Source organism: Dipodomys spectabilis, unplaced genomic scaffold, assembly GCF_019054845.1.
Source record: "Dipodomys spectabilis isolate Male_0828 unplaced genomic scaffold, ASM1905484v1 ptg000002l, whole genome shotgun sequence".
Classification (NCBI taxonomy): domain Eukaryota; kingdom Metazoa; phylum Chordata; class Mammalia; order Rodentia; family Heteromyidae; genus Dipodomys; species Dipodomys spectabilis.
Window position 1 is genome coordinate 47,711,547 of NW_024870679.1, and position 112,213 is coordinate 47,823,759.

Consider the following 112,213-nt stretch of genomic DNA (forward strand, 5'->3'; position numbering starts at 1 on the left):
TGTGCTTTTCCTCTGTGCATGCTGCAGATCTTGCCTTTCCTCTGCCCCCCAGGTGGTGACATATTCTGGAGTTGGGCAGTTTTCTACCAGTTTTCTATTATTGGGCTCTGGTAGGGGTTATAGAAGCCTGCTCTCCTGAGTCATTGCAGAGTTGCAATCAAGTGCTCACGAGGCTGTCTATGATGATTACAATCCTGTGTGAGCTGAGCTAGGGCCCCACAACTAGTCAGGCAACCCACCTTCTTCCTAGGATCTACACAGGGGAATAGATATGGAAACTGTCACTGGGAAGTCAGAGCAGGGTTGACATTTGGTCAAAGACCAATAGAGTTACATTTACATTTGGTAGAGTTCCTCTGTGTGTGTGTGTGTCTGTGTCTGTGTCTCCCTCCCTCTCTCTCTCTGTCTCTCTCTGTCTCTCTTTCTCTTTCTCTCTGTGTCTCTGTCTCTGTCTGTCTCTCTGTCTCTGTCTCTCTCTGTCTCTCTCTCAGTGATGGCACTGAGGTCTGAACTCAGGGCCTGGGTGCTGTCCTTTAGCTTTTTGGGTGCTGTCCTCTAGCTTTTTCACTCAAGGCTGGCACTCTGCCACTTCAGCCACAGCTCCATTTCCATCTTTTGATGGTAAACTAGAGATAAGAGTCTCATGGGCTTTCCTTCCCAGGCTGGCTTCAAGCCATGATCCTTAGATCTTAGCCTCCTGAGTAGCTAGAATCACAGGCATGAGTCATTGGTACCTGGCAGACAGTTGTCTTGAGGAAAATGGCTTGCTGGTTCAACTTCAAGTCTACTTGGTATTGAGCCTGAGACCCTTATAGTTGGAGGCGCAGGTTCAAAGGCCAGCCAAGGTGTTTTCCTAGAGAAACTGAGACTGTGCACAATCAGGGATGGTTTGGGACCCAGGTGACAACATGTGACACAGCATGATGGATAGGCCATTCTCTTTGTCACTGCTGAGCTCGTGTCTGGCAACAGTGCTACTGCAAAAGATATAGTGTCACTGTGGACACTCTTAGCAGTGGCCAACCAAAGTGCCTCCAACAGAGGCAGGCTGTGGAGATGGACAGATGGGAAGTGTGGTAAGAGAGCAGGGCCATGTAGTTAACACGCATGGAGTTGGCTTGTGTAGCAGCCATATGTTTTCAAGGCGTACAGTGCAATCTTCTGCCAGGCAGTGGAGGCTTTTAAAGAGTCACGAGTTCTGTACTTTGAAGAAAAGTTGGAGAGTTGGTTGGAGAGAGTTGGCTGAATGTGAGACAGCTTGGGGTGTGGGGGAATCACTCCCTGGGGCACTGGGACAGGAGTTAAACATTGTTAAAGCACTGATGAATATTGCTTTATCTTTTTTTTTTTTTTTGGTACTAGTGTCTGAACTCAGGGTGTGGTGCTTACAAGGCAAGCACTATACTACTTGAACTATGTCTCTCTCCAGTTCTAAATCATTGTATTTTTTGTTTTTTTGTTTTTGTCGGTCGTGGATCCTGAACTGTGGGCCTGGGCGCTGTCCCTCAGCTCTTCAGCTATAGACTAGCAGTCTACCACCTGAGCCTCAGCCCCACTTCCGGCTTTTTCTGCTTATGTGGTGCTGAAGAATCGAACCCAGGGTCTCATGCATGCAAGGCAAGCACTCTACCACTGAGCCACCTTCCTAGCCCCCTTGATTCCTTAGCACCACATAAGCAGAAAAAGCCGGAAGTGGCATTGTGGCTCAAGAGGTAGAGTGCTTGCCTTGAGCTGAAGTGCTGAGGGACAGCGCCCAGGCCCAGAGTTCAAGCCCCACGACTGACAAAAACAAACAAACAAAAAAAAGAATTTTATTGCAAGCAACATACCCTACCCTGCTCCACCTTTTTCTTTTCTTCTTTCTTTCTTTTTCTTTCTTTTTTCCTTCCTTTCTTCCTACCTTCCTTCCTTCTTTGCTTCCTTCCTTCTTTCCTTTCTCTTTCTCTCTCTCTCTGTTTCTTTTTCTCTCTCTTTCTTTTTCTATCTCTTTCTTTCTTTCTTTCTTTTCTTTCTTTTTTTGTTGCAATGCTAGGGATTGAAAAAGGATATCACTTATGCTAGGCAACTACCTCAAAAACCCATAGTACAGTGGGGCAATTACCTCACCCCTGTAATCCTAGCTATTCAGGAGATTGAGATCTGAAAATCATGGTTTGAAGCCATCCCAAGCAGGAAAGTCTGTGAGAACTCTTATCTTCAATTAACTAGCATAAAGCCAGAAGTGGAGGTATGGCTCAAGTGGTAGAGAGCCAGCCTTGAAGAAAAAAGACAAATGAGAGTGAGTGGCCTCGGTACCAGAAAAAAAAAAAAAAAAGAGAGAAATCATTTAGGAATAAAGCCCCAGGTGTTATCAGGATTCTTTGATTCCTTCCAATCTTCTGAATCTATAGATATGGAAGTGGCGCTATAGCTCAAGTGGTAGAGTGCTCGCCTTGAGTTGAAGAGCTGAGGGACAACGCCCAGGCCCAGAGTTCAAGCCCCACGACCGACAAAAAAAAAAAAAAACTACACAGAGCACTGAATCTATAGATATAATGCAGCAAATTTTCCAGTGACCAGTGCAACAGATAACTCCGTGGACCCATTTTGTAAGAAAACACTGTAAAATGAACAGCCTGACCAGAATTGTCAAGGCAAAACTCAAGACACCAAAAAGTATTGGTAAATGGAGGACTACTCTACTTCAGGGAAGCTGGTCTTCTTGCATTTATTTCTTTATTTCTGTGATAGGATTGAGGCTTGACCTTAGGGACTTGGGCTCTAGGCACCTTATCTAATCTCCAGACCATAAAAAGAAAGTAAATTTCAATTGTTCCAAATATATATTTGAAGTTGGGATGGTGAGATATTTGTGTTGTCCATATCCTCATGCTCTGGGGTATGTTTCATTCTTCTCTGCCAGTAATCATGACAATAGGACTAGGGGTATAGTATGCTTGTCTAGAATGTGCAAGGATATAGGTTCAATCTAAAGCATTCACACACACGCACACACACACACACACACACCACCACCACCACCACCACCACCAAGAAGTAAAAAAAAAGCACAAAAGAGCTGGGAAGGTGGCTCAGTGGTAGAGTGCTTGCCTTGCATGCATGAGGTCCTGGGTTCAATTCCTCAGCACCACATAAGCAGAAAAAGCCGGAAGTGGCACTGTGGCTCAAGTGGTAGAGCTCTAGCTTTGAGTTGAAGGGCTGAGGGACAGCACCCAGGCCCAGAGATCAGGCCCCATGACCGACCAAAAAAAAAAAAAAGCCAAAAAAGAAGAAGAAAATGAAAACAACTAATACTTGATTATTGTTTAGGATAGGTTAGGTTAGGCTATGATAAATAAATACAAGTAAGTTAACATAAAGAAGGCTTATTTCTTGTTCTTGCTATGTTTCCTTTATAAGCTGGCAGAGACTTCTTGCTTATCAGTTCTTCAAGACTCCAGGCTAATAGATATCCAACATCTAGTTATCATGCCAGAGACAAAGGAAGTCAGAAGAGTCTCAGAGAAGCAAATAAATGCTTCAGGCATAAAATGAAACAACCTTTCTGCACAAACTGACCATTCCCAACCATAAGAGGACCAGGAAATAAAATCCTACCATGTACCCAGAAGGCAAAAAGCCAGAAATATTTAGTAAAGTGCATTAATTATCTATCATTTTCTATGTGCCAAATGCTATTCTAAAGATATTACAAGCATTATCTCAGCTAAGCCTTGCAATAATCCTGAAAAATAATACTGATAGTATTCATATCACTATCATCATCCTTGTTTTATGAGCCAAATAACTGACAGAGAGGTTTAAGAAACTTGCCAAAGACACAACTTCAATTTTTTTTTTTGGTTGATCATGGACCTGAACTCTGGGCTTGGGCACTGTCTCTCAGCTCTTCAGCTCAAAGCTAGCACTCTACCACTTGAGCCACAGCACCATTTTTCTGCTTTTGTGGTCCTGAAGAATCAAACCCAGGGCCTCATGCATGCTAGGCAAGCTCTCTACCACTGAGCCACCTTCCCAGCCCACAACTTCAATGTTGAAGTTGAAGATTTCAATCCAGACATTCAGGCCCTAGGCGGTGTATTTGATTAACCTCTAGAGCATGCAATCTCTCACTTCATGGAAAAAATTGGAGAAGCACTGTCAGATGATGGGGAGCTGACAAAGGGTTTTCAAGCAAGCAAATGTAATTCAAGGAGATTTTCAATGTAAAAGCTCTCTCTGAAGAGCATGAGGAGGAATCAGTTTAACTAGATTTAGATTGAGCAGGGAGGGTATTTGCAGAATGAGTGGAAGAAGATGAGGAAGGCTTGAAACTAGGTACATCTACCATAGCTGAGTAATACTGACCCTCTATTTTATCAACTGAGAAATGGGTAAGGTAATAGCTATTTTGATGGGCTTTTTAGGAACATTTTAGGAACTGTGTATGGTATTAATTGATTGATTGATTGATTGATGGTACTTGAATTCAGGACCAGGGTACTTTCACTTGTCTTTTTTGGTTAGGCCTGGCACTCTACCACTTGAGGCACATCTCCACTTCTATCTTTTTTCTGGTTAGTTGGAGGTAAGAATCTCATGGACTTCTCTGCCCCAGCTGGCCTTGAACTGAGCTCTTCAGTTAGGATCGCTGGGGTAAACCAGGAACCCAGCCAGAATAGTGTGTTTATCAAGTCTCTTAGGCATGGCTATACTGGAAAGGCTTAGACAGAGAATTAAATTGTTCTGTCTATAGCCCAAGGCCAGTGGCTTATGCCTGTAATCCTAGCTACTCAGGAGGCTGAGATCTGAGGATCAGAGTTCGATGTCAGCCCAGGCAGGAAAGTCTGTGAGACTCTTATTTCCAGTTAACCACCAGAAAACTGGACCTGAAGCTGTGGCTTGAAGTGGTAGAGCACTAGCCTTGAGTGCAAAAGCTCAGGGACAGCACCCAGGCCTTGAGTTTAAGACTCATGACTGACAAAAATAAAAAAATAAAAAAGTTGTTCTGTCTAGTAAAGTAATAGAAAATTTTGTTTTCCTCTGATGAGATTTTTTTTTCTTTTCCTTGTCCTGGGGATTGAATTAATGAGGGCCTGGGTGCTCAATGCTGGTGCTCTACCAGTTGACCCCACAGCTCCACTTCTGTCTTTTGGGTAGTTAATAGGAGATAAGAGTCTCATGGGTTTTCCTGAGTGGTCTACCTTGGAACTGTGATCCTCAGAGCTCAGCCTCCTGAGTAGTAAGTCATGAGCAACTGGTGCCCAGTAAGTTGAATGTTTGAAAAGAGCCTAGTCTTGAGAGAAATTAGAGATGGAGAGGATTTCATCAGAGACAAGATAACACTTGTGGTTCTGAGGTCAAACCTAGCTCCTCCTTCATGGTAGGCAAGTGCTTTGCCACTGAACCACATTCTCAGCCTCCAGCATATTCCTTTAGAAATCACAAACCAGATCTTTCCAGAGCCTGATTCCTAGCAATTTCTCACTAACATTTGCTGAGTGAATAAATGAATGAAATAAGATGTCAGATGCACTTCTAAATAAAAGAACAGCCACTTATAAACTACCTGTAGCTAGGATGGCTTTGGTTGATGTGCTATGCTATAATCATGCTCCGCCCCACACCACCCCAAATAACCTTCAGAACACCAAACTGCATTATTTGTGAGGACTTAAAGACTGAAAGAAAAAAAGAAACCAACAACATTATATGCAATAGAATCATGTCCAAAGATGAAAGAAGTCACAAGGGCAGAGCTGATACATATCAGAGGGAGCTGACCAGATTCTCTGAAAATTGAAGGAGAGTGTGGCATTCCGTTAACCTGGACTTGGATCCTTATTTTGAGGCTTTAGAGTGTGCATAACTTCAAGTTACATAGGGCTAAGAGCTTGGATCCTTGATTTCCCCCCCCTCCTCCAAGGAAAAAATAATCTGGGGGGTTTGGTGTAATCCACAATACCCAGGTTACATAAGGATGATAAATACGTAACTTGTAGAGTTGTTGTGAGGATTGTATTGGGATTATTCATGTAAATTGCTCAGCACAATGCCTGGCACTTAGTAACAGCTGGTGCAATGTTAGCGCTTTTCCATCACTTCTATTCCTTCCCCTCCCTGTCAGGCTCCATTCATTCTTTTCCAAGGACATGCAGGGGGCGTGTCCTTCTCCCTCACCCAAACCCCGCCCCCCGCCTCTCTCCGGATTGGTTCCTGAGAGGCGGAGCGGAGGGCAGAACCCAGTGCCGCGCGGTGGGCGGGGCGCATGCGCGGGCTGGACTGGGTGGAGGAGGAGAGGAAGAGCTGCCGGAAGTGGGCGGCGGAGGTGGTGGCCGAGCTGGCGGCAGCTGCCAGGGAAACCTAGGCGCGGGACGCCGGGTCCTCAGACAGGCAGGCTGGGGGGGCTCGTCTCCACAGCCGGCATCCGAGAGGAGGACGGCTCCCTCTGCCTGAGCTGAGTCCCGGCCCCAGCAGCCTCCACGGCACCCGGCCTCCCCCTCAGCCCTGCAGGGGGCGCCTCACTGAGGGGGCTGCGGCGCTGGGGGCGCGGGGCGCCGGCGGGGCAGGGGACGCCGGGCCGGGCCGGGCGGGAGCAGAGGCCTCACCCCCGCTCGGGAGGTGCCTGGGCGGGGGGAACCGGGGGTCCGAATCCCCGCACGGAGGCAGGGGCTCCTGGGGGCGAGGAGGGCGCCTCGCCCTCTGCCCCCGCCGGCATCCTGGCCATGACGGGCAAGTCGGTGAAGGACGTGGATCGGTACCAGGCGGTCCTGGCCAACCTGCTCCTGGAGGAGGACAACAAGTTTTGTGCGGACTGCCAGTCTAAAGGTAGCGCCATCCCCCGCGGCGGGAAGGGCGGGGGAGGGGCGGCCAGCAGCCCCCTCCGGCGGTGCGGGGTGGGGGGTGGCCTGCTGGGGAGGGGGCTTCTGGAACTCAGGAGGCACTAAGTCGTCTTTAAATGGCATCGCGTGCTACTCTTGCTCAGGAGTCTTGGGGTTTTCTCGTCTCGGGTGTGTGTGTGTGTGTGTGTGTGTGTGTGTGTGTGTGTGTGTGTGTGTGTGTGATGGTGGGGGTGGGACGGAAGTGGCCTGATGTGTTCAGGTGCAAACGTCTATTTCTGGGCTTAATGACTTGTAGGCCTACTGTCAGACCAGAGCTAGCAGCCTTTCATGTGTAAAGCTCTGGATGGTACTGCACACTGTGTGTGTGTGTGTGTGTGTGTGTGTGTGTGTGTGTGGTGAGAGCGCATATGTGTGTGTGTGGGGGTGACAGTTTGTGGAGGGAAAGGTGAGATGACAGAGAGGAAAACTGTTGAAAGGATTTTTAAAGGTGATTGTTGCTGCCTGCTATTTCCTTAGCCTCTCCTTTCATTTTTCAGCTTTTCTGAGATCTGCTTAGGTGGCTTTCTTCTCCCAGGATGTGTGCAGTGGGACACTGTCTTACGCAGTGACACAGTGCGGATTTCTAGACAGCCTTGGCCCTGGCTTGGGGAGTGCGTTGGAAGGCCTCATGCGTGTGTGGTGGCAAAATCTAGTAGAACTGGCCTTGTAGTGCAGGATCCATTTAATCAGGGGAGAAACAAAAGCAAGGAATTCATTGAATGCGTTGCCACCATGACGATTACACTTCTAAAGATGAAATAGGACCATTGTAAATTTGCAAGATTATATAGTCTTTGTTTCTTGTGCCTTTAAAGATTCATTATTTAATACAATTAAAAATCAATATGGTAGGAAAACTTAGTTATTAGTGAAACGTCACAGAGACAAGCGACTGCATTTTTTGGGAAGCTATTGTTCATTTACTTTTGTTCATAATGTTGTAGGTTTGCCAGGGTTGTTTGCTATGTGTAGCATTATTGAGCATGTAGTATAAAACAAAAAATTCAAATGCATTTGCATTTATCTATTTTGTTATTTTCACCTGATGACTATTTTAGAAGGTCATATAAGGAGGGGGCAGAGGAATGATGCATTGATTTAGACACCTAATAGAATTTTTTTACTGACCTCAATTGGGAAATGGAATGGGTCATTAGAAAATGGAAATGGTCATTAGAAAAGCAGATACTCAGGTTTCTTTCCTGACATTTTACGTTAGCAGGAATTCATTTAAAGGTATTGTAGAATCATATGTTGAGTATGTTAATTTTTTTTTTGGTTGGTCATAGGGCTTGAATTCTGGTCCTGGGAGCTGTCCCTGAGCTCTTCAGCTCAAGGCTAGTGCTGTACCACTTGAGCCACAGTGCCACTTCCTTTTTTTTTTTTTTTTTTTGCTGGTTGTGGGCTTGAACTCTGGGCTTGGGCACTGTCCCTGTGCTCTTCAACTCAGGGTGAGCACTCTACCGCTTGAGCCACAGTGGTAATTCCAGTTATCTAGTTGTTTATTGGAGATAAGAGTCTCAAGGACTTTCCTGCCTGGTCTGGCTTTGAACGGTGATCCTCAGATCTCAGCCTCCAGAATAGCTAGGATTACAGGCGTGAACCACCAGTGCCTGGCTTTAATTTTTTAATAGGTTGGTTCCTGGCAGATCTTGTGCCAGACCTATTGGGAGATTCAGTTTACAATCTACTAGTGTCTGTCTTGGCTTTACTCAAATTCCCTTAAGTCCTCAGTTGACAGATCTTGAGTCACTGTGAGGCAATCTCACTGAGTGAACATTGATGCATTTGGGGAATCAAATGCCATTTTGATTAGTTCCCTACACGCATTCTCATATTGCTTTTGTATTTACTCACATTCCAATGAATGTAACATATGGAAGAGAAAGGGTTGATTCACCACGTCTTCCTCCAAATTTTCCGTTACTCTTTATTTAAATTCTCTTAATGAGATTACATGAATTGCTGTTGATAATATAATCCTGAATTAGTGTCTTTTTAAGTAGGAAGTTCTTTTTAATACATTTTGCCACTGTATTAAAAATGAGATGCTGGGGCTGGGAAGGTGGCTCAGTGGTAGAGTGCTTGCCTTGCATGCATGAGGCCCTGGGTTCAATTCCTCAGCACCACATAAGCAGAAAAAAGCCAGAAGTGACGCTGTGGCTCAAGTGGTAGAGTGTTAGCCTAGAGCTGAAGAGCTGAGGGACAGTGCCCAGGCCCAGAGTTCAGGTCCCATGACTGACCAAAAGAAAAAAAAAAAAGAGAGATGCCCTTATGTCACGTATCTTTCAGTTCTGTTTAGTAGGCATTTCTTGATACCTCTGTTTATCTAGTATATGAGTTATCTAGTCCCTTCCACCTTTTCAGCTCCTCTCACTCATTTCTCTCCTTCCCTTTTCTAATTTCAGTGATTATAATGATGGTGTGGGAAACTGTCAGAAGATATAAAGAAGAAATGCATCAAAAATTACCTGTTAATTCTGATAAAAATATAGTTGGGGGGTTGGGAAGGTGCCTCAGTGGTAGAGCGCTTGCCTTGCATCCATGAAGCCCTGGGTTCGATTCCTCAGCACCACATAAACAGAAAAAAAATATATAGTTGGAAGAGGAATTTAGAATTGTTGGTTAAAATGAGATTTAGGTTTGAGTTTACTTCTATATTTCTTTCATTCTTCTTAGAAAATATAATGCTCACTGTATGGGCTCTGTTAATAGCCATTAACATTCAATTAGTTGATGTAGTCTGGACTACAGACCAATGAGCATGTATGATTATAATGTTCCTAAATAACTCTAGGCACCCACTCTTTTATATTTCTTGATTAATTGGTACTTGAAATATGTAACTTAATCATCAGAATAAAGAGCAAGCAAGTGTTCTTGTATTTAGTAGAAGTTCAATTTCCTTGAGCACAAAGCTCCCCACTGTCTGAAATGGCTAAGGGGTATGTGGGGAAGGAAGCTGCTTTGTTACTTCCTTAAAAAAATGCAATGGTGGGGCTGGGAAGGTGGCTTGGTGGTAGAGCGCTTGCCCTGCATGCATGAGGCCCTGGGTTTGATTCCTCAGCACCGCATAAGCAAAAAGAAGAAAGCCGGAAGTGGCTCTGTGGCTCAAGTGGTAGAGCGCTAGCCTTGAGCTGAAGAGCTGAGGGACAGCGCCTAGACCCAGAGTTCAGGCCCCATGACCGGACCCCACACCCCCCCCCAAAAAAAAAAGTGCAATGGTGAGCTGAGTACCAGTGGCTCAAGCCTGTAATCCTCGCTACTCAGGAGGCTGAGATCTGCCAGCTGGGGTAGGAAAGTCTGTGCAACTCTCATCTTCAGTAAACCACTAGAAAACCAGAAGTGGTGCTGTGGCTTAAGAGGTAGAACACTAGCCTTGAGCTGAAGAACTCAGGTACAGCACCCAGGCCCCTAGTTCAAGCCCCACAACCGACAAAAACAAAACAAAACAACAATGACATGTTTTAACCCCAAGATGTGGTTACCTCATCATCAAAGCCTTCAAGCTAATGTGTCCTTTAAAAGATAAATTTTGGGACTGACAAGTTAGGATAAGCAGAGGACAAAATACCGAATATTCCAGCTATATCAATGGTAATGCTGGCTAGTTGTGGTCAGTTCTTTTTTTTTTTTTTTAGTAAAGTGGAGTAAATTATACGTCTTCATTTTTGGGATTGTACTAGTTAGTTAGTCCAGGATTGGTTCTTTGGCTTTTCATTTATACATCTTATCAATGTATCTGGAATAACTCCTAAGCAACCTCCTTAGTTGGTGTGGTTTAAGCAAGATGTTCTTATATACCATGCCTTTCTGATGACCTGAATACTATTGTGGGACTTGTTTTACTTGAGTCAGCATTTGTAAAACATTGAGAGCTATTAAGTGGGCAGAAAACCTAAATGGAGGACATTTCATATTCTTGAGAACTATTACTTAAGACTTTGAAACACTATTTAGAATTTTGGACTCTTAAGAGAAACTTTTTAGTAAGTTTTTATTTTTCCCTCTTCTGCGTCTTGCCACTGAAATGTTTCACCTCTGATCATCTAGCCATTGCCTCTGTAACTCAACATTATTTGTTTTTGTTGTTGTTGTTGTTGTTCATGGGGCTTGAACTGTCCCTGAGCTCTTTAGCTCAAGGTGAGCGCTCTACCAAGTGAGCCACAGCACCACTTCCAGTTTTCTGGTGGTTAATTGGAGATAAGAGTCTCATGGACTTTCCTGTTCAGGCTGGCTTTGGACTGTGATCCTCAGATCTCAGTCTCCTGAGTAGCTAGGATTACAGGTGTGAGCCACTGGCACCCAGCTTATTTATGTATTTTTAAATTTACATTTGGGCTGGGAATGTGTCTTAGTGGTAGTGCTTGCCTAGCATGCATGAAGCCTTGGATTTAACTCCTCAGTACTACATAAACAGAAAAAGCCAGAAGTGGCCCTGTGGCTTAAGTGGTAGAGTGCTAGCCTTGAGCAAAAGAAGCTCAGGGTCAAGTCCCAGGACTGGCAAAAAGAAAAAAAAAGGAGAAAAAAAAAGAAATTTACCTTTTGAAAAAAGGTAGCATTTTCATGTTATTCAAACTTTAAAAGGTCCAAAAGACAGCCTGCACAGTGAAAAGTTATTACCCTGTTCCTCATCCTTTAGACACCTTTTTTTCTTCCCTGGAGGCAACTACATTGGTCATTTCTCAGAGTAGCTAGATTTCAAACTTGAGTCACCAGCGCCCAGCTTCTCAGCTTTATTTTCTTATTTAAAAAATTAGCTGGGTGCTGGTGGCTCATGCCTATAATCCTAGCTATTCTATTCAGGAGGCTAAGATCTGAGGATGGCCATTTAATCCCAACCAGGAAAGTCCTTGGGACTTACCTCCAATTAGCCACCTGAAAACCAGAAGTGGAGCTGTGGCTCAAAGTGGTAGAGGGATAGCCTTGAGCAAAAAAGCTCAGGGACATAGCCTAGGCCCTGAGTTCAAGCCCCAGGACTGACAAAAAAAAAGTTGTAAGTCTCTTGTAAGATAAAGTGTTATTTAAATGTGAGCATCATTTGTTTTTTTTTTTTCCCACCTGTTGTTGATCTTATTTGTTTTATCTTGATTTTATTAGTCTCACTTTTTAACTTTCCACCCTTAAAATACTCTGGTTAGTGGAAGCCACAGTTAGAATGACTCACAATATTTCCCTAGTTTTTAAGCCAAAACCATTTTCTATATATGGGAGTTCTGACCTTTTCACCAGTGTATTTTATGGTACTCTTGAGGATAGCCTCTGATGTTTCCTGACTTTTCAAATATGGATGAAAGATTACACCAAGGAATTTCTTTCTTTTTTCTTTTTTTGGTTGGTCATGGGGTTTGAACTCTGTGCTGGGCGCTGTCCCTCAGCTCTTCAGCTCAAGCCTAGTACTCTACTACTTGAGCCACAGCTTTTTCTGTTTATATGGTGCTGAGGAATTGAATACAGGGCCTCATGTGTGCCAGGCAAGCAGTCTATCACTGAGCCACCTTCCCAGCCTACCAAGGAATTTCTTTTTTTTTTGTCAGTCGTGGGGCCTGAACTCTGGGCCTGGGCGCTGTCCCTCAGCTCTTCAGCTCAAGTCTAGCACTCTACCACTTGAGCTGCAGCACCACTTCCGGCTTTTTCTGCTATGTGGTGCTGAGGAATCGAACCCAGAGCCTCATGCATGCAAGGCAAGCATTTTACCACTGAGCCACCTTCCTGGCCCCAAGGAATTTCTTTATGTGGACTTTTTCTGAGAGTAGTCTTGATTTTTAATTTTTGTATATTGGTTTCTAGCTTTCCCTTCATTTTTTTTTTTTAATTGGTCCTGGGGCTTGAACTCTGGGCCTGGGCACTGTCCCTCAGCTCTTCAGCTCAAGGCGAGCACTCTACCACTTGAGCCACAGCGCCACTTCTGGTTTTCTAGTGGTTTTATTGGCGATAAGAGTCTCACAGACTTTCCTGCCTGGGGTGGCTTTGAACCGTGATGCTCAAATCTCAGCCTCCTGAGTAGCTAGGATTACAGTATGAGCCACCAGCACCCAGCTTTCCCATCTTTTTTTTTTTTTTTTTTTGGTCTGGTTGTGGGGCCTGAACTCTGGGGGAGCTCTTCAGCTCAAGGCTAGTGCTCTACCACTTGAGCCACAGTGCCACTTCTGGCTTTTTTCTTTTTGCTTATGTGGTGCTGAGGAATCGAACCCAGGGCCTCATGCATGCAAGGCAAGCACTCTACCACTGAGCACCTTCCCAGCCCCTCCCTTTATTTTTAATTGACACAAACTTCCTACCAAATTTTAGTTATTTTACTTGGATCTTTTGAGAAGTAGAGACAACAGAAGAAATTTTACTTCTATTTTTAATACCTCTAATCATCACTCTGCCAATCATGATTAGATTAACACAGGTTTTTTGGTGTGTGTTACAGTATTGGGGCTTGAACTCAGGGCTTCTCACTATTGCTGCTCACAGCTGACACTCTACCACTTAAGCCAGACTTCTACATCCTGATTTTTCCTGATTAATTGGTGATAAGAGTCTCGTGGACATTTCTGACCATAAGACTCTTTGAAATGTGATCCACAGATCTCAGCCTCCTTAGTAGCTAAGATTACAGATGTGGTTTTAGTAAAATTAATTTGTCAAAGTCCTCTTTAATTTTCTTTTAATATCAACATGTTAAACCTGTTCCCTGGAAGATATTTTTTCCTCTGTTTGTTCTGCTTAGCAGTTAAATATCATTCTATGGCAATGAGAAAATGGGTCCAAGTGTCATATCTTTTATGGGGAACTTTTTGAAGACCTGAGCTCCCATACAATACACACACACACACACACACACACACACACACTTTTGTCAGTTATGGGGCTTGAACTTGGGGCCTGAGCTCTTTTGCTCAAGGTTAGTGCTCTACCCACTTTGAGCACACAGTGCCACTTCCAGTTTTCTGGTGGTTAATTGTGGAGATTAAACTCAGGGCCTGGGAGCTGTCCCTGAGCCTCCATGTACTCAAAGCTAGTATTCTACCACTTGAGCCACAGCGTCCCTTCCAGTTTTCAGGTGGCTAACTGGAGATAAGAGTCTCATGGCCTTTCCTGCCTGGGCTGGCTTTGAACTGTGATCCTCAGATCTCAGCTTCTTGAGTGGCTAGGATTATAGACATGAACCACCGGCTCCTGGCTTAGAAAACATTTCTTTTTCTTTTTATTTTATTTTTATTTTTTGCCAATCCTGGGGCTTGAACTCAGGGCCTGGGCACTATCCCTGAGTTTCTTTTGCTCAAGGCTAGCACTCTACCACTTGAGCCACAGCACCACTTCTGGCTTTTTCTGTTTATGTGGTACTGAGGAATTGAACCCAGGGCTTCATGCATGCTAGGCAAGCACTCTACCACTAAGCCACATTCCCAGCCCTAGAAAATATTTTTTAAGTGCCTACTTATGTAAGACACTGAAGTAGGACACACTGATTCAATGATAAGGTCATTGATCTAAGGATTTTATAGTCTAATGGGAAAGCAGATGTGTTAAATAAATGATGCAATGTAATAATTATCATTATAGCATTGTGCACAGGGAGAATGAAAGGGTTGAAGAAGGTAGACATCTTCCTTAGGAGGCCATGGCTTCTAAGAGATAATTAGACTGTGTCTTAAAGGGTAAGCAAGATTTTGCCAGGTGAATTAGCTTTTCATTCTAGAAAGAGGAAACAGAATGTGCCAGGCTCTGAGATAGTCTGTATAATTTATATGTATTAAGGCAATGGAGGAATTATTTAGTATATTTCCACTACGTGTTAGGGTAGAGTTTGAGGTGCTAGTAAAGTTAAAAGTTAGATCTCTGCAGTGGATTTTCTCTATGACATTGAAATTATAAATATACATATGCTTTTCACTCCCTGTATATAAGAAGCTCATAGTGTTTTAGGGATACTCAAATGAAATGATTAGAATTGTAATTCAGGCCTGATTTGCTAATTGCTCTATAGTAAGAAAGGTATTGTACCCACATATCTCCATGGAAATGTACCTTTATGGGTACATTAAATTATCTTAGAAAAGCCTAATGAAATGCCAGCAGCAGATAGTGTCATTTCTGGAGCCAGTGCTTTTTTTGAGGCTGAGCATGCTCAGACAGACCATATGTTGAATATTTGATGTGTAAAGTGCTTGGGTATACTTTGCAGGAAATCTGTCATTGCCAGATAAAGTCGAAAACTATCTTTCTGCATTTTTCATCTAATGTCGTTATGGTATGTAGGTGGCAGCTTTCTTGGGCACAGTTGTCTATATAACTGTTCACCACATGAGTCAGTCTGTTTCTGTTTCTGTTCTTCTGCCTGAAAATTCTACCTGGGAAATAATATCATGCAATTGTTGACTGTGACACACTGTCCATGATGTACAATGCTCTAGCTTTGTATACTGCATTAATGGTATCTATCTACCTGCGCTATGAAGAAGGGATAAAGTAACTTATTAGATGGAGTCAGAATCTACTCCTCTAAATAATATTCCCTATTATGAAAAAGATGCCAAGCAAGAACTGCATTAAAATACACAATGTTTTCCATTCTAAGCATGTAGTGCTTAACTTTTGTCATTGTGTCAGCTTAAATCCTTATCATAGTTGTACTTCTGTTTGAGCAAGTGGCCAGTTTAAGTAGATATTAACTTTGAAGAAGTTCTGTATTGGTCCCTGGAATGTGACAGTTCAACAGAGTACATGAAAATGTAGGAAATAATTCTTCGTAAAGTACCTTAATTTTAATTCACTTTTACCAGGTTCTGTTGTTAAAATAATATTTCTGTATTAATTCATTTCTGAAATCATGATTTGACACACTTGACACTTCCTTTAGAATGTCAGTGTGTGAGGGCAGGAGTTTGGGCCTGTTTTGCTTACTGTGGTCTTCCCAGTTGTGGATAGGGCTTGGTAAGGTCAGGTTCAGTAAACCTTTGAATGAATGAATGAATGGGTATTTGTCATCTACAACTTCTCCTTTTTTTTTTCTTTTCTTTTTTTGTGCCAGTTTTGGGGCTTAAATTCAGAGCATGGGCACTGTCCCTAAACCCTCTTTGCTCAAGGCTAGCATTCTACCACTTGAGACACAACACCACTTCTGGCTTTTCTGTTTATGTGGTACTGAGGAATCAAACACAGGGCTTTATGCAATGCATGCTAGGCAAGCACTCTACCACTAAGCCACATTAGCAGCTCTACGCATCTTTTCTTACAAGAAAAGATGAGCCACAGCGCCACTTCCAGCGTTTTCTGTGATTAATTGGAGATAAGAGTCTCGTGGACTTTCCTGCCTGGGCTGGCTTTGAACCACAATCCTCAGATCTCAACCTCCTGAGTAGCTAGAATTACAGAGGTGAGCCACCAGTGCCTGGCATAAGAAATCTTTCATAGGTTATCTGAACAATTGTTTTAATTCTTAGTAAACTTGTTTTCTGAAAAGTAAGTTTGAAATATGTTTCATAGTTCCTTATTGAAGGTCCTGTCAGGACAGTTAGGGAAACAGAAAGCACTTTGGTCACATAAGCAGAGAGAGTTTAAAGCAAGACATGGGTTGTTCAGGTAATATGAGGGCACAGAAACTAAAGAGGAGGCACCCCTCCCATGGGATTAGCAGTATCTGGGAGCTCCTGTGCCACTGAGGAAATTAAAAGGTGTTAGTGTGACTATGGGCCAGAAGCCTTTAGCTGCCTAGTGTGAGTGAGAAGCATGGGAAGAGGAACTGTCCAGTAGCAGCTAGAACAGGCCAGTAAGAGAGAACCTTGGCTTCTTTCCTCTTGCCACTCATCCCAAGTCCCTCCCTCTGAGAGCTCATCTGGAAACCAGTTGCCAAGGGAGGCTAGTAGATGTATTTCCCTCTTGAAGAGTGGAATGAAGGTAGATCTAAGCACAAACAGCTAAAGACACAGAGGCACTTAAAACATCTTTTCCCTTATATGAGTTACTCTGGAGAGATAGGAAGGGCCTTGAGGAAGGTGGAACCTAGTGTGTTTCTGAAGGATCTTGACTTCTTGCTGAAACAATAGCCCTAGGAAGCAATGTAACAACTCAGCCATAGCCTGTGTAATTAGGGTATGTGACTAGGCAAATTAGTTCTGTTGAAACTGTGTTTGACTCTTGCCAGCTGCCAGAAATGATTTATCCTCTGGTTACTCAGAAAAGTTCCTATCTGGTTGGTTTTGAGCTTGAGCATGTTATCTCTACTTTGTCACACATCCCTTAATTGTTGGATAACTTGAGTGAACAATGAAGGCATAGGATGCCCAGAGTGTAGGGCTGACAGCCTTACAGCATAGTACAGCTTAGTCTTTCCTTGATAGTTAAGGTGTTGCGCTGGGTTTACTTTTCTTTGTGCTGTAGTTGGTTGGTTGGTAGGTAAGCACTGGATGGGAAAAGTGGTGAGATCCTTGAATCTATTTTCTTCTACCCTAACCCTAAAAGGTATTTTGTCTTGTAAGGAATGTTGTTGCTGGCCTGTTTAAAGACAAACTTCCCAAAGTATTGCTGTAATTTTCTTCTTGATTATTATAAAGCATTTGGTATTTGTGATATGAGTCCAGCACCTTCTAAAAGCTTTTTTTTTTTTTTTTTGTCAACCAGGTCACCTGCATTTGTGCCCTTGTTACATTAATGGAATTGGTGGAACTAGGCCAGCAAAGGGTTTCAGTGAAGTGTGTTTGCTTTGGGGCTGATGTTCCTCAGAGGGCACAGATAAGGGGTCTCATTCTTGGAGTAAAAGTCACCAACTGTAAAAAGCACCTATGTGTCATCATTTTTCACTTTTCTCTAAAAAGTTCATTTCTTCCTGATAAGATATTACTGTAATTCACAGATATGAAAATGTAACGAGCATATCTGCTTCCCAGAGTCTCAGGTCTTTTCAGGCAGGCCATTTCAGCTTGAAGGTTCATCTATGCCCTTGTTAAAGCTTTATGTTTAATAATTACAATATTTCAGTACTATGTTTGACTTTTTCCTTTCTCAAATTGTCTCCTTTCCTGCCCTACTCTTCTGGATCCTGTATTTCCCCACAGGCTTTGTGATTGCAGATCCATTGATGGCTGATCGGCAGGTCCCTCCCCACAGTGGAAAACCCCAGAGATGAGCCAAACCTACTTTCAGCTGTGGCCTTCCAGCAGCGTAAGGTTGCCCTGGTGGTTGTCTTCAGTTTGTGCAGTTCCTCCCCTGATCCTTCCTCCCTGTGACAGAAATTTGCCCTGGAATCTCACCTTTATAACATGTCCCAGTGTGGTGATACACTTTTATTATCATTGCATCTTTTCTTAATTCAGTTAATGTGAAATGATTTTTAGACAGTTTCTAGACTTCCCGCCCTGTAATTTCCTGTAAGTATTCCAGTTTGCTTTAAAATGCATATAACATACACTTTACCTAAATACTGGATTTTATAAGCCCTACTAACTACTGATTTCAAGTCAGAACTTTCCAAAAAAGTAATTTCTTGGGCCAGCACTGGATCCCTCTGGCTTTGTATAGTTTTCCTCACCCCCAAACCAAATTGTAACATTTCCATTTTATTAGGTATTGAGAATAGTGAAGCAAATGTAAAAGGGACATAGAGACCTGTGCTCGACTGTAGCTAAACTGTCTTAGCACAGTGATCGCAACAGATACAGCAGCTTTAACTTTTTTCAGAGTCATATTGTCTTTTGTGGCAACAGCTGGTGATGGAAAGACCATAAATTCCCATGGCTGCACCCCACAGCTTACGTGTGTACATGGGGTTTACGTGTTAAGCCCACAGAGTGTTTTTCACTTCATTTGCTCGAAGTGCACACGCAGCACACTGTGTTGTTCAGCTTCTTCCTCTTTTCTTCTCTGACTGGAAGTCCCCGAATGTGTGGATTTAGAAATGAGTTCTCTAGTGTTTCTTGCTTTGAGTTTCAAATTTTTGCTTTAATATTGTTTAGATGGTTGTTTTGTTCTTTTGCCTTTGAAGAATAATTTCTTACAGACTTACCTATGTAAGTGGGTGACCTCTTGGGCTGTAGTACAAAGATCCTGGGGGAGGAAACATTGGCATCTTCTTGTTGATACTTTAGCTCATGTGATAGCTGATATAGTCTTTAGAGGAGAAAGAGGAAGGAAACTCCCTGTTCTTACCGTGATGCTTTTGTTCAGAATAGTTGTAAACAGCAGAGCTAGTGGAGTGTGACCACTGATTTGAAAAAGAAAAAATTAAAAGATTCAGACTCTTCTGCTGTGTTGAAAACATTTTTACCAGAATATCTGTTTGGAGCAGGAGCTGACTTTCTCTTTCTGAAAGTGGGCACGGAACTCTTGTAGCTGAGGAGAATTTTGAGGGAAGGTTTTTCTTTCCTCAGTGCACCTGCTGTTAGAATGCCCACTGCTTGTAGGAGAGAGCACCAGCGCTCCATTACATGCAGCCCTGGAACCAGGAAGACTCACACTTATCCCCTTGGCTCTGAGCCTTGTCTATGAGCAGAAGCAGCTCGACACAAGTGACTCAAATCTAAGGTCCATATTATGGCATAGTAAAAATAGATCCTAGTTTCATTAGGCTTCTCATGCATTTAAGTAGGTAGCGGGGGTGGGGGGGGGAGAGATGGGGTAGGTTGTTGCCATAGCAACAGACTTCCAGACCATTAAAAAAAATCTCAATGAGTGGGGAAGGACAGTTCTTGTGTTTATTATCTAAACGTTAAATGCTGTTTCTTTAAAAAGCAGAGCCTTCATCTTACTTGACTATGAAAACTACCCACATTCATGATAAAAATAATTGGAAAGTATAAAAAAAAAACAACAGCATTACAGGTTGGGAATGTGGCTTAGTGGTAGAGTGCTTGCCTAGCATGCATGAAGCCCTGGGTTCAATTCCTCAGTACCATATAAACAGAAAAAGCCAGAAATGACTCTGTGGCTCAAGTGGTAGAATGCTGGCCTTGAGCAAAAAGATGCTCAGGGACAGTACCCAGACCCTTAGTTCAAGCCCCAGGACTAGCACAAAAAACAAACAAAACAAAACAAAAAACCAGAATCATGTAGAAGATAGTTCCCATAATTCTCATCACCCATTATGTACTTGAGTTTATACCACAGTGATTTTATGTCATTATTATTTCACTTAACATTTACTTTGAGGATTCATTTAAATATCTTCATTATACTTTTAACATGAAGATGTGGGAATATTTTCTTAACTAAGTGGTGAACGTTTGGGTTTTCACTTTTTCAGTATTACAAATAATGGTGTAATGCAAAATTTGGTTGCTGCTAGGTTGATGAATTATTTATGCATTTAGGATTGAGTAGGGCTGGGGTCCTCTGATTTTAAAAAGTGGGGGAAGAGGAGATAGCTCTTCTGTGGGGGCTGTCGTTGAGAAACACTTCATGGCAATAGACATCTGTTGCAACAAGAAATTGTGAGCTGGAGAGAATCCTGACTTGACCACAGGACAGCTTTATGGGCACAACAGAGAGAGGTGGACTGCCTATTTACAGTATTCACCTGGTGGGGGAATATTGTGCGATTGACTAGTGTCTTACAGTGTTTACACAGTCCCCTTTCACTTAAATTCATCCTCTAGAGGCCCCATGTTGATACAAAGGGTATAAAATGACTGCACTTACTATTTTTGAACAAGGGATTTGTCTGTAAATGAGGACATGTCTTCATGTCTATATATCTATGTACCCAGTGCCCACTGTCTGACAGTGTCTGTCTCCCCTGTGTGAATGGCATTATTCATTAACATGTGCTCAGATCATGTTATTGTTTTGCTTGTTTTTGACAGTCACCTTCATCCCATTAATTCAGATTTGAAGATCTGTGACATTCCAGGAGGCTGAGCAGGTGAATCTCTTAGTTGCTTTGTGCAGTTGCTTCTTTGCACTGTTTCATTTGTGTGCTTCAAGCATCTATGCTGCATTGAAAGCTCAAGCCAGTCACGAAGCTAACCTGCTGTCCTCTCTGTAGGAGGCTTCATTGTGACACATCATCTTTGGGAGAATGTAGCAAGCATGTGAAATGGGAGGGCGAAATAGCAGTCCTTTAGTCTTTTGTGGGATGAGAGTAAATAGTCATTGTTCTTAGGTTCCATAGAAATGAATAATAAAAAAAAAACTTTGCAGCAGTTTTAGAATCTCTCTTTGTATCAACTGGAACAGGTTTGTTTTATTTGAAAAACTTTATTTTGGCTCTTGTGAAGCTGTGATTATTTTCCTAGAGAAAATAATGCCTAGCCTGGGTTTTTTTGCATAATGTTTCCTCTGCACGATTTTTCTCTCTACGTGGCAGATATCTTTGTCCTACCTCCTGTGCACTGTTGGACCTGTATACCTTATTACGCTCAGTTCTGAAACACATAGGATTTGAAGGGTAGTCTTTTCTTTGTGGCAAGGCAAACCTCTACCTTTTGCCCTTCTCCCTTAAGGCAGGGCTGTTTGGATGACTAACATTTAGCATGCTGCTGGGCTAAGCATTTGTACTTTGATCCCAGAATTAATTTCTGTTCTGCTGTTTGTTTAGAAATGAAAGTTCTCTAGCTGTTTGGCTGTGGTTGTGATTCAGTAACTGTGTGCTTGTGTGTTTGCCATTGGTTGGGACACCTCTGCTACATTGGTAAAGCAGCTCTGTACTTCATTGCAGAGAAATTCAGGTGGCCATAGCCTTGTTCAGAGCTCATTTGTTGTTTGTCTAGGGCCTCTGCTCAGGTGAAAGGCATGTGCTTTGCTGGGAACAATTAAAAAACGTTTTCTGTATGGGCTAGTCTAGTGTGTTACACTCTTCTTCCCTCTGGGCTTCCCATTGAGAAAGGACAAGTGAATGGGAAGTTGGAGAGGTAGATAAGTCTCTACACTCAATCTCAGATGTTGAACTGAGCATCAGAATGAATTTTTTGTTATTAAAAAACAAAAGAAAAACAGGGATGGGAATGTGGCTTAGTGGTAGAGTGCTTGCCAAGCATGCATGAATGAAACCCTGGGTTTGATTCCTTAGTACCACATAAACAGAAAAATCTGGAAGTGGTGCTGTGGCTCAAGTGGTAGAGTGCTAGTCTTGAGCACAGAGAGGCTCAGAGACAGGGCCCAGGCCCTGAGTTCCAGCCCCAAGATCCCCCCCCCCCCAAAAAAAAGCAATAAAAAAAAAGCTGAGCATGGTGATACACATGTATAAACCCAGCTATACAGGAAGCAAAGGAAGGATGGTCACAGTCTGAGGCTGGTTCTGGGCAAAAACCAGATCCTATCCGAAAAATAAACTAAAAGGCTGGGGAAGTGCCTAAACTAGTAGAGTACCTCTCTAGTAAATGCAAAGTTCTGAGTTCAAACTCCAACAACACCCCCTTTTCCTCCCCCCCCCCCAAAAAAAAAGAAAATGACTTAAAGAACAGGATATGTTTTTTGGAGATAGGGTCTCACTGTGAAACCAAGACTAGGGGCTGGGAAGGTGGCTCAGTGGTAGAGTGCTTGCCTTGCATGCATGAGGCCCTGGGTTCGATTCCTCAGCACCACATAAGCAAAAAAAGAAAAAAAAGCCAGAAGTGGCGCTGTGGCTCAAGTTGTAGAGCGCTAGCCTTGAGCTGAAGAGCTGAGGGACAGCGCCCAGGCCCAGAGTTCAGGCCCCATGACTGGACCCCCTCCCAAAAAAAAAAAAAAAAAAAGACTAGACTTGAACGAACGGCATGTTCCTGCAAAACCTCCTGACTGCTGGAGTAACAGGTATGCACACCATGCCTGGCTAAACTGTAAATTTTTAGTGACAATTATTAAGCATCTACCATGTCTACACATGTTCAAAGTTTGGTGTTTCTAATTCCAGTCCATTGAACCTTTCTTCTGTGAATTTAGGCAAATAATTTAACCTCTCTGGACCTTTGGCTCTCGAACTCTACTTGGTCTAAAAAAATCCCTAAAGTTCTTTCCACTTGTTTCAGGCAGCATTCTGTCACTGTAATGAAATATCCATGGAAATTAACAGAAAAAGAAGAGGTTTGGAGGGTCTAGTCTAAAACTAACTGGTCCTTAGACTTTGTGGCACATCATGGCTAGAACACCACAGTGGAGAAAACTGCTTACATTTTGAGCCACAAAGCAAAGAGAAAGATGGAAGAGGGTTCTAGAGTGCCCCTGGAGGGCATACCCTCCCATGACTTAAGGTCCTCCCTTTTAAAGGTGCCACCACTACCCACGTAGTGGCTCTTTAGGGAACACTCATCTGCACCACACACAATTCCAAATATTTATCTGTTATAGAATAAGAGAAGTATTTTCTTCAGAATGGATATGACATTATATCTCACCTGTCTCAAACTAATTGGCTTAAACCTGGCTCCTATAGAGTAGGATTTCTTGGTATCTGCCCTACTGATGTTTTGGAATCCCTTGTTGCGAGGACTGTGTTTGGCAGTGTCCCCTGGCCTCTGCCCACTGCGTGCTTAGCATGTCCCCACCCCCTGGCAGTTGTGACAACCAAAGATTTTGCCAGACATTGACATTGTCCCGTAAGAAATCGTTTCAGCTGTGAATCATTGGTCCAGAGGGAGAAGGGTGGGAGTATTTGAATATGGGCTGTTTTTACTATTGCTACTTATTATCTATTTTATCAGCAAGTATGTATTTAGTGTTCACTATGTGCAGGTGAATGCCAAGACTTGATTATGATACTAATCCATTTTAATGATAATAATACCAAGTTTTGAAGTGTCAGGAACACCTGGCTTATTTTGAAGTGATTGTGTAGCTGTAAGCACAGACCTTCTCTACACATCTGCCTCTCCCTGCTTGCTGTTAGCCACTGGTCCAGGTGGTGATCAACATGTATGCAAGTGTTTACTTGCAAAGGCTCAGGTCACCCATGACAGAGCCCTTAGTTTATGAGATATGGATCAAGATGGATTCTTGTACATCCAGTGGTGGGCCAGTTCTCCCTTAGCTACCCAGGAGGAGAAATTGATCTTTTGTCAGTGTGACAGAGTCAAGAATTTTTTTTTTTTTTTTTTTTTGGTCAGTTGTGGGGCTTGAACTCTGGGCCTGGGCGCTGTCCCTCAGCTCTTCAGCTCAAGGTGAGCGCTCTACCATTTGAGCAACAGCACCACTTCTGGTTTTCTGGTGCTTTATTGGAGATAGGAGTCTCACAGTCTTTCCTGCCCGGGCTGGCTTTGAACCCTGATCCTCAGATCTCAGCCTCCTGAGTAGCTAGGATTACAGGCGTGAGCCACCAACGCCAGGCTTTTATTAAGTTTTTTTTTTTTTTTTTTTTTTTTGCCAGTCCTGGGGCTTGAACTCAGGGCTTGGGCAACTGACTATCCCTGAGCTGCTTTTACTCAAGACTAGTACCCTACCACTTGAGCCATAGCACCACTTCGGCTTTTTCTGTTTACGTGGTACTGAGAAATCAAACCCAGAGCTTCATGCATGCTAGGTAAACTCTCTACCACTAGGCTACATTCCCAGTCCCAGGGTCAAGAATTTGTTCTAGGGATGAAAGATGAAGGTCAGTCTCGTGGGTCGGTTACATATCACCCATCTTTTTTTTTTAAGATAAAAATTTATTAATTAGTAGTTTATGGCCCCAAAGCATCAGAAGTATCAAAAAAGCATCAAGTTCAACGGTAATGTCACAGATTCCTACAGAAGTATGGGCTGTTGTAGGGTACTGGAGACTTGGCATATCACCCTTATTCCATGCTCTCTTCTAAAGATCTGTGTCCCCTGGCACTTTCCATACTCAGTAGTTTGTAGACCCTGTTTGTTGCAAAAAGGAAGTTAAATCTCTAACCTTAAGTGACCTAAAACCTATGGTAAGCCAAGTATCCTCAGAAGGTGAAGACAGTGACTGCTGGAAAACCAGATTAGCATCTGTTACTTGCAGTGAGGCCATCGGTGCTAGGAAATTAGTATAATTATAATGTCAAGTTTTGAAATATCAGGCCAACTTTGCCTTGCTCACCTAGCTGTTAGCTCAACAAACCCTATGTGCAAACCCATTTTCTCCAGCTTGCCACTAGTCACTGAAGTAGTGATTAAAATACAGTAGATTTCTCAGGAGAGCCACCTTTTGTGTTCGTTCTTCTAAAATATGAAGTTCTAAAATATGGGTTGAATAACTTTGAATTTGTCATCACTGACCCAGTTTTCTTCAATTCTTTAAGTCCACAGTCTTTGCTGGGTCAGGCACAGAATGGTGACCGGTGGGGCAGATTATGGACATCTTCTCTGGAAGCCCAGAGATACCAGTACCATGATTCTTACACTTAAGCATGTGTCAACTCCTGTCCTCAGCTCCTGGCAGGTCAGCATTCCATTCCAGCTGGGCCTTTGCTGGACTAACCACCCACATGGAGATCTTCAAGCCAAACAATTGTTTGTATTAGATAGTCTCACTGTTTGGCTCCTGATGAAATAATCTCCTTCCTGCCCCCAATGAAAGCAGCTATTTTTTGTTCTTCCTTCCACCCTCCACTTCCCTGTAGAGGAGCCACATCTCAGCCACCACTCTCCTAGCTTATTCATTAATGCTTGAAGCAGGGTCTTTGTGTAGAGGAAATTGGGAATAGCCAAAATATCCTGGGCTAACCAGGAGACAAGGAACATTATGGATATCCCTGCCTCTGACTTTCTTTGTAGAATGTTTAACTTGATGTGATTTTCTAGGTCATGTCAAATGTAGTTCACATAAGAAAAAACACTCCTACTGGGTTTTAAAAAGGTAAACTAGGCAGTTTTGTTACTGTTACCAAAAAGAGCTGACAGGAAATAAAGTGAAAGGAAAGCCCAACAACAGGACAACCATGAATAAGTATGCTAAGGAAAGGCTGCAAAGTACTGGGAGAGTCAGAGTAGGAAGGAGAAAAGTCTTCCTAGGGAATGTAGCTGGGACAAGCTTTCTACAAAAGGATGCTTTATCAACAGACAGGATGGCCTCTATAAGGATATCTTGGATAGACCTTGGTAATCAGAAAGTGTAGATGTTCTAGAAAGCTTTTTCCAGAGAATATTTAAGTTCAAGAGAAAGCTAATAGCATCAATGAATATCTTCAGGTTGATTTCTGCTGATAGTTGAAGTCGTTTCCATTTTTCTTATTCTGAGTTGCCATCCATCTAATTCACCCTAAAAGTAAATAGGCAAATTTAGCATCTCCAGCACAATTTCAGTGACAGACTTGGCTTTCTCTCCTTTTCATTGACAACTGCATTCACTCATTTGTTCAAGTTTTCCAGCATTGTTCTCAGTTCCTGTTCCTTTGCATCCATGCTGGCGTTCCCTAGGGATCACAGTTCTAGTCTCTACTGAAGGTAAGTATTACAACCATGGTCCCCATTGTTCCTCTCAGAAAATATTCTCCATTTGCCTGAGATGCTTTTAGAGTGGTCTGGGTACCAGCTAAAAGGGAATGAAGGGCATTTGATGCTGTATCTTTGAGTGACATATCTCCTTGAAGGGGACCTAACATCATTTCACTCCATAAAAATGAATGCCTAGGGGGCTCTCTATTCTTTATTGGGAAAGATTCCTATGTATTCAAGTGAAGAGTTAGAACTGTTCACATTTTTTGAATCAATGTATTTATTTATTTATTTTGCCAGTCCTGGAGCTTGAACTCAGGGCCTGGGCTCTGTCCTGGAGCCTCTCTGTGCTCAAGGCTAGCACTCTACCACTTGAGCCACAGTGTCACTTACAGCTTTTTCTGTTTATGTGGGATTGAAGAATTGAACTCAGGGCTTCATGCATGTTAGACAAGCACTCTACCATTAAGCCACATTCTCAAGCTCTTGTTTTATTTATTATTATTATTATTATTTTTTTTTTTTTTGTCGGTTGTGGGGCTTGAACTCTGGGCCTGGACGCTGTCCCTCAGCTCTTCAGCTCAAGGCGAGCGCTCTACCACTTGAGCTACAGCACCACTTCTGGTTTTCTGGTGGTTTATTGGAGATAGGAGTCTCACAGTCTTTCTTGCCCGGGCTGGCTTTGAACCTTGATCCTCAGATCTCAGCCTCCTGAGTAGCTAGGATTATAGGTGTGAGCCAGCAGCTCCCGGCTTAGTATTATTATTATTACTTAGTTTTTAATACTCTTGGGACTTCAACTCTGGGCTTGAATGCTGTCCCTAAGCTCCTTTTTGCTCAAGGCTAGTGCTCTACCACTTGAGCCACAGTGCCACTTCTGGCTTTTTCTGTGATTAGTTAGATAAGAGTTCATGGACTTACCTGCCTGGGCTGGCTTTGAACCATGATCCTCATATCTCAGCTTCCTGATTAACTTGGATTATAGGAATGAGCCATAGGTGCCTGGCAAGTTATTTTATTTTTTTGAAACAAGTTCTCACTGTGTAGCCCAGACTGGCCTTGAACTTACAGTTTTCCTGTTTCAGTCTCTCCAGTGCTGGGATTACAGGCATGAATGACCACATCTGGCTCTTTCATTAAGTTTTACCATCTTCAGCATCCACTAGAAGCAACTTGAGGGCTTCATTAGCTTGTATAATCATTCTAATCTCATTAACTTCACAAGATTGTTCAACATAGGCAGGAAATCTTTTATTAGGTCTTTTGCCTTCCTTGAAATATGTCTGTTTTCCACTACAAAAATGATCATTGTAGCATATCCGAGAACTTCCCAGGGATAGGTCAACAGACTTGCAACTTGTTACAGACTTTTAGACAGCAGCCACCCTGGAACCAGCTTGAAAGACTATATTATTATATTTTTAATGTTGGGCACTGAAACCCAGGCCCTTATACTTAAAAAAAAAATTAAGGTATAATTGACAAATGAAACCTTTACATAGTTATAGTATACAATACGATAGTTTTGTTTTCTGTTTTCTGGGGTGTGTGTGTGTGTGTGTGTGTGTGTGTGTGTGTGTGTGTTCTAGAGCTTGAACGTGTGTGTGTGTGTGTGTGTGTGTGTGTGTGTGTGTTCTAGAGCTTGAACTCAGGGCCTGGGCACTATCCCTGAGTTTTTGTGTGCTCAAGGCTAGTGTTCTACCACTTCTGCCACTGCTCTTCTTCTGGCGTTTTTGTTGTTGTTGTTGTTGGTCATGGGACTTGAATTCTGGGCCTGGGCGCTGTCCCTCAGCTCTTCAGCTCAAGGCTAGCACTCTACCACTTGAGCCACAGTGCCACTTCTGGCTTTTTTTCTTTTTGCTTATGTGGTGCTGAGGAATCGAACCCAGGGCCTCAGGCATGCAAGGCAAGGGCTCTACCACTGAGCCACCTTCCCAGCCCCAAGAGTGCTATCCTTGACCAAAAAATTTGGTCAAGGACAGTGCCTAGACCCAGAGTTCAAGTTCCAGGACCGGCATTAAAAGCAAACAAAAACTACCTTAGTAAAATATTCTTTTCAGAGCCAACAAAAAATTCAAAGTAGGCAGGGAGCTGGTGGCTCGTGCCGGTAATCCTAGCTACTCAGGAGGCTGAGATCTGAGGATCAGGCAGGAAAGCCTGCAACTCTTAACTCCAAATAACCACCAGAGAACTGGTGCTGTGGCTAAAGTGGGAGAGCACTATTCTTAAGCTGAAGAGCTCAGGAACAACGCCCAGGCTGAGAGTTCAAGCCCCACAACCAACAAAAGAAAGAAAGAAAGAAAAAAAATTCAAAGTAACACCCACCATGGACTTTTCCTCCTGAAATCTTCTGGGGACTGGAGTTTGCTTAATTAGATGGCTCTTTATTACCAGGAGCCTCTAGTATCAACTAGTTACCCTCTACTGCTGGATGGATAGAAAGGGTCTCAGGCCAGCCCACAATAAGTTCTCCCAAGCAATAATAAACTAGGGAAGGAAGATCAACTCAGCACTAACTTTACTCCAAGTAACTGAATGAATTTTAGACTTAATCATTACTGTTTTCTTAAACTGGCAGATTTTTAGAGATAATCTAATCTAGATAAGGAAATTAACTCAACATTGAATTAGTATTATCATTTAAATAATTCTTATCTTTAGCTCTGTGGGTTGCTGGGGCAGCTGTGTAACCTCAGATACATACAAACGTGGTACTGGACCAGTTCAGAGCAAGTACCAAGTTTCGTCAGGTTATAAGATGTGAATAGCAATCGTGTAAGTAGGGACTAGCAAAGGAAAGCTGCACCCTGCTGTACACATGTGACGTTTGGCTCTCTGGCCCTTTGTCTCTTTTACTGCTTTGGGTTTTTTTATCCTTTCTGTGTTCCTTTTCGCTTTCTTTTCAGTCATATTTCATTTGGTCACCCTTTCTTGCCTAGGGCTAAGCAAAGTCAAGGCAGCTGCGTTTTGGTAAGCATCACTGACAAGCTGTGAAAGATCAAGAATGTCTTTATTTCTTCCCCTAGACTTCAGTCTGCCTTACTGTTCCAGGTTTTATGTCTTTTGAGAAAAGCACTTGGAGCTAACTGTGGTAGCAGGTATAGATAGACCTTGACTGTCCTTTCATCAGTGGGGTTCTACTTCAATAACATTTTCCCTTTCTCTGTTACCTAGTAGGAAGGTCAGGTTACTTTGTTTTACCTCCACTGATGTCATAACAATCTAATTGCTACATCTGTTCTTTTACTGATACCCTTGAGTAAGCTAGCTCCTCTTGTATATTGGTTAAATATATGAGTAGCTGCTTGCCTCTGTTAGATTTACCAAACACCCACCTTTATTTTGCATACTTTGACATTTCAAATAAATATGGGAGTTGTAAAAAGCAGTAGGAGACAGAAGTGATAGGAAGAAGCTGAATGTGGAGTCTCCTGCCTGTAATCCCAACTATAATGCCAGTTTTAGTGGAAATCAGAAGAATCATGGTTCAGGCAAGGCCCCTCTCAATAAACAAACTGGGTATGGGTGGTATATGCCTGGAATGCCAGCTACACAGGAGGAATAGGTAGGAGGACTGTGTAGTCTGAGGCTACTACATGGGGAAAAAAGTGTGAGATCCTATCTGAGAAATAATTATCTGTAGAATTATCCCAGTGACCCATTCCCCCTCCAAAAAAACAACCTGTGACATTAATGTATGCTAGTAATTTTTTAAATTGCCAAAATATAAAGGGTAAGAGGTATAGCTTAAGTGGTAGAGTATGTGCCTAGTAAGTTCAAACAGTAGTATATTTTAAAAAATAGGGCTAAAACAGATTAATGAGACTCAGCAAAAGAAAAGCCTAACAGGGCTGGGAAGGTAGCTCAGTGGTAGAGCGCTTGCCTTGCATGCCTGAGGCCCTGGGTCTGATTCCTCAGCACCACATAAGCAAAAAGAAAAAAAGCCGGAAGTGGCGCTGTGGCTCAAGTGGTAGAACACTAGCCTTGAGCTGAAGAGCTGAGGGACAGTGGCCCAGGCCCAGAGTTCAGGCCCCACGACTGGACCAAAAAAAAAAAAAAAGAAAGAAAAGCCTAACAATGTGTGCTATGTAGGTGGAACCAGCTACATTTTGCAATGGTTCCTAGTTGACTTAACTCCACATGAGCCAGGTGGACATCTCTAAAAGCATCTCCAGAATCCAGTGGGAAGATGGACCCCATGATTTCTTTTTTTTTTTTTTTTTGTCAGTCATGGGTCTTGAACTCTGGGCCTGGGCGCTGTTCTTCAGCTCTTCAGCTCAAGGCTAGCACTCTACCACTTGAGCCACAGCGCCACTTCTGGTTTTCTGGCAGTTAATTGGAGATAAGAGTCTCACGTACTTTCTTGCCTGGACTAGCTTTGAACCGAGATCCTCAGATCTCAGCCTCCTGAATAGCTAGGATTACAGACATGAGCCACCAGCGCCTGGCTAGACCCTATGATTTCTAAAGTCCTAATTTTAAATTCCTTAGTGTAGTACTTAGTTTTTTTTCCTTACTCAGTCTTAGAAATGTTTCAATTTTCTTTGTCTCAAACTTAAAAAAATTTCATTTCTGCTCTTTCTTTGTATGTATGAATGTAGACAGTGTCTGGCAAACAGGAAGTACATTCTTGCAAGATGGCCCAGATAGAGGGACTTCTCTTCCAGAGCCTTCTGAGAGCAGAGGTTGATTGAGCAAGCTCTTATTTTGGTTTCATGGTTCCTTAAAATGTTTGTACTTACAGAAGTTCAAAGTTACTGTTTACTGGTATTTTAGAAGAGGAAACTAGACAAATCTTTTGTGCAGGAAATAGGCTGGTAAACATCCCTCACCACAGCTATGCTTAATTTCTCTTAAAATGGTGCTGCTGTTTCTGTGCATGCTTTATAGTAGATCAGGGAATGGAAGCATATAAGGATACAACTTTAGGTTTATTCTTAAACCAAATACCAAGCTATGGATATGGCTCAAGGGTAGAGCACTTCCAGGGGCTGGGTTTGATCCTCAGTATCGTAAAATGAAAACAAGTCCTGCTTCTCATTTACTTTGGCTTCTGAATTTTGTTCCACTTAATGACAGGATAAGTCAAAGAGACCTGAACCTGCTTCTATTTATTTATTTTTTTCCCAGTCTTGGGGCTTGAACTCAGGGCTTGCGCACTGTCCTTGAACTTCTTTTGCTCAAGGATAGCACTGTACCACTTGAGCCATAGCACTACTTCTGGTCTTTTCTGTTTATGTGGTACTGAGGAATCGAACCCAGGACTTTGTGCATGCTAGGCACTAAGCCACTCTAAGGCACTCTACCACTAAGCCACATTCCCTGCCCCATCTATCTCTATTTAAAAGCACAATTTGATCTCTGTTCTTCCTCAAGTATGTATCACATTTAAATTAGTTTTCAGTGCCAGTTCTAGACTCACCAATTGAATTTGATCCAGTGTTTTTGGTTTATGAACAACTTGACAGCTTCAGAAATTGATTATTTTTCATTTTGCATTTTCAAGCTATTGAGTTTTAGTAAGGAAGTATTATGGTTATTTTTGATTGTCAACCAGATTAGATTTTCTATGATTAGAAAAGCACACCTTTGTAATAAAAAGCACACCTGGGTGTTCCCTTACAGACAGGTAGGAGACAGCGCTGACTATGAGTGGCACTATTACTTAGGCTGGGGCCTAGTTAGAGTAAAAGGGGAAGGAGGAAAGCCAAGCGCAGGTGGCTTATGCCTATAATCTTAGTTACTCAGGAGGCTGAGATCTAAGGATCGTGTTCAAGGCTAGCCCGGGCAGAAAAGACCCTGAGACTCTTATCTCCAACTAACTACCAAGTGGTAGAGTGCTTGCCTTGAGCTGAAGAGCTCAGGGACAGAGCCCAGGCCCAGAGTTCAAGCCCCACGACCACCACCACCACCAAAAAAAAAAAAAAAAAAAAGGAGGAACTAGGTCATTAGCACAATGCATTCTGCTTCCTGGCTACCATGATGTAGCTGCCCACTTGGCAATGTTCTCCCTGTCGTGATAGACTAAAACTTCTGAAAATGTGAGCAAAGATAAATCTTTTCTTCCTTGTTTTTCACAGTATGTTGTTACAGTGACTAACTTGGGAAGGGACGTGCAAATTTTCACCTCTAGAACTGTAGTAGTAGAAAGGCCCTTAAGGCTTGTTATCCACTGGGTTAATATGTGATCATCATTTCTCTACCATTGCTGAAAGCAGATTACTCAGCCAGCCTCTGCCCCTACAGGGATTTTACTATTTCTGGATATGCTGCATTTGTTTTCACACCTAATTGTTAGGAAATTCTTCCCCAGAATGTGCTAAGATCAGCTTCTATTCATTGGTCCTAGTTCTGCTTCTGAAGCCTTGCCAGAGTAAGCTCATCCTATTTAGTAGCCTTCAGGGTGTTTGGAAACTACTACCTTCATTTTACAGAACAGGAAAAATGATAGGCTTTTATGTTGCTCATTGATGAGTTCCTTTAATGAGTATTTATAATGTGTCATCTTCATTGCTAGTTTGTGCTAAATGTTTGGGATAATGGAAGAAGGATGTGGTTCTTGCTTTATAGAGAAAGAGGTGTGTCTAGAGCAGGGGTAGGGAACCTTGTTTCTGATGATGTTGTTTGGATACTTACTATTCATTGGCCATATAGAATCATTATTTTTATCTATTTTATTTTTTATTTTTATTTCATTTTTTGCCAATCCTAGGGGCATATGCACTGTCTCGAAGCTTTTTTCCCCCCTCTCCCAAGGCCAGCACCCTACCACTTAAGCCACGGCTCCACTTCAGTTTTTTGATTTATTGGGGATAAGTGTCTCATAGACTTGCCTGTCCAGGCGACTTTGAACCATGATTCTTAGATCTTAGCCTCCTGAATAGTTAGGATTACAAGGGTGAATCACTGGCACCTGCCCATCTAGAATTTTTAATGTAGGCATACAGCCCAAGAGCAGCCAAGGAAAACTGATGAGAACCATAGGTGCTTGTCCTGTCATATACCAAATGACCCCTTGACTAGGGCAAGAGTCCTGTAAATTACTGACTTTAGTAAGTTACTAAGTATTAGAAGAGCAAAATATACAACTACTTTTAGCTGTAGAGAAGGTCAAGATTTATTCCATGGGAAAGCCTCATAAAAGAGGTGATTTGGGCTGAATTTTGAAGTTGTGCAGGAAATGGAGGAAAAAGACATTCTAGGAAGAAAGAATAGCATAGGCAAAGTGCTCTATGTGAATGTGTAGCCTATTACACAATGAAGCTTGCTCAGCAGGTGAAGGTGCAGGCTACTTGTGGGCTTTATGTGTCTTGTGCAGGACCTAGTGATTATCTGATAGCCAGTAAGGAGCCTTGGACAGTTGTTTTGTTTTTAGAATATCTTTCCTGTTGGGTGGGAGTATGGTTTAGTGGTAGAGAACTTCTCTAGAGTGTATGAGCTTCTGGGTTTGATCCCCAGCACTGTTGGAGAAAAACATAGACATAGGTTTATACCGTTATTTTTCAATTCAAAACTAATACAAGCTCATAGTATCAGGGCTTGAACTCATAGGCTTCATACTTGCTCAGCATTGCTTTGCTCCTGGATGCCACTCTACCACTTAAGCCACAACTCCAGCCCATTTTTATCTTTTATAGACAGACTTACGTATATACAAGTGAAAGGGGCTATGTTTGGGGCTTGCATCTTTAAGGTTTGTTACTAACAGCAAATGAATAAATAAGCCGGGCGCTGGTGGCTCACGCCTGTAATCCTAGCTACTCAGGAGGCTGAGATCTGATGATCATGGTTCGAAGCCAGACCAGGCAGGAGAGACTGTGAGACTCCTATCTCCAATAAACCACCAGAAAACCGGAAGTGGCGCTGTAGCTCAAGTGGTAGAGCGCTCGCCTTGAGCTGAAGAGCTGAGGGACAGTGCTCAGACCCAGAGTTCAAGCCCCACGACCGACAAAAAAAAGAAAATGAACAAATAGGAATATGATTGAAAGGAGATAGATGAGGAGTTTTGGGCAGTTTTGTTTGTTTTTGGTTTTTGGTTTTTTTTGTTGGTTGTAGGGCTTGAACCAATGCCTGGCCCTGGGGTTGGTTATTTCCAAAGCTGAAAATTAATTTTCTCTGCTCTTCTGTGTTTGAAATTCTCCATGTTAAAATCTAAAAAAGCAGGCCAGTGCCAGTGGCTCACGCCTGTAATCCTAGCTACTCAGGAGGCTGAGATCTGAGGATCTCGGTTCAAAGCCAGCCCGGGCAGGAAAGTCCATGAGACTCTTACCTCCAATAAATCACTAGAAAACTGGAAATGGCACTGTGGCTCAAGTTGTAGAGTGCTCGCCTTGAGCTGAAGAGTGCAGGGACAGCGCCCAAGCCCAAAGTTCAAGCCCCATGACCGACCAAAAAAAAAAAGCAAAAGCAAAAGTGGAAAATAGATTGTGGTAGATTGCAGATTGAGGAGGAAAGAAAGGCTTTTTTTTTTAAAGTGGTACGTAGGGTCTTATACATACTAGGCAAGCACTCTGCTACTGAGCTACATCCTCAGCCCTAGGAAAGGCTCATTTGAGGAACAAATATTTCAGCTGAGACCCTTGAGATGTATAGAAGTTGGCCTGGCTTCAAGTGGTGGTTGGTGGCTGGGGAAATTGGGAGCAGTGTGTACAAAGGCCTGAACTAGAACTACTTGGTGTCCTTGAGGAAATGAAAGAACTCTGGCCTCTTAGGAGTTGAGAGGCTGGGAACCTGGGCATGTACTCGACACATAAGAACCACGTTACAGATTTTGTTCTTTAATCCAGCAATCATAGAAGGAAGTCTGCTATGGAAAAGTGACAAGGTGGGTTTTCTTTGCAAAGTGCTCAAGATGGCAATTTTGTTGGTTTTTTTTTTTTTTGACAGTTATGGGGCCTGAACTCTGGGCACTGTCCCTCAGCTCTTCAGCTCAAGGCTAGTGCTCTACCACTGAGCCACAGCACCACTTCTGGCTTTTTTCTGCTTATGTGGTGCTAAGGAATCGAACCCAGGGCCTCATGCTTGCAAGGCAAGCCCTCTACCACTGAGCCAACTTCCTAGCCCAAGATGGCCATTTTGTGAAGAGAAAATTTGGTTTCAGTTTTGGGAAGAAGAGATTGCAAAAGTGCAAAGACATTAGGCAATTATGTCACCAAATTTAGAGAATAGTAGTATAGTGTAGACCAAGAGAAGGGCTATTAGTTTGGCAGATAATTGTGGTCATGGTGATGTGGGGATTGAAGAAGAGAGATTTCAAAGATGAATACATTCCCTTGCCAGTTTCACAGATTTGTCATGTTGAGATCTGACAAAAAATGAGATAGTACAATAAGAGTGTTTTGAGCTGGGCATTAGTGGCTCATACCTGTAATCCTAGCTACTCAGGAAGCTAAGATGTGAGAATTGTGCTCAACGCCAGCCCAGACAGGAGTCCATGAGATTCTTATATCTTGTTAGCTACCAGAAAGCCTAAAGTAGAGGTGGTATGGCTCAAGTGGTAGAGCCTCAGCCTTGAGCAAAAAAGCTAAGGGACAGCACAGCATCCAGGCCTCAAGACCTAGTACCAGGCAAAAGTTTGATGTAGTTGAGTGGGTGGGGTATAACTGATGATAGAGAAAAATTGGAAATTATGTAACCAAATTTGGAGAGATTGAGAGCCCCACTGAAATATGATGTTTAGGAAATTGATACCAATTTACATTCTTTTTACCTCGTGTATGAGATTATACAGGTTTTTAGTACACTTTTATTGAAATAAAAAAATTCATCTTGATTGTCTCTGCCTTTATTTATTTATTTTATATATTTATTTATTTATTATTTTTTATAGGTTGTGGGACTTGAACTCTGGGCCTAGGCACTATCCTTGAGCTCTTCACCTCAAGGCTAGCACTCTGTCACCTAAGCCACAGTGCCACAATCAGTTTTCTGGTGGTTACTTGGAGATAATAGTCTCATGAACTTTCCTGCCCAAGCTGTCTCTGAATCCTCAGATCTTAGCCTCCTGAGTAGCTAGGATTACAGGTGTGAGCAACCGGTGCCCAGATTGTCTCTGCCTTTATACCCTCGGTACTTAGCAGATAAAGTACTTGAGACTTACATACTCAATAACTAGTACCAAGAGAATGAATACTTATAAGTGAGAGGCTAGAAGATCTAGGTAGAAATGTTGATTCTAGAAGTTTCTGGGTATATTCAACAAACTTTGGAGGTAAGTTGAAGAGATTTGTCTCTCCCCTGTTTTTTTTTTTTCTTTCTTTTTCTTTCTTTCTTTCTTTTTTTTTTTTTTTCCTGCTGGTCATGGGGCCTGAACTCTCGGCCTGGGCACTGTCCTTCAGCTCTTCAGCTCAAGGCTAGCACTCTACCACTTGAGCCATAGCGCCACTTCCAGCTTTTTCTGCTTATGTGGTGCTGAGGAATCAAACCCAGGGCCTCATGCATGCAAGGCAAGCACCCTACCACTGAGCCACCTTCCCAGCCCTTCTCCCCTGTTTTATCATGACTATTGAAAAACTGTCCAACAGCTCCAAGTCAAGACCTGGGTAGCCATCAGTTTATTCATGGTTTTCTCCTAGACATTTATTTGTCTGGAATTCCACAGATTAGAGACTAGACAACCGTAATTATCGTATTAGCTTGAACTTTCTGGTAACTCTGTTCTTCAGAGCCCCACTAGTCCTGCCAGCTCTGGTGATGAGAATATAGTTTTAGCAGCAAGGGAAATTTACAGCAGAGAGGCAGTAGATAGATGTGTTCAGGAGTTATCATATATTTTCCATTTTACAAATATACACAAGTCAGAATGCACACAATTCATCCATGTAAGCCAAGGTTTCACCATACTGGACTGGTACTTTCTACTGTGATTTTTGACCGATTAGCCAGATCTAGGTACTTTCCTCATTTTCATGGGTTCTTTGTATTAAGTGACCGTATGTAACTTCTGATACACACAATGCTCTTCAGCCTGTCCTCTGGCTCCCATTGAATATGTTCACCCCACTGTGACCTATTTCTAGGGTTGTGCTATCAGTGTTTCACTATCAGTTTATGACATTTGGCTGTCCCCTTTGTTTTCAGAATTGTTCAGAATATTGCCTGCCAGCATTTCTTTCTGTTTTCAACTTCAAGACAATATTTTTCTCGTTTTCTCCTTGGCGTTAATGGTGAATGAGTGGTAAACCCCTGGTTGATTTTTGGCCTCTTCCTTTATGTGTGGTGGGAGTGTATGACACCAGGACAGGATACACAGCAGAAGAGGGTCTCAGGTGGGGGTTAGTATATTGTTAAAGAATATTTTAAGGGAAAAAAAGGCATTTACCTAAAATTAATTTCTTTCATTCTCTCTCTCTCTCTCCCTCTCCCTCACCCTCTCCCTCTCCCTCTCTTCTTTTTTTTTAATCTTTTTTTTGTTGTTGTTGTTGGTCATGGGGCTTGAACTCTAGGCCTGGGTGCTGTCCCTCAGCTCTTCAGCTTAAGGCTAGTGCTCTACCACTTGAGCCACAGTGCCACTTCCTGTTTTCTGATGGTTTATTAGAGATAAGAGTCTTACAGAAGGGGCTGGGAAGGTGGCTCAGTGGTAGAGCACTTGCCTTGCATGCATGAGGCCCTGGGTTCAATTCCTCAGCACCACATAAGCAAAAAGAAAAAAGCCAGAAGTGGCGCTGTGGCTCAAGTGGTAGAGCGCTAGCCTTGAGCTGAAGAGCTGTGGGACAGCGCCCAGGCCCAGAGTTCAGGCCCCATGGCTGGACCCCCCCCCCCCCCCAAAAAAAAAAAAAGTCTTAAAGACTTCCTGCCCAGGCTGGCTTTGAACTGTGATCTTCAGATCTCAGCCTCCTGAGTAGCTAGGATTATAGGTGTGAGCCACCAGCACCTAGCTCGCTCTTTCTTTCTTTCTTTTCCTTTCTTTATTCCTTTCTTTCTTTATTCCTTTCTTTCTTTCTTTCTTTCTTCCTTTCTTTCTTCCTTCCTTCCTTCCTTCCTTCCTTCCTTCCTTCCTTCCTTCCTTCCTTCCTTCCCTCCTTCCCTTCCTTCCTTCCTTCCTTCCTTCCTTCCTTCCTTCCTTCCTTCCTTCCTTCCTTCCTTCCTTCCTTTCTTTCTTTCTTTCTTTCTTTCTTTCTTTCTTTCTTTCTTTCTTTCTTTCTTTCTTTCTTTCTTTCTTTCTTTCTTTGCCAGTCCTGAGGCCTGAACTCAGAGCCTAGGTACTATCCCCGAGCCTCTTTGTGTCCAAGGCTAGTGCTCTACCATTTGAGCCACAGCACCCCTCTGGCTTTTTCTGAGTATTTTATTGCAGTTAAGGGTCTGTGTCACTCACATTTCTGCTCAGGCTGGCTTTGAACTACGATCCTCAGATCTCAGCCTTCTGAGTAGCTAGAATTATAAGCATGAGCCAATAGCACCTGGCTAAAATTTCATATTTTCTAGAAGACTGAAATGAGGTCCAGTTTACTATATTAACCATGTTACTATACATTTATAACATCATGTTACATACCTTAAAAATAAAAAAAAAAATACATGAGCTGGGTGCCCATAGCTTATGCCTGTAATTCTAAACTATTCAAGAGGCTGAGACTGAGAATTATAGTTCAAAGCCAGCCTAGGCAGCAGTGTCCATGAGATTCTTATCTCCATTTAGCCACCCAAGAGCTGGAGCTATAGGTCAAGTAGTAAAGCACTAACTGGACAGTGCCCTGGTTCTTAGTTTAAGCCCCAAGACTCCCCACCCCCACCCCTGGTGCCAAAAAGTAAAAACAGAGAAGAAGAAATGGATTCAAGGTAATTTTTTCTGATAGTCAGTTTTGGTTTTGACATTTTACTCCATATTCCTATCTAAAAAGCAACCTTCTGTAGTGTTTAATAAATAGTGTTGGGTTACACATGTGAATGAGTTATAGTGCCTTTTGTTGTTGTTGTTCAGGTTCTTTCTGTTGCATTTGTGTAGCACCCAACCACTAGAAGGAAGTGTGAATCTTTGCATGCTTATTAGTTTTATGGAAATTTATGCAAATTCACCTAGGGGTCAGAAGGGATTAAAGATCTTTTTAGAAGATAAATCTGAGCCTACCAAGATAATAGCAATGGGTATTGGAAAAACATTTCAAGCAGAGAACACCACCTGGTGGTGATAAGAAAGATTTGACCCTTCTGTATTTGGCCATTGTAAAGTAGCATTAGTTTTGGTTAAAAAATTACAGCTTATAATGATTGTGGATTCAAATTTCTAACCGTAATTTTTCCACAGAATTTGTAGCATTACTTCATTAAAAATTATGTTAAAATCCACAGTCTAGGAAATGGACTGTAGCTCAAAGTGGTAAAGCACTAGCCTTAAGCACAAAAGCTCACAGATAAAGCCTAGGTCCTGAGTCCAGGCTCCAGGTCCAGCACATCAAAAAGAATCCACAGGCTAACAAAGCATTGTGGCTCATGCTTGTAATCCTAGCTATTTGGGAGGCTGAGATCAGGAAAATCACAGTTCAAGGCCAGTTCACACAGGAAAGTTTAAACACCTCCTTCTCAACCACTAACTAGACATAGTGGTTTATGCCTGTCATTCTAGCTACACGGGAAGCTGAGATTCAGATCATCAAGGTTCCAGGCCAGCCCGGCAGAAAAAGTCCTTGAGATTCCATCTCAATGGAAGAAGCCGGGCATGGTGGCACATACCTCCCATTCCAGTTACAGGGGGAAGCATAAAATAGGATCACTTTCTACCCATAGGCCTTGGCAGGAAGCAAGAAATAAATAACACACAAAATGGCTAGAGGCGGGCTGGGAAAGTAGCTCAGTGGTAGAGCACTTGCCTTGCATGCATGAGGCCCTGGGTTCAATTCCTTAGCAGAAAAAGCTGGAAGTGGTGCTGTGGCTCAAGTGGTAGAGCACTAGCCTTGAACTGAAGAGCTGAGGGACAGCGCCCAGGCCCAGAGTTCAGGCCCCATGACCGACAAAAAGAAAATAGCTAGAGGCATGGCTTAGCAAACCCCAGTACCCAACAAAAACAAAAACAAATCCATAAGCTACTGATCAAGGTACGCTATATGTATGGAAATTTCACAATGTAACTCCCCTACAAAACTAATACATGCTAACAGAAAAATTTTCAAAATTCTACACACTAACCAAACAATTGTCTGTGTCCCATAGAGCTAAAGTGTTATGCCAAAAACAAGAAGTGTTATTTCTGTTTATCTTGATAGAAAATCAATTACTGTCCTTTCACCTCTGTATTTCAACCTTCAACCTCAACTTCTGATATTATGCTTATTTTATGTGGATAATTTCTCTTTTTTTCCTTTTTTTAAATTTATTTTTGTTGGTTGTGGGGCCTGAACTCTGGGCCTAGGTACTGTCCCTTAGCTCTTCAGCTCAAGGCTAGCTCTCTACCACTTGAGCCACAACCATTTCTGACTTTTTCTCCTTATGTGGTGCTGAGGACTCAAACCCAGGGCCTAGTGCATGTAAGGCAAGAACTCCACCACTGAGCCACCTTCCCAGCACAGTGGTTAATTTCTGTGGAATGATGGAGAAGGAAATATTTCAGAGTTTTCAGTCTTTGTCAGGTGTCATGTAAAAAATAGGCCACTTCTATATAAAAATTATACAGAGGAGTTTGAAATTTTTCCAGGATCATTATTACAGTGAGCAAAGTTGGCAGGGGATGGGGGGAATTCTGTAACAGTTTATTAAAATTCATGCCTGAGATTTCGCTCTGCTTAAATAAATATCCAAATAATTGGGTTACTTAGCAATTTTCAATCCAGATAATCCTGTGGTTGGATAAAGTAGGGGGACGCGAGCCCTAGGAGAGAGAATCCCATTAAGTTAATGTGGATGCATATTTTATAGGTCTGAAGGGGAGGAGAGGATAAAGTTTTCTGTTTCAGGTTGAGCTTTGAGCTGGCTTGCCCTATCTGTATCTTTTTTTCCTAACAGGAAAACTGAATCCAGGCCCACCTTGTACTAAGTAGAATTCCACATGGCTTTGTACCACTCTTGTAGAATTTTTATTTTTTCTTCCTTTTTTTGGGGGGGGGGGGGGTCCGGTCGTGGGGCCTGAACTCTGGGCCTGGGTGCTGTCCCTCAGCTCTTCAGCTCAAGGCTAGCACTCTACCACTTGAGCCACAGCGCCACTTCCGGCTTTTTTTCTTTTTGCTTATGTGGTGCTGAGGAGTCGAACCCAGGGCCTCAGGCATGCAAGGCAAGCGCTCTACCACTGAGCTACCTTCCCAGCCCCTTGTAGAATTTTTCTACAAGTAGCATTGTATTATAGCATCTACATTTCAGCAATCATCAGAACTCTATAAAACTGTTCCATGCACAAATGCCCACGTAATTGTACAATTTTACTTCTATTAAATGTCCAGAATTGGCAGATCCATAGAGAATGGAGATAAGTAGTTGCCAAGAGTTGGATGGTAAAGTTTGGGAGTACTTGCTAAAAGGCTTGGGATTTCTTTTGGGTAATAAAAATGCTCTGGAATTAGTACTGATTATTGTACAACTGTGAATAATCTAAAAGTTTCTGTGTGTGCACTTAAAAACAATAAAAGGTGATTGTAAATATTCTTTCACTTTTGTTCTAGCAGATTACTCTGCTTTATAGTCTAAATATTGCAGTTTGGGCCTTTGACTATTGTTGCAACTTGTACTTGATTATCCTGTTCCTGACCTTCACAGGGCCACGATGGGCCTCCTGGAACATCGGTGTGTTTATCTGCATTCGATGTGCTGGAATCCACAGGAATCTGGGGGTGCACATATCCAGGGTAAAATCAGTGAACCTCGACCAGTGGACTCAAGAACAGATTCAGGTACTTACACTGAGAGCCAACTGCTCCCATATAGCCATGTAAAAGTAATTTCCAAAGAACTACAGTCAATGTGGGGATGAAGGCAACATTCTTACACCTTAATAGAGAAATTTTTATCTTTCTACTTAAAATACAAGTTGTTTCTACCTACATCTTATTTTTCCAGGTAGGACAGTCCATGACACCCTTATCTCCAATTAACCACCAAAAAGCCAAAAGTGGAGCTGTGGTTCAAGTGTTAGAGTGCTAGCCTTGGGCAAAAAAGCTCAGAGTCATCACCCAAGATCTGAGTTCAGGCTCCAGGACCAGCACTAAAAGCAACAACAATAAAAAACAAAAACTATAAACAACTTATGGTCTAAGACTCCATGGGTTCATTAAGGCATTAAGAGGGAACTTCCCATTTTTTTTTAAGACTCTTGCTATTTACAAACCTAATATTTGTAGTTTCAGTTATAGGTAGTCACTTAAAAACAAACAAAATCCTTGTAGGCTGGTAATACAGCTCAGTAATAGAGTGTTTGTCTAGCATACATCAGATCCTGAGTTTAATCTCCAGCACTGTCAAAGAACAAAGCAAAAAAAAATTTCAAATTGCAGATATATTCTAATATTTTATTATAAAATTGCACATATGAATCTTGCTTGCTGTTTAGCTGGTAGACTGGGAGAAAGGCATTTAATAAATTAATGATCTAGCTGGCCTAAATCTGTGCCTTGATGTAGCTTCATGGTACTTTATTCCCTTCCTACACTGAAACTCTTTAATTAAAACTCCTGCCCCCTTTTTGGAAGGTGGAAAGGGAGGTTTCCCAAAAAAGTTGCTAAAGTTGGTGATGGAAATAATGTTTATTCTCCCCTCCCCCCAAGTTGTGGCTTGAATCTGGACCTGGGCACTATTCCTGAGCTTTTCAGCTCAAGGATCTACCACTTTGAGCTACAGTGCCACTTCTGGTTTTCTGGTGGTTAATTGGAGCTAAGAGTCTCACAGACTTTCCTTCCTGGGTTGGCTTTGAACTGCAATTCTTATATCTCAGCCTCCTGATTAGCTAGGATTACAGGCAGAGTAATTCTTTATCAGAAACTGGCTCAGAAATTTGTATTTATAGATCATTAAAGTTCTAAAAAGATGAGTTGCATTTTTCAGTTACACATTACTGTATTTAATGAAGGAGATTATATGACATGGAGGTATGTAATTTAAGGGTTTGGAAGATTCGAAGAGTTAAAAAGTTGTTGGTGGTAGAGTGCTTGCCTAGCATACATGAAACCCTGGGTTCAATTTCTTAGTACCACATGAACAGAAAAAGCCAAATGTAGTGCTGTGACTCAAGTAGTAAAGTGCTATCCTTGAACAAAAGAAGCTCAGGGACAGTGCCCAGGCCCTGAGTTCAAGCCCCAAGATTGGCAAAAAAAGGAAGAAAAAGGGCTGGGAAAGTAGCTCAGTGGTAGAGTCCTTGCCTTGCATGCTTGAGGCCCTGGGTTCAATTCCTCAGCACCACATAAGCAGAAAAAGCTGGAAGTGGCACTGTGGCTCAAGTGGTAGAGCGCTAGCCTTGAGTTGAAGAGCTGAGGGACAGCGGCCAGGCCCAGAGTTCAGGTCCCACGACCGGCCAAAAAAAAAAAAAGGAAGAAAAAGTTCTTCGAGTTGGGTATGGTGGTGCATATCTGTAATTCCAGCACTCAGGAGGCAGAGGCAGGAGGATGACACGTTTAAGACAAGACTGGATTAAGGGGTGTACCTGGATTAAGGGGTGTATCTCAAATGCCTAATGAGAAGCATATCTTTGTTGGTAAGAGAATTGAATAGGGTAACTAATGGTAAAAATTTAGCTAGGGGCTGGTGGCTCATGCCTGTAATTCTAGCTACTGAGGAGGCTGAGATCTCAGGATCATGGTTCAAAGCCAGCCTGGGCAGGAAAGTCTGTGAGACTCTTACCTCTAATTAACCACCAGAAAAACTGGAAGTGGCTCAGTGGCTCAAGTGGTACAGCTCTAGCCTTGAGCTGAAGAGTCAGGAACAGTGCCCAGGCCTAGTGTTCAAGCCCCACAACCGACCTCCCCCGCCCAAAAAAAAGTAGGCTGGGAAGGTGGCTCAATGGTAGAGCGCTTGCCTTGCATGCCTGAGGCTCTGGGTTCGATTCCTCAGCACCACATAAGCAAAAAGAAAAAAGCCGGAAGTGGTGCTGTGGCTCAAGTGGTAGAGTGCTAGCCTTGAGCTGAAGAGCTGAGGGACAGTGCCCAGGCCCAGAGTTCAGGCCCCACGACCGGACCCAAAAAAAAAAAAAAAAGTAAATTTTACACTAATGCCCATTATTGTATGCCAGATACACATTTTCATTGGTAGCTATGTATCTTGGATTTTAAATGAAATGTTAAATTATTACTGAATTAAATGTACCTTGGCTGACAAATCTTTTCTTAAAAAAAAAAAAACTCATGGAAAGGGGAAAGTTTGCTCTTGGGGCAAATGATGGGGAATTCCTACTAGAGTAGAGAGAATCGTGCATTAGAAACCAACATGCATAAGCTTACATCTTGGTTCTGTTGCTCTAGACTGATTCTTTTTACAATGGGAGAATTGGATGAGAAGTTTTTCTTCTTCAATCTGACAGTCCATTTTTCTACATTGTCTTTGCAGTGCATGCAAGAGATGGGAAATGGAAAGGCAAACCGACTTTATGAAGCCTATCTTCCTGAGACCTTTCGACGACCTCAGATAGACCCGTATCTTTTCTGGAGCAATTTAGAAGGCTGAGTGTTATTGGATGTTTAGTGAGGGCCAATAAGACTTAGACCTGTGGTCTGCCTGGGCCACTTTATGTGGATTAGTGGAAGGCCTTTAGTTTTCCTCTCTTCTTGCAACCAAGACAGAAGAAGCACCTGTATACTTGCTGATGCTGGAATTGTCTGAGATCTGGGAAACTCAGGAATTGGGACCACAGTGATTCTACTGTGAGTTTTTCCATGAAATAGGAAAATTTAGATCTCTGAAACTATTATTTGATTTAAAAATAGTTTGCTATTTTTAAAAATTTTGCTATTTTTAAATAGGTTCTATTGAACCCTAGCAATTAGCAAAACTTTCATTCTCTTTTTTTTTTTTAGTCATTTGTGAGGCTTGAACTCAGGGCCTGGGCACTGTCCCTGAACTTTTTTTTTTTGGGTCTGGTCGAGGGGCCTGAACTCTGGGCCTGGCTGCTGTCCCTCAGCTCTTCACCTCAAGGCTAGCACTCTACCACTTGAGCTACAGCACTACTTCCAGCTTTTTCTGCTTATGTGGTGCTGAGGAATTGAACCCAGGGCCTCATGCTTGCAAGGCAAGCGTTCTATCACTGAGCCACCTTCCCAGGCCTGTCCCTGAACTTTTTTTTGCTTGTCTAGTACTCTACCACTTTGAGCCACAACACCACTTCTGGTTTTCTGGTGGTTAATTGGAGATAAGAGTCCCACAGACTTTCCCATCCAGGCTGGCTTTGAACCATGATCCTCAGATCTCAGCCTTCTGAGTAGCTAAGATTACAGGTGTGAGTCCAGCTTGCTATTCACTTTTATTGCCTTTTTTATGTCTGATGTAAAATAATTAACTGTTGTTGGGCTGAGGATGTGGCTCAAGTGGAAGAGCACTTACCCAAAGGGGGCAGGGGAGAATTAACTACTGATCAATTTATCAGTAAGGTTCTTCCTCTATGCCCTTAACAGGAGATAGAAGCTAAACCTCCTATTGTTTCTCTTTTAGTTTGTGAACCACCATGTTATTTACCTTTTGGTGGGTTCAGGTAGAACCTGGAAAATACAGGTGTAGGGTTCCACAGAAGAGCTACTGATTAGAATGTGGCAATGGAAGAGAAGTGTTTATATTTTTAAAAATTACTTTCTATTATCTTTTAAGTAGTTGTACAGTGTTTATGTTTTGGATGAGTACTTAGGTTGTCTTGGTTTGAGGACCATTGAGCTAAGGGCTTTAAAACAGATCATTGGGGCTGGGAAGGTGGCTCAGTGGTAGAGCGCTTGCCTTGCATGCCTGAGGCCCTGGGTTCAATTCCTCAGCACCACATAAGCAAAAAGAAAAAAGCCGGAAGTGGCGCTGTGGCTTACGTGGTAGAGCACTAGCCTTGAGCTGAAGAGCTGAGGGACAGTGCCCAGGCCCAGAGTTCAGGCCCCTTGACCGGACCTAAAAAAAAACCCAAAAAACAGATCATTGTCTGCTTTCCCTATATTCTAGAATGGCCACAGACACCTCTGATGTCAGTGTGAAGGTTGTCATCACTCAGGAAATAATGATTCCTTGTGGTAACCTTGAGGGAAACATTTCAAGATTTTCGCTAAATAAACTGCACATGAAGAGACAGGAGTCACGTAGGGAAGAAGAGCAGTGTTCCCTGGGCTACAAGTTGACCTTGTATATTCTTACTGTTGAGAGTTACTTGGTTTATCCTTAATAAGCTTTTTTTGCAGAGCTGTTGAGGGGTTTATTCGAGATAAATATGAGAAGAAGAAATACATGGACCGAAGTCTGGACATCAATGCCTTTAGGGTTAGTTGTAAATCTTTCAAATCTTTTTTTTTTTTTTTTCTTTTTGGTTGGATTTGAATTTAGGGCCTGGGTGCTGTCCCTGAGCTTTTTTTTTTTTAGCTCAAGGCTAGCACTCTACCACTTTGAGCTACAGCTCTATTTCTGGTTTTCTGATAATTAATTGGAGATAAGAAGCTAAGATTACAGACTTGAGCTACTACCTTCACCAAGCTAATCTTTCAAATGTTATTCATAATAAATAATTTGCTTAGTAATCAGATTAGGGTAGAATCTGAAGAGCTTATAATACTAGCTACTCAGAAGGCTGAGATCTGAGAATTGCTGTTCAAGTCCAGCCTGGGCAGAAAAGTCCTCAAAGACTCTTATCTCCAATTAACCACTCAAAAACTGGAATGGTGCTGTGGTTCAAAGTGGTAGAGCACTAGCCTTGAGCAAAATTGCCCAGGCCTGAATTCAAGCCCTGTGGCTGACCAAAAAAAAAAAAAAAATAGAATATCAGTGGAGTATTAAAATACTCTGAACCAGGGCTGGGAAGGTGGCTCAGTGGTAGAAAGCTTGCCTTGCATGCATGAAGCCCTGGGTTTGATTCCTCAGTACCACATAAGCAGAAAAAGCTGGAAGTGTCACTCTGGTTCGAGTGGTAGAGTGCTAGCCTTGAGCTGAAGAGCTGAGGGACAGCGCCCAGGCCCAGAGCTCAGGCCCATGACCAGCAAAAGAAAAACCAACAACAACAACAAAAAACACACACACAAAATACTCTGAACCACAACTTAATACATGCAGAAGTAGAGAAAAGCCACTTACTGAGTCAATACCATACAATACCCAAGGACAAACTTTTACCATAGGGATAGGCAAAGCAAACCACAAGTGAATTCTTTGCCTTGTTCTATATATAAGATATTAGTGATTCCCAGTTCCAAAGCGTTCCCTCCCTCTCTCTCTCCCTCCCTCCCTCCCTCCCTCCCTCCTTCCTTCCTTTCCTCCTTCCCTCCTTTCCTCCTTCCCTCCCTTTTCATCTTTCCTTTCTCCCCTCCCCTCCCCTCCTTCCCTCCCTCCTTTCTTCCTGAGCTTGTACCAGTACCAGAGCTTGTACTCAGGGCCTTGAGCTCTTCATTCAGCTTTTTTGTTGTTGGTGGTGGTCATAGGGCTTGAACTCTGGGCCTGGGCACTGTCCCTCAGCTCTTCATCTCAAGGCAAACACTCTACCACTTGAGCCACAGTGCCACTTCCCATTTTCTGGTGGTTAATTTGAGATAAGAGTATCTTGCCTTGCTGGGGCTGGCTTTGAATGGTGATCCTGAGATCTCAGGCTCCTGAGTAGCTAGGATTACAGGCCTGAGCTATTAGCACCTGGTGTTGCTCAGCTGTTTTTGTGTGTGTATGCTGGTCCTGGGGCTTGAACTCAGCCTGGGCACTTTTCCTGTGCTTTTATGCTCAAGGCTAGCACTCACTTGAGTTGCAGTTCCATTTTCAGCTTTTTGGTGGTTAGTTGGAGAAAAGAGTCTCATAGACTTCCTAGACTCACAGACTTCCAGCCTAGGCTGGCTTTGGAAATGTGATCCTCAGATCTCAACCTCCTGAGTAGTTAAGATTATGAGTTTGAGCCACCAGTGCCTGGCATGCTCAGCTTTTTTTAAAAAAATCATGGCTGGCACTTCCACAGCTCCACTTCCAGCTTTTTGATGATTAATTGGAGACAGTCTGGTGAACTTTCCTGCTGAGACTGGCTTTGAATCTTGGTCCTCCACATCTCAGCCTCCTGAGTGTAAGATCCACCGTGGGAAGGCAGAGCAGATTCTTCCCTCTTCTTGGTTAAGTTTCTATCCAGTATCTACGTCACCTAGATAACTGGTATACTTGGAGGCAGTCATGCCCCCCACCCCCAACCTGAGGTCACATTCACATCTGGTGTGGAGATACCTTCTTCCACCTCTGGCCTTGATAAGTCATGGTCTGGCTGTGGTTTAAACCTTTTTTTATTCCTGCTTTATGGGCTTCCAACTTGACCAGAAGAAGCCTACAAATAAATCTTTCCCTTGCCTGAATACCACATGCTGCTTTTTTCCTCAGCTGCCAATTTAATTTACCTAGCACTGAGTATCAAGGATTATAGATGCAAGTCACTGGTTCCCAGCCCATCTCCAAATTCTTGTAAGGAATATGTTGGGCATAGTAGGCCAAGTAGAATAGTGTGTGTGTGTGTGTGTGTGTGTGTGTGTGTGTGTGTGTGTGTGTGTGTGTGTGTGTGTGTGTGTGTGTGTGTGTGTGTGTGTGTGTATGTGCATATACACCACACACACACACACCACACACACAAAATGAAGTCAACAGAAGCAAGAGTAATTAAATTATCAGTTGCCTTCAGTTTCACCAATGTGTACTTCCCTATCAGTTTGTCAGTCTCCCTTTGAAATGGTTATTAGTCTTTCTTGCTCCTGAGAGGAATGTCAAAAGGAGACTACCATTTTCCAAGTCTGAAATAGTATATCTAACCCAGGATAAGTACAACATGCAGGCAAAAATGTAACATGGCTTCTGAAAAAGAAAATAGGCCCCATTATTGATGACTAAGGAAGAAGCGATAAATGTAATTAGGAATGAGGTCCTTTTTTTCTGCCAAGGGCCATGTGGATATTATAACATCATTCTCAGGCTGTACAGAGGTCTCAACAGAGGCAGCAGGTAGCAGATAGGTCATCGGAAACTGACATCTACCAAATGCCAAATGATTTCAAAGGTCTTATTCAGCCTATAGGCTGGATATTCCCTACCCTTGGTAGACCTTTAAACAGCCTTTGACAAGATCCTATTCTGTAGTCACAGAAGTATAGGGAGTAGGAAATTCTCCAGTCCTAGCACAGGTATCCATCTATCCATTCATCCATTCTCTATTCTAATTACTTACTTTAATAGATGATATTAAATCACCAAGTTCACATGGAGCTCTCTAAGCCTTCACAGGTAATTAAAAGTTAAGCTACTTGGAATCAGTTCCAGATTGATCTTTGGAAGTTGTGTAAAAGTGGCATTAACTAGTAGTGTATTTCAACATACAGGCAAGTAAATGTAACTATTGTATATATTTAGGGAAAAATAATGGCCTCTTAACTTAGTATGTAGGATTCTTACTTCACAGTCATCCAGAAAAAAAGACTTGTCAATTATAGTAACTGCCCGTGTAAAGTATTAACCTATTTGTATAGCTATAGTATGGATGGCTTCATCAAAAAGGGTTTAGAACTGAAGAACACATTTCCTTTTATTTATAGAAAACAATGGTCTATACTATACTCTGTTCTTTGTGACTGAAATATAAAATCTGATGAGGCCAGAAAAGGTAATCTAGAAGGTAGAAGTAGGGGAGGCTTGCTGTGTATTCATAGTTATGTTGCTGGAGTACTGAGCCCCAGTAAATAAGCTTTTTTAACTCATTAGAAGTTTTATCTTGAGAAGGAAAATCTCCTTTCCCAAAAAACAATTTTAAATTTTTTGATTTGCTATACTGAGATTTTCTTCTAAATTTCTATGAAAATTTTTTTCTATGAAAAATTTTAAGCCAAGAATTAATATTTGCTAAAGAAAACATTCATTTTGGGGCTGGGAAGGTGGCTCAGTGGTAGAGTGCTTGCCTTGCATGCCTGAGGCCCTGGGTTCGATTCCTCAGTACCACATAAGCAAAAAGAAAAAAAAAGCCAGAAGTGGCGCTGTGGCTCAAGTGGTAGAGCGCTAGCCTTGAGCTGAAGAGCTGAGGGACAGCGCCCAGGCCCAGAGTTCAGGCCCCACGACCGGACCCAAAAAAAAAAAAAAAAAAGAAAGAAAACATTCATTTTAAAGAAAAAGAAACTGACTTTTTATAAAAGAGTTGCTTATTTACTTCATTTTTAATTTATTTTTATTTATTTTTGTCAGCTGTAGGTTTTGAATTCAGGGCCTGGGCACTGTCTGAGTTAGCATTCTACTACTTTGAGCCACAAAGCCACTCCAGTTCCGGTCGTTAATTGGAGGTAAAACTCTCGTGGACTTTCTTGCCTGGACTGGCTTCAAACTGTGGTCCTCAGATCTCAGCCTCCTGAGTAGCTAGGGTCATAGGCTTGAGTCACTGACTCCTAGAATCCTTTTTTTTATAATTGTTGTTGTTAGAATTAATCTTTAAATTAAGGTTTGTTTTCTGACTTTCAAAAAAAAGGTGATGAATATTGAGAGGGCTTGTGATTAAATTTGTACAGTGAATAAGCTGAGTACGAGCTTACTTAATAATATACCAAGATAAAGGTGAAAGTGTAAGCCAGTTAAACTGGGCTTATAAACAGACAGCACACCTTTAAGCCTTGTACACTGCCTATATTGGAAACTTCAAGAGTCATGAATGGGTTCCTAGGGGACAGTGCTAAGGATGTGGGGGGGTGTTCCTCATATACCATTTTCTAATGTAGAAGTGGTCAGCTCCCATCCCCCTCCACCAAGACACGCTCCCCGGTTTGTCATACTCCTGAACCTGCAGAGACGTTAGTGTCCTTTTAGGATGCCTGGAATTGTAACTCATTGAACTAGTAACATGAGGCCTCTGATATAATAATCATAGTAATGCTAAGACCTTCATTGTCTTATTAAATCATTTTAGAAAGAGAAAGATGACAAGTGGAAAAGAGGGAGTGAAGCAGCTCCAGAGAAAAAAATGGAACCTGTTGTTTTTGAGAAAGTGAAAATGGTAAGTGGGAATGTGCATGCCTTGTGGATAGATGGTTTGGGGAGTTTACATGTGAGAACAACAAGGGCCAAAGGCTTGATGGCGAATCGATGATACATATTGGATCGCTGTACCTGATAAAAGGGTCCTATGTGCAGATTAAGTTGCCTGCTGCCATTTCTGCTTCCCCATTGCCTGTTGCAGCTTGATGTGTTTTCTACCTCTTCTCTTTGGGGCTTGGGACTGCATCTGTTCTGTCTGTGCATCCATGTCAGAATACCCCGGCTATGTGACACTTTCTGAACAGATTCTACTTCTACATTAGTACTTACCTTGCTAGACTTTTTTTTTTTTTTTTTTGTCAGTCCTGAAATTAGGGCCTGGAGCACTGTCCCTGAGCTACTTTTGCTCAAGGCTAGAGCTCTACCACTTGCCCACAGTGCCTCTTCCAGCTTTTTCTGTTTATGTGATTCAGAGGAATTAAGCCTGGGCTTCATGCATATTAGGCAATTGCTCTACCACTAAGCCACATTTCCAGTCTTTGCTAGACCTTCTGTGCCTCACTTTCCTTCTGCAGTTAAGAGCAGTCAGAAGTCAGGCCACACTGACTTCTTTTTCCCAGGACATCCTGTAAATCTATTAGTAAAAACTTAGTAAGAACTTAGAGGGCTGGGAAGGTGGCTCAATGGTAGAGCGCTTGCCTTGCATGCATAAGGCCCTGGGTTTGATTCCTCAGCACCACATAAGCAAATAGAGAAAAGCCAGAAGTGGTGCTGTGGCTCAAGTGGTAGAGCACTAGCCTTGAGCTGAAGAGCTGAGGGACAGCGCCCAGGCCCAGAGTTCAGGCCCCACGACTGGGACCCCCCCCCAAAAAAAAAAAAAAAATCCACACATTTTTATCAGAATATCTGACTGAGATCTGAGGATGGTGAGTCAAAGCCAGTCAGGAAAGTACATGAGACTCTTATCTCCAATTAACCACCAGAAAACCTGAAGTGGCACTGTGGTTCAAATGGTAGAGGGGTAGTGCCCAGGCCCAGAGTTCAAGCCCCACGACTGACCCAAAAAAAAAAAAAAGTTGTTGGAAATTTATTGGCTCTTGACTCTTATATAATTAGATACCTGTTTTTATCCTTGATTTCCTGTGACCAAAAATTGCTGTTTCTGGGGCTGGGAAGGTGGCTCAGTGGTAGAGTACTTGCCTTACATGCATGAGATCCTGGGTTTGATTCTTCAGCACCACATAGCAGAAAAAGCTGGAAGTGGTGCTTTGGCTCAAGTGGTAGAGTGCTCACCTTGAGCTGAAGACCTAAGGAACAGCACCCAGGCCCAGATTTCAGGCCCCATGACCAACCCCCCCCCCAAAAAAAAAAATGCTGCTTCTGTTGGATCCCCTCTTAAGTGGTTGTTCTGGTTTCAGGAAGAGCAGGTACCTCCTGTCCAAAAGGCTAACCAAGTACAGACAATACTTTTGTTTTTCTCTGCTGCTCTAGTTTAAGCACTCATAATTGCTGGCACTTCCTGAGTCTTGTTTTTTTGGTAACTGTCTTTGAATAACACCAGTCACAAGAATACCTGTGGCTTCGGAAGTGGCACTGTAGCTCAAGTGGTAGAGCGCTCACCTTGAGCTGAAGAGCTGAGGGACAGCGCCCAGGCCCAGAGTTCAAGCCCCACGGCCGACCAAAAAAAAAAAAAGAATACCTGTGGCTTTACAGTAGAAAGTGGGAGTGTGGCAGGGGGAACAGCTAAACACATCTGCTTGATTTTTTTATATAATGTATTTTTACCTTAGCCACAGAAAAAAGAAGATCCACAGCTACCTCGGAAAAGTTCCCCCAAATCCACAGCACCTGTCATGGATTTGTTGGGTCTTGGTAAGAATTAGGCTTTTCAACTCCCATTAACTTATACATTTGATGACTACTCAGTGACCTGGGAGGGTTGGTAGAGATGGTATTCCAGTATATGTCTTCCTACTGCCATTATTCTCACGTTCTTCCTATTATGCTTTAACATCTGAGCAGTTGTTTAAAGGAAATGTTACTGGGACATTTTTCAGAACACAGTATAGTGTAATAGTTAAGAGCATGGCCTTTGGAGCCAGAACCCCCACGTGCTATCTCTGTGACCTTGTGTGGTTTACTTAACATCTCTATATTTTCCTAACTGTGCAGTGAGGATGATAAAAGTCTTCACTTTGAAGATGTTGTTGAAAAGATTAAGTGATGTAATGCCTCTAAAAATCCTAGTCCTGTTGGGAGCCAGTGGCTCATGCCGTAATCATAGCTTTTCAGAAGGCTAAGATCTGAGGATCGCAGTTCAAAGCCTGGGCAGAAAAGTCCCTGTGAGATTCTTAGCTCCAATTAACCATTCAAAACTTGGAAGTGGCACTGTGGCTCCAAGTGGTAGACTGTTAACCTTGAACAAAAGAGCTCAGGGACAGCTCCCAGGCCCTAAGTTCAAGCCCAATAACTGACAAAAAAAAACATAAAAAATCCTAATCCTGTGCCTGGCTCACCGAGCACTCAATAAAAATTAGCATTTTCACTAGAAAGCACATTTGAGCCTTTTGCCACTTCCTTGTACTCTACTTTTCTGCCCTTATCCCTTAATTTTCCATGTGTGATCAGTTCTGAAATGACCTTGTGTTCATTTTCCCTTTGAAGTCTTGATTTTGCTACTTGCAGGAAGCAAACCTGTTTTCTACCCCTGTCAGCTCTGGTGGCTGCACTTTAGTTTTCTGTTGCTGGTTTAGGTTATTGGCTGCTTAAATGTATTTTATTTATTTATTTTATTGTGAAAATAATGTACAGAGGGGTTACAATTACATGGGCAAGCTAATGAGTACATTTCTTATCAAGCATTGTAGCCTCCTCCTTTGTTTCCCCTTCCCTTAAATGTATTTTTTTTTTTTTTTGTATCATTCATTATTCTCTGAAAATGAATTCTAAACACCTTACCCATCAAATAGCAAGAAGGGAGCCATCTTGGCCCCAGCTGTGGTGCTAACATAGCCTTCAGGTTTGGGTATGCCTGCCAGCAAGGCTATCAGTACCCCAGAACTCTTTTGGGAATGTGGGGTAAGGCCTCTTTAGAGAAGTTCCATTCAAGCTATGTGAGTCCAGAAGACTAGATTTCCAGGCCTCTGATGGACCTTGTCTGTCCACTCTGTTGTTTAGAATAGAAGAATAGTGTGGTCTTACTGAGCAGTGCTACATTTTAACTTGATCTCTCTCTTTCTAGATGCTCCTGTGGCCTGCTCCATTACAAATAGTAAGACCAGCAATAACCTAGAGAAGGATTTAGATCTTTTGGCCTCTGTTTCATCCCCTTCTTCAGTTTCCAGAAAGGTGAGTCTTTTGTGCTTTTTAGGATGAAAGAACATTTTGGAAAGGATGATCACTTAATCATAGAACTGAGTCATGCTTTTTGTGGAAGTGGACTTGGATTTCCTTGATTCCTCCCTTAATGCTGTGTCATCTCTGTCACAGCTTACAGTTAATTACTTTATACCATTTTGTCTCCTGTCCCCAAAGTGTGGCTCCTTGAATGGGCTTGCATGGGAAGTTATCATATTATAAAGGCTTATAATTTGGGACAGTTTTTCAGTGTGAGCTCCTGCCAAGGTACTGAGGACATGAAAGACTTGAACTATCATGGTTATCACGAGTGTGATGCCTGCAGCGTGACAGGAGCAGCGCTAGGTGTCTCTTGTGTAGCATTTTGTATATTTTGCTAATAATTTCAAATCTTCAGAACCCCACAAAGTAGATATATTTAGATGAGGAAGCATTATTTCAGAAAAGTTATGGGACTACCCTGTGGTCATACAACTGGTAAATGGCCTTACTGGGATCTAAACTCAGTTCTCTGTGCTTTATCATTTGTAGACAGTTTTTTTTTTTCCTACCAAATCATACCATTTTGCAGAAAAAGGTAGAATTATACCAGGACTTAGCTATCACATTTTTGAATATGTAATGATAACTTGTCAGATACTATCTTTACGTGAGCTGCCGGTTCTTATTGGAAAGGTGAGGGTCATCACAGAGACTTCCCCCCTCCCCCCCCAAATAAGGACCATTCTGATTCTCCCCTTGCCCTCTCTCCTAAGGTTGTAGGTTCCATGCCGACTGCAGGGAGCGCTGGCTCTGTTCCTGAGAACCTGAACCTGTTTCCAGAGCCAGGGAGCAAATCCGAAGAAATAGGCAAGAAACAGCTGTCTAAGGATTCCATCCTTTCACTCTATGGATCCCAGACGCCTCAGATACCTGCCCAAGGTAGAGTCCGTAGTCATGAGGGTGTGCCAGGGACACACATGAAGACATGCGTGCAGGTATTACTTGCTGTGACAAGGTACAGGTCTCTAGGAGCTGGGATATTATACAGCAAACAAGCCTGCACATGACATTATTGGTGGAAGTTAAAGCACTAGAAGATAGATAATAATGTAACTCAGGGCCATATATCTGTGGTCTGGCATCCCACCTCTATGAAGTGAGATTTGAAATCTGAATGTGGCCCCTGAAACAAATGGTGGTGGCTTCACAGGTAAACCATAGCAAGTTTTTTTAGAGAATCTGTCTAAATGCTTTGCTGTGTAAAACAGTATTCTGAGTTGAGTAGTCTTGAAAATGTCTAACTAGAAAGAGGAGTGGTCAGTGAGTCTAGGCTAACATTGTATCCTCTCCTGGCAGCAATGTTCATGGCTCCTGCTCAGATGGCATATCCCACCGCCTACCCCAGCTTCCCTGGGGTTACACCGCCTAACAGCATCATGGGCAGCATGATGCCCCCGCCAGTGGGCATGGTAGCTCAGCCAGGAGCTTCTGGAATGGTTGCCCCCATGGCCATGCCTGGGGGCTATATGGGCGGCATGCAGGCATCAATGATGGGTGTGCCCAATGGGATGATGACTACCCAGCAGGCTGGCTACATGGCAGGCATGGCAGCCATGCCCCAGACGATGTATGGGGTTCAGCCAGCTCAGCAGCTGCAATGGAACCTTACTCAGGTAAGTTACCCCATTTTACCTGCCACAAAACTTCTGAGCCTTCATTAGAAACCTATCTTGTGCCACTGCTTTACTCCTTGAACCCTTTCCATATAGATGAAAGAATGCCAGAGACATTTCTAGGTTTGCCTTTTTTCTAGAAGGCCTGTCTAAAAGCAGATACTGAAGAATTCTGAGTTCCAAAAGAAAAGAGTAACTGCCTAAATCTAAACCTTTCACCCAAAGTCAGCTTTTAGAAAAAGTGTTTCCCTATCTTGTCTGTTTCATTAAGATTATAAAATTTCTTTATTAAAAAACAGCCCATACACAAATCTCTTGTTTTCCCTTCCTGCCTTTGTTCATTTGGAACAGCCCTGTTTCTTATTTTTTCCCACTGCAATCAGTCAAGCAAGCAAACATGCCCACATGCAGATGCTCTCTGCTGTAGGTAGCTAAGGCAGATGCTCAGGAGCTGCACTTGGCCTTGCACTCTAAGGACTGGCAGGGGTGAAGAGCTGCTGAATTTCTGCTCACTACAGCCAGGATTCCTTCTTTCTTTCCCTGACATTAGTCTCTGGCAACATTGGCTTCCTAAAGAGTCCTTCATGTACATGTCTCATGGCTTTGAATAGATGCCAGGGCATGTATGTGCCCTGTGTCTCCCTTTGTCTCATCCTCCCTTCTCTGCAGACTGAAAGACTGCTGCTCTGTTTTGGGCACTGATTGGCTGAATGCTCTGAAAGCCTCTTCATTCCCTTTCAGATGACCCAGCAGATGGCCGGGATGAACTTCTATGGAGCGAATGGCATGATGAACTATGGACAGTCAATGAATGGTGGAAACGGACAGGCAGCAAATCAGACTCTCAGTCCTCAGATGTGGAAATAAAAGCAAAACACCTGTACGGCTGGCATTCTCCTCAGCTCGCTCTGCTCCTTTCTCTTCCTCTCCTCTCCCATCATCCCCTTTCCTACCTCTCGCTGTTTGGTTTAGAAATCGCTCAATAAGTCATCTGGGGGTTTAGCATCCTGCCCAACCCAGCCACTTCCCAAACATGCTGACCTCTCTTGCTTTGTGTGTTCATGTTCCCTGGCTGTCCCCATATCTTCCCTAGCCACAGCCCCTGCCCTCTTCTGGCACCAGTACCTTAGAAATGGTCAGCAGAAGGCACTTAACTGCAGGGAAAATGTGTGCACCTTTCAGTTCCTTTCCTCAAGATTGAGCCCCCATGAGACCCTCAGAAAGGTTTGTGGGTGTTGTGTGTGAGGCAGAGGGAGAGATCCTTCTGCTGTTTCTTAGTGCTGGAAGTTTTGGTTGAAGAGGGAGGCATCATGTTGCCAAGCTTGAGAATGAAGACGGTACTGCAATCACATACTCCTTGGGCCTTGGATCAGGTTGACCCTAGCCCTGGGGTGAGGCAAGCCCCTTCCTGTGAGGATGAGCAAAAATCTGACTCCACTTCACCCTGAGTGCTTCCTGGATCTGGGGCTTCAGGACACTCTGCTTCCATCAGCCTTTATTAGCACCAAAGACTTCATGAAGGCCACCCCCAGACTCACAGCCCTTGCCCACCCCCACCTGCCTTCAGCAGGATCCAGCTCATGGCTGGAGGACCAACCCCTATGGGAATGCAGCACCTAACATACGCATTCTGTGTGTGTGTCTGTGTGTGTCCGTGTGTGTGTGTGTGTGTGTGTGTGTGTGTCCGTGTCCCCATCCATACATCTACTACCTACTTTTTCCCATCTTCTCTTCAATATTTTTGATTTTGTTTTAGGTTTACACCAGAGAGGAGTTAATTTATCAACAACTTGAAACTGTTGCCAGTTTTTCTTACAGTTTTCAAAAAAATGCCATCTCGTTGATCGTTCCCTTTCTCCTTTCCCTTCCCCTGTCCTCCAGTCAGTTTCATGCCTGCATATCCAGTTGCCCTGTGTATGAGGCAGAGAACCTGGACAGCTATCTTCTCAGCCATTGTTTACCCCACTTGAAAATTTAAACAAGACAACTTTGCTTAAAAGATTTCACATGTGGGAACCACAATGCCTGGTTGCCTTTCTCCTGTGTATGTGTAAATTCCTTAATAAACATTGCAGGGAAGGACTTTGGTTGTTACGGTGTGTCACTCTTGCAGGAGGGGAATGGGCATACATGTTCCTGCCTCGTTTCTGTTTTTTTTTTTTTGTCGGCTGTGGGGCTTGAACTCTGGGCCTGGGCGCTGTCCCTCAGCTCTTCAGCTCAAGGCGAGCGCTCTACCACTTGAGCTACAGCGCCACTTCCGGTTTTCTGGTGGTTTATTGGAGATAGGAGTCTCATGGTCTTTCTTGCCCGGGCTGGCTTTGAACCGCGATCCTCAGATCTCAGCCTCCTGAGTAGCTAGGATTACAGGCGTGAGCCACCAGCGCCCGGCTTCATTTTTTTTTTTTTTAAATCCTGTTCTTAGTGCACTAAAGCCAGGCTTAGGCTCCAGCAGTCAGAAAGGGTCCAGAGATATAAGTTGAGTGAGACAGAGATCTGTACCTATAAAGGTCTCAGAACATTAGAACCAAGAGCATCTTTTCCCTACAGATGGAGACCCAGAGAAGAAAGCAGTTAGCTAGATGTTTACTTCCTTGGCAGGAGCTGCAGTAAATTCCCAGAGTCTAGACTTCCAGCCTCTTGTTCTCTCCCTATATCTAGGTGCTTAAAATGAGAGTTTAAACTTCTCCACAATAAGGGAGCAGTAGCTTTGTCTAGTAAAAATGATCTATCCCTTCTAAGGGTCAAAAGAAGTAGGAACTGAACTCCAGAACCAGTCACAGGAATTAGAGACAGAACATTCATCCAGGGGTGGGGGAGATTATAATATAAAGGAAAAATGGTCTGTAGTCATTTTCTTCCTCTGTTTGATTCTCTGCTGTGAACCCTTCCTCCACTTCCCCCTTTCACTGTTTTCCTTCAAGTACCAACTTTTTTTTTTTTTTTTTCCAGTCCTGGGGCTTTAACTTGGTCTGGGCACTGTCAAGGCTAGTTCTCTACCACTTGAGCCACAGCACCACTTCCAGCTCTTTTTGTTTATGTGGTACTAAGGAATCGAACCCTGGGCTTCATGCATGCTAGGCAAGCACTCTACCCTCAAGTACCAACTTTTGACTGCTACAGAGGTAAGTAGGAGGACAGCACAGTGACCAAGAAAGTGGACTGTAGATCAGACTGCCAGGATTCATCTCCCTTCTTTGGGCTCCCCAAAGTCTCTGTGTAAAATGGAGTGAATAGGACTGGATGCCATGGTAGTGGCGCTAAGGGACCATGGAATGATAGCAGCACATTTATGATATTAGGTACATAAGACCTGCAAGGTATTCCTTAGAAAGGCCAAAATAGCTTGAAAAATAGATTACATGACCTAATAATGTCCATATACTAATGGCACTGAAAAGTCCTGTGGGAAGATAACTCATGATTTTCTAGCATTTACTAACACTGTGGAATCCAACTTTTCTGGCATATCTAATATCCATGGAATACCATTTGGAAAGGCAACCAGAAAAATAGAAGATACAGTTGTGAGGTCTGAATAATGGGGGAGAAGAATGATGGAGGTAGAGAAAGGGATCAAAGAAATCTGAATTTCTAGGTAATGTGAAATGTTTTGTTGAACTCTGACCCTCATACTCTCAGCATTTTTGCTCAAGGCTGGCACTCTTATCACTTGAGCCATGCCTCTACTTCTATCTGGCTAACTGGAGATAGTTTCAGATTTATTTGCCTATGTTGGCTTTGAAATTCTCAGATCTCAGCCTCCTGAGTAGCTAAGATTGTAGGTGTGAGACCCTGATATCAGCTGTGAAAGCAGTGTTCTGGATGAGCAGCTTGAAATTGGATTTAAGAGTATGAGCCCGGCGCTGGTGGCTCACACCTGTAATCCTAGCTATTCAGGAGGCTGAGATCTGAGGATTGCGGTTCAAAGCCAGCCCGGGCAGGAAAGTCCGTGAGACTCTTATCTCCAATAAACTACTAGAAAACTAGAAGTGGCGCTGTGGCTCAAGTGGTAGAGTGCTCACCAAATTTGAGGTTCAGGGAAGAGGTTATAAGCTGAGGCATGGCTCAAGCGGTAGAGCACTAGCCAGAACGAGGAGGAGATCAGACTGGAGAAATTACAGTTAGCTTCTTGGAGGTATAATTTGTTACCATGGTACCGGGGAGGAGGAGATTGTAAAGGGTGTATTTAGCTAGGCACTGGTGGCTCACATCTGTAATACTAGCTACTTATGAGGCTGAAATCTGAAAAATCATTGAAGCCAGCCTGGCCAGAAATGTCCATGAAATTTTATCTCCAAAATAACCCATCAAAAGCTAGGCTGGAAGCATGGCTCAAATGGTATAGTGCCAGCTGTGAGCAAGGAAGCCATTCAAGGAAGAGCACAAGGGCCTGAATTCAAATCCTGGTACCTGCAAAAGGAAACTGCATGAATTCCAAATCTGGACTATGAAAATGTAAGAAAAATCATCAACTGTCTGTTTCCCCCTAAGAAAAAGATAAAAAAAAATTTGAAGTAACATTTTTGAAATAAATACACACACATATATATATGATATAAATAATATAAATGAAATAAATACTTAAAATAGTAAGACTGTCAAATTGGACTTTTTTTGGGGGGGAGGGGTCTGGTCGTGGGGCCTGAAGTCTGGGCCTGGGCGCTGTCCCTCAGCTCTTCAGCTCAAGGCTAGCACTCTACCACTTGAGCCACAGCGCCACTTCCAGCTTTTTTCTTTTTGCTTATGTGGTGCTGAGGAATCGAACCCAGGACCTCATGCATGCAAGGCAAGCACTCTACCACTGAGCCACCTTCCCAGCCCCATCAAATTGGATTTTTAAAGTCTATTCCTCTGGCATCTGAAATCCTTCTAAGATCACTTTCCTTCACCTGAAGTCCCATTTGTCCCCTGAAAATTCTTTTAGCAAAGGTTTCTGTGTCTTGCCTGAACATAAGAGAAAATGTTCAGGGCTGGGAAGGTGGCTCCATGGTAGAGTACTTGCCTCGCATCTATGTGGACTTGGGTTCGATTCCTCAACACCACATAAACAGAAAAAGCCGGAAGTAGTGCTGTGGCTCAAGTGGTAGGGCGCTAGTCTTGAGCTGAAGAGCTAAGGGACAGTGCCCAGACCAACCAAAAAAAAAAAAAAAAATAAGGAAATGGGGGCTGGGAAGGTGGCTCAGTGGTAGAGCGCTAGCCTTGAGCTTGAAGAGCTGAGGGACAGCGCCCAGGCCCAGAGTTCAGGCCCCACAACTGGGTCCCCCCCAAAAAAATGTTTAAAGGAATAGAAGAAGCAAGATTAGGCAAATGTTAACCTTATGACTTGAAGACAGCGTTATTAGAATCAATACAACTCAATAATTAAACAATACACAAGGAAAATATAGCTGTTCTAACCTAGTATTTTTAAAAACTAAATAAAACAGGGTGGTTCACAATTGTAATCCTAGCTAATCAGAAGACTTCTTCAATTAGCTAACAAAAAACTGGAAGGAGAGCTGAAGTTAAAGTGTAGTGTGCTAGTCTTGAATGACCAAGCCAAGGGACAGTGCCTAGGCCCTGAGTTCAAGACCTAGTACCAACACATACACACACACTATTAGAGACCAGTAGTTCATACAAGAAAAACAAGACCATAAATATGACAAATCTTAGAAGCATATACAATTTAGGCTTGATTAAGCATGCACCATATTGAATCCACACTAGTGAGCAACAAAAGAGTAAGGAAAAGTGGGTTGTCATTAGACACCTTTCCTTGCTTAGTCAACATGTTAGAATTCACACAGGGGTGAAGACTTGTGAGTGTAGAGTCTATGAGAAAGCCTGTAGCCAGATCATTGGACTCTCCAGCCTCTTGAGAACTCATGCTAGAGGAAAACCTTTTTATGCAAAGACTGGGGGAAAATACTTTCCAGATTAGACACTTTAGGTAGCATGAGATTATTCCTACTTTTGTGAAACCTTGTATTTGTAATGCATTCAGTAAAACATTCAGCCATACTACATGTCTAACTCAATACCAGAGAACTCATACTGGGAAAAGAACATAGAAGTGTGAGGAATGTGGGAAAACCTTTAATCAGAGAATACACCTTTCTAACCATCAAAGAGTCTACACTGGAATGAAACCATATGAGTGCAGCCATGGTGGGAAACCTTTAAACACGATTCACCCTTTACTAAACTTCAGAGGATTCATACTGGATAGGAAAAAAAAAAAACCGTGATAATGATGAGTGTGGGAAAGCCTTCAGATGCAGTTCATCACTTACTAGACACTGCAAAACATACGGGCAGGGTTGGGGAGTTGGCTCAGTGGTAGAGTGCTTGCCTCGCATGCATGAGGCCCTGGGTTTGATTCCTCAGCACCATATACACAGAAAAAAGCTAGAAGTGGTGCTGTGGCTCAAGTGGTAGGGCACTAGCCTTGAGCTGAAGGGCTGAGGGATAGCGCCCAAGCCCAGAGTTCAAGTCCCACAACTGGCAAAAAAAGAAAAAAAATTTATTGGAGCAAAAGTAAGTAATTACTCCCTAAAATAGATTTCTAGAATCATTTTTGTTGTGATTTTAAGACAGGATCTTACTGTGTAGCCCTGAGAGATATTAGACTTGCTATGTAGCTTTGACTGCCCTTAAACTCCTGATATTCCAGCTTCAGTCTTACAAGTGCTGGGATTACAAGCATATATATGCTCAGTTTAAGAACCAGTAATTCCCCTGATACCAGTTGCTCATGCCTATAATCCTAGCTACTCAGGCATCTGAGATCTAAGGACTGCTGTTTAAAACTAACCAAGGCTGGGAAGTCCATGAGACTCTAACTTCGAATTAGCAACCCAAAAGCCAGCAGTGGAGCATTGGTTCAAGTGATAAGAGTGGGAACCTGGAGCCAAAAGCTCAGACATTGCCCAGGCCCTGAATTCAGTCCCCATGATCAGTACACACACACAAAGAACCAATAATTATTTTTCTTCAGAGTTTCACTTTGTAGCCTAGGTTGGTCCAGAACTTAACAATCCTTCTGCCTCCGCCTCCTGATTGTTAGGATTTTAAGGTGTGAACTACATAGTTACCAATAATTTTTTAATAATGTGATGCAATGCTACCAGCTATTCATTTTGCCATATTAAAAACCACTACCTGAGTGCTGGTGGCTCATGCCAGTAGCACTAATTTCTTGGGATGCTGAGAATGGAAGGATTACAGTTCAAGGCCAGCTCAGGCAAACAAACAAAAAAAAGATCCCTTTTCAACCCAGAACTATGGTGTACCCTTGACAATGGTGTACCCTTGTCATCATTTGCTAGGAAGCTAAGACTGATAGGATTGTGGTTCCAGGCTAGCCAGGGCAGAAATGCCCATGACACTAAATGGAAGAAGCTGGGTATGGTAGTGCATGTTAGCTAGTACAAAATCCTCCTACAGAAGGAGGATTCCTTTTCAGTCATCTCTATGGGCAGACAATGAGAATCTGTCTCAACAATTTCAATGTATAAAGGGCTGGAGGTGTGACTTAGTGGAGTGAGTACCTGTCTAGCATGCCCACTGTCCTGAGTTCAAATCACATTATCACAAACCTACTTGTCAGCAATTGTTCAGAAAAACAGCATTATAATAGTTTAAAATGTAGAAATGCTATGATCATGTGTGTGTGTGTGAGCACGTGAACACAGGTATTAGATATTGGGCCTAGGTGCTGTCCTTTAGCTTTTTTTTGCTCAAGGCTGGCACTCTAGTACTTGAGCCACAGCTCTACTTCTGGTTTTTTGCTGGCATTTTGAAGGAAAGATATGTCTGGCTTCAAACCATGATCCACAGATCTCAGCCTTGTGAATAGTTCTGGTATTTTTTTTTTTTTTACCTGTCCTGGTGCTTGAACTCTGGGCCTGAGTGTTGTCCCTGATCTTTTTTTTTTTGGTCTGGTTGTGGGGCCTGAACTCTGGGCCTGGGCGCTGTCCCTGAGCTCTTCAGCTCAAGGCTAGCGCTCTACCACTTGAGCCACAGCGCCACTTCCAGCCTTTTTTCTTTTTGCTTATGTGGTGCTAAGGAATCTAACCAAGGGCCTCAGGCATGCAAGGCAAGCACTCTAACACTGAGCCACCTTCCCAGCCCGACCCTGATTTTTTTGTTAAAGGTTAGCACGCTACCACATTGAGTCACAGCTCTACTCTCAGATTTTTGTGGTTAATTGGCGTAAGACTCATGGATTTTTCTCCCCAGGATGGCTTTGAACTGTGATCCTCAGATCTCAGCCTCCTGAGTAGCCACGATTACAGATGTGAGCCACTAGCACCTGACTTGTTGTGGTTTTGGTTTTCTTTTCTTGGCTGGTCCTGAGCCTTGAGTTCTGGCCCTGGGTGCTATTCCTGAGCTCCTTTTGCTCAAGACTAGCACTCTACCACTTCAGCTACAGCACCACTTCTGGTTTTTTCTGTGATCAGTTGGCGATAAGAGCTTCATACCACATGACTAGGAATGTGGCTTAGTGGTAGAATGCTTGCTTCCATGCATGAACCCCTGGGTTTGATTCCTCAGTATCACATCAACAGAAATAGCTGGAAGTGACACTGTGGTGCAAGTGTAGAGTGCTAGCCTTGAGCAACAAGAGCTTAGGGACAGTGCCTAGGCCCTGAGTTCAAGCTCCAGGACTGACAAGAAAAAAAAAAAAGGCTTCACAGACTTCCTGCCTGGGCTAACTTGGAACCATGGTCCTCAGATCTCAGTCTCCTGAATAGCTATGATTACCGGTGTGAGCCACCAGTGCATGGCTTGTTGTAGTTATGTTTACATCACTTTTTTTTTTTTTTGGTCAGTCGTGGGGCTTGAACTCTGGGCTTGGGCGCTGTGTCTGTGCTCTTCAGCTCAAGGCGAGTGCTCTACCCCTTGAGCCACAGCGCCACTTCTGGTTTTCTAGTGGTTTATTAAAGATAGGAGTCTCACAGTCTTTCCTGCCCGGGCTGGCTTTGAACCGCGATCCTCACATCTCAGTCTCCTGAGTGGCTAGGATTATAGGCATGAGCCACCAGCGCCCCGCTATATCACTTTTTTAAGCTAAGAATTATTTTTTGGAATATTTATGCACAGGCCATAAATATTCATTTCTAAATACTTTGTCTCTAAGTGCTAGGAGTTGAAACTATGACCTTGTGCATGCTAGACAGGTACTCTACCATGCAGGTATACTCTAAAACTGTACAGAAGTACTTTGGTAGGTACTAAAATGAGGAGCAATCGTTATTATATAACTGGAATGCTATTATTCCACCCAAACAATTGACCATAATTCTTTATTAGATACTGTTAGTGTCTTTTTGAAGATATATTGGGATTTGTGGCTGCCACTTCAATTTTTAAAATTTTATTTTGCCAATCATAGAGTATTAGATATGAAAATGTGCATTCAGGTGTGTGTGGTGGGGGGAGAGCATTAAGGTAACTCCAGAAAAACATATCAAGAGACCCAACAAAAATGGTCAGGGGAGGGTGACGCTAGGAGCCATACTGAGGCAGGAGGTAGGGAAGTGGAGGGGATGTTGTCCCTTAAGTTAGCTACTTAAGGGACAAACAGTTGTCTGAAAAACCAGTTTTTGGAAAGAGAAGTTCTTGGAAAACCCACAATTGAAACTGCAATTATACCCCTAACAACTGCCAATTAGACAAAGGTTTGAGAAACAGGACCCCAATTACTGGAAAATGGACAGGTTGGTCAAATTCCTGGAAAAAGCAGCTGTAGGGTCATAAACAGTTAAAAAAATATTTTTCCTAAAAAAATATATTGTTTCCTGCATTCCTATGGTTAGTCTTATGTATCCCAACCAATGATCTGCTTGCTATGTATGATTTAACTAATCCTGTAATCACTAAATTGGAAAGCCCTTACCCTTACTGGAAATGATTATGCCCCTAACCAATGAGCCTACCCTGAAACTTGCCCGAGAAATGCTAACCAGTTATGGAGAAGCCTGCAAACCTTAAGCCAATCATTTAACTGCTAGGATGGAAACCCCCTCCTCTTGCTGGAAACCCTATAAAATCCCTGCTGAACACGTGGTTGGGGCTCACAACTCTGACCCACTGCACCCGCTGCATTGGTGATGACTGGAGCTTGCAAATAAATGACTCTTGCTGTTTGCATTGGTCTGGTCTCTGGGGGTCGCTGGGGGGGGGGTCTCCAGTTCGAGTCTAACAATGAAATTTTCCCATACTTAGTAAAATAGGAACTGCATCCTTACAAATATACAGTTTAGAATTAGGTCAAGTTAATCTTCAATCTTATGGAGATTTAACACAAACTGTTCAGCTACCTGAGTATCATAGATATGAACTCTAGAATTAAGCTGTTAATCCAGAATATACAGTATCTCTGATTTTTGTTGTTGTTGTTGTTTTTTGTCGGTCGTGGGGCTTGAACTCTGGGCCTGGGCACTGTCCCTCAGCAGTTCAGTTCAAGGCTAGCACTCTACCACTTGAGCCACAGCACCACTTCTGGTTTTCTAGTGGTTTATTAGAGATAAGATCACATGGACTTTCTTGCCAGGGCTGGCTTTGAAGTGCGATCCTCAGATCTCAGCCCCCTGAGTAACTAGGATTACAGGAGTGAGCCACCAGTGCTCGGCTTGATTTTTTTTACTATTGTTATTTACTTTTTAAGAAAACTGTCCTCTTAAGTTGTGTAGCTTTGATGGACTAAAATAGAATAAGACTACATATTGTTCCTTATATTTTGCCATGTTTTGGTGGGCTTGTTAAACTCAACTCAAGACCCCCGAGCGACCCCTAGAGACCACGACCAATGCAAACAGCAAAAGAGTCATTTACAAGCTTGAGCCTGGACTCACAATCATCACCGACACAGTGGGTCAGAGTTGTGAGCCCTGACCACATGTTCAGTAGAGTCCTTATAGGGTTTCCAGCAAATAGGAGGGGTTGAAGGTTTGTGGGCTTCTACATAATTGGTCAGCAAATTTCGGGGTAAGCTCATTGGTTAGGGGCATAATTAATTCCAGAAAGGGTAGGGGCTTTCCAACTTAGTAGTTACAGGATTGGTTAAATCCTACATAGCAAGCAGATCATTGGTTGGGATACATAAGACTAACCATAGGAATGCAGGCAACAATATATTTTTTAACTGTTTATGACCCTACAGCTGCTTTTTCCAGGAACTTGACCAACCTATCTATTTTCCAGTAACTGGGGTCCTGTTTCTCAACCCTTATCTAACTGGGGTTGCTAGGGGTATAATTGCAGTTTCGATTGTGGGTTTTCCAAGAACTTTTCCAAAAACTGGTTTTTCCAATAACTGTTTTGTCCCTTAAGTTTAACCTGATGTCAGTTAGGAGATGATGGCTTGCTTTTAGAATGGAGTTAGCTTAGTCCTTCATGCTTAGATTTAGGGTTTTCTCATTAGTTCTTTGAAGGGCCTGACTCACTTTTCTCTATACCTTGTCTGATAGAGTAAATTAGACTTTGTCAGAAAACCACACAGACATCTAGGTACAGAGAACAAAGAATGGTTTATTGCCAGGGAAGGGGCCGGCAAGACCCCTTCTCACAAGGGAGAAGTGAGAAAGAAGCACCAGCTATTGTCTGAGTTGACCTATATTGTAAGGTCCTCTCCTGGTTGGTGAGCAGACTCCACCCTCCTCGCAGCAAAGTCTCCACCCAGTACCTGCGTTACCTAGGCACCAGGGACACCTGGAAGGTCACATCTGCATCCGCTGAGGTCACATCTGAATTTGATTTGGCCACACCTTTCTCCGCCCATACCCTAGATCAGGCCTAGCCCAGGCCCAGACGCCCTCTCTGCTCTCTCTCTGCTCTTTTCTAGCTCTCAGCTTTTTCCTTCTCTTCTGTTTCCCAGCTCCCTTTTCTTTTCTAGCTCTCTCTCTGCTCTTCTCTAGCTCTTCTCTTTTCTAGCTATTTTCTCTTTTCTAGCTCTCTCTTAGCTCTTTTCCCCATCTCTCTCTCTTTCTCTCTCTTTCCCAGGCCTTTCCCCACCGCGTGGAGGACCAAGATGGCCTAGTGCCAGCCTGAACGATGAATAAGCCTACCCCTTACCTGAATACCACGTGCGTGGTGCAGTTCTTACTGGGCTACCTCTTTTTAAAAACCTAACATATATAACCTAGTGAAGTAGGCCCTGAGAGGAGGCTTGAGCTGGTACAGCTTCTTTTCAGGCTTTAAATTTGTTTTAGGGATTTGGGGGTGGGGGGGGAACACCTTTAAACAAGGTTAACTAGACATTGGCTCCAACCAGCCCAGTTCCTGGAATGGAAAGAATGCCTATAGGTCCCCCTCCCCTTAACAACCGAACCCACCTTGATTAAGGTTCTGTTAAGGACTGACCCACAAAACAGGTAGGTTGTAATCTGGCTCAAACTGGCAACATTACCATACGCTCTGCCTTTTTCACGTGCTAATGGTAAACTCCACTAAACTCCTTTGTGCATGCTTACTTGTGCATGCCTTACCCTCTGAATTTGTCCATCATTTAAACCAAAAGGGATAGGCTGGTTTAAATAGCCATTGTGTAACAAACTGTAACCTCACTGGCCACCAGCATGTGGTCTGGTATGACTGTGCAATCTTTTGTGTGTGTGACAATCTCATTGGTCATCTGCGAGACCAGGCTTGACCTTGTGAATTTTGCCTTTAAAAACCAAATGCTGAGGGGAGAGTGGTGGTGAAGGGGGGCGAGATGGGAAAGGATGGTAAGGGGAAACAAAGGAGGAGACAACAATGCTTGATAAGAAATGCACTCATTACCTTGCCCACATACTTGTAACCCCTCTGTACGGTATTTTCACAATAAAAACAAACAAAAAAAGCTCTGGGTCACAGTATCAGCTCCCGAGCCTGTGCTGTGGCCCTTGCCGGTGGGCTCTGTCACTCCTGATGACTAGGTGGGCTTGCTAGTCTGAGTAGGGGTCTTCCTACACTAGGAGGTTTAGGAGGCGCCAAAAGGGGCTAGGAGGTGGAGACCCTGGTGCGGACGAGTGGGCCAGGGGCTTCATCATGGCAGACTAGGATTTATGGCTGCTGTCCAAATAGTAGATAATGGGTGCTGCAACTGCCCAGACCTGAAGGTCATTCTAAGGGGCTCTTGTTGCCTAATATGTGTATCCAGTATCTGTTACCTAGGTAACTGGCAGAACAGGAGGCAGTCACCTTCCTCCTCATGCTAGGTCACATCCTGGGCCACCTCGGGGTCACATTCCTCCCATCTGACCTTAGGAGGTCCCAGACCCTGAGTGGCCACACCTTTCCCCCACTTGGCCACACCTCCTCCTGACCCTGGCCTAGATAAGTCCTGGCCCAGAGGTGGTTGCCCTCTTCACCACCCCCCCCTTTTCCTTTTCAGCCATGCTTCTTCACCATTCACCATGCATGGCGGGGGTCAGCAGTTCGGTAAATAAACTTCTTTTCTTGCCTGAATAGCGTGTGGTGTTCTCTTCATCGGCTATGTAATGAAACCTACCTAGTTAATATACATTACAATATGTTTGTTGGTAGCTGCCCCAGAGAAGTGCCATTCAAGGTAAAGGGGGTTGGAGGCTGATTATTTATATTTACTGCCTTTACTAAACAGGCCTAGTGTTGCCTAGGAAGGGAGCATGCTAAACTTTGGAGAGGGGAAGGAGTGTACTAAGCTATGGGGAGGGAGCTCATTTCACTAACATTGTCCCTGGTCTCAGACATTTATATGACTTAAAATGTCTCACCTATTTAACATCAGATACTTGACCAAAAAGCTGGACACAATGGGGTGTATTTCAAGTTACACAGGAAGCTGAGATTGGGAGGGCTGTAGTTCCAGGCTAACCAGAGCAAAAGTTCACAAGACTCCATTTCAAAGGAAGAAATCTGGGCACCGTGTGCACCTGTAATCCTAACTACCCTGGAAGTGTAAAAAAGTGGATCACAGTCCATTAATACAAATGGGCTTTAAGAATCTGTCCAAATTGGGTGCTAGCAGGTGTCTGCTTAGAGGAAATAAACACCCCCAAACCGTTTTGTTGTATTGGTAGTTTTACTGTGGTTACAACAACATACCTTACCATCAGTATTACTCAGCTTTTTATTGCTGTGAAAAAATACTTACCTCATCAATTGATTTCACCAGAACAAAGTTATGTGAAAAGGCAGTAACTGGCGTGAGGGAAGAAATGAACGACTGAATGAAGAATGGCAGTGATCAAGCTTTTCCAGGAAGAACAGTCCCACCACGCTGCCATCGTAGGTCTGGGCAGAGTTTGGTGCTGCCTAGCATTAGGCAGTTTCCGGTTTCCTGCCTGTAAAGCGCCAGGCTCCCGAGGAGGGCGGGGCCTTGGTGGGCGTGGCCTCGGCTCGACGCGGGGACGCAGGGCTAGGCGGGGCTTAAGCAGAGGGGAGGGGCGGAGCCTAGTGGAGAGGGCGGGGCGCGCAGCTGGTGCTGGGGAGGACGCATCACGGGGCAAAGGCGCGGGACGCGCTGGGCTGCGGCCTAAGGAACAGGGGATGGTTTGGGAGGCGACACTGGCTTTAGCATTGAAGCAGCAGCGAGTGTGGCAAGTCCTCACGCGTGTGTACTAGAAGCTGCTTCAGGGCGCCCCTCCCAGCAGCCCCAGCGGACCCTGGACGGGAACTGGGAAAAGACCCTGGGACCACTCCCGGGGCTGAGGGTCCTTTGGGCTTCCGGAAGGAAGTCTGCACGAACCCTGTCCTTAAAAGGCTGGCAAGGAAGAGGATCCGCTCGCCCAGCCCTGCGGCAGCCACCGGGCCTCTGCCCACGCCCATCGCGGCGGTCCCGGCGTCCGAGCATCCGGTGAGTGGGCGGCTCCCCAGCCCTGCGGTCTTTTTGTCCCCCCGGGGGGCCTGGCCGGGAGCTCTTTGAGGACGCGGCATCTTCCGAGGAAAGGTTCTCGGTCATTAACTGTTTCTTAAGGAAGAACTGAAAGTTTCTGAACTTCAGTAAAGAGACTTTTTATATACCCAGTGGCAGGATGTTTTCTACACTTTCCAGAACCCATCCCTTCATCACAAGCTTGAAAAAATCCAGACCAGTTCTTCCCCCCTCCCTCCACCTTTCCTCTGTGGACCGTTGTTGGGATCTCAGATCCACTGGCCCTAGATTCCAAGATCCCTGTTCAGATGCCAAGGCTTGCATGAGATGATAGATTTGGCTTGTTTCCAAATGTGCCGGTTACAAACAATTCTGCAGGAGTACTCATTGTACTTGAAGGACTGTATTTCCTCCCTTTGAGCACATAACCTTCCCCCCAAGTTTAACATTTCTGAAACTAGGGTACAGGTCTGCCAGCTGCTGAGCATTTGCGTGGGTGGGATGTGTCTGTCCCTGCTTGCTCCTGCCAAAACCCAACTGTGGGGTTATTCTATCATAGAGATAGTCAAGATAACGATTTCTAGTTGTGTGGTTTTGTTTTTTTTTTAATAAGGTTAAAAGAGAGGGTTATGACACAACATTGAAATGAAATGCTTATACTACTAAGATTTATCTGTGTACTTGTGAGAAGTATAGTTACTACTGGGGTTTGAACTCAGAGTCTCTGTCTTGCTTGGTTTTCTTGCTCATGTCTGGTGCTCTGTCACTTGAGCTACCACGCCTCCAGTCCAGCATTTTGCTAATTAATTGGAGAAGAAGTCTTGAGGACTTTTCTTCCTGGGCTGGCTTTAAACGGTGATCCTCTAGGTTCCAACCTTCAGAGCAGGTAGGATTGCAGGCGTGAGCCACGGTATTCTCCCCTCTCCCTTTTTTGGGGGGGTGGGGGGGGCTGGTCCTGGGGTTTTAACTCAGGGCCTGGATTCTGTCCCTGAGCTCTTTTGCTCAGGACTAGCTCTCTACCACTTAAGCCACAGCAATAGAACCCAGAGCCTCATGCATGCAAGGCAAGCACTCTACCATCAAGCTACCTTCCCAGCCCCATGCTGTGTTCCCTTTTTGTAGATAAGTAACCTGAAGCTCAGAGACTCGCAGTGCCTAAGAGCTTTTGTGTGCAAGTGTCAGGGTTCTGACTAGGCTGTCTGATTTCAGAGTCCTCTTTCTAAATCCTAAATCTGTCTCAGCAGAAGGTGCCTGCATCTTTTAGGGCAGGAAGTCAAGGCAGGTTCTGTGCATGTTTGCACATCTTTGTGTGTTTGTATATATTCATATGTGCATATATGGGACATAGAGCTACATCCAAGAACCTTGATTATACTTATTCCTGCATTAATGTCAAATATTTTAGATCTTTTGCAGTCTTTTTTGGGGGAGGGGTTTGAACTCTGGGTCTGGGCACAGTCCCTGAGCTCTTCAGCTCAAGCTAAGCACTCTACCACTTGAGCCACAGCATCACTTCTAGTTTTCTGGTGGTTAATTGGAGATAAAAGTCTCATGGACTTTCCTGTGTGGGTTGGCTTTGAACAGTGATCCTCAAATCTCAGCCTCTTGAGGAGCTAGGATTATAGACGTGAGCCACCAGCACCTAGCTTCTTTTGCAGTCTTAAACATTTCTGGGTTTAGGACTGTATTGCAGATGCCTCTGGATCCCTCCCTTCTATCTAGCTTTTTGCTCTAAAGGAATATGCGAAGTAGTTACTCAAACCCACTAATCTTGCCGCCTCCAGTGTCCATTTTCCAGAGTTGTAAAGCCACACCAGCCTCTAGGAGGTTCCAGCTCGACACTGCAGGGACACATCAAGATTCCAAAGTCTTGAAAGCCAGATTGTGATCTGAGGAGGACTATATAACTGAAGCCTATAAGCAGAGGTTCCAGTAATTTCTTCACCAAAAAGGAGTATTCCCAGTCAAATAGGCATCATCATGCCACAGCAATTCCTGATCTCCCTGCCCACTGAGGTCAACACCTGGGTGAAATTGCACCATCCAAAGAAGGCCAAGGAGGAGGCGTACCTGTGGGAGGATGTGACTAAATTGTTTGAAGGAGAAGGTAAGAACAGATGAATGGAGGTCCCATTTGGGGTGGTCTTTTGGGGAGAAAATAAGTGGGGAATGTCTTCATGAGGTTCATGCTTGTGTCTCTGGGGAAGAGAGTAGGTATAAAAGGAGATAATGGGCTCTCAGCTCTGGCTTCTTGTAACATGTGCCCTATGCTGCTCCTATCCGTACCTGTAACACCCAATAGGAAGGCAGAGCACTGTAACCACAGTGGCTCCTGAGCATGGGAATGTGATTCTGGCAGAGGTATCAAAGGTTTCTGTCTGCTTAAGTCTCAGAGTCTTCTGCACAGGTTCTGGTCATTTTAATCCTAGGCCAGTATTTTTCTTCACAACCATCAGGTTTTTTTTTTGTTTTTGTTTTTTTTTTGGAGGGGTCCATTTGTGGGGCCTGAACTCTGGGCATAGGCGCTGTCCCTCAGCTCTTCAGCTCAAGGCTAGCACTCTACCATTTGAGCCACAGCGCCACTTCCAGCTTTTTTCTTTTTGCTTATGTGTTTCTGAGGAATCGAACCCAGGGCCTCAGGCTTGCAAGGCAAGCGCTCTACCACTGAGCCACCTTCCCAGCCCACAAGCATCAGTTTTTGGTTTTCATCTTCCTCTGAGAATCAGGAATGACACACTTGACTTGCTCTCATTTTTCCTTAACTCTGTGGACTATTTAGTAGTCAGTTCAGGAGTAGAAAGACACAGGAATTCCAGTATAATGTAATATCTCCATTATGTTCATTATACTTTATATTCTGCTAAGTCTCTTTTTTTTTTTCTTTCTTTCTTTTCTTTTTGTCAGTCATGGGGATTGAACTCAGTGCCTGGGCACTGTCTCTGAATTTTTTTGCTCAAGACTAGTGTTCTACCCTTTTGAGCCACAGCATCATTTCCAGTTTTCTGGTAGTTAATTGGCGATAAGAATCTCATGGATGGGCTGGGAAGGTGGCTCAGTGGTAGAGCACTTGCCTTGAATGCATGAGGTCCTGGGTTTGATTCCTCAGCACCACATAAGCAAAAAGAAAAAAGCCGGAAGTGGCACTGTGGCTCAAGTGGCAGAGCACTAGCCTTGAGCTGAAGAGCTGAGGGACAGAGTAAAGGCCCCACGACCGGACCCAAAAAAAAAAAAAGAATCTCATGGACTTTCCTCCCCGGGCTAGTTTCAAACCCTGATCCTCAGATCTCAGTCTCCTGAGTAGCTAGGATTATAGGCATGAGTCACTGGTGCCTTACAATCTGCCATTAATTTTATTGTGTTCTAGACCTATCAGGTAGGGACTTGGCTAAGCAGCTGAAAAGAGGAATAAAATGAATAATTATCTCTAATTAGCTGACAAGGTAGTCACATTCCCAGATTAAAATAATAGAAGATGGCTTAAGAAAAGTTCTTTTGGAATTCAAGGTCTTCTAGATTGAATCTATCTGGGACATTTTCACTAAAGCAGATAGCACTGAATTAGGCCTAGAAGAGTCTTCGTTTTCTAGAGTTTTTGAGAAAGAAAAGTGGGTACCTTGAAGAGTGATTTACAGTGGGGAATATTTAGGCTCTTATTATTATCTTTAGTTGTACAAATGGTTTTCAATTCAACATGTTAGTTTATGAGCCCAATGCATCTTCATCCATGTTCCCCTTCCATCATTCTTTGCAGCTATCAAATGCTTAGTCTTAAGGGAGAATTAAGAATGTGTTGCAGGTAGTATCCATATACAGGCAGTTTGGATGTTGCAGAATCTATGGTGAACTGTTCAGATTTGTCTTTCTTAGCACTGGGAACCTCTGAGGATTTTCATTTATTTATTTTTTTGGGTCTGGTCGTGGGGCCTGAACTCTGGGCCTGGGCGCTGTCCCTCAGCTCTTCAGCTCAAGGCTACCGCTCTACTACTTGAGCCACAACGCCACTTCTGGCTTTTCTCTTTTTGCTTATGTAGTGCTGAAGAATCAAACCCAGGGCCTCATGCATGCATGGCAAGCCTTCCCAGCCCCCCTCTGAGGGTTTTTGAACAAAGGAATGGCTGATAGATTTGTGCTTTTGGGCCAACACTGGCCTTTGGGATATATTAATATCCAAATGAGGACCTCTTCATTAATTAGGCTCGAAGCTGCTGAGTCTGAATGCCCTTCTCTGCCAGTATTGAGGAGAAGCACCAGTCAGTGCATCCCCAGGCAAGGTTTTTTGTTTTTCTTTGTTTTTGTTGGTCGTTCAGTGCCTAAGCACTGTCCCTGAGCCCTTTTACTCAAGGCTAGCACTCTAATATTTTGAGCCACAGCACCACTTCTAGTTTTCTGGTGGTTAGTTGTAGAATAAGAGACTCACAGACTTTCCTGCCTGGGCTGGCTTTGAACCACCATCCTTGGATTGTAGCCTCCTGAGTAGCTAGGATTACAGGCATGAGCCACCAGCGCCTGTGAGGCAGTTAGGTTTTCTATCTAGGAGTTTTAAGGAGATGAAAGCCTATGGTTCTTTTCTTTCCCCAGCTCTGCTCTCTCAGGATGTTGATGACAACCAGGGAGAAAGATTAGTGACTAAAGTGAGTCCTGAGTTCCTAGCAACAGAATCACAGGTGAGTTGGAGTTGCTTGTCATTTTGTCATCATGTTTTTTTTTTTTTTTTTTTGTGAAAATACTGTACAGAGGGGTTATGGGCAAGATAATGAGTACATTTCTTATCAAGCATTGTAGCCTCCTCCTTTGTTTCCCCTTCCCATCCTCTCCCCGCCCCCCCCCCCCCCCCCCCCCCGTCATCATGGTTTTTAAAGATATAACTTGTCTGTTTAGGGAGGTGGTGGCAGTTTCCTTGTTCATAGCAGCCGTGTCTGTGTAACTCTTATTTCTTACTAACATATAGAACTAACATTGTGTTCATTTTTGTAGAGGAAAAAAAAAAGTAACTGATACCATTTCAGTCCCCTAAAAAACAATAGATACTACTTGGAATCTAAGATAAATGTCAGTATAATATTTAAAGCAAAATGAGTGAGAATTAAGTTCTGAGTTTTTTTTTTTCTTTTGGGAGGGGGGGGCATGGGGCTTGAACTCTGGGCCTGGGCGCTGTTCCTCAGCTCTTCAGGTCAAGGCTAGCGCTCTACCACTTGAGCCACAGTGCTACTTCCAGCTTTCTGGTGGCTAATTGGAGATGTCTCACAGACTTTCTTGCCTGGGCTGGCTTTGAACCGTGACCCTCAGATCTCAGCCTCCTGAGTAGCAAGGATTACAGGAGTGAGCCACTGGTGCCTGGCTCTGATAAGTGCACATCTTTGTGGAATTTAAGAGGGTACCCAGGGTAGCAATAAGAATCCCATGGAAATGTCAGTAGGGAAGAAATGGTCCAGCTACACAGAACACATGCCTTTGTCAGGTAGGCAAAGAACAGGCAGGATAGCAGTTAAGACAGCATGATAGAAGTGGAGTCTTCAATGCTTCTGACAGAAATATGGGTGAAATATAAGAGAATTCTAGAATAAGCATGAAGGAAAGATTGAAGCAGCAGATGTTATTGGTGACAAGAGTTTGAAAAGAACTTCATATCTGAAATTCAGTGGTATAGGATTTGGTTTGTCTGTCCAGTATTCTAGAGTGAGTTGGGTTTGTTTGTTGGGTTTTTGCTTTTCTCTGTACAATCTTAGTTTCTTAACTAAGAAATTTAAATCCAGGCCTGAATGTGCAGCTTAAATGGTAGACTCCTGCCTAGCAAGTGCAAGATTCCAAGCTTCCAGTATTCCATGGCCTTTTGTACCAAAAAAAAAGTTTAGATGTAAATATCTGCCTTGTAGGATTGAAAAACATTCCAGAATTATTTATGACAATGTAAAAGAAGTATAAAAGAATTGTATCTACATTCTACACATACATCTAGAATCCCTTCTTGACACTTTAAAAACTTTTTTTTGTTGGTGATGGTGGGGTTTTTTTTGTTTTTTTTTTGGTTGACTGGGTATGGAACTCAAGACTTCACACTTGGAAGGCAGGCATTCTACCAGTGACTCAGTCACCTGTATATCTGCTGTTATTGATCTTTATTTTCTTGTTTATAGGTGATACTTTCTTCACATGCTTAATAATGTTTACTGTAATGCAGATATATATAAAAGAACAATGCAATATGAAGTGTGTCTAGGTAGTCTATTTTGTTTTGCATTATTTCCAAGAGATTGCAAGCCCTTTCCTCTGTTTGGTGGTGAAGATGAAGGGCTAATAATCCATATTCCTCCTCCTAGGACACTCTGATTATAGCTGAACTCTGGCTGTGACAGTTGAATTTGCTTCTCATTCATCTACATTGCCCACGCTTCCTAGCACCACTGAGGAGCTAATCTTTTTTTAAAAAAAATCTCTTCAGAGCCAGGCGCTGGTGGCTCATGCCTGTAATCCTAGCTACTCAGGAGGCTGAGATCTGAGGATTGCACCACTGAGGAGCTAATCTTTTTTTAAAAAAAATCTCTTCAGAGCCAGGCGCTGGTGGCTCACGCCTGTAATCCTAGCTACTCAGGAGGCTGAGATCTGAGGATTGCATTTCAAAGCCAGCTCAGGCAGGAGAGACCGTGAGACTCCTATCACCAATAAACCACCAGAAAACCGGAAGTGGCGCTGTAGCTCAAGTGGTAGCGCGCTCGCCTTGAGCTGAAGAGCTGAGGGACAGAGCCCAGGCCCAGAGTTCAAGCCCCACGACCAACAAAAAAAAAAAAAATCTCTTCAGTATTTGATCTAGGAAAGGACTGGACTATATTTCTAGGTTTTTTTATCTTGAATCAAATCCAGCTTAGTCCCAGAATTCAAGCTCAGCAATGCATAAAAGTATTTGTGACAGTGTCAGGACCAAACACTGTTTTCCTGTCCCACCACTCAGCTTCCAGCAACTCTGATCTCATATCTCTCTACTCTCCCCTTTCCTAGTCTGCCTCAATCTATGCTGTCCACCTTCTTGTTTCTCAAACAAGCCAAGGATGTTCTCAGTTACCTGGAATGCTTTTCTCCTATTTCTACCTAGCTCTCCCTTACTAAATCCATGCCTCTGCTAAACATCACCCTTTCAGGGCATACTGCTTTCCACAAGTACCATGTAAAAGATCATCCCTAGGCTGGAAATGTGGCTTAGTGGTAGAGTGTTTGCCTAGCATGCATGAAACCCTGAGTTGGATTCCTCAGTACCACATACACAGAAGTGACGCTGTGGCTCAAGTGGTAGAGTGCTAGCCTTGAGCACAGAGAGGCTCAGAGACAGTGCCCAGGCCCTGAGCTCAAGCCCTAGTACTGGCCAAAAAAAAATCATCCCTAGCCTCACTGGCTTTCTCAATATGCCTTACCATGTTGAGTTCTTCAGGTGAAATGTATGAGCATCTATGCTAATATTTAATTTTTGGGGGGAGGGGGTTGTGGGGCTTGACCTCTGGGCCTGTGCACTGTCCCTGAGCTCTTTAGCTCAAGGTAAGCACTCTATCACTTTGAGCAACAGCCCCAATTCCATTTTTCTGGTGGTTAATTGGGAGATAAGAGTCTCACAGACTTTCCTGCCCAGGCTGGCACTGCGATCCTCAGAGCTCAGCCTCCTCAGTAGCTAGGATTATAGGTGTGGGCCAACGGCACCTGGCACTAATATTTAATTTTTGTGTGTGTGCCAGTACTGGGGCTTGAACACAGGGCCTGGGTGTTGTCCCTTAGTTTTTTTGCTCAAGGCTAGCATTGTGCTACTTCACATACACCTCTACTTCTAGATTTTTTTTTTTTTTTTTTGCCTGTCCTGCAGCTTGAAATCAGGGTCTGGGCATAGTTCCTGAGCTTCTTTTTGCTCAAGGCTAGCACTCTACCACTTGAGCCACATCATCACTTCTGGCTTTTTCTGTTTATGTGATACTGAGGAATCAAACCCAGGGCGTCATATATGCTAGGCAAGCACTCTACCACTAAGCCATATTCCCAGTCATACTTCTAGATTTTTAATTTTTTTTTTAAGCTTTGCTGGTTAGTTGGAGATAAGAGTCTCACAGACTTTTCTAACTGGGCTGCCTTTGAACTTTGGTCTTTAGATCTCAGCCTCCTGAGTAGCTAGGATTATAGGCATAATCACTGGCAGTCTCCAGAGAATCTCTAGACTGATCCAGAGGAGTCTCCTGGTAAAACTAGTTTGGAATCTCTCAGAACTTAGAATATGGTCAGAATTCTTTGGACTTTAATAAATTTGATTTTCTAGGAACTGTTGACCTTCAAGGACATATCTGTAGACTTCACTCAGGAAGAATGGGGACACCTGGTCCCTACTTACCGAAATCTATACCGAGAGGTGATGCTAGAGAACTACAGGAACCTGGTGTCTGTAGGTAAGAGTGGGCCAGCCATGCTTCCAGAAGCATCTATTATAGGAGAGTCACTATTTTTAAATTATGATGTGGGGTCAGTGAACTTGGCCTTGTTCTGTATTGTAAATGTCTTATTCCTTTGAAACACAAACCAGGCCAAATTTGATTCACCTTTCTTGGGGGAACAGCTTTTCTTCCTACAACTAAACTTTTACATGCTTTCAGAGCATGTAAAAGTAGAAGATAGAACTAAATTCAGAAATGGTTTGTCAGTATAAACATTCATCCCCTTTTTTTAAATACCTTTAGCAGGATATCAGCTTTCCAAGCCCAGTGTAATTTCCCAGTTGGAGAAAGGAGAAGAGCCATGGATGAGAGTGAATGAAGGCCCAGGAGATCCCATTTTAGGTGAGACCAGGCAGATGATACATGGGCTGGAGTACTCAGGATCTACCCAGCTCTGGGGAGGCGCAGCTATTGTATAATACCTGCATTAAATCTCATTCCAAGTTGAGTGACCATAGCTTACGCTTGTAATCCTAGCTACTTAGGAGGCTGAGATCTGAGGATTGCAGTTAGAAGCCAGCCTGGGCAGGAAAGTCCATGAGACTCTTATCTCCAATAAACTACTCAGAAAAAGCCAAAAGTGGTGTGGCTCTCTCGCCTTGAACTGAAGAGCTGAGGGACAGCGCACAGGCCCAGAGTTCAAGCCCCACAACCAACAACAACAACAAAAAATTGTTTAAATGCTGATCATTCTGGCTTGATCAGAAAAAAAATCTTACAAGGCTTGGCATGGTTGTACATGCCTGTGAACCAAGCACTCTGTAGATTCAGGCAGAAGAATTGCAAGTTTGACACAAGCTTGGGCTACATAGTGAGATGGTGTCTCAAAAAAAAAAAAGGGAAAGCAGTCTTAAAACCAGGCATAGTGGTGTGTGCATGTAATATCAAAGGTCAGGAGGCTGAAGTAGGGGGATTAGGAGTCAAGGACAGCCTGGGCATAAACTTGAGACCCCATCTCAATAACTGGATACTGTGGGGATACACTTGTAATCCTAGCTACATGGTATAAATAGTAGTATAAATAGTATAAATAGGATCATGGTCTAGGCCAGCTAGGGCATATATTAAGGTCCTATATGAAGAATAAGGGACCAAAGAATGGGAACATGCCGTAAGAGAGTGTTTGCCTACAAAGCACAATTTTTCCCCATGCACAAAAATGTTTAAAAGAAGTTACAACTTCTATGAAGCTATATCTTCCACTTGAAATTAAGGTGCAATGAATTATCAAGTATTAAAACTGGTTAATAGTTAGGCAGTGACAGTGGCTCATGCCTGTAATCTTAGCTAATCAGAAGGCTGAGATCTGGAAGATCATGGTTTGAAGCTATCCATATCCAGGGCAGAAAAGTACATGAGACTCCCATCTCCTGAATTATCAGCAAAAACCTTAGCTGGAGGCATGAATCAAAGGTACAACTTTTAGCTGAGTAAGCAGGTCAAGCAAATGCAAGCTCCTGAGTTCGAATTCTGATACAGGCAAAAAAAAAAAAACATTAAAAAAAGCAGCTAATGCTTAAAGGAGATTTACCCACCAGTGCCAGTGGCTTATGCCACTGCTCAGCAGGCTAAGATCTAAGGATCATAGTTTGAAGCCAAGCTGGGCAGGAAAGTCTGTGAAATTCTTACATCCAATTAACCACCAAAAAAAAAAAGCCAGAAGTGGGGCTTGGCTCAATGCTAGCCTTGAACAAAAAAACTCAGGGAAGCCAGGCACCAGTGGCTCACTACTGTAATCTTAGCAACTCAGGAGGCTGAGAACTGAGGATCGAGGTTCAAAGCTAGCACAGGCATGAAAGTCCATGAGATTCTTATTTCCAATAAACCACTCAGAAAACTGGAAGTGGTATTGTGGCTCAAGTGGTAGAGCTAGCCTTGAGCTGAAGAGCTGAGGGACAGCGCCCAGGCTCAGAATTCAAGCCCTACAACCAACAACAACAACAAAAACAGCTCAGGAATAGTTCCTAGGACCTGAGTTCAGGCCCCAGGACCAACACACACACACACATACATTTTTCCTAGCAACACTAGCAATTATAATAGGGTAGGTTACTATTTTATAAATTATGTTTGCATGTATATATTAATAATTATAGGAAGAAGCACTAAATATAGATACAAACCAATACAAATTTGAATAAAAGATAGCTTAAGGGCTGGGAATGTGGCTTAGTGATAGAGTACTTGACTAGCATGCATGAAGCCCTGGATTTGATTCTGCTATCTTTGAGCAAAAGAAGCTCAGGGATAGTGCCCAGACCCTGAGTTCAAGCCCCAGGACTAGCCAAAAAATAAAAAAGATCGCTTAATGTTCTTAGGTCAAATACTCCTTTTTGAATTTCTGAGGTTGTGTTCCAAAAACAATTGTCAACTAAAAGATAGCACTAAAATAGCATTCTTTTTTTTTTTTTTTTTTTTTTTTTTTGTCGGTCGTGGGGCTTGAACTCTGGGCCTGGGCGCTGTCCCTCAGCTCTTCAGCTCAAGGCGAGCGCTCTACCACTTGAGCTACAGCGCCACTTCCGGTTTTCTGGTGGTTTATTGGAGATAAGAGTCTCACTGTCTCTCCTGCCCGGGCTGGCTTTGAACCGCGATCCTCAGATCTCAGCCTCCTGAGTAGCTAGGATTACAGGCGTGAGCCACCAGCGCCCGGCTTAAAATAGCATTCTTAATGTTATTAGACGAAGCAAGTCTCAAAGATTCAGGTTTCACTATATGTATAACAAAACAATGCATTTAACCTGTTCACTGTTTATATTTCATATTACCTCTCCAGACAGTACAACCATATTTAAATACAGTGAAAATCTCATGTACTCATCTCTGAAATTTTCTGTTCTGTAACTACTATAGCAGTTGATTTTTTTCAAAGCATAACTAATATGAGTTACCTGGAGTTTTTCATTTCTTTCAGACTTGAAGAATAAAACAGAAACCAGTGAGTCAACTGCAAAGAATGACATTTCCCAAGAACAGCTGTATCATGACATGGTGGGAAGATTCATAAGGGATGACATTATTTATTCCACACTGAACAAAGTCTCCAGATATGATGTCTTAGAAAGACACCAGGAAACCTGTGGACAGAGACAAGTTATTTTGAACCGCAAAAAGACAGGCCAAGTAGCTAAAAAATGTAGGGGAAATATTGTGAGTTCAAAAGTGACTTTAGAACAGAAGCACCATAAATTCAACCCACCTAGAAAGAGGAACAAATGCAAAATAAATTTAATTAATCATCCAATAAGTTGCCTGAGAACAAAAATCTATGAATGTAATATATGTGAAAAAATGTTCAAACAGCCCATTCATCTTACTGAGCACATGAGAATTCATACTGGTGAGAAACCTTTCAGATGTAAGGAATGTGGAAGAGCCTTTAGTCAGAGTGCATCTCTTAATACACACCAGCGAATTCACACTGGTGAGAAACCCTTTGAATGTGAGGAATGTGGCAAAGCCTTTCGACACCGCTCATCACTCAATCAGCATCACAGAACTCACACTGGGGAGAAACCTTTTGCCTGTGACAAATGTCAGAAAGCGTTCAGCCAGAACATTAGCTTGATCCAACATTTAAGGACTCATTCTGGAGAGAAGCCCTTTACGTGCAATGAATGTGGGAAAACTTTCCGGCAGATTCGACACCTTAGTGAACATGTAAGAATTCACACTGGGGAGAAGCCCTATGCGTGCAATGCATGCTGTAAAACCTTTAGTCACAGAGCTTATCTAACGCACCATCAGAGAATCCACACTGGAGAAAGACCCTACAAATGTAAAGAATGTGGGAAAGCCTTTAGGCAGAGAATACACCTTAGCAACCATAAAACTGTTCATACAGGAGTGAAAGCATATGAATGCAACCGCTGTGGAAAAGCCTACAGGCATGATTCATCCTTTAAAAAGCATCAGAGGCACCATTCTGGAGAAAAACCTTATGAATGCAATGAATGTGGAAAATCCTTCAGCTATAATTCATCACTAAGTCGACACCAAAAAATACACAGGAGGAATGCCTTCCGAAATAATCTTTAAAAAAAAAACAACAACTGACATGGGAACAAAAGCCAAGTCTTTTTTTTTTGGGGGGGGGGGGGGAGTCAGTGGTGAGGCTTGAACTCTGGACCTGTGTGCTGTTCCTCAGCTCAAGGCTAGTGCTCTATCACTTGAGCCACAGCGTCACTTCTGGCTTTTTCTGCTTATGTGGTGCTGAGGAATCAAACCTAGAGCCCCATGCATGCAAGACAAGCATTCTACCACTGAGCCACTTTCCCAGCCCCTAAAAAGCCAACTCTTAAATCGGTGATTCTAAGCTTTAAGATCTGAGGACTCAAAACCATTTGAGAAAGTGACATAATGATAGCAACTTTTATTTTTGCCTGATGTGTAAATAAGCACTATATTGATAATGACTGCCTACTATACCTCTATACAAAATACTTAAGGATAAAATCTGGTTTTTGGAGTTAAATAAATTCATCATTATGAAAAACAATATAATTTTTTTGATTTCATGGTTATTTAATTTCTCATGGGCATTTACTTACCAAATAATTTTTGTGCACTCTTGCAGCTTTTTCTGTTTATGTCCACAAGAATGCCAGTGGGTTTTAAGCAGAAATGGCAGTACAAGAATATCTGCATATTACTTTCAGGTTTTTAATTGTTATTATGAAGGTGATGTACAGAGGGGTTACATAAGTTAAAGAGTACATTTTTTAGTGCTCTATATAGTTTTTTTTTTTTTTTGTCGATCGTGGGGCTTGAACTCTGGGCCTGGGCTTGTCCCTCAGCTCTTCAACTCAAGGCGAGCGCTCTACCACTTGAGCTACAGCGCCACTTCCTAAAGAGTACATTTTTAAAAAAAATTTTTTTTGGCCAGTCTTGGGGCTTGAACTCCTGAACACTGTCCCTGAGCCTCTCTGTGCGCAAGGCTAGCACTCCACCACTCAGTGCCACTTCTGGCTTTTTCTGTTTATGTGGTACTGAGGAATTGAACCCAGGCCTTCATGCATGCTAGGCAAGTAATCTACCACTAAGCCACATTCCCAGCCCAAGAGTACATTTCTTTTTTCTTTTTTTTTTTGGGTCCGGTCGTGGGACCTCAACTCTGGACTGGGTGCTGTCCCCCAGCTCTTCAGCTCAAGGCTAGCGCTCTACCACTTGAGCCACAGCGCCACTTCCGGCTTTTTTCTTTTTGCTTATGTGGTGTTGAGGAATCGAATCCAGGGCTTCAGGCATGCAAGGCAAGCGCTCTACCACTGAGCCACCTTCCCAGCCCCCCAAGAGTACATTTCTTTAATATGGTAATAACATTCTACACATTTTTTTTGGGGGGGGGTCCTGTCATGGGGCCTGAACTGGGCCTAGGCACTGTCCCTTAGCTCTTCAGCTCAAGGCTAGCATTCTACTACTTGAGCCACAGTGCCACTTCCGGCTTTTTTCTTTTTGCTTATATGGTGCTGAGGAATAGAACCCAGGGCCTCAGGCATGCAAGACAAACATTCTACCACTGAACCACCTTCCCAGCCCCATTCTACACATTTCTATGTGAGTAATGCATAGTTGATTCCCAGAATTGAAATTTCTGTGCTAGTGCGTATGTACTTGTACTAGCAAACTGATGATAGCAACTGAACCACTTTTCCACCAAGAAGTTACAAAACTGTAGAAGCTGAAGCAGTTCAGCAGTCTTGTCAGCTATCAAAGAAGCATCAGGTGTGGTGATGTATGCCTGTAATCACAGGCTGAGGCAGGAGGGCTGCCAAGTTTAATCAAGACCAGATCACTCTCAAAAACAACTTGCTTAATAACAAGAAAGAGGAACAGCAATATCTTAACCTCAGCAAGACAGCTGACCCAAATCCCCCGTATATAGTAGTACTCTCAATTGCAGAAGCCACAAATAAATACACATATTCTTGAAGAGTAGTCAAGCCCACCTAGTCTTATCTAGAGAAGGAGGGGAAGCCTTTATGTCAACTGCTCCATTTCCTGACTTGAGGTTGGGACTGATGGATGAGACTCACTTTAAGGCCACTGACCTACTTAGAGAATATAATCTTGGCTGCAAACCTTTTAATTGGAATGGAGAATTATAATCTTAATGACAGGGTATACAAGGAATAATTGACCATTTATAGCATTTTACAAGATATTACTGTTAGGCTAACACACAAGAGGGGTACAAATTTCTACTTAATAGGCATTTATTAGCATTAATTAGTTAACATTATTTGTGAAAGCTGAGCACTGTTAGGATCACAGTGATTTTTTTTTGGGGGGGTCGGTAATGGGGCTTGAACTCTGGGCTTGGGCACTATCCCTCAGCTCTTCAGCTCAAGGTCAGCGCTCTACCGCTTGAGCCACAATGCCACTTCTGGGTTTCTAGTAGTTTATTGGAGATAAAGAGTCACAGAGTTTCCTGCCTAGGCTGGCTTTGAACCGTGATCCTCAGATCTCAGCCTCCTAAGTAGCTAGGATTACAGGTGTGAGCTACCAGCGCCCAGCGATCACAGTGATTTTTGTGTTTAGTTTTCAATCTTATTAACACTTTATTAAAGCTTTAATTCTTCAGTGTTAATAGATTTCCTCTCTGCTCCTACCACTAAAGAAGCCAGACTCCAAAACCCAGGACCTCCATTATTATCTAGTGCTACTTTATAGCTTCATCTCATTTATCTTTCTCCTCCCCATATGGGCTCTGACTAAATTCAGTATATTATGAGTTATTGGTTTGCAACAATTGCTTTGATTATAGGAATCTGAAGAAGACATCAAAACAAATTCAGTAGGGCTACTTTTAAGTTTCACAGGTTGGTATTTGGAGCCGGGCACCGGTGACTCATGCCTGTAATCCTAGCCATTCAGGAGGCTGAGATATGAGGATCCCGGTTCAAAGCCAGCCCGGGCAGGAAGGTCCGTGAGATGGAAGTGGTGCTGTGGCTCAAGTGGTAGAGCGTTCGCCTTGAGCGAGGGACAGCGCCCAGGCCCAGAGTTCAAGTCCCATGACAGACGAAAAAAAAAAAAGATGGTATTTTTAGAAAAATCTTGAAAATATCATAGAACTCAGGAGCTTCCGTATATGCTAACAGTATGAACACAAACAAAAGGATATTTCCCCACATAACTCCAAAATCACTACTACACTAATACTGTCAATATCTAAAACAAAAAAGCACTTTAAAAGGACTGGGAAGGTGGCTCGGTGGTAGAGTGCTTGACTTGCATGCATGAGGCCCTGGGTTCGATTCCTCAGCACCACATAAGCAGAAAAAGCCCTAAGTGGCACTGTGGCTCAAGTGGTAGAGCAATCGCCTTGAGCTGAAGAGCTGAGGGACAGCGCCCAGGCCTAGAGTTTAAGCCCCACGACCAACAAAAAAACAAAGCAAAACTTTAAAAATAGATTTTTTGTTTTGTCATGGAAAGACAGGTTCTCTTTTTACATTTTTTCCCCTAAGGATATTCTATAGTGTCACAGAACCTTCGTTGAGGGGACTATCTTTTTCTCTCCATTGCTATGAAATGCCACCGTTTTCTGTAAAGAAAAGAAGTGAGTGTCGTCGGAGCCCGGGGAAGTTGGTATTTGGGAAGGGCCTGCCACTGCTCAAGTTCTGCTCTGATGGCATGTCTGCGGAAAAAGCATTATGCTCTCCTTCATTAACATCTGAAACTGTAACCATAACCTTTTCCAAGGAAAAGGTTAAACTCAAGTAAACGGAGGGGGAAATACACAAATAAAGGGGAGAATCTGCATCTTTGAACAGCCCGCAGCTGGTCCTTCATCTGGGGAAAAGCTGGGGAGAGGGCTAAACGCGTGGGGCACACTGCGCATGCGCCGCGGCCCGGCGCGCTGGGCCGAGGAGTGACAGGTCGGCCCAGAGCTTCTAGCAGGAGAGGTTGCGAGTTCCCACTAGAACAGAACCACACACACACACACGCACACACACACGGCGGGCTCACAAGCCAGCTCCCAGAACTATACCCGAACCTAACTCGTAGCACCGCGAGGACGGGGCGCCCCGCGAAGGCTTCTGGGAGGAGGTGGTGCTCGCGCTGCCGCTGCGCCTTCTGGGATTGGGCTTCCGGCGGCTTCCGGGTGCGCGGTCGGAGAGAGTCCGTGCATTTCCGAGGCTTCCTCCGAACAAAGGGAATCGGGCCTCGGCTGAGCGGAGGTTAGTGGAGGCTACGCGCAGGCTGCGGGGCTGGTCTGGCCGCGCTTCCGAGCCCAGGGGTGTCTCTGCGTCCTCCTTCCTCCCGCTCCCTCCTTGGGGTGGGGGTCAGCCCCACTGCCCCCCCTAGCAGGCCGGGCTCCTGTGGATGCTGGGCCTTCGCCTCGGAAGACCTGGCGATCGGCCACCAGCCTTTCTCAGCGCTGGGGTCTTGGTCCGTCCCCGGACGTTTGTACAAAGTGTTTATTGAGTACATTTGGGTGGTGTAGGTGCTCCGGGCGCACAGTGGTTGGGGTCTGAGGAAAGCGAACTCCTCCAAACTAATCAGAATGTTGAGCCTGAATCAAGGCCGTGACAGTTCCGCCAGAGCGGGAACCCATCGGAGAGCCAGTCTCTCCGACCTGAAATATTCTCCCAGAGTATCGAGTCCGAGGTTGGAGCTAGAGGAAGGAACCGACCTGGAAGCGTTAGTTCTTAATCCGTCCACCTGCAGGGAACCGGGGCTGCATCGAGTAACTGCAGCCAGCGTGTGAGGAAAACGGAGGAGTTGTGCTGGCTCTAGGACAGAGGCAATTGTCACCTAGGGTCTGAGGTGGACGGTCACCTGTGCACTATGGATATGAGAGAAGGAAACATCGGGACGCGAAGGAATGGTCAGGCAAGAAAGGTCCAAAAGCCCCCATTCTACCATAGCAAGACTCCAAGTGGTTAATCTGAGTTTATCCATGCAGATATCATCTTCAGTTTCTTTCTCACTTTGTCCTTTTACTTTTCTGCGCAGATGAGTAGGAGCTTCCTCGCTCCTAAACTTTAATCGTATTTGTCGGAGGAAATAGAATATCATCCCTTTCCTTGGGAAGTGAGAGGAAAACCATATTTATTGTCTACTATGTCTAGCTGACTAGGGTTAGGAGGAGTACCCTACTACTACATGTGTGTACTTGAATACTTGAACATGCATATGTGTGTACTATTGCCTGAACTCAAGGCCTGGGTGCCGTCCCTTAGCTTTTTTTTTTCTCAAGGTTAGCATTCTGCTGCACTTCCAGCTTTTTGGTGGTTGATTGGAATTAAGAGTTTCTTGGACTTTGCTGCCCTTGGCTGGCTTTGAACCCAAATCCTCAGATCTCAGCCTCCTGAATAGCTAAGATTAAAGGTGTAAGCCTATCACATTTTAAAGATGAAATGCTGAGGGACAGCGCCCAGGCCCAGAGTTCAGGCCCCACAACCATCCCCCCCCCCAAAAAAAAAAAAAAAGAAAAAGAATTAAAGTAGTGAAGAGAACAATAGTTTTATAGAATATAAGCAAAAAATTTTAATATTTATTGCTTTTGTTCCTTGCAAGCCATTTATGTATTCCTTCACTAGTGACATTTGGACTAAAAGTTAGGTGAGCACAACCATGACTATTATGAATGGTATAGTTCTTCAACATGAGAACTGATACATTTGGCTTACTTATCGCTTATTTGAATAATAAAATGGAAGCCCTTGGCTCATAGCTACCTCTGTCAGCTCAGATTCTCAGTAAAATCATTTTTCTGGCACCCAAAGTCAAAGATATGAGAGAAAAAAACAACAAACAAATGTAATGTATAGCCTTCGCTTCCTAGTCTAAAGAAATGCTAGGACAGGATGGGAACTTTGAATATAGACTGGAATGTTAGGGAATTCTTCTGTTGGGTATGAAAATAGTATTGTAGTCATGTAGACAAATCCTATTTGGGCCGATAATTCACTTTAAGTCAGCCAAGAATAGTACACAGTTGCACATATACATGGTATATACATGGTGCTCATTGTTTTCCGGCTTCTACTTCTATGTTTTGGAAATATTTCCTAGTTTAAAAAAAGAGTATGTAGGGGCTGGGAAGGTGGCTCAGTGGTAGAGTGCTTGCTTAGCACATGAGGCCCTGTGTTCAATTCCTCAGTAATACATAAGCAGAAAAAGCCAGAAGTGGCGCTGTGGCTCAAGTGGTAGAGTGCTAGTCTTGAGTTGAAGAGTTGAGGGACAATGCCCAACCCCAGAGTTCAGGCCTCATGACCGGCAAAAAAAGAAAAAAAAAAGAGTATGTATCCCTAGTTAGGGTAATCAAATTATAAATGTAAATAACTTAATTTAGTGTAGCATATAATAACTGCATAATGCATGTTTACTTTTACTTACAGCAATACACTTTGGAGTTTTAGTCATGCGTAGAGATAGTTATTTCTCTTTTTACCTCTCCTCTTTACCTGTTGGTACTGGGGATTGAAACTATGACCTTAAGCCTGTTAGACAAGCACTTTACCATTTAAACCATGCCCTCAGCCCTTTTGTCTAGCTGTCCTCAAATTCACAAACCAGTCTCTTATCTCTCCAACAGCTGGGATTACAAGTGTATACCACCATGCTTAATTTCTCATTGAGAGAGAAAATAAAATTAGTGGTAGAGCCAGGCACTGGTATCTCACACCTGTAATCCCAGCTAGTCAGGAGGCTGAGATTCGAGGATTGTGGTTCAAAAGCAGTGTGGGCAGGAAAGTCCGTGAGACTCTTATCTCCAATTAACCATCAGAAAACCGGAAATGGCAATGTGGCTAAAGTGGTAGAGGGCTCACCTTGAGCTGAAGAGCTGAGGGACAGCACCCCAGGCCTAGAGTTCAAGCCCCACAACTGACAAAAAAAAAAAAAGTGACAGATAATATAAGGAGAATAATGTATAAAGTTAGTAAGGGTAAGGGTAAATTAAATCCACCAAGAGCTTTTACTCACTGCCTTTCCCTTAACATATCTCAAGAATCATTGTCATTAAGAATGATAAAATAGCCAGGCGCTGGTGGCTCATGCCTGTGATCCTAGCTACTAAGGAAGCTGCAACTGAGGATCATGGTTCAAAGCCAGCCGAGCAGGAAAATCCGTGAGACTCTTATCTCCAATAAACCACCAGAAAATCAGCCTTGAGCTGAAGAGCTAAGGGACAGCACCCAGGCCCAGAGTTCAAACCCCATGACTGACCAAAAAAAAAAAAAAAAAGGCAAACCTCAAATCTCTCTTTCTATTTGAATGAATTGAGGCCAACAAAGGTGATTTACTTAAAGTTATACACAATTCTTTATTGGGAAATCTAGGCATAAAATTATTCCTCCACTTAAAAGATTTCTGCCATACTGGGGATATATCTCAGTGTTAAATCACCTGCCTAGCAAGTACTAGGCCCTGGATTCTATCCCTAACTCTGAAAAAAATTATTTTTTTGTAAGGCATGGATGATAGAACGACCACTTTTGGTAAAATCTGAGTGTATGTAACTCTTACGTATTTCTAATTGGCTTCTTTTAAGAAGTAGTTTGTAAGAGCTGGGGATATAGTTTGTTGGTAGAATGCATGCCTAGTATTCACAAGGCCCTGAGTTCAATCCCTAAGACTACAGATAAAAGAGTTGTGGGGGCTGGGAATGTATCTTAGTGGTAGAGTGCTTGCCTAGCATGCATGACGCTCTGGGTTTGATTCCTCAGTATCACATAAACAGAAAAAGCCAGAAGTGGCGCTGTGGTTCAAGTGGTAGAGTGGTATCCTTGAGCAAAAAGAAGCTCAGGGACAGTGCCCAGGTGCTGAGTTCAAGCCCCAGCACTGGCAAAAAAAAAAAAAAAAAAAAGTTTTGCCGGGTGCTGGTGGCTCACACCTGTAATCCAGCTACTCAGGAGGCTAAGATCTGAGGATTGCAGCTCAAAACCAGCCTAGGCAGGAAAGTCCGTGAGACTCTTACCTCCAATTAACCACCAGAAAACCGAAAGTGGTGCTGTGGCTCAAGTGGTAGTGCAGTAGCCTTGAACTGAAGAGCTTAGGGACAGAGCCCAAGCTCCACAATCGACCCCCCCCCCAAAAAAAAAAAAAAAAAGTTGTGATTTATCTCACTGGAATTTGAAAGTGCTTTGAGGAGGTATTTTTATTGGAAAAATGTATTTCTTTAAAATGTTATGCAGGGCCTCCTTGTTTAGTCCAGAGCTGTGCCATGGCGGAAGCTAGGGAAGAGGAAACTGTGTCAGCAGAAGCCTCGGGGTTCTCAGACTTGAGTGACTCAGAGTTCCTAGAGTTTCTGGACCTGGAAGATGATGAAAAATTATGTGCTTCACTTAGCAAGCCCGGTTCTTCCTCTGAACTCCCTGAGAAGGATGATAAGCCTCTAAGCTTACAGAACTGGAAAAGAGAATTGGATGTCTTATCACCCATGGAGAGATTTCACCTAAAATATTTATATGTCACTGACCTGACTACTCAGAGCTGGTGTGAATTGCAAATGGCATATGAGAAGGAGCTTCCTGGTGATTTGAAACCAGAGAAGGCAGCTGTTTTGAACACTGGTGCTAGCATCCACCTGGCTAGAGAACTAGAACTTCATGATCTTGTGACTATCTCTGTCACCACTAAAGAAGATGCTTGGGCAGTTAAGTTTCTGAACATACTATCAATGATTCCTACCCTGCAGTCAGAAGGGCGCATCAGAGAATTTCCAGTGTTTGGGGAAGTGGAAGGTATGTTTCTTGTTGGAGTGATTGATGAGCTGCACTATACAGCCAAAGGAGAATTAGAACTGACAGAACTCAAGACACGCAGGCGCCCTATGCTCCCTCTGGCAGCCCAGAAAAAGAAAGACTGTTTTCAAGTCAGTCTATACAAATGTATCTTTGATGCCATGGTGCAAGGGAAAGTGACTCCAGCAAGCCTAATCCAGCACACTAAATTGTGTCCAGACAAGCCACTGGGTCCTTCAGTGCTGAGGCATGCCCAGCAGGGAGGCTTTTCTGTGAAGTCTTTGGGTGACCTCTTGGAGCTAGTCTTCTTATCTCTCACACTATCTGACCTCCCAGTTATTGATATCCTGAAGATTGAGTATATTCATCAAGAAACTGCCACTGTGCTGGGTACAGATACTGTAGCCTTTGAAGAAAAAGAAGTGAGAGGCAAAGTTCAGCACTACATGGCTTATTGGATGGGACACCGAGAGCCTCAAGGGGTTGATGTAGAAGAGGCTTGGAAATGTCGGACATGCAACTATAAAAACATTTGTGAGTGGAGGAGGAGTGGTGGAGTGCTCAGCTCTGCACTGGGGCCCCAACACAAAAAAGCCAGATGAACTCAAGCTCTGCTTTCAGCGATGTCCGTCATCCTCTTCTAATGTATCTGAGTAGTGGGCCACTCTCTGACCTGCTTTTGAGGATATTAATTTTTTTATATTTCTGCAACTTTTGATCATATTCAAATCTAGGACTGAGGCTCAAGGATGAGTAGGAGAGATTTGAGGTACACTGTTCCTCGAGCTTTGATATGTATTTCTAAGATTCTCATCATGTCTGGAAGAAAGGTATCCTGTAGCAATTGTTTTCCTAAGAAAAAAATTTCAGTGTGGCTCGGAGGTAGTGTCCTTGCTAGCCTGCACAAAGCCCCAGGTTCAATTCCTCAAGTCACATAAATGGAAAAGGCCAGAAGTGGCATTGTGGTGTGGTTCAAGTGGTAGAGTACTAGCCTTGAGCAAAAAAAAAGCTCAGGGACAGTGCCCAGGCCATAGTTCAAGTACCATGACCGGCAAAAAAGAAAACAATTTCAAGTTCTAATAAATCTTCCTTTTGCTCAGTGAAATTCTTTGTTTTTCAAGTACTTTCTATATTTCTATGTTTTACATAAAATGTAATGCTATCTAGGAGAGTTGAACTAATAGTTTTATTTTGTTTTCATAACCTCAGCCCTTCAATGATGCCCACTGTATAATTGTAGCCTATTACAAACCCTTAAATTCATACATAAATATTTTGGAATAGAGTTGATAGAAGAGCAAATCAAGAATTTAAGCAGAATATTTTCTTTTTATTTATTTTTAGAATTGTTATGGAGGTGATAAACAGGGGTGTTGCATTTATATGCATCAGGTAATGAGTACATTTCCTTTTGTAAGTGTCATCTGTTCCCTCATTCTCTCCCATCCCCTCCCTCTTGTCTCCACCCACGAATTGTACAGTTCACCTTCATCCATGTCTGGTGTGCTTTACTGCTGCACTTTTCACCCTTTTTCCTCAGATTCTGTGCCCTACCCCACCCCACCCCCCACAGACATGCATGTGAATATATTTCATATAAGGTAAAGAATACAGAATCATCAGAAAAAGAATATTTTTTTGGTCGGTCGTGGGGCTTGAAATCTGGGCCTGTACGCTGTCCCTGCACTCTTCAGCTCAAGGCGCGCGCTCTACCGCTTGAGCCACAGCGCAACTTCCAGGTTTCTAGTGGTTTATTGGAGATAAGAGTCTCACGGACTTTTCTGCCCAGGCTGGCTTTGAACCGAGATCCTCATATCTCAGCCTCATGAGTAGCTAGGATTACAGGTGTGAGCCACTGGCACCTGGCCTAAGAATAAAATTTTTAAAAGTTTTGTTTCCATTTCTTTGGAGTTTGTTTTAGTATGTATATTATTTTATATAAATATGAGGTATTTAGGCATTGTACCTTGGTGATTCCTACGATTATCCTCCTTTGATTTTACTGTATATATCTAGAATCCTGTGTAATTTGTCATATCCCAGTGTGTTTTAGATCTAACTTCTGCATATCAGAGAGAACAAATGCTGTTTGTCTCTCTGATCTTTGCTTACCTCACTTAACATGATTTGTTGTAATTAGCAAAGTATTTTCAATGAAGTGTTAAGGGGAAGAGAAATCAAAATGGCAATATTAAATATGGAAGATACAGATGAAATGACTTTCATACACTGCGAAATCCAGCAATGCTGCCAAGAAAAAAAAATTTTGTTTTTTGCCTTTTTGTGGTATGGGTTTTGGGCCTCATATTTGCTAGACAAATGCTCTCTGTACCTTTTGAGCCATGCCTCCAGTTTAAGAAAAATTTTTATGTGTACAACAAGATAGGAACAACAAGAGTTGCACTTTGACAGTAGCAAAAACCTAGAAACTACCCAGGCCACTAGCATAGTTGATAGGTGGTACAGCTGCCAAAACAAAAGAACTACAGTAGCATGCAACATATGCATCAATTTAGCAATGCATTAGATGAAAGAGGTCCCAAAATACTACACACACAGCATATTACCCTTTGTTATAAAGTAAAAAATACTAACGGCAAAACATTTTAAAGAAAATCTAGCAGTGCGCAGTGGCTCACACCTGTAATCCTAGCTACTCAGGAGGCTGATATCTGAGGATAGTGGTTCAACCCAGACAGGAAAGTCCGTGAGACTCTTTATCTCCAATAAACCACCCGGAAACCAGAAGTGGCACTGTGGCTCAAGTGGTAGAGTGCTTGCCTTGAGCTGAAGAGTTAAGGGACAGCACCCAGGCCCAGAGTTCAAGCCCTATGACCAACCAAAATAAATAAATAAATAAATTAGAAGAAAAGAAAAAAAAAATCTAGGGACTGCGAAGTTGGCTCAGTGGTAGAATGCTTGCCTCGCATTTATGAGGCCCTGGGTTCGATTCCTCAGCACCAAATAAGCAGAAAAAATCCGGAAGTGGTGCTGTGGCTCAAGTAGTAGGGTGCAAGCCTTGAGTTAAAGAGCTCTGAGAGACAGTGCCCAGACTCAGAGTTCAGGCCCTACAACCAACAAAAAAAAGGAAAAGGAAATGTAAAGGTGATGGAGAGAAATCTCAAGCCATCTCAGAACACAGTGGAGTCCTTAGGTACAAACATTACCAAAGAGGCCATAGGAAATGATAGAGTTAGCACTTGTGTATAGAGATACTCAGATAATTTGTAGAAGTAGGTGGATAGAGGAAAATCAGTTGGCAGAGCTGGGATTTCTTTATTAATAGAAAGTTTAAGAGCTAGAAAATATGAATAATGTTAATATGATCCTGCTATTCCTATACTGTTTGAACATATGGGAACTAGAAGTGTGAATCAAGTGTCAGCCATGAACAAAAGCTAAGAATCAGAAGCCTTAAGTTCAACTCCCAGTAGTGGCACCAATAAATAAAGATCTGGACATCAGTAGCAAATAAAATAGGTTACTTCTGGAGGCTTGTCTGATATTTTTATGGACATTGGGAAGCTTGTGAAAGCACTTTCCCATTTGCAGAGAGCCAGGCACTGTGCTAAGGCATGATTAAATCTGTCCACATTTAAGGGAGCTGAGGCTTAGAAGAGTTAAATAACCTTCCTAAGGTCCCACTGCTTGAAAGCAGATTCCAACTGGACACAGGGGCTCATACCTCTCATCCTAGCTATTCAGGAGTCAGAGATTGGGAGAATCATGGTTCAGAGTTTACCTGAGAAAAAAATTAAATGAGAACCCGTTCTCAACTAATAAAAACCTGGGCAAATCACAGATGCATGGGAAATGTACACAGTAAAATTGTGAGCCAATGGGGCTGGAAAAGTGGCTCAGTGGTAGAGTGTTTGCCTTGCATGCCTGAAGTCCTGGGTTTGATTCCTCAGCACCACATAAGCAGAAAAAGCCGAAGTGGTGCTATGGTTCAAGTGGTATGGCATTAGCCTTGAGCTAAAATGCTGAAGGACAGTGCTCAGGGCCAGAGTTCAGGCTCCACGACCTACAAAAAAAAAAAATTTGAGGGCCAAGCTGTCCCTGGCAAAAGTGAGACCCTGAGAGATAAAGCAAAAAAGGGTTTGACTCCAATGGTAGAGCACTATCTACCAAGGGAGAGGCCCTGAAATCAAACTAATACTACCAAAAAGACTTCAGACTAGGTATGTCCTATTGCAATGGTTATTAACCATTGTCCTATAAAGTTTTCTTACTGTTATTAAGATTGTTGGACTATGTACACGTTTAGCAACTCTGAACCAAAATACTGATACCAGAACTGTTTCAGATATCTGATTCTCAAATTTCAGAATATTTGCACTGCATATATAATACAGTATCTTGAGAATAGGACCTCAAGCTGTTGTCCTAATGTAAAATACATTTCTGTCTTAAATACACCTATTCACATTTTCTGGAGGTAATTTTACACAGTATTGCTAGCACAGCTATATTTTGATTGCAACTCATTCCATGAGATCAGGTGTGAAATTTTTCAGCTTCAACAAGTTGGCATTCAAGAGTTTCTGGTTTGGGTTCATTTCAGATGATAGAGTCCAGTGCTCACTGGTATTATTATAGGCTCTATTAAGTTTGGGATTAAACTAGGGGTTATAGTATGCTGGATTTTGTGTGTAAATTAAGTCTTTAAGAAAAGAACTTGCTCTGGGTTCTGTAGCATCTAACTTGTTTTATAGGAAAAGGAAAACAAAACCTGTATCAACTAGATCAAACAGATATATAGAACACTAACCACCACAACAGAATACCATTTCTCTTAAGCACAAATAGCACATTGTCCAAGGCAGACTACATGTTAGGCCACATATTAAATCTCAACTGATTTTTTTTTTTTTCAGTGATACAGAAGTTTGCTTTTGGTGCTCTGCCAATCGAGTTCCACCTCTAGCCTCACTTTTTGCTAGTTATTTTGGAAATGTAGTAGTCTCAAGATTTTTTGAGCCCACCCAGGCTGGCTGGCTTTTTTTTTTGTGGTCCAGTCGTGGGACCTGAACTCTGGGCCTGGGAGCTGTCCCTCAGCTCTTCATCTCAAGGCTAGCACTCTACCACTTGAGCCACAGTGCCACTTCCAGCTTTTTTTGTTTTTGCTTATGTGGTGCTGAGGAATCGAACCCAAGGCCTCAGGCATGCAAGGCAAGCACTCTACCGCTGAGCCACCTTCCCAGCCCCAAATATTTTTTTAATTAAGTTTTTTATTGTGAAAATACTATACAGAGGGGCTGGCTTCAAATATTATCATCCAAAAATCTTGTACAGCCCAGTATTGGTGGCTCTCTCCTGTAATTCTAGTTATTCAAGAGGCTGAAATCTGAAGATCTCAGGGATTAGAGCCTGGGCTGGCTTGGAACCACGATTCTCAGATCTCAGCCTCCTGAACAGCTAGGATTGCAGGCTTGAGCCACTGGTGCAGCTCAGTGAGACTCTCTTATTTATTTATTTGTTGGTCTTAGGGTTTGAGCTCTAGGCCTGGGCCCTGTCCCTGAGCTCTTCAGCTCAAGGCTAGGTTCTACCACTTGAGCCATAGCACCACATCCAGCTTTTTCTGCTTATGTGGTGCTGAGGAATTGAACCCAGGGCCTTATGCATGGTAGGCAAGCACTCTACTGCTGAGCCACCTTTCCAGCCCCTCTGTCAGTCTCTTATCTCCAGTTAACCACCAGAAAACCTGGAAATGGCATGTGGCTCAAAGTGGTAGAGTGCCAGCCTTAAGCAAAAGAGCGTAGGGACAACACCCAGACCCCAAGTTCAGGCCCCACAACTGACAAAAACAAACATCCAGATCTCAGCCTCCTGAGTTGCCAGTGTGAGCCATTGGCCATTGCAAGTCTCAGTACATAAAAAGTTATTTACCAAGTATTTTTTTTTCTTTTTGTCGGTAGTAGGGCTTGAATTCTGGGCCTAGGTTCTGTCCCTCAGCTCTTCAGCTCAAGGCTAGTGCTCTACCACTTGAGCTGCAGCGCCACTTCCGGTTATCTGGTGGTTTATTGGAGATGAGATTCTCACAGACTTTCCTGCTCGGGCTGGCTTTGAACCGCAATCCTCAGATCTCAGCCTCCTGAGTAGCTAGGATTACAGGTATGAGCCACCGGTGCCTGGCTTACCAAGTATTTTCTTCAACCACAACTGTAAGTGATTTGAAATCAGTAAAAGTAGTAAAACATAAATCCACAAATTTGTGGAAACCGACACATTAATGAGTCAAAGATAAAATATCAAAGAAAATTAGAAAATACAGATGAGATGAAAAGACAGAATATTATGAAATTTAAAGGAAATAGTAAAGCATTGCTAAGGTGAGGGGGAGGGAATTCACAGCTATAAATGCTTACATTGTAGGCTGAGAATGTGGCTTAGTGATAGATAGAGTGCTTGCCTTGCATGCATGAAGTCCTGGGTTCGATTCCTCAGTACCACATAAACAGAAAAGGCTGGCTGTGGCTCAAGTGGTAGAGTGTTAGCCTTGAGCAAAAGAAACCCTGAGTTCAAGCCTCAGGACTGGCAAAAAAGAAAAAAAAAGCTTACATTGTAAAATAAAAATCCAGAACCAATAACCTTTCATCTTAAGGAAGTAGGAAAAGAAAAAAAAAAAAAACCTAAAATTTTTTAGAAGGAAGGAAATAAAATTAGAGTAAGGATAAACAATAAGAAAGGTAATAAAGCCAGGCGCTGGTGGCTCACGCCTGTAATCCTAGCTACTCAGGAGGCTGAGATCTGAGGATCACGGTTCAAAGCCAGCCCGGGCAGGAGAGACCGTGAGACTTCTATCTCCAATAAACCACCACAAAACCGGAAGTGGTGCTGTAGCTCAAGTGGTAGAGTGCTCGCCTTGAGCTGAAGAGCTGAGGGACAGCGCCCAGGCCCAGAGTTCAAGCCCCATGACCGACCAAAAAAAAAAAAAAGAAAGGTAATAAAGACTCAAATTACTAAAGCCAGAAATCAAATAGGTATATGACTAGCAGTTGCACTGAAATATAAAGGATTGTAAGAGAAAAAGTGTATGACAAAAAAATGAATGACCTTCATGAAATGAACAAATTCCTAGAAACCAAGAGTAAATCACAGAAGACTAGGAGGACAGAATGCATCTGTAGACAAAGCATCTCTTAGTTGTATACTGGCTTTGCATGTATTTTGTGAGAATGCACTTGCATACCAAACAAGCTGCACCATCAGATGGATTTATTACAGCTAGTCAGCCAAGGTTGACAGAAGCTTGCCATTCTGGGTAACTGACCCTCAAGTCTCAGGTCAGCTTCTCAGGGTGATGGAGGCTTGTATGTGTGTCATTCTGGAAAAGAGCATGCCCTGGGATTCATACCCTGGGGTTAATGACATGATGAACTAAAAGTCGTAAGGATCTATGCCCAAGATCCTGAGGGGCTGTTTCAGCCAGCTTCTTGGGATGCTGCCCTCCCAAAACATTTTATATTTATGCTTGAGAACTCCAAGCAAGAAAGGGAAGGAACAGGGGCTGGGAATGTGGCTCAGTGGTAGAGCGCTAACCTTGAGCTGAAGAGCTGAGGGACAGCGCCCAGGCCCAGAGTTCAGGCCCATGACCGACAAAAAAAGAAGAAAAAAAAAAAAACATTCTACGAGGCCGGCATTAACCTGATATCAACGCCAGACCAAGACATTACAAAAAAGAAAACTAAGGACTAAAATGCCTTAGGAACACTCATGCAGTCCTCCTCAAGGAAAGCCTGCCGGACACCAACACCTTGGCAGTGGCAGGGTGGGGGCAGCACTGGGAGGAGCCAACGGGCAGCACGTGACTGGGTGCCGCTGGCCACGCCCAGGAAGTCCGCATCCGGTCCACCCGCCGGCCCGCCCCGGCACATGTTGACAATCCGAGAGTTCAAAGTGTGTCTTCTCGGGGACACGGGGGTCGGGAAGTCAAGCATCGCGCGTCGATTTACCGAGGATAACTTTGAGCCCAACGTCCATCCCACCATCGGGGCGTCTTTTATGACCAAAACCGTGCCTTATGGAAACGAGCTTCACAAGTTCCTCATCTGGGACACGGCGGGTCAGGAGCGGTTTCATTCACTGGCTCCCTTGTATTATCGAGGATCCTCCGCGGCTGTCCTAGTGTATGATATTACCAAACTGGATTCATTTCATACCTTGAAGAAATGGGTTAAAGAACTGAAAGAACATGGCCCAGAAAACATTGTAATGGCTATTGCTGGAAACAAATGTGACCTCTCGGATATTAGGCAGGTGCCTCTGAAGGAGTCTGAAGAATATGCGGAATCCATTGGTGCCATAATGGTTGAAACGAGTGCTAAGGATGCTGTTAATATCAAAGAGCTCTTTCAAGGAATCAGCCGCAAGATCCCACCCTTAAAAGCCGAAGAAAACGGAAGGGATGAAGTGATCAGGCTTGGGAGCCCGAATGCATCAATAGGCCAGAAGCGGCGGTGCTGTTGACTGGGGGGCCATAGCACAGGGAACTATTAAGAAGCCAGAGCCTTAGCCCCTACAGGGACCTGCCATCGGAGGCCGGCATCTACCACACTCTTGGAAGACCTGCAGGGAGCAGAGCAGGAAATACCAATTGAAAAATACTTTAGAAATCTCTGGAAAAAAACACCATATCACCAAAATATGGCCTTTTTGTCCATGAAATTACCTAGTCAGTAATAGGTATAGTTGCCCTTTTTGCTGAAAACATTAGAAAACTTTTAGATTAGAACACAAGTCTTAAAACACTGTTTACGCTGACTTCTGGTGTCACCTAGCCAGATTTTAATAACATCTCCACAACCCATTGCCTTAATTACCCGACCAGTTTTTGCCAAACAGTATTGAAGCTAGCTTTGGAAGTAAGCTTGTATTACATTTCTAGTGAAAATCGGAGAAGTATAACTGGACCATCACTCAAGTTGAGTCTTGGCTTCTCTAAGAGAGAAGAAAGATGCATTTGAAAACATCATCGTCATCTTTTACTTGATGAACATTTTGCTAAACAGACCACACTAGAGTAAAATATTTCATACAATTTGGGAGTTGCGAGGCCTGGTTTTATAGAGTCAGTTAAGTAGTCATGTAAGCAGTGATAAATTGAATGTATGAATATAATTCAGGAGACCACTCAACATTCATCACTCCCAATAAATTTCTACACTCTGTAAGAAGCATTTACTCCACAGTGTATTATTTTACTAAGAGAATATATCATGTTATCTAGGGCAAAAATTAACTGTCGAATGATAAGTCTAAATTGTAGGGCAGACTTTAATAATAGCTATCAGAAGTCACAGTAAAGCCAGACAGAGGAAGTATTGCCACCATAAAATTCTAGCCCAAGACTGAATAATCAGTCTAGGCTTGAGGAGGATAAAAATAAGATCCAACCTGGTGATCCCAATGAACTGATCAGTGGAAACCTTCCTTTTCAGATACCCTGTCTGGTCAGTTAGTTAAAGATATCTGGGTCCAAAGGCAGTTAAAACAGAGAAAGCATGGAAAAGGAAGAACAACTATTGCTACTGAAAATTCGAATCCTGTTACTACTCTAATGTTCATAAAAGTTTGGCATCAAAAAGCACTTGATTTCTTAAGAGGGCTTGTACTGGCAGAGGATTCTTTCCATTTGTTGTTGTTGTTGTTGTTATTGTTGGTTGTGGGGCTTGAACTCTGGGCCTGGGCGCTGCTCCTCAGCTCTTCAGCTCAAGGCTAGCACTCTACCACTTGAGCCACAGCACCACTTCCGGCTTTTTCTATTTATGTGGTGCTGAGGAATCGAACCAAGGGCCTCATGCATGCATGCGAGGCAAGCACTTTTATCATTGAGCCACCTTTCCAGTCCCCTGTTTTGTTTTTGTTTGTTTGTTTTTTGGGTCCGGTCGTGGGGCCTGAACTCTGGGCCTGGATGCTGTCCCTCAGCTCTTCAGCTCAAGGCTAGCACTCTACCACTTGAGCCACAGTGCCACTTCCGGCTTTTTTTCTTTTTGCTTATGTGGTGCTGAGGAATCGAACCCAGGGCCTCGAGCACGCAAGGCAAGCGCTCTACCACTGAGCCACCTTCCCAGCCCTGTTTGTTTGTTTTAAAGCAGGCAATCTACAGCTAAGCTACAAATCTAGCCCTTTGTTGTGAGGGATGGGTTTTTTTTTTTTTTGGGGGGGGGGGTTGTTTTGTTGGTCATGGGGCTTGAACTCTGGGCCTGGTAGCTGTCCCTGAGCTCTTCAGTTTAAGTCTAGTGCTCTACCACTTGAGCCACAGCACTACTTCTAGCTTTCTGGTGGTTAATGGGAGATAAGAATCTCAGGGATGGGCTGGGAAGGTGGCTCAGTGGTGGAGCGCTTGCTTTGCATGCCTGAGGCCCTGGGTTCGATTCCTCAGCACCACATAAGCAAAAAAGAAGAAAGCCGGAAGTGGCACTGTGGCTCAAGTGGTAGAGCGCTAGCCTTGAGCTGAAGAGCTGAGGGACAGAGCCCAGGCCCAGAGTTCAGGCCCCACGACCGGACCCAAAAAAAAAAAAAAAAAAGAATCTCAGGGATTTTCTGCCCAGGCTGTCTTTGAACCATGATCCTCAGCTCTCAGCCTCCTGAGTAGCTAGGATTACAGGTATGAGCCACCAGCACCCAGTGTGAGGGCTATTTTTGATAGGGTCTTCTTGTCCAAATCACATGCGTAGACTATGATCTGCCTATTTCAGGCTAGGATAACAGGTGAACACCACTGTGTCAAGCTCTCTATTGATCTGAAAAAAACTTTTCTGTCCAGGCTGTTCTCAACTATGATCCTCCCAATCTCAGCCTCCTAAGTAGATAGGATTATGACCAAGAGCTACGTGTCCAGGTGGGAGGTGATTGTTAAAGATAGGAGGACTAGTGCCTTTTGAGAGGCCAGAAAAAAACATGTGGGCACAGGCTCAGAATTGGGTCAGCATGAAGTATCATAAAAACAAAAACAAAAATAAAAAACAGCAACTTACTGGGCACCAGTGGCTCATGCCTGTAATCCTAACTACTCAGGAGACTGAGATCTGAGGATGAAGGTGCAAAGCCAGCCAGGGCAGGAAGGTTCCTGAGACTTTTATCTCCAAATAACCACAAAAAGCAGCAAGTGGAGCTGTAGGTCAAGTGTTAGAGTATTAGCCTTGAGCACAAAAGCTCAGGGAGGACCAGCAAAAAACAACTAGTATGATCTTTCCATGAGTACTCAGACCCATCAAACCTTTAGTGATAACCTACAATGTGAAAGTCAGGAAAGAAACCTTGAGCTGACTCTTAAGCTGTCAGTGCTCCCCAAGTAGATATATAGATTCAAGACCCTGGGCACAGACAAGTTCCATGATGCATTTATAGAGAAGAAACTGCCGATATTTTCCCCTTTCCTTGTAATTCAGTGTTTACTGAGTAGTATATGGAGGATCTGGAAATATAGTCATGAAAGAAACAAGAATATACACTATGATAAAACAAGTTACGTAAACAAGGGAAAAGAAGTTCACAAATTTCTGCTTCTATAACCATGTGTGATGGTACACTGAATTAGTCAATTGATTGAGAAGTGCTAAGTTGGAGATAGGAATTAGGAGTTTGGTTTGAACCCATGAAACATGTTAGATATACCCAGAGAGCTTAAATAGATATAAGGATTAAAGTCTTGAGTTGAGAGGGAACATGAAGGCTGGAGATAGAGATTTGTCAGCCAGTATCATACAAATGATATTTCCAACCAAGAGAGGACTGGGTGCGGGTAACTCACTCTTGTAATCTTAGATACTCAGGAGGTTGAGAGCTGAGGTTCAAAGCCAGCCTGTGTAGAAAAGTCCCCATGAGACTCTTATCTCCAATTAACCACTCAAAAACTGAAAGTAGAGCTGTGGCTCAAAGTGGTAGAGCACAAACCTTGAGCAAAAGAGCTCAGGGACAGCACCCAGGCCCTGAGTTCAAGCCCATAACCAACAAAGAAGAGGGGGCTCAAGGTATGGCTCAAGTGGTAGAGCACCTGGCTAGCAAGTGAGAGGCTCTGAGATCAAAACCCCATTATCACCAAGAATAAAATTAAGACCAAAGTACCTATGAAATCAGAACAAATTTCAAAAAGGAAAGACCCAAGGCCAAATGCTTGAATACTCTGATGTTTTAAGGCAGAAAGAGGAAGAGTCCAACGAAGGGAAGTTCAGAAGCTGTTATCAGTGAGGTGGGAGATTTTGATGTTCTAGAAACCATTAAGATAATGGATAAAGGAAGGGCAGGGGAAACAGTTATAATATTTCAAGTAGGATTTTTTTTTCTTGCCAGTCCTGGGGCTAGCACTCTACCACAGCGCCATTTCTGGCCTTTTCTGTTTATGTAGTACTAAGGAATCAAACCCAGGGTTTCATGCTTGCTAGGCAAGCACTCTACCACTAAGCCACATTCCAAGCCCTGAAGTAGATTTTTGATCATGGGGCTTGAACTCTGGGCCTGTGTGTTGTCCCTCAGCTCTTCAGCTGGAGGCTAGCACTCTTACCACTTAAGCCACAACACCACGTCTGGCTTTTTCTGTTTATGTGGTAAAGGAATCGAACCCAGAGCATCATGCATGGGAGGCAAGCGCTCTGACCCTGAGCCACATTCCAAGCTCTTGGTTCTTTTATTTTTCTTTATTTATTTTGTGCCAGTACTGGGGCTTAAACTCAGGACTTCTGTACTCTTTCTTGACCTTTTCAGCTGACTCTCTACCACTGAAGCCACACCTCCTCTTCCAGCTTTTTTTGCTGATTAATCAAAGATAAGAGTATAAGGTTTCTCTGCTTTGATTGGTTGTGAATATAAGTCCTCAGATCTTAGCCTCCTGAATAGATTAGATTAAAATCATGAACCAGGGGCTGGGAAGGTGGCTCAGTGGTAGAGCGCTTGCCTTGCATGCCTGAGGCCCTGGTTCGATTCCTCAGTACCACATAAGAAAAAAGCCGGAAATGGTGCTTTGGCTCAAGTGGTAGGGCGGTAGCCTTGAGCTGAAGAGCTGAGGGACAGCGCCCAGACCCAGAGTTCAGGTCCCACGACCGGACCCAAAAATAAAATAAATAAATAAAATAAAATCATGAACCACGGTGGCTGGGAAGGTGGCTCAGTGGTAGAATGCTTGCCTTGCATGCATGAGTCCCTGGGTTCCATTCCTCAGCACCACATAAGCAAAAAGAAAAAAAGCTGGAAGTGGCGCTGTGGCTCAAGTAGTAGAGCACTAGCTTTGAGCTGAAGAGCTGAAGGACAGAGCCCAGGCCCAGAGTTCAGGCCCCACGACCAGACCCCACCCCCCCCCCAAAAAAAAATCATGAACCACTAGCAGTAGGCCATTTTAGCTCATTTTTTATATGATGTGTGGCTGGTGGAAGTTCAACTTCATTCTTTTGTTGTGGATATCTAGTTGTCTCAGTAACTAGTTGTTGAATTTTTGTGACACTATTCAGATCATTTTTAATAGGATTTTTGTTTCTTACAAAGTATACTTCTGAATCAACTGTATAGTAGTTATTATACATAATGTTCTACAAACTCAGTAATAAACATAGGATATGAAGAGGCTATCATTATGGTCTTGCAGGTCCACAATAATGCACATTAGTTTGAGGATGAATTTGCTATTGCACTAATTGATGACATTCCAGGAGATGGCTGTGGACTTATTACAGAGGAAATAGCAGCTGTGTGTTGTGTAATCAGGGAGCCCTGTATTGGGAAGTAAAGCTAGAGAACTGCAGAAACCTCATTTAGTGGGTAAGGACAGTGGGTGCTGACTCTTTGAGATAATGCAGAATGTACCAACTTAGTGCCCCCCCCTTTTAAAGACTTGTCAAAGCTATAAATATCCTAAAGTATGAATCAGTTTGGCCTTGAGTTTTAGTGACTGAAGATTTCTAATCCCCTTTGTGCTCATATAATCTTAATTCTTTTACCTCCCAAATAGAGAAGGATCTCTTCTGTTCTAAAGTCTATCATAACCCCTTTAGGAACTTTGATGCTGGCACCAGTGGCTCACACTTGTAATCCTAGCTATTCAGGAGGCTAAGATCTGAGGATCATGGTTCAAAGCCAGCCTGGGTATGAAAGTTCATGAGACTCTTATCTCCAGTTACCCACCAGAAAACCAGAAGTGGAGCTGTGGCTCAAGTGGTAGAGGGCTCACCATGAGCTGAAGAGCTTAGTGACAGCAGCTAGGCCCAGAGTTCAAGTCCATGACCGACTAAAATAAAATAAATAACTTTGAGACTTGCTGGATGCCAGCAGTTCATGCCTATAATTCTGGCTATGTAAGCGGCTAAGACCTGAGGTTCACAGTTCAGAGCCAGATTGGACAGAAACAGCTGAGAGGTCTTACCTCCAATTAGTTAACAAAAGCTGAAAGTGAATGTATTACTCAAATGATAGAGCACCAGCCTTAAGTAAAAGAACTAAGCAAGAACACGAAACTCTGAGTTCAAGCTAGTACTAGAACACACACACACACACACACACACAAAAGAGCAAGTTTCCATAAGAAAAGAGCAATTTTTTTGGCTTCAGTTTCATGTTGAAATGTGACATTTTTAGGTTTTTCATATTCTCTTCAAAGGATTAACCAACTATGATTTTTACTAAAGTTTTCATTCCTCTCCACAGTGTTTTTTACTTCCACAATGTTTTTTCATAACAACATAAAACTTTGATGCTTTTTCTTGCGTGGTGACACAACTCAGCCTGAACCCATTTTCTGACATCCAGCCTTTCCTTTGAACTATGTTGCATTGTTTTTCTTTCATTAGCCAATTTTTGGAGAGTAATATAATATTGATGAATGAATCATAGTGTTTTTCTGGAAGAGACCTACTAAAAGATCTAAATTAAATCTTGCCTTTCCAAGTTATTTTAGGAATCTATATGCTAATTTCACTTATGCAATAATTCCATGCTTCTGGAGTTTATATTTTGAATTGTCTTCAGAATTCATTTGCCAACCACACAAGAAAGTCTAGATATTTATAGTTACAGGCCTGCCTTTTCTTGGTTCAACAGTTTTCTTTCATCTCCTACATAAAGTCCTCCTTTAGTCTTGCTTGATGTTTACTTTTCCCATCCTACACTTTCTCCTGCCCAAGCCCCTCATTCTGGAAACTCAATTCCATACCCAACAGGAAGAAGGATAGGAGGCCTCATTGCTACCACTAGGATATAATATGCCCTGAAGATGCAGGGCATTGGTTTCTCACACTTGTAATTTGAGTTACTTAGGAGATCTTAGGATCACAGTTTGAAACCATCCTTGAACAAAAGGCTAAGGGACAGTGACCATGCCCTGAGTTCAAGCCCCAGAATGGGAAGAAACAAAGAGAGAGAGAGAGAGAGAGAGAGAGAGAGAGAGAGAGAGAGAGAAAAGAAAGAAAGAAAGAAAGAAAGAAAGAAAGAAAGAAAGAAAGAAAGAAAGAAAGAAAAGACAGAGGGCTGAGAAGGTGGCTCAGTGGTAGAGTGCTTGTCTTGCATGCATGAGGCCCTGGGTTTGATTCCTCAGCACCACATAAGCAAAAAGAAAAAAACCGGAAGTGGCACTGTGGCTCTAGTGGTAGAGCGCTAGCCTTGAGCTGAAGAGCTGAGGGACAGCGCCCAGGCCCAGAGTTCAGGCCCCATGACCTGACCCAAACAAACAAAGGAAAGGAAGGAAGAAAGAAAGAGGCCTGGCACCGGTGGCTCATGCCTGTCTGTAATCCTAGCTACTCAGGAGGCTGAGATCTGATGATCACGGTTCAAAGCCAGCCTAGGCAGGAAAGTCTGTGAAACTCTTATCTCCAATAAACCACCAGAAAACGGGAAGTGGTGCTGTAGCTCTAGTGGTAGAACACTAGCCTTGAGCTGAAGAGCTGAGGGACAGCACTCAGGCCCAGAGTTCAAGCCCCATGACCGACAAAAAGAAAGAGAGAAAGAAAGAAAGAAAGGAAGGAAGGAAAGGAAGAAAGAAAGAGAAAAGACAAAGACAAAAAGAAGAGAAGAAAGAAAGTGGGCTGGGAATGTGGCTTAGTGGTAGAGTGCTTGACTAGCATGCATGAAGCCCGGGGTTCAATTCTTCAGTACCACATAAACAGAAAAAGCTGGAAATGTCACTGTAGCTCAAGTAGTAAGAGTGCTAGCCTTAAGCAAAAGAAGCTCAGGGACAGTACCCAAGCCCTGATTTCAAGCCCCAAGACTGGCAAAAAAAGAAATAATAATAAATATAGCAGGCACTGGTGGCTCATATCATTAATCCTAGCTACTCTGGAAGCTCAAATCTGAGGATTTTGATTTGAAACAAGCCTAGGAAGACAAATTTGAGAGACTTTTATCTCCAATTACCAGCATAATGCTGGAAGTGGAGGCATGGCTAAAGTAGTAGAGCAAGAAACTCCAGTTTTTGTCAGTCAGGGGCTAGGACTCTACCACTTTGAGCCACAGCTCCATTTCCAACAAGATTGTTTTTGAATTTTTATTTTTTGTCAGTCATAGAGCTTGAACTCAGGGCACTGAACTAGGCATTGTTCTTGAACTCTTTTGGTCAAAGTTAGCATTCTACCACTTTGAGCTACAGTGCCACTTCCAGTTTTCTGGTAGTTAATTGGAGATAAGAGTCTCATGGACTTTCCTGCCTGAGCTGGCTTTGAACTGCCACACTCAGCTCTCAGACTGATAGGATTACTGGTATGAGCCACTAGCACCTGGCTGTACAAGATTTTTAGCAAGAAGAAACTTTATGTTTAGTTCTCTACAAACATGATTCCTATTACTCTAATTCTTTGTGTTGGTTTTCCCATCTCTAAGAGAATTTCATACTTTGATTTTTTTTTACACTATAGGTGGCTCAGTGGTAGAGTGCTTGCCTTGTATGCATGATTCCTGAGCACCACATAAGCAGAAAAAGCCACAAGTGGCATTGTGGCTCAAGTAGTAGAGCACTAGGTTTGAGCTGAAGAGCTGAAGGACAGCACCCAGGCCCAGAATTCAGGCCCCATGACCACCACCACCAACAACAACAAAAAAAGTATAATGAAAAGAAAGAAAAGTAGAAAGCAGATATTTGAGTTAGGAGTCCTTCCAATAAACATTGTTACTGGTTGCTATATCCCTACTTATTTCTGTATTTTTGCTGTTTTCCAAACCTTGTTTTATTTTTTTTTCCTTGAAACTTTTTCCTGCTCTGTTGGGTTTGTTTTCTTTCTCTTTTTCTATCTCTCTGTCTCTCATTACTCTGACTTTTTAAATTAATTTACTTTATTGTTATTATAAAGGTGACATACAGAGGGATTACAATTACACGAGTCAGGTAGAGTGCATTTCCTTTGGTACAGTATCTTTTGTTTCCTCACTTTCCCAATCCCTCTCTCCCATCTCTACCCACGAGTTGTAGAGTTCATTTTGAAATGTTTTTTATTTCTTCAAAAGCCTATACTTTATTCTTCTCTAGTTTTCTATGGTTAGGAAATAAGAATCTCATAGACTTTCCTGCCCCAGATAGCTTTGAACCATGATCCTCAAATCTCAGCCTCATGAGTAGCTAAGATTACAGGTGAAAGCCACCAATGCAGGCCTGGTTTTCTTTTGTTGTTGTTGTTGTTTTTTGTCCTTTTTTTCCCAAGTGCATTTTGATCTCTTCTTTTCCTTCCTTCCTTCCTTCCTTCCTTCCTGCCTTCCTTCCTTTTTTTCTTTTTTCTTTCTTTCTTGCTGTTTTTCTGTCTTTCTTTTCTTTCTCTAGGTCTGGGCACTATACCTGAACAAATTTTGCTCTGGCTAGCACTCTACTACTTAAGTCTTAGCTCCACTTCTGGCTTTTTTTTGTGTGTGTGATTGATTAGAGATAAGAGTCTTAGCTTTCCTGCCTGAGCTAGCTTTGAACTTCAATCCCCAAATCTCCAAACTCCTGAGTAGCTAGTATTACAGGCTTAAGCCACCAGTTCCTTTGCTCACTTAAACCTTTCTATAATTTTTCTGTTTTGGGCTGGGAATGTGGCTTAGCAGTAGAGTGCTTGCCCTAGCATGCATGAAGCTCTGGATTCCTCAGTACCACATAAAAGCAAAAGCTAGAAGTGACACTATGCCTCAAGTGGTAGAGTACTAGCCTTGAGCAAAAGTTTCAAGGACTATGCCCAGGCCCAGAGTTTAAGCCCCAGGATTGGCAACAATAAATAAATAAATAAATAAAAATTTAAAATGTTTCTGTATAATCCTTAAGCATCTTTTTTCCAATGAAGGTAGAGACTTTGCACCCTTCTAATGGGGAACCTCTTCCTATGAGTGCCCTCTTACTATTGTCTTAAGTACATCTTAAAGTCACTATAGGACAGAGATTGTATGCATATTTTGTACAACAATACAAATAAAGCTTGTATTTGTATTGTGTCTTTGCATGTTTGTTGCATATTTATGATACAATTAGATTTTTTTCAAGGATAAACAGAAAAATAAAGTGATAAAAGAATAATAAAAATGTTTTGAGAAGGGAGAGAAAATAAAAATAGGTTCAACAAATATAAGAAAGAAAAAAAATAAATGAATCAGATTGAAATCAATACTTACAGAAGTTTTAAAACAGATACAATGGCTAGGATGTTCTCGGAGACAATGATTTAACTCCTGGATACTTTTAGATTTTAAGGAAGCTTTCAAAGATACCACAGAGAAAATTCTCTAAAGGGCAAGAAGATGTGGGAGGGAAAAGATAAAGGTGTTTTCTTTTTGGATGGTTGTGGGGCTTGAACTCTGAGCTCTTTGGCTCAAGGCTGGCGCTCTCCCTCTTGATCCACATTTCTCTCTATGTGATGCTGAGGAATTGAAGGCAGGGCCTCATGAAAGGGAAGCAAAGTACTTTACCACTGAGCCACCTTCCAAGCCTCAAGAGATAAAGGTTTAACTGACTTCTTCAATCTAAATTAACAAAGAGAAATAAAAAGTACTCCACATTCTTTTCTTGTGTGTTAAATAGTTGCCATTTAAGGCAGTATACATTCTTGCCCTTAGACCCAATACAGGAGCAGTGAAAACTTCTCTGTATGGATTTTTTTTGGGAGGGTCCAGTCGTGGGCTTGAACTCTGGGCCTGGGCATTGTCCCCTAGCTCTTTAGCTCAAGGCTAGGGCTCTACCACTTGAGCCACAGTGCCACTTCTGGCTTTTTTTTTTTCTGCTTATGTGGTGCTGAGGAATCGAACCCAGGGCCTCATGCATGCAAGGCAAGCACTCTACCACTGAGCCACCTTCCCAGCCCCTGTATGGATTAGCCTTTTGTCCCATTCTTTTCATGAATTTGGGGGAGGGGGAGTTGGTCTCCAGGCTTGATCTTGGCACTGTTCTTGAGCTCTTTTGCTCAAAGCTAGCACACTAACCAGGCGCCGGTGGCTCATGCCTGCAATCCTAGCTACTCAGGAGGCTGAGATCTGAGGATCATAGTTTAAAGCCAGCCCTGGCAGGAAAAGCCGTAAAACTATTACCTCCAATAAACCACCAGAAAACCAGAAGTGGCACTGTGGCTCAAATGGTAGAGCCCTAGCCTTGAGCTGAAGAGTTGAGGGACAGCACCCAGACCCAGAGTTCAAGCCCCATGACTGAAAACAAAACCAAAAACAAACCTAGCACCCTATCACTTTGAGCCACAGCTCCACTTCTGGCCTTCTGGTAGTTAATTGGAGATAAGACTCTCATGGACTTTCCTTCCTGGGCTGGCTCTGAACCATAATCCTCAGATTTCAGCTTCCTGAGTAGGATTACAGGTGTCAACTACCACTGCTAGGCTTCATGAACTTTTTTTTTTTTTGGTCCTGGTGCTTGACCTCTAGGCCTGGGCGCTGTCCCTCAGCTCAAAGCTCAAAGCGCAAAGCTAGCGCTCTACCACTTGAACCGCAGCACCACTTCCGGCTTTTTCTGTTTATGTGGTGCTGAGGAATCGAACCCAGGGCTTCATGCATGGTAGGCAAGCACTCTCCCACTAAGCTACCTTCCCAGCTCCTTTTGTTTTCTTGGCTCTTGTAATTCAGAAACTTCATTCAAATGTTTAGATATGTTCATCTTTTTTAGCACACCAAT

General features: G+C 43.1%; 4 protein-coding genes across 9 annotated transcripts; all 4 read left to right on the top strand.

Annotated features, from left to right (window-relative positions):
* The first annotated feature begins 6,269 nt into the window (after positions 1-6,269).
* Positions 6,270-58,276, top strand: Smap2 (small ArfGAP2). Its single transcript, XM_042677128.1, has 10 exons — positions 6,270-6,807; positions 41,820-41,953; positions 44,595-44,680; positions 46,412-46,490; positions 51,115-51,201; positions 52,973-53,054; positions 54,424-54,530; positions 55,295-55,460; positions 55,878-56,194; positions 56,936-58,276. Exons 1-10 carry the CDS (start codon positions 6,705-6,707, stop codon positions 57,059-57,061), a joined length of 1,287 nt encoding a protein of 428 aa, XP_042533062.1. The 5' UTR covers positions 6,270-6,704; the 3' UTR covers positions 57,062-58,276.
* Positions 58,277-70,641: 12,365 nt separating this feature from the next.
* On the top strand, positions 70,642-83,555 carry LOC122108683 (zinc finger protein 69 homolog). 4 transcript variants are annotated; one of them, XM_042680695.1, is made up of 6 exons: positions 70,642-71,000; positions 72,803-73,125; positions 75,597-75,682; positions 79,306-79,432; positions 79,721-79,819; positions 82,389-83,555. In XM_042680695.1, the coding sequence occupies exons 2-6, from the start codon at positions 72,999-73,001 to the stop codon at positions 83,510-83,512; spliced, it is 1,563 nt and encodes a 520-aa protein (XP_042536629.1). In that variant the 5' UTR covers positions 70,642-71,000; positions 72,803-72,998; the 3' UTR covers positions 83,513-83,555. The 4 variants fall into 4 exon arrangements, with proteins under 4 accessions (XP_042536629.1, XP_042536646.1, XP_042536651.1 ...); XM_042680712.1 differs by having other exon boundaries at positions 79,724-79,819; XM_042680717.1 differs by lacking the exon at positions 79,721-79,819.
* Positions 83,556-87,571: 4,016 nt separating this feature from the next.
* Exo5 (exonuclease 5) lies at positions 87,572-93,493 on the top strand. 3 transcript variants are annotated; one of them, XR_006147619.1, is made up of 3 exons: positions 88,197-88,306; positions 91,615-93,034; positions 93,238-93,493. XR_006147619.1 is itself a non-coding variant. In XM_042680719.1 (2 exons), the coding sequence occupies exon 2, from the start codon at positions 91,644-91,646 to the stop codon at positions 92,763-92,765; it is 1,122 nt and encodes a 373-aa protein (XP_042536653.1). In that variant the 5' UTR covers positions 87,572-87,651; positions 91,615-91,643; the 3' UTR covers positions 92,766-93,141. The 3 variants fall into 3 exon arrangements, 2 of the variants coding, with proteins under 2 accessions (XP_042536653.1, XP_042536652.1); XM_042680719.1 differs by lacking the exons at positions 88,197-88,306; positions 93,238-93,493 and adding an exon at positions 87,572-87,651 and having other exon boundaries at positions 91,615-93,141; XM_042680718.1 differs by lacking the exon at positions 93,238-93,493 and having other exon boundaries at positions 91,615-93,141.
* A 6,530-nt stretch (positions 93,494-100,023) lies between these two features.
* On the top strand, positions 100,024-101,296 carry LOC122108737 (ras-related protein Rab-31-like). Its single transcript, XM_042680728.1, has one exon. The coding sequence runs from the start codon at positions 100,039-100,041 to the stop codon at positions 100,630-100,632; it is 594 nt and encodes a 197-aa protein (XP_042536662.1). The 5' UTR covers positions 100,024-100,038; the 3' UTR covers positions 100,633-101,296.
* Positions 101,297-112,213: the final 10,917 nt, after the last annotated feature.

What these genes read in the sequence shown, in the direction of transcription:
- Exo5 (XM_042680719.1), top strand. Translation starts at nt 91,644, where the DNA reads ATGGCGGAAGCTAGGGAAGAGGAAACTGTGTCAGCAGAAGCCTCGGGG.
- LOC122108737 (XM_042680728.1), top strand. Translation starts at nt 100,039, where the DNA reads ATGTTGACAATCCGAGAGTTCAAAGTGTGTCTTCTCGGGGACACGGGG.
- LOC122108683 (XM_042680695.1), top strand. Translation starts at nt 72,999, where the DNA reads ATGCCACAGCAATTCCTGATCTCCCTGCCCACTGAGGTCAACACCTGG. An exon ending in TCCTAGCAACAGAATCACAG is followed by an intron (nt 75,683 to 79,305) that starts GTGAGTTGGAGT and finishes TTGATTTTCTAG; the next exon opens with GAACTGTTGACCTTCAAGGA. An exon ending in CAGGAACCTGGTGTCTGTAG is followed by an intron (nt 79,433 to 79,720) that starts GTAAGAGTGGGC and finishes AAATACCTTTAG; the next exon opens with CAGGATATCAGCTTTCCAAG.
- Smap2 (XM_042677128.1), top strand. Translation starts at nt 6,705, where the DNA reads ATGACGGGCAAGTCGGTGAAGGACGTGGATCGGTACCAGGCGGTCCTG. An exon ending in GGACTCAAGAACAGATTCAG is followed by an intron (nt 41,954 to 44,594) that starts GTACTTACACTG and finishes TTGTCTTTGCAG; the next exon opens with TGCATGCAAGAGATGGGAAA. An exon ending in CTTCTTCAGTTTCCAGAAAG is followed by an intron (nt 54,531 to 55,294) that starts GTGAGTCTTTTG and finishes CTCTCTCCTAAG; the next exon opens with GTTGTAGGTTCCATGCCGAC.